Source organism: Camelus dromedarius, chromosome 30 (assembly GCF_036321535.1).
Source record: "Camelus dromedarius isolate mCamDro1 chromosome 30, mCamDro1.pat, whole genome shotgun sequence".
NCBI lineage: Eukaryota > Metazoa > Chordata > Mammalia > Artiodactyla > Camelidae > Camelus > Camelus dromedarius.
This window is the reverse complement of record NC_087465.1, coordinates 13,204,644-13,348,822: the sequence shown is the minus strand read 5'-3', so window position 1 is coordinate 13,348,822 and position 144,179 is coordinate 13,204,644. Positions and strand designations below refer to the sequence as shown.

Genomic DNA, 144,179 nt, shown 5'->3' with positions numbered 1-144,179 from the left:
TTACTCTGATTTTTTTCTGTGCACATACCAAAAAAAATCAAACTAATTAATTTCAAAAATATTCCCATGACAGAAGAGTGTTATACTGCATAATATCTTTAAAAAAAGGAAATCTGAATAGTAAGATTATTTTCCTGAGGCTCTGGTCTTTGCGGAGCAAAGGCTGGGCTGAGTCTAAAGCCCATGGCCAATTCTGCATCCAGCAGTAGCCTGGGAAAGGACAAGTCTGCATGGTAGCATGGTCCTTGGAAATAGTCCTGAAGGCATCATTCCTTCAGTATTTGTCAGGTACCTGCTCATGTACAGGGCCTCACAAGGGACTGGAGACATAAGTCAGGTAAGACCTCTTGAAAATACAACAGTGAATAAGACATTGTCCCTGGTGTCAAGGAGTTAACAGTCTATTTAGGGGGAGACACACTTTATGCAGCTGTATGTCTTATTCCCATTCATTTTCATGTGCCCTATTTGACCTCTTGACTTGAGTCCATTTATCCACACAGGAGGCAAAATAGTTCAGGAATATCTATCTATGTGTCATGGAAATGAATACCGAGGGGGGCTGAAAGCAGGGACTTTGGCCTCTGATAGATGTGTTTCAAATTGTAGCTATGTGATCTTGGGCAGGTTTCTTACATTATCTGACCCTTGGTTCCATAATTAGAGTAATTACAATATATAACAGTTAACATTTATTGAGCATTTGTTATGTGCCAAGCACTGAGCTAAGACCATTGTCTGATTTATTCCATTTACTCTTTTTAGTGATTCTGTGACCCAGTTATTACTATTTGGCCATATTGCAGATACAGACACTGAAGCTCCGGGTGGTGAACAGTTCAGTCTTTCACAGTTAATAACAGGAGTGTGTCAGGATTTGAACCCAAGCAGTCTAATTCCAGAAGTTTTGTGCTTAACTATTATGCTATGCCCCCTCCTAGGCTCATATGAATATTAAATGAGAAAATGCACATAAAGCACTCTCCCTGGCACATAGCGAGAACTCAATAAATAATAAGGATTCCTGTGCTTTGCAGTATCTCATTAAGTATCATACTTACTGAGAATTCTTTTATTCATGACTAGTTGTGGTCATCTGAGAGTCGAGAGTCTAAGGCCCTACCAGATTTTATTAATGGAATCCTTTATGTCTAGAGAATAAAAAAGGACCCTCAATCCTAAGCCACCCTCACTTCAGGGCTTTTCTTAGAATTCATCCGAGTGTCTAATTCTGGACTACGTGCATGCTGACATATTACTGCACATCTTGTTCAGCAGGCAGACTAAACTCTGTCCCCCAGTATCCAAACCCACATGGCATGAAGCAGTGCAAAAAGACAAGCAGGAGCTCCCACACCAAGAGCTGGTTTTTGAGTCTCTAATTATGGGTCTGTGTGAAAAGCCTGCATGTTGACTGTTCTGCTACACCACTACTAGCAACAGGGAGCAACACAGCTTGAAATGTGCGTGCCTGTCTTGATTTTAGTGCTTCAACATAGGTTTCTCTTTCAGCGTGATCCCTCCCCGACCAGGGACAGATCTGCAGCACACCCCAAGCTGGTGAGAGTGCCAGGCAGAAGGGGAGTGGTCACTGGTGTTGGCGACGTGGGAGGCAAGGCCAGGAGGACTCCACTCGACTGAGCTGAGGGAACTGATCCACAATGAAAGACCTTGGAAGGCTATGAATCCAAAGGCTTCACATGTAATGCGTGTTATAGCTATGAGGGTAGATGGCATTGCTAAGGTTGAGAACAGCAAGCCAGTCAAAACAGCCATGTCCACCAATTTCCAACACAAATCAGCTTTCCTTCCTAAACATGGGCTCTTGTTTTTATGATCAGACTCATGCCGATCCCAGGACTTGGCTGCCAGCAAAGTTAGAAGCAAACTGAATTTAAAGGGCAACGTTGACTAAGCTGTGGCTCTATTTTTAGACCTGAGCATCCCATGTTGCTGTCTTATCTGGACTCATCTACATGCTGAAGTGATACATGACAAAACTGTCACAGCGTCCAGCCGTGCTGGTGCTAGCCAGTGAAACCACTTCCCTGAGCATCTTATTCCAGAGGCTCATGTACAGGGGATGTGCTCTTTGCAGAGGAATGTGACAATACTCACCATCTCTAGAGGTGTCACATGGCCTCAGCCGAGGTAAAGTTACCTTTTCTGTTATAAAATGGAGGTCTGACTTGTCCTTCCCAGGGGTCTTGCTACTTATGGACAAGAGCAGATCTCATTTGAAACTTCCAGCCTCCTTTGTATTTGCCTGACTTTTAACTGCCCCATCTTGAAACTTAAATATTTCCAGCCATACTGTGCCTGTGCTTATGAAAATCACATAAAAGACCACAGCAAGTCCAGCTTTCTTATTAATCTAGGTCAAAGATCACAAACTGTTCATCTATAGACCATAGACATGTTTGTCTGACACATTTTTTTTTTAAATTGAGACAATACTTAAAAATTAGGAGGAGTTCTATAAAAATCCACATTTCTGGTTTATTTCTAAAAGATTTTGAATCTCAAAGCTCTGAGCTATCTCCATGGGTAGCATCTGCTGGGGCTGAGGAGCAGTGATTTAGGTAAGACGTGGGCTTCCCAGATATCTTTAGCCACATCCTAGCCTGCTCCACCCTCCACCTGCCTGGCCCCTCAAGGCATTTGAGATCCTGCCTCCAATCTTCTTGCACCCCCTTGTCTCCGCCTTCTCTTTGGCTTCCAACCTTAACTTTCTCTTGATGGATAGTTAGTTTGACAGTGTTTACTCTCCATCTGACCTGGCATTCATTTAGGACTCAATCCCTGATTACCATTCCCCAGGGACACATGGCAAAACAGAAAAGACTTCCTCTTCCCCACACTCTGTTCTAAGGCTGGATGGACAACACTCACAGCTGGCCATGCCCTGTGGCCCCAGGCTTTTAGGAGAGGGAAAGTGGGACCCAGGGGACCTAGGCAGGATGTAGGGAGCAGGAAATGTTTGGGAATTCTACTTTAATAACAGAATAAATTCTAAGCACTTATAATGTTGTTCTGATACAACAGTATAATTCACTGAAGGGACTCTCTCTGGATAATCAGATATGTTACCAAAGATACACTCTACAGGATGAGAACTCTCAGACATTGCTGCAAGAGACGTAATTTAGTACAACCTTTTTGGAAAATAATGATGGAGTATTGGTAAGTTTTGTGCCCCTATATTTTCCACTATTAAGACTCCATTCTATGAGAGTAAGCCAGTATGAAAGCAAAAATCACTTTACAAAAATATCTATTTAAGTATTATTTATGATAACAGGAAATTGGGAAAGGTGTAAACATTCTTTCTCCAATTAAGATATGGTACAACTAAGTCGTGGTATATCCATTAGAAGGGATGTTAAAGAGCCACCGAAGATGATGTTTTGGGAGCAATTATAATCACATAAGAGATGTTCACATTAGAATGTTTGGGAGTTTTTTTCAAAGGCATGTTACACGTTGTCATGTTCAGGATGGTCTCAGTGACATTTACGTGTTTGTGTAGGTGTGTTTTATGTCTCGGTAGCAGCAGCGGTAATAGCAGGAGGGTAATGTAGTAGTAAGCTCTGGAGGCTTTGTCCAGGGGACAAGGGTTCTCTTTCTGTGACAGATGATCCACTTCCCACACACACGGGCCCTCAGCATCCATGCTGTCTTATGTGAGTGCTCCTCAACCACAGTTGATTGGACAAAGAGTGGACTCTTGGTCTAAGCTTGAAGAAACTGATTGATTCCCCCAGGAATCTACACTTGTTTTTAATAAATGGTAGAAAGAATACAGTATAGACTTGGAACCTATGGAGCAACCATATTTGACTAGCTGCATGCCAAAGCCAAGAAAGCCAGGCTACAGAAAGAGAGAACAGAGCCACTGCTCCCTATGTCCTCACTTGCTTCCCAATTTCTGATGTTTGTACCTGTATGGTTCTGCCCTTGTAATTCTCTGGAATATCCCCAGTGTACTCTATATAAATTCTCATTTTTATTTAAATCAATTTGGAATGCCTTTCTATCATTAATAACCAGTAAAATATGGGATAAACAAATATTCATAGAAAACAGAGTAGCAAGAGATTTTTAGAATGTTAATGGTGGTGAGAAATTATATATAATTTTTATTTTCTTCTTTATGCTTTTTGTATTTACAGTTCTCTAAAGGGAGTAATATCATTTCCATAATAATAAAAAAAACCAATAAAGTACATTATAAGAGAAAGAAATATTTCTAAATAAATCTTTGGGTTTTCTTCTTACAATAGAAAAAACTTCACTGCAAAATATGCTACTCAGATATTTTCGAATGTAACTATTTCCAGCAGTGGAAAAACAGCCAAGTGTCAGATGATTGGAAGAGCTCTCAGACAGGCCTGAGTCCTCAGGTTGACCAAACCCCAGATTCACAGATGGCCTTCTGGTCTAAGGAGAGGGAAGACCATCTCTTGTGCCAGTGATTGTTTCATGAGTGACCATGTGACTCAACATGGGCCAATGAGATTAAAGAAGAGGCTTCTAGGAATGTTTTTGGGTAATGTTTCTTAGGAACTTCAAGAAACAAATCTCTGTCCCTTTGTTGGAGAGAGGTGGGAAGGCCCATAAAAAGACTGGCAGGACCCCTAGGCAGGGCCACTACTCTCCTGCCAGCACCATCCGGTTCCCTGGCCCAGAGTCTCTATCTCACTGTTTGCCTCTGAAACGGCTTACTTACCCCTAAAATTCTATTGGTTCCCTGAGATCACTCCTGATTGGTTATTTTCTTCACTCCTGATTGGTTATTTCTCTCCCTCCTGATTGGTCCATTTTTACAAAGCTTGTTCTTAATTAGTCAACTTTTGTTATACCTTATTTGCATATGATGTTGCAGCCTATAAAACTGGTAGCCTATAAAAACTGGCAGCCTATAAAAGCCTGTGTGAACCTATGGACGGGGTCCAGAGCTTGGAGTTTTAACTCCTCTGGGCCTGCTAGCATAATAAACCTGAGTTCTCCAACTCTCTGAGTGCTGCTTGGTCTCTTGCCCGGATCCAGGTTGCTGTCACAACTGAGTTGTAACACATTTTTTCTGCAACAGGGGAAGCTGTCACATATCAACACAAGACCCGGGGTGGCTGCTACCATCTTATTCCCAGCGCAAGGAAGAATGTGACATCTAGAAGAGAGGAAAGTAAGAGAACTACAGCCAAGTAGAGCTAATGCTGCTTAGTTAAGCCATCTTGGAGCCCAATTTACCTTTGGATTTCCAGTTAAATAACTGAATAACCTCCACTGTGGTTTAGCCAGTTTGGATTGAGCCTTCTGTGTTTCAGAGCCAAAGCTTCTAACTGACACACCTATGAATTTAGAGATAGTACCACATAATCCCATTCAGTTATTACGGTCTAGTCTAGCATTTTTATTCTTCCCCATTTATCTCTACTCTATCCTTTTTGTCACTAAGTCAGTTTCCCTTATTTTCAGCATATTTTAATGGGCTCAGCTTGTAAACAGCACATGTGTGGAACCTACTCAGAGATATTTGTAAATTCCAAATCTGCTATTTCTTCTAGCTCTCTCTGACCACACATCTATATTCTGCTCACCCTTCACCGCCTCTCCCTCCCACTCACCCTCCTCCACCCTGTCCCCTGCTGCCACCACTGCCACTCCTCTAAGAAATCACATAGCCTACCCTATGTCTAGTGTCCCCTGGCTTGTCTCATTAGGAACTGAACACTGAGATGTGTCACTTCCTACTTTAAGTTAACCTCTGGAAGTCAAGTGGAAAGAAAAGTGGATACATTTTGCAGTTATTTATTCTATCTTGGTGTGTGTTGGTTTATTCCAAATAGCTTATAAAGAAACAGGTAGAATTTAAATAAAATTAAACCAAGATTTTCATACACTATAGATTCCACCATGAAGTGGTATAATCACCATTAATGATGATGCTGCTGAAGAAAATTTATCTGTGAGAGCCCTTAGGAGATTCGATTTTACTAAGTCCCAGTAAATCAGTCCCACTTATGCAAGACATATTTATTCAAGGGTTTTATATCAGTTCACCTGTTAATCAGCTGAAAGGAGAAATGTAAATGGTAGAGAGTGATTAAAGTGCAAAGGTCACAGGAACACAATCTCAGTATATTCTCCCAGAAGCAAATGAGGAAAAACTGTATCTTAGACCTTAACTCCCCTCCCACCTTCCAGTACCACACAAAGAAGGGAGTTTTGTACAACAGCAACTCATGTGATTTTTAGATTTCCAATAACTTTAATATATCATGTAAGTTTTATTTTAACACTTCCTTTCAGTCTTAATAATACATGCAAATACTTTGAGTTCTTTATCATAAGATTCTACTTTGTCTGCCCAAGTATTTCTGGCTTTCAAATAATGGAAGTGCAGGTGTACAGTATAGTACCTGGTATATCATAGGCATCAAGGAAAAATAAGTCAATAGGTGTCAGGTGGGTTGTAGTGATCAGTGAATTAAAGCAGCAGATGGAAGTGGGTTTCTGGCATTGAGAAATGCTACAAAAACAAAACTAATTTTTTTTGGAGCTGATTTGATAGGACTTAGACCATAATCAGGATAATTCACTCATGTTAGAACAATGGGATTGGTTAGGGAATACCAAAGCCAGAATCTGGACCTGAATGTCACATAGGAAACTCTCAGCATTCACTGTCTACTACTGAGGAGGCAGAGGAATCAGTGTTCTGAGTGGGCCCAGAACAGAAGAGCTGCAGGTAGCACTCTGACTTGAAAAGGAGCCTCCAGAGGGTAGAAAATGTCACACAAAAACAAACTCAAAATGGATTAAAGACCTAAATGTAAGATCTGAAACCATAAAACACTTAGAAGAGAACATAAACACGTAGAACACTCTTTGACATAAATCATAGAAATATTTTTTGGATCTGTCTTCTAAGGCAAAAGAAACAAAAGCAAAAATAAACAAATGGGACCTAATTAAATTTTAAAACTTTGCACAACAAAGGAAATGACTGACAAAACAAAAAGACAGCCTACTGAGTGGAAGAAGATATTTGTAAATGACATGGCCAATAAGGGATTAATATCTGAAGCTTATAAACAGCTCATACAACTCAATCAAACCTAATCAAAAATGGGCAGAAGACCTGAAAAAACATTTTTCCAAAGAAGATATACAGAGGGCCAACGAGCACATGAAAGATGCTCAACATTGCTAATCACCAGAGAAATGCAAATCAAAACAACAATGAGATGTCACCTCACACCTGTGAAAATGGCTATTATCAAAAGTCTACAAATAACAAATGTTGGTGAGGATGTGGAGAAAAGGCAACCCTATTGGTGAGACTGTAAATTGGTGCAGCCACTATGGAAAGCAGTATGGAGGTGCCTCAAAAAAATAGAAATAGAACTACTACATGACCCGACAAATGCACTCCTGGGTATATAGCTGAAAAAAACCAAAACACTCATTTGAAAAGATACATGCACCCCAGTGTTCACAGCAGCATTATTTACAATAGCCAAGATATGGAAGCAACCTAAGTGTCCATCGATAGATGAATGGATAAAGAAGATGTGGTGTATATATATATATATATATACACATACACACACACAATAGAATATTACTCAGCCATAAAAAATTAAATCTTGACATTTGCAACAACAGGGATGGACTTAAAAGGTATTATGTTAAGTGAAATAAGTCAGACAGAGAAAGACAATTTCATTTATATGTGGAATCTAAAAATACAACAAAGTAGTGAATATAACAAAAAAGAAGCAGACTCACAGACACAGAACCAACTAGCGGTTACTAGTGGGAGAGAGAGGTGGGGAGGAGAAACACAGGGGTAGGGGATTAAAAGGTACAAATTATTATGTATAAAATAAGCTACAAAGATATATTGTGCAACATGAGGAATATAGCCAATACCTTATAATAACTATAAATAGAGCATAACCTTTAAAAATTGTGAATCACTATATTGTACATTTGTAATTTATATAATATTGTACATCAACCATACTTAGTAAAAAAATTAAAAAATAAAAAATTACTGAATAAAATATTTTAAAAAATAGAATCATTAGGAATTAAAAAATAACAAAGCACATTTGTAAAGTACTATTTTTTAAAGTATCGTGCAGCTAATTAAATAGCCCCATCTGCCATATGTAATGATTTGATACTTTTTGAGTTGTAATTATTAGATTTTTTTTCTTTTCTGTTATTGAGATAAATACAGTTTGGCTGTATACATTGTATGTTTGGTGGACAGATTTGCATGCAATAGTGTGGTAGTTTCTGTTTTGGATTTGATTTCGTATGCAGATGAAATTATCTGGTTTAAAACAATCCTATAAGGCACAGGGTCTTGTATAACTACCTCTATCACTGTGGTTATCACTTAGAGTGTAACTGCCTGTTCTTTTCTCACAAGACCTTGAGTGCCTTCAGGGTGGGAACTGATTGGAACCCGTCCCTCTTGATGCCTTGTGCAGTTTCTAACACATGGACATTCAATAAGATGTTTGTTAAATCAATAAGTGAATAAATGGCCGATGTTTAGAAGAAATCAAGAGAAGTCTAATAAGAATACAGTGGAGCTAGCCCAATAGAAATCAGATCATATTTGGAAAGAAACTATTCAATTAATCACTTTAGGGGATGGGTTTGTACTGCTTTTAGACTAGTTATTAAGTTCATCTTATCCAACTTAATTTCATTATGTTACATGAAAAAAAAAAAACTTGCCTGTATCTTCTTAGTATTGACAAATTTCAATAAATGAAGAATGCCTTTATCACAAATGATGGGAAAGCCCCCAGAATGTGATTATGTGTAATTTTTTTGATCTCTTAAAAATGAGAGTATTGTTTTTCTCTGTTCTCTAGTTCCTCCAGTGGTAATGACAGGCCAAGAGAAGCAGTGGAGAGTACTGCCCAGCTCTTTGAGGGCTTGTGACGCTTAGATCTTGAACTATGAAATTCCAGTCAGGTTTAGAGCACGGGGCGATTTCTGGAATGTAGTTAAAGTGAGCTTACAGGCATGTGGGTTGCTTTCCAGATGCCTATCCCTTCACAAGGACATATTTGCATTCTGAATCTGAAAGTTTAGCTTGGTCTTCTCACACCCTCCCATTCCAGAAAAATTTTTAACCCATGCAGAAATGTTAATCAGATTTTGAAATGAGAAGGTTCTGATGAAAATATCCATCTTTTAACCTATAATGCTGGTATGCTGGGCTCAGGCTCCAGGAATTGGGTGGATGGTGGCCAGTCTGAGGAGGCAGTGAGGCATGTGTGTGAAGATGTGGGGCTCGGGCCACACCAGCCTCACTGCCATGGTCATTTTGCATCAGCCCCATGTGGGACAGCAGGCATGCTTAATAGCATAGGTCCACAGCAGAACACATCAGAGGCACGCTAAGAAACAGGCATCTTTCTTCAAGGAGGAAGCAAAGTGGTTCAGAAATTATTTGCTTTCCTCTAAATATTATCTGATTAAGACAATCAAACCTCTTGTCATTAACAGAGGAAGGAAAATGTATGTTGTGACGGTTAGGTACACTGACTGTGTCTTTAGATTTCCCAGGTTCACCATGTGGCTCCATCTGCTGTCAACTTGGGGCAACTTAGTGAACCATTCTGTGTCTCAGTTTTTCTGTCTGTAAAATGGGATACCTTGACTGCAGTGTTTAGGAAAGGATAAAACTGAGGTGATATTTGCATAGCTCTTAGCATCATGCTTGGCACAGTAAACACTCAATAAATATAAATATATATGTACATTATATGGCTAGAAAGATACACAGACAGATGGATGGATATATAGATATTTAGATAAAATTTGATGTGAAGGCTCACAAACTACCAATATGAAATTTTAAAATTCCTTCAATACTAAAATTACAAATATTTGGTGCTTCATATAACATAGCTAAGCTAGGAAGCATCTCCATTGGAATGTAAAGAAAGTCTGTAATTAAGACCTGCCCAGCCCCGCCATTTACTAATTTTGTAAGAATTTGCACAAACCACTTAAGTCTTCTGAGTTTCATTTTCTTTATCAATTAAATGAGGATGATAATGCCCATCTCACAATGTTGTTGGGGAGGTTTAACTGAAAGAAATCATAAATCCGTAGCTGCTAAACATCTGTGAAGGTTACTACAAATATTTATTTGATGAATATGTTTTGCCTTGAATGCAAAAGAGTTAGATAAAAATATCATACACTTCCTTTAGCTTTCTAATTAATTTGTTGCAGCTTAGCAGACACACCATTGATGAGATTTATGGAGAGTAATATATTTACCTGGCACAGAGAGGCAGTTTCTGACTTCTCATTCATAAATCTTCAAGAGAGCTCACAAGGGTTTTTTTTCTGATAGCTAAGTCTATTAATTCAACTTACAGATATCTATTGACTACTATGTTCTAGGCAGAGTTCTAAGAAGCTGAAGATACTAGTGAATATGAGTCTCATGGGACTCACACTGTACCTGGGGGAGAGGCAACACCATGTAATCAACAGAAGGAAACAGTCAATGGCACTGGGAGGGGCTCCTAGGAGTTTCAGGAGGAGTGAGGGAGAGCAGCAGATCACCAGGTACCTTGCAAGGACTCTGCCCTTTCTCCTGTAAAGTGAGGTCTGTTGCAGGGTTTGGAGCACAAGGCTGGCCTGATCTGACACACCTTTTAAGAGGATCGCTCTGAATGCTGTGTTGAGGACGGTTCATAGGTGGATAACGGAAGGAAGCAGGGAGACTAGTTAGGTGCTACCACAGTTGTCCAGGTGAGAGACCACGATGGCCTGGATGGGCTGGTGGCAGGGGAGGTGGTGAGCAGGGCCAAGATTCCTCACTCTTTTCTAAAACCAGAGCCTCTCTCTTGTTTTCTATCCAAATGCATTGCTCCAGCAATTCTCTCCTTACTTTTCCAGAGCAAATGCAGTCTCTACTGGATCATTCTCATTAGCATACAAATACACTGTTATTCTTCCAACTCAAAAGAAAAAAAAACAAAAACAAAAAACTCCCCTTGGCCCCACTTATCACCCAGCTACTAAAACGTCTTTGTTGCTTTCTGCGGTAAAACTTCTCAAAATATTTATCTTTACCAACTGATATCTTATAAACCGAGGCCAAAACAAAATCTCTTGTTCACATTCTTGCCATGGTCACCACCGCTAGAGCTGATGATTAATTTTTAGTCTTTAACTCGACTATCCTTTCTTGCTGGAGTGTGCTCCTTGGTCTTATTTTGGCTGCTGGGCCCACTTGAGGTTCACGGTCATGAATTAAAGGGAGAATTTGTCCCCATAATAACAAGACTAAATTGGAAACAGCATTTTTCTCTGAGATACTAGGAAAAGTGAGGTGAGTGTGGGCTTTTGGAAAAGTTTTGCACTGGTTCTTATAATTATCTGTTTTTGGAAAAGTACTCAGTATCCATCTCAGATTTTTAAATGTTTGAACACATTCAACTGCTGTGATCTGAATTGGAAGGGTTTGGAGGCGGGAAACTCATGGACAACAATGACCCCTACAGTGGGTTCACTCCCAGCCTGGAAGCTTCTCCCCCAGGACTGTGGGGGATGTTCTAGCCACCTCCCTCCCCCTCCTTCAGACCTTGGCGCTGATTTAGGGGACAAGCTTGTCAGCACGGGAGCAGGTCTCCCAGGGTGAGGGGAGTGGCAGACAATGCTGTACCAGTCCCTTCATCACTGACAGTGTGCCCTATAAATCAAGTTGCTAAACACCAGAAATCTAGAGCAAGAAATCTTGCCTCTAGTCCTGCCTGTCTCCTGCTATCTGCCTATCCCAATCTGAAGTAATGAGTTGTCCAAAAAAGCACTTCAAAAGTGTCCAAGAGAAGAGTGCTTTGTCCATAAATTGAGGAAGCACGAAAATGAAAGTTTTAAAATCCATTAAGAATCCCCTGAGTCACCCATCTTCCTCCCTTCTTTTAGTCTGTGCTGTGCAACTTTAGCTCAGTGGGTTTTCTAAATTGTTCTGTTAATTTTAGCTGTTTCTAGGTAGATAGCCATATTCTAGGTGAATCATCAGGAAAATGGAGGCTAAGAGTAAATAGCTCACTGCTCTACTGTGAACCACTTAATCAGCTCTTTAAAGAAAAGACAGGCAGGGTACCTCTTCATTACATGGGTGTTTCTGGATAATACTGAATGCTTGTGTGTGTACACATGTGTAGGGTATGTGTGTAGTGATTGATGATGGGAAAACACAGTAACTTTGCTTTGTTCATACTTAGCTTTTCTGTGTCTTTCTATTTTCTTAGTCAAATGGAGTCAAAGAACACCTATATCTGACTGTTCAATTAGGGATCTGTTACACAACTCTGATGTTATCTTCTCCTCTTGATGTGACTCATTGCCATTTGGGGGCAAATGAGGAGGATCTGTGTACTGTTAAAGGGTAAATGTGACTAATGGCAGACAAGGAAGGGTTACTGGTTCCACCTATCCCAAGGTAAATAATGTGAATAAATATTGCCTTACTTGTCCATGATCTGAGGTATCAGCGTGCCCCTCTTCAGGAGATTTTATCATTTAGATTAAGAAATCTATTTTGTAACCTGTTATTAAGCCAAACATTTCCCCTATATTATGATTACAAAGGGTCGTATTTTCCTGTACTTCTCACCCCTACGCAGTTCTGCCTTTCATGCAGTTTGAACAATAGAACTGCATTTTTATCTTGCAGAGAATTCAGAACCAGACTTGTACGGTGCAAAATGGGGTAGAGAGAGCTGGGATGATGAACAGAATGCACAAAAGATGTCCTGGTATCATCACCCAAAGGAATGTTTCAATTGGTCACTCATCCTTTTCAGAAAGCCAAGTCATTCTCCAGCTAGATGTAACGTAGTTTCTTGCAATCAGATGTAAATTAAAGACCAGATGTGCTATGTTATATATCTTTGTATCCCCCACAGTGTCTTAACAATGGTTTTTGGAAGAACGTAAATAAATAAATGGTTGACTAAATCAATGGAATTAAACTTTTGAAAGTGAGGTGGGGAGACAGAGGGAAAATAAGATGCGGTGGGAATAATCTATAATAAAAGTGAGGGCAGGGTTTCTCAACATTAGCAGTATTCACATTTGGGGAGGAAAATTTGGGGTTCTTTTCGGGGGGGAGCATTTGCTACATTGTGCATTGTAGAGTGTTTAGTTTCAGCCCTGACCTGTACGCATCAGATACCAGTAGTGATAACCAAATATGTCTCCAGTCTTTGCCATATGTCCTTGGGTGGCAGACAAGGGAGGGAAGAGAGGGGCAGGGATTAGGGTAAAATCATCCCAGGTTGAGAACCACTGAGCCAGAGATTCAATTTCCTTTTAACAGTAGGAGCTGGGAATAATCAGTTCTTTTAATACCCACAAGGCAGGATATGCATGTAGAGTCATGTTGCAAATAACAACATCATTATTAAGAAATTTTAGTTCCAAAAATTATTTAATGTATGTCAAATGACAGAATCCAGATTGTATGGAAGTATATAATCATCAAGTTCAATATGCTTCTTACAACTGTTCTTCTAACTGAAGTCATACAAATAAGGTACACCATAGTACATATAGACCAGATCCCCGACAGATCATTGTGCAGACATCTGTATGGGTATTTTGAACCTTCTCACTCTTCCTGGTGCCAACATGGTTAGAATAGAATGTGAATTCGGTAGGAGAAGGCAACATCTCTGTCTTTTACATGAGTGTAACTCTGTTGATATACTGGTGCAAGTCAACAAATTTTAACTGGATGAATAGATGAAGGAAGGAAGGAAGGGAGGAAGGAATGACTGGCTTCTCTTTCCCAGATTTGCTGCCAGGGATTATCTTGTGTGTTGACTGAGCCCAGATAGTAGGATTGAATCTGCTCTGTATTTTTGAAGAATATTGTAAGGTAAAATGTCAATCTTCGTAAGATTTTAGTTTTCTATCTATGAATGAAATTTATGAGGTTTCAAGTTCCTTCTGCAGTTGATTATTTATTTAATGATTCCCTTAAGTATTCTTTTTATAACTGAAGAAGCAAAAGCCCTTGGAATTCTATGTCTGCCTGGTTAGTTAGCTGGATCCTAAATAATATGAATAAAGTCGTTTAGTTTTTAAAAATTATAATGCAATTTACCAACAACTCTCCTGAAAAATTTAAATCTAAAGAAATGAAATAAGTTTAGAAATACACAAATTACAATATGCAACACTGTTCCTGATAGATTACTAGGTTGTGATATATGAAATCATTGTTTTTATAGGTCAAAAATGGTTAAATACAGCAACTTCCTATGGTTCAACCTAACAGATAAAGAAATCACACATACAGGGAGAGAAAGAAGAAAAAAGCTACCTTCAAAATATAGATCAGATAACAGCAAATGTCAGCAGAGATGGGAGTTAAGGCTGAGTGTTCCTAGGAAACTTTCTTAGCATTACTTGTGAAAGATCTCCAGGAAAGATCACCGCTGCATCTAAGGATGCCCGGATTTAAAATACACATTGGGGTAAATCTACCCTCCTTTCTTATCCAGTCTTCCCCCCAGTTTATCCACGACTCATTGTCTATTTGCATGATTCAGGGACTAACGACTAGAAGCATTAGAAAGAAAGTTCACTGTACAACTCAGGAACAAGATACTTTTTATTTCTTACACTACAACTGAAATGATGCTTCTCTGACACATTTTGGCTTGGTGTGGTTTTCATCTTTGGGCTTTGGTAAAGCCAGAGGCATTTGCCTGTCTTCAAAGAGAATTCCTTACAAAGCACGTTGTCGTCTCTGGAAAGAACGCTTTTACAAGTAATAGTACTAGTAAAGTTAATTCTTCGGGTACATATTTAATTCAGAAATTACTTTATATTGAAGTTGAGTATTTGTTTTTCTATACGGGATTTATTTATTTTCTAAGTTTCAGGGATTTACTTTCTACTTATAGTCATATTTGTGGACCTAAAAAAATCGACTACCAGCTATTTCTCCAGCAAAGACAGGTTTATATGGGATCAGCAGAGAATTTGGGGTTAGGAGATGATGTGAAGTGGAGAGTCCATTTTTGGCTCCAAGGTTGGGACAGGCTGGTCTTCCACCTCTGGTCAGATTGCTTCCAGAAGATGTCCTGAGTCCTGAGAGGTGACCACACTTGCTCATCTCCTACAGGTAAGGGTCAGGTCACACATCTTGTCTAGAACTTAACAAACTACATTCTCTAAGGGGCAACCCATGAAAGGGCACAGGACTCTAGAGACAGCCTTTAAGCAAGCAGGAAGCATGGAAGCCCAATCAAAGGAGCAACCAGGCATCTGGGTTCCACAGATTCATTCTGTGCCCACCACTGAACACAGGCTCTGTATGTTCTTTGTTAACCCTGCAAAGAGCAAGTATTGCAGCCCTCCCTCCTCGATAACTAGGAGAACGGAGTGCCAGCTAAATTTACCATTTTTCCTTATTATCCTGAGCCCCAGGTCCTTGAAAGAGAAATCTGACAATAATATAATTATATCAATTATCCAACAAAATAAGTTAACACATAAAAATTAATCTCAGTGCTGTAATACATTAAAGCAAATGTGTCCAACCAGGGCACAGAATGAGGCAGCAGTAAACAAACTGCCCATAAAATGAAATGACAAAAGAACTTGGCTTATATCTTCCATTATCTGGGCAGGATCTGGATGGCCCCATCTGTACTCTCGAAGGTAAACAATTTTAATCCATTTAAATTAGAATGTGAAATGAATTACAATGACCCATCCTCCACTCCAAATGATTTAATAATCACAAAATTCAAACATAGATTTCTCGGCTACTATAAACACAGAGTCTGTCTATGACTTCAGGAGTTGTAATATATTATGACTTAGGACCATGATAAATTCTGGCAGTTCTTCCTCTAAGAAATACTGCAGAAATAAGTAGTGTGAATACGCAATGCATGAAGGCAAAAACACTGTTTTATCCTATTATTACCTTTAATATAGTGACTGAGCTGTGAATAACTTGAAATCAGCAAGATATGTCAATCCTACCTTGCAAGGTGATTTTCTATTGCTCCAAATATAGTAAACAGTCTGTTTTGTTTTCTTCCCCCCAAGAAAAATCACTTGAGAATGGTGTGTGGCTGGAGAGTAATTAAATTAATCAGGACCTGAATTTTCTTCTTTGGTCAAGAAGGGTCATTCTTTTTAACCTTTACATTTATCCTTATAGTTCCCAAGGGTTTTTCAACTCAACATTACTTAATTTCAGGACATCCCTATAAGGGAGGTCAACAGTATTAAACTGAGATACAGAAATGTTAAATGATTTACTCCAAGTTCCATGGAAAACCAATGCCAAGTGGCAGAGTTGAAATGTAAAAGGCTCATCTAATGGATCATTTTCTCTCTCTGGACACAAGTGGCTTTATCTTTTGTAACAGACTATCAAGAAATTTGGAAGTTGATAATGACATTTTGAAGATATATTTGCCTTCTAAAAGAATAAAGTAATGAAAGATTGATATAAGACTTCATGTGGAAGCCATTGTTTTTTTAAAGAAGGGAAATGACCAGAAGTGTCATGTTTGTCCCAGAATAAGTGCGATGCAGTCAGAAGCAAGGGCACATGATGGTGTCCTTCTCCCTCAGTGATGCCCCGCAAGGATGCAGGGATGAGCTAGAGTCAACAGCAAGGGGATGGACTAGCTTGTGGTCAGAGAGGTGTGTTGCTATCACCTGAGAACCCTGAGATCTGAAGATGAGGGGGAAATGGAGTGCATGGTGAAGTGCTTTCTGAGGCTGTGCTAGCTTCCCAGGGCTGCTCTAACGAAGTACCATGAACAGAGTGGGTTCAAAAAACAGAAATTCATTGTTTCCCAGTTCTAGAGGCTGGAAGTCCAAAATCAAGGTGTTAGCAGCATTGATTCCCCTCAAGCACTCTGAAGGAGAATCTGTTCCATGCCCCTTATGGCTTCTGGTGTTACCTACAGTCCTTGGCTTGGGGACGCATCTCTCCAATCTCTGCCTCCGTCATCAGATAGAATCTTCCCTTCCTGTGTCTCTTTACATGGCCCTCTTTTTTATAAGGACACCAGTTATACTGGATTAAGCCCCACCCCCAAACACCTCATCTTAACTTGATTAAATATGCAAAGACCCTACTGCCGAACAAGGTCACATTCACAGGGACTACGGGGTAGGACTTCAACGTCTGATCTTGAAGGACACAGTTCAATTCATCACAGAAGTAAAGGGAGTGGAACTGAGTCTCTTGTGAACCTTTCATTGAAAGCCTACAATTTAAATTGGTCTCATCATCACAGCCGATTTTAGATGTAATAAGATAAAGAAAACAAAGCCATGGGTTAATAGGTTGGTTATTAAGCTACTAGCTTAGTACATGGTCCACCTTCCTGCTCCACTGCTCCATGGTCACTGCAGGTCACGGATGCTTAGAAATGGCATTTCTGCTTCCAAAAGGCACCAATCCATGTTTGTTCCTAGGCCATTTATGGAATAGGTAGTAGCTTCTTGCAGAAAATAACTCTTCTGCCTGTGTGAAGTTTAGATAAACTAAACTGCCTCAATTTAATTAATCTGAACTTCACACTCTGGTCAAGAAGGGTCATTCCTGCCTGTAAGCCCACCCACACTCCAGTTACTCCCTCCCCACTACCCCAGCACATGCACACATAGCTCAGGATGCTGTTACTTTTGGGAAGACTGTCACAGAGAAGTCACTGACATTCAAATAAGCAGAATTTTTTTTTTAATGAGCAAAAAAAAATATTATGAGGACAACTTATTTGCAAAGGGTGGAAACTCCTATTTGTGCAAAAGCATTATTTGTAAACAAGATATGCTGAATTAAAATTATTTCTTCTGCAAATCACATAACTTTTAATTCTAAAAAAACAGTATAGATCAGTAAATAATTGATTTATCTTTAGGAAGTATATCTTTTGAAATAAACATGACACAGGGAACTATATTCACTACCTTGTAATAGCCTATAATGAAAAAGAATATGAAAAGATACATATATATATATAAACTATATATAAATAAAACTATATATATATATATATAAACTGAATCACTATGCTCTACACCAGAAGCTTACACATCATTGTAAAATGACTATAGTTCAATTAAAAAACATGAATTTCTGAGTCTTATGAAAATGATTATTAGTTGGGGAAATTCTTATCATTGAGTCTATTTTGGGTATAAATAAAGATGTTGGAATTATTGGATGTCAAAAGGATTTAGGAAGAAGAATTGAATAGGTTTGCAATAGTATTTTTTTCTTTAATCTTGATGTATAACATGACTGACAATAGAAGTGAAAATTGTATTATTCTTGAAGGAAGTAAGAGGATTGCTTACTTCAGATATATGCTTTGCCTTTTGCCTGAAAGTATCAGGATTATATTGAAAAGGACTCACATCATTAAAAGTCTTTTTTTGGGGGGTGGGTAGGGGTGAGGGTAGGAACAGGACTAGCTCCCCAGATGAAGAAATAATAACATTCATGTCAAGGAAAATCATTACTTGGCATGTCTTTGGCTAGTCTCTTGCTGGGAACTTATTTGATTGCTGAAAAAGATTAGACATGTTTAATTTGCCTTAGGTCAAAGTCTTCATTAAAATGAGAATTTATTGTTTACTTTCCTTGAGAATTGTGAAATTTTCTATTTGATAAGAAATAGTGATGGTTATGATCCTACTTAAAATACATTGTGATCCATCCTAGAAAGTATAAGTAATCTTTTTTAAAAGAGTAAGCAAGCAATTTGGGAAAGAACAAAATGTAACAGAATCAGGAACAGGACTAATGGTGCTATTCTCACATTTTTACACAATCTTTCATTCAAGCATCTAACAAATTAGATACAAGAGACGACTTGTTCTGGGGAGTCCGCACTATGCGGTGGAAATGTAACAGAGCTGCATGTACTGTCCAGCAACTTTTGGCTTAACCTTTGGCCACCTTTGTTATCACTGCCTTCCTCATCATTGTCATCATGTCATTACTGTCTCCATCATCATCATTATCATCACATCAAATGTCACTTCTGTAGACTAGTCTTCTCTGGACTAATTCTCTTTCTTTGTCAATAGTGCTTATCTTCCCATCTTTTTCAGCCCTTTACCCTGTCTTAAATTTTTTCATGATACATTTGTACATCAAAAGTTACATTTTCTGTTTAGTTGTTCACTATAACTACATAAGAATAGGGACTTCTGTCTAGATTTCCCAGTGTGTCTTGAGTTCTTAGGAGAGTGCCTGACATGTAGTTGGTACTCAGTAAATGCTAGCTGAATGAATTAAGTATCATTTATCACATGTTCATCCTGCTCCTTGAAAAAAATTTAAGTGAAAGAATGTGAGGGAAACTGGATGTTCCTACAGCAAACTAGATGTCTGGAAAAAAATGTGTTGTAATTCAAATATAGTGATGCCTAGAAGCCCATAGTAAGTAGGATGAATGGATTGACTAGATTTTCTAGGGGCTTCTATGACAATGTATGAAGTCATCCATATGTTTTGTCTCCTCCAGAAGCGGTCTGCAGTCTGGGATAGGAGAGTGGGAGCCAGCCTTCCTACATGTGCTGAGGTTCCTTCTACTATCTGGAACACTTATGACAGGGTATTACAACTGCTTGTTTTAATTCTCTGACCGATCTGTGAGTTTTTGAGGGCAGCAACTATTTCTTGTTTAATATTGTGTCTATATAACATAAATCATGCCCCACCAAGATGTGGAGCTCAGTTTTGTTTGCTCACTGAATTAATGAATAGGTGTTACACAGTCACTAAACATGTACGTGCCATAGTTAAGGGTGTGTGTGTGTATGATGTTGAGTTCAGAGTTGGCCTTTATAGTTCCATGTTATATCTAAGGTTCTAATTTATTCAAATAAATTATACTGTGAAAATTGTATTACAGCAAATGTTGCTTCCTGAGCAGAGGAGAATCAAGCTGTCCCAAGCGATTGGAAATTTTAAATGATTACTCCAGCCTTTAATTTTGTATATGTACCATTAAAGTTGTTTGAATGAAGCAGGAAATATGGCTTGTGATATAAAAAAGGCACAAGTACCCATAATATATTCCTTGATTACCAATGGTGGATTAATTTAAAAAGAGTGGATATTAAATTGAAATACACTTCACTCCCTTTCAAATTTCAGTTAACCTGAAGTGCAAAATTCAAGTTTTATGTGAACATTAATGGCCATTGGAGAGGCCAATATAATTAAAACTTAATTAATATGTTACATATTTTTTTGAGCCTACAATAAACCATCCAGTGTATTTTGGCTATAGGCAAATTCCCATTTGTCATGAAATGAGCCATTTCCTTCCTTCTCCAATTTCCAAATCGAGTAGCAGACTGATCATATCCATTTCTTTCTTGGTTGAACTCATATGCACATTTTTCATTCATAGTTTCTGTGAGATTCTCTGATTAATATTTATTTACTAAGCCTTTTGAAGTACAAACATTTATAGGTCACTTCCATTAGAGAAATAATTGGGTTCTTCACCAACATCAGAACGCAATGAGTAACTGTAAATCAGCCCTTTGAACAAGTAGAAAATTAAGATAAAGTGTCTATTATGAAAAAAGGGGTTGCATTATTTTCCAATTCCCATCCCAACAAGAAAAAAATTCCAAGACTTTCCTTTCAGTTCCTTTTGAGTCTTGAAATAGACCTTGGACATTGATTTGGTTTTACAATGATTTAGGTCAGAATGACATTTGGATTAATCATTCTTTTTTGAGTCAATTGAGCAATAAAAATGCGCTGATCATAAATAAATACATATATTGCTTACTCTGTACTAATTACGATGTTGTCTCATTTAATACTTACAGTTAATTTGTGAGAGATATATTATTGCTCCAATTTGCCAGATAAAGAAACTAAGGTCCAGAGGTTCAGTAACTCGTCTAAGGTCAGAACAATATTCTGCCACCCAGCAACATACATGAGAGCTCTAAAGTTACATACTTTTCATCTGCTTATTGAAGGCTATTTTCATTCAGTAACTTTAGTCTATGCACAGTTGTTCAAATTGTGCAAGACTGGAGATTCCTAAGAAAATTTTGAAATCCATGAACACAGTTGCCAGCTCAATCGTTTTAACTAAACATTTATCCAACTAGGCCTTGCATTTCTCAGTAGTAATTTCACATTTTAGTTATAGTACCATATTGACTAAATATTTGATTATTTCCCCCAAAATAAACATGTCTGTGAGTGTAAATCTCTGGACTTTGGGTAGAATATCTCTTTGGAGCCATGGCTACGCATAAGATGATCTTGCAAAGAATGGCCTATTTGCTGTAGCTAAATTAACCAAAGTCTCTCAGACCATTCATAACTCTAGAAATACCATCTGGTACCTGTGCCACATAAATCAGACTGAGATTTTGGAAAACTGGAAGCATTTTGTGAGTCTTTTTTTAATAAGCGAAATTCCTAACCTCCAACCTCCGGGCCTCATCTGGTACTGCCCAGCAGTCCTTCCGCGTTTCCCTAGCCTGTGTGCTTCATTATTCTCCACTGTGGTGAGTAGAAAATTCCCCCTTTCTTCCCCTTTCTTCATAGGAGTTGCTATGGTCCCCTTTCTGGCCATAGCAACTCCTGCTCATTCTCAGTCCCTACTTCACAGAGGAAATAGGAACATTAGACAGGATGGCAGGCAGACCATGGTGTGATGGGGCCCCAGTGTTCACTGCCTCCTGCTGTTCACACACCGCTGTGACTTGCATCTTGCTGGCAGGCTGTATTGCTTTCTAAAGCTACCACACTTCAGTGAATCAAAACTGCCTGTGGTGGCAGAATTTCTGGCTCCCCAAAGATGTTGGGTTCTAACCCCCAGAATCTGTGAGTATAAATAAGGTATCACTCTCATCACTGTGCTATGTTCAGTGGCACATGACCTCAACCCAGGGAGATTATCTCAGTGGGCCTAATCTAATCACATAAGTCCTTAAAAACAATGAAATTTCTCTGGCTGGTGTTAAAAGGGGAAGTAAGAGAAACCTGAAGCATGAGAAAGATTCTCCACACCGTTGTTGGCTTTGCAGATGGCAGGGCCCATGTGATGAGGAGTCCAGGCAGCTCTGAGGAACAAAGACCAGACTCCAAGTGATGGCCAGAAAGGGAACACAGACCTCAGTCTTAAAATCACAAAGAACTAGATTCTTCCAACAACCTGGCTGAGTTCAGAAGTGAATTTTCCCCCAGATCTGCCCTTGTGGTAAGAAACTGATGACAGCCTCTGGAACTGAGGCCTTCAGTCCAGCAGTCCCTGGGGAACTAAATCCTACCAACAACTACACATACTTGGAAGCAATTTCTTCCCAGTCAAGCATTCAGATGAGATTCCACTCGGACCTTCATAGTTAAATTTACACAGGCATCCCTAGGGAGAAAATCAGAAGAGTTTAAGGCCAATGTAAGATAAAATTTAAAATGAAGAGCAGGGCCTACTTTTAGGTGGGGTCTTATGAAAGGACTAAACAGGTACCCAAATAAAGATGTCAAACCAGCCTTGACAGAAACAAAGAATTGAGAAGTAGAAATGGAGTCAGAACTTGGAGGTGAAAGCTACTTTCTTACATTTCAAAGAGTGACCTCAAGCCACAACAAAGTCCTTACCAAGTGAGACAGAGATGCGAAAGCCTCAAGGCCAACACAGAGAAGCAGCTGAACCAGGAAAAGCCTGGAATGTTCTGCTCGCCTATACGAATAACAAAGGCCATCGTCCATCTCCTCTTTTTACTGAAGTACAGGTGATTTACAATATTGCATCAGTTTCAGGGGTACAGCAGAGTGATTTGGTTGTACATATGTATGTACCTATATTCTTTAAAAATTCTTTTCCATGTAGGTTATTGAAAGATACTGACTATAGTTCCTTGCACTACACAGTAAACCCTACTGGTTATTTTATGTATAGTAGTGTGTATCTTTAAACCCCATGCTCCCAATTTATTTCACCCCTCCTTTTCCTTTGGTAACCTAAGTTTGATTTCTGTGTCTGTGGGTCTGTTTCTGTTTTGTAAATAGGTTCATTTGTACTATTTCTTAGATTCCACATATAAGTGATACGTAATATTTCTCTTTCTCTGACTTCATTCAACGTGATAATCTCTAAGCCCATCCATGTTGCTGAAAAAGGCATTATTTCATTCTTTTTTGATTGGCAGGTAATTTAAAAGATTAGAAAATGTAATAGTCAACATCTGCCTGCAGGGGGCTGCAATCCCCTGGCCTAGTAAAGCTGGAACACCAGGAAGACCCAAACACACACCAAGAACCCTAGGATGTTCCATTAGTTCACCATTCAGCCATTTTACTTGGCAGTGGTTTTATTCCAATATATTCAATGAGAGTAAAGAAGACATGGTATACAAGCCAGATTTTAGAATCTAAACTCTAATTCATTCTCATTATTGCTATTGAATTGTGAGTCTCACCTGCACCAAAACATAACTACATATACAATTAAACCACATTTAATTATTGATATGATGTCGGGTGTACAAGATGTACACTGTAGAAAATTATCTCATTACTGCAATCCCTTCCTCTAAAACCAGGGCTGGAGGAAGAGAGCCTAGTCTTGACACTATTCCATACATGTGTCAAGAATAGAATAAATCTCACAAATCTGGAAGCAGCAATTTAAAAATCAGATCAACCATGGCTCAAATCCCAGCATTGACACTTTTTTGGCTATGTGATCTTTGAAATGTTATTTAGTTCCTCAAATCTGTCTTCTCCTCAGGGAAATGGTGAAAATAATGTCTCCCTAAGAGGATCGTTATAAAAACCTGAAGGAGGCAATGTGTGGAAATTGCTCATCAGACAACCCTAACCTAACAGACACCAAACTATGTCAGTTCACGTCCTGCTATTCCTAATAAGGACTTACATTGGAGGCTGGAAAATCACTGAGGGACTGCGAGAATTTTATTGGCCAATGAAAATATGTTTTTCATAAGGGGGATTCACATTTAAAATAAAGTACTGATATATCTATGGATCAATCTCCCTAAGGGATGTTTGTCAAATGGGGTCCCGAGAAGTCAGAACATTTTTTTGCTTAGATGAGAATTCTAAGTTACAGATATTAAAACATGGCACTATTTTTCGCTGAAATACACTAAAATATGTGAAAAATAATTGCCTGGACCTTATTTTTGAACTCTTAGAATAAAAGAAGAGAGATTCTGTTTAAATGTCAGTATTTGTTTAAATGCCTGCGAGTCCCTCTTATTTTTAGCTCCTGGTAGCTGACAGTTCTAGCTCCGGGGGAAGACGGTGAAAGGGTTTTCAGTATTTACCAAACAGAACTAAGTAAACAAAATAAGTGTCTGGCAGAAATGGTATTCACAGAAGTCAAGCCACTGAAATCTGCTGTGTGAGAGAACTGAAACGAACTAGGGGAAAGACCACGAGGCTCTCGCTTCCGTTCAAATCTACGTAGACCCTGTCATAGGGCGTTCAGGGGCGCCCTCTCCTGGATGCACTAGTGACGACAGGATGCCGGTCTCCTGCGAGGTCTTCTCAGCAGAAGCCCCATGCAAGAGGGGGATGGGGAGGAGGAACACTTCCCCTGGGGCTCTGTGGGGCTCTTCTTAACGACTTTTTGAACTGAGGGACACCCTACTCACGCAGCTTTTGATCAAGATTTAGAGCGATGCAGGGAGGCAAAAACGCTCTCTGCACCTGGCTCAAATCTGTTGTTTTCCAAACAAGTCAATAGATAATATCTTTCACACACTTAGCATCTCTTCATGGAATCTCACTTGTGTTAGTCTGAATTTTGACAGGTGCTGGATGACTTCTAATTTGACATTTTCTCTGGTGGGTGTTGTGGTTCTGACAGTTTATGCTGCTGACGGATGAGAGATTTATGTATTTTGATGGGTAGGTGTACAGGTTGCAAAACAAACACCTCAATGCGTTCTTTTTGAAGACTTTTAAGACCTGTCTGTTATTAGAATGTATTGCTCCTTTTCTCTCTTCTTCCACAGCAGACTGTATGTATCTCTATAAGTACTTCTAGAACCTTCTAAAATTATTTGTTTATAAGTCTCTACTTTATTAAACTGTTAATTCCCTGAGGGGAGCTACCTGGTATTATTCATATATAAACTCTCAGCCCCTAACAAGTGACTGATAATATCATTAAGTCCCCAATACTTCTGTTGAGGGAATAAATAAATGCTGACATTCCTTTACAACATTTGCAAAGATGGAGAGCCAGGGATGGTTGGAAGGGAATTTTACGTAATTTAAAATTACCCATATAAAACTGAATATACCTTCAGTTTGTTTCTGTTTAACAAATGTTTATCAAATATCTATAGGTACCAGCCACTGTTTTGGGTGTAGGGGATACTAAAATGATTATGACACTATTCCTACTTGAAAGCAGTCGTGGTTTTTGAACCATTATTGCCATCCAGTGGGAGAATATGGTATTTCATTAGATAAAAGGAAGCCCATTCCTGCACATAACTAATGATCGAATGTGTATAGTCATGACCACCAAGAATTAAATCCTTAGTAATACTGAACTACAACAAAAACTAATAAAAAAAAAAAACAAAAAACAAAGTCCTTTAAAATGTTAGCCATTCTAACAAATCTTGATCAATAGGTATGGATATTATAATTGTTTGACACATTTTAGCCTGCATTGCAGTGCTCATGCTTGTATTAGATACTTCTTTTCTATTCTCCCACATTTACTACAGTTAGATGACTATTCTTATCCAGTAATTCTATGTGATTAGTTTCACTCTTCCTATTTCCAATTTTTCTTCCGTTCTTTGGGGTTCTCTGTGGAAGATACACAGAGGTTCATGCAGGTTCATTTTGGTCCTGCTGCTCATTGGATAATCTCGTTTAATATCTCATTAGTCTTTCTGCTGTTTTCTCAGAATGCTAACCCAAGGTTCAACCATTTTATAGTTCTTAAAACTTTGTTTAGATAAATAAATGCTTGGTTGCATATGCAATTCTTGTAAATATCTTTTTTTCCTGCATTGCTTTAGTTTGAACTAGCTGATGTACAATAGAACTCTGAGCTTGATTTTAAAAAGATTATGTCCTTAAAGGCTCATAAATGCATATGATTCCTATACATGGTCACCAACTACGGGGCACCCGACAGAGTCAAAATTTATAAATGAGCAAAAATAATGTTTATCTAATCACTGCATGCTCCAGAACGTGTTGACTGGCATAGTTAGAAACATACCTTTGAGTTTTAAAGAGTGAGTGTCCTAACCTCTTGTCAGAGGGAGAGAGAGAGTCAGCACCCCTTCTATGAATTCTTCAATGTACTTCTCAGCGTAGATGGTTCTTGCCAGCAGATCATACATCAAACTACTCTCAAATCTCTGTCTTCCTTGTCAGTAAGACAGGAGAGAGAACTTCTCCCATGAATGGACTACAGGATGTAAAGTTTACTGTACAGTCTATTGTCATTCCTTTCAGGGTGAGTGTATTTTTCTTGTGACATACTTGACTTGTTTTGAAAGAACAACTTAAAAAAACTACCTTTTGAGGGAACTTTTGAAATTCCATTAAATCCCGTCTCATATAAAGGCATTTTCCTTGTGATTTCTGAATTCTTTTTGCATGAGGCAACATCTGATCACTTTCTCATCCATATTAAAATTGTTAGTGATGAAATTTCTGGTGCTGTCCTTGGGAGACTATAGCCTGAAATTTAAAAAGCTGAAGTGGACGTTTTATCTGGATTATTTAATATCTGACTCATCTAAGGTACCCAGGCAACTTTGAAATATTCTGGCACATTCTCAGAATAACTTCACTACAATGGGTAGCAAATGTGTTCATATCTTCTTTATGCCTGCTCATTTTGTAACTTTTTTTTTCTGTTTCATATCTTTCTTACAACAGGTTTCTGCTCTCAAATGTTTTTGTTCCTTGATCTTCAATTTGTTACAGTACCTCACAAAAGACTCTCTTGACAGCAATCAGAAACTTTACAATGATAGAAGTTCTCTCTCACATTTCATTCTTCGGCCTAGTAGATCTTTCAAATCTCTTCATAATGTGTTTCCTCTCTAAATTGTAAAAACCGAAGACACCCTTCCCCCTTGAGCTGATGGCTCCACTGAATCAATTTGAGGGAGGAGCCCAGGCTGCCCTGGGTCCCCACAGGCACATAAAGAAGCTTGGCTGGAGGCCAGAACCCCTGACAGGTCTACTTTTGAGATCTCAGAAATTGTATATTATATAGAATGCAGATTCAAGGATAATGGAAGTGGTTAAGAAAATTCTAAAAAAAGGAGATAAAAGTAAGTTTGTCTCACAAACTTAGAAAACAGTCCATCTATTTTATCTTTTCCTGCAGGGCAGTCCTAGGGCGGAGCCCACGTGCTGGTGAGTAAACTCAATCCCTCCGAATGAGATAGCAACATAAGTGTCAAAATACAGGTCTCAAGACAGCTGGGGCAAACTAGGGGAGGGAAGGCAGTGCACCTTCTCAGCAAACTCAGACACAAAACCCACCAAAATCCACAGGCATAGAACAAGGGGAAGTACGCAAAATAGCATAAATTTTGGCAGGCAATTCAAATCCGTACCCACATTTGACTGATTTCACTTTACAAGGCATTGACAAGTGTAATTCTTACTATTGCTTAAGTAAAGGGTAACTGCGGTCATCAAAAATCACTACTGATCAGTGAAGCAAGTCAGAGAAAGACAAATACTGTATGGTATTACTTGTATGTGGAAACTAAAAAATAATACAAATGAATGTATATGTAAAACAAACAGACTCACAGACATAGAAAACAAACTGGTGGTTACCAAAGGGGAAAGGGAGGGGGCGGAAGTTAGGAGTATGGGATTAACAGATACAAACTACTATGTACAAAATAGACGAGCAACAAGGATATATTGTATAGCACAGGGAATTATATCCATGATCTGGTAATAATGTTTAATGGAGCATAACCTTTAAAAATACTGAATCACTATGCTGTACACCTGAAACTAATATAATATTGTAAGTCAATTCTACTCAATTAAAAAACTCAAGTTTCCAAAATTTCATTATTGAGCACTTATAATGTGCTGGCAGACACTGAAGATGTAAAAAGGACTGAAAAGATTAGTCTCTGCCACCTGAAGGAAACTGATATAAAGAATGACACCAAGGTGGGAGGGTACAGCTCAAGTGGCAGAGCACATGCTTAGCATGCACAAGGTCCTGGGGTCACAAAGGTCCAGCACCTCCTCTAAAAATAAAGAAATAAATAAACCTAATCACCTCCCTCCTCCGACAAAAACCCTAAGTAAATAAGTAAGTTACTCTTAAAAAAACAAACAAAAAAAGACTGACTCCAAAGGAGAGTGGCAAAGAATTTTGATGTACAACACCGTTGTGCTTCTCTCTCTCTTTCTTTGAAATTCTGCCTTACAGTCAACAGAACTGTAATACAAAGCAACTGGAGGAGACTGAGTTAGAATTTATTCGCTTATAGTCCAATAAACATCTAATTAGCACAGAGAAAAGAATACATATTTTAGACTCCTCTCAGGTAAATGAAAATGAAAAAAAAAATCCCACAAAAGCGATCCTTGTATTTCAAATGTCAGTTTCTCAATATTCTATGATTAGAATTCATTTAAACATCATCAAAAATGTCTTGGAATTTAAAATGTACACAATGTCTGGAAATGTCTGAGTGGGTAAAAAAGAACTTGCTTTAGGTAGTTCAAATGTGAGAGACAAATGTATTCTTTATTAAAACCAACTCATCCAAGCAAAATTAACTCATTTTTAGAAAACGCAGTTCAAAGGTGGGGTGACACACACTGTAAATGTGACAGGAAGGAGTGTAAATAAAGGCGCCTTTGGTGCTGACAGGCTTTGCCCTGAGATTCAGCTTTTATCGCAGGGAAATGCGTGACAGAGGGTGCTTGGCTTGCAAAGTACTGTTGAAATGCTACGTGGTTTAACGTGAGTGTGTTGACCTCTGTTTACACATTCGAATGAAAGAAATGAGCCAGGATTCATAGGCTCCTTGAGGTATGTGTCTAAAGGCAGTGGTAACTGGAATCAACCATCTGTGGTCCTTCTCCTGGGGGAGCTGACCAAGGGCACAGCTCTGTGAGGTAGTCTGTTGACATGCCTAGTGTCCATCTATGTCACTTACAGAAAAAACAGACAACCTCCGTGGATCAGGGTTTTCCAGAAACACAGAATCAACAGGATGCTTGTTTATATGTATGATGTATGCATATATTATAAGAAACTGCCCCGTGTGATGATCATGGATCTGCAGTCGGCAAGCTGGCGATTCAGACAAGTCAAAAGAGAAGTTCCAGTCAAAAACCAACAGGCTCAAGACCCAGGAAGAGCTGAGGTTTAAGTTCAAGTCCAAAGGCAGGAAGAAACCCAATGTCCCACCTCAAAGGCAGTCGGGTAAGAAGAATCCCCTCTTGTTTGAGGGGATAGTTGGACTTTTTGTTCTACGTTAGACCTGAAAATTGCAGAGATAAAAATAAGGAATGCATACGAAAATGAAAATACAGGAACCAACACCTGGTTTGGTAAATGTTTACTGTGACTTACTGAGTGCTGGGCTCTCACTGTTCCCAGCACAAGACAGAAGGCAGTGAACAAAGACACATTTCTTGGCCTCATGGAGTTCACACACAGTAACAGAAAGACAGTGAAAAATCAGATTACATATAAACAGAATATGATTTCTGGGAGAGATAAGGGCTGGGAGGAAAAGTAAAGCCAGCCCAGTGGCTGGAGAGGGACCAGGTGATAGGTAACCTGAGACAGGGGGGATGGGCAAGGTCTGAAAACTCAGCATTTGAGCAAAGACTGTACTGATGTGAAGGAGTGAGGCAGAGGACGAGCATTCACACAGAGGGAACAGTATGGGGACATGTCCTGCCATGGGAACAGACTTGGCAAGTTTGAAGACTAGCAAGAAGGCCAGCATGGCTGCAGCGAGGCCACAGAAAGCAGTGGGGCAGGTGGGGAGCCAGGAGGGGGCCAAATCAGGCAGGTGTGCCACGAACATTTATCAGTGAACATGCGTACATAATGTACAATCTTAGTTTTTACCCAAGTAGGGTTAAAAATGTAAACAGACATTTTGGAAACAGATTTTAACCATGTGGATAAGATTCATGCTAAATGTTATGAAGAAATCCATTGAACATGTCAATATATTTCAGTGGCACACACACACAATATATGTACTATGTGAATCTTTCCCAAAAGGGTGGATATTCTAACTAGAATGCTAAATGCTTTGGTGTGTGATGGCACACAGGTCTGAAGTGGAACTTGGGACAGATAAATTGCCTGGCATTATAACTACTTGAGAACTATGAAGAGGGAAACAGAATGCAAGGTCTGCTGGCAGCCACGGGTTGGGAGGTGGGATGAGATGCAGGTTGCATTATTAGCATAAGAAGTGGGTGGTTGGAAAGGAAGCAGTCCAAGAGAAATTTCAGGGCAATAGGCTCTTGAGTGGAACTTATAACTCTCACAAAATGCTCAGTGTGCTTGGGGTGGTGGTAGAAACCAATAAAGAGGTGCAGTTCTGTGTGCTGAAGACAAGGTGCTGAAGGCATAAGGCTTTGCAGATGAGGGCACTGCAGACAGCTGAGCTACGTAAGTGAACTCGGGCACCTGGTAGCATCAAAAAGAACTCACTTGGGAATATGTTCCTTTGTGGGCCTCAGTTTGGTGGGTGTATGTTTCTCTATACTTTAAGGACTTGACTGGTCAACAGGGATTTCGTGTACTTTTTGCACTAAGCCGTTTTTACCATGGGGCAATTTAATAAATTTGGTAAATTTCTTGGGCTAGTTCACAGGCAAACAAACTCATAAGAGGATGGGTGACAGTCTGTTTGCTGGTTTTCTCTAAATAGCTATGATGAGTCACCTCTCCCCTTCATTTACCATCTGCTATGATTTAGAAATCAGCCCCGATTTGAACACGAATTTACTTTATTCTTCTTTTCTTTCCTCTGATATTCTTGCATGTAAGCAGACTGGCCTAAGACTCACACATTTATCTATTTCTTCTTGTATGTATAAACCAGCCTCAGTCTCTTGTTGTAAACCAGTTAACCCAGGGGGATGTATTACTTTTTTCAGACTGAAAGGGTGAAGCCTAGAACACTAAATTTTTCTGTAAGAATGAAGCTGTTTGGGCCAGGAAAAATGAATCAAAGGGCTTTAGATTATTGATAGCCAGGCTATAGCTTGTATATGTTATCAGATCAAAACAGGCAGCAATTTTACCCTACTGAGTAAAACCCCCACAGGTATCTCCCATATAGAAACCCACTGGGTTCATGGCTAACCTTGTAGACAACTCTGAGCATCAGAGCCATCTCTCTATCTAGCATTCTGTTCTATTCACTGCCCTCAAACTACTTTGCAGACATGTGAACATTATAAATAAATATGGCTATACTGAGAAGCTGACCTTGATGATTACTAAATCAAGTTTCCCTCTGATTAGAAACGGGCTAGGTCTACACTTGTCAAAAATTTTGCTGATGGTGACCAACGAAATTCATTTACATCCTTTAACTGTAATCTCTGTGCTTTCTTCTAAAAAGGCCAGCATCTCTGTGACTTGGACCAAATTTAACTATTTGGAGTGTGTCCAGTGATGGTACATTTAAGGAAAATTGCTCCATGGTTCAAGAGTTATTTGGTGAAGAGGTTCCGGTGATTTTATTGGAAGTTCATGGGTTGTTATGTTGTCATCTTGGAGGGAAACTTTAGAGTCAAAGAAGATAATTCATATCTTTAGCCAAACTGCTCACTCTGAGCTCAAAGAGAGATGGAGAGGTATAAACCCTGGTTCTCACACTGATTTGTTTGGAAAAGTACCTAACTCAGTAATCCTAAACACATGTATTTGCAATAGGGAGTCACAACCATGAAGAGACAGAATTTGAAATGACACGGTCCTTCCTGAGAGTTGTATCAGAGGCTTTATTTGTCTTGTGTTCTGGTGCAATTTTGCACAGTATTTGGTTCTTTTGATGTCTCAAGGGTAAGAATTTCAGCGACTCCTGTCCATTCTCACTGGACAGGAAATGGGGAGACAGGGGCCAGAGGAGAAATGGAATAAAAGTGCTTAACTTTTCTAAATGTCCTGACTCGTGAAATGCTGATGAAATAATGGACTCCTGAAAACATCTTACCTAAGTGTCGCAACAATCCCAGGAGGGCGATACCATCAGTCTCATTTTGACATTAAGCATCAGTTTGGGAATGCAGGGCTGTGACAGCAGATCTCATGGGCTGCCCTGTGTGCCATATGCTGAGAGAAGGAAGCTCAAGTCAGCTCTTGGCGGAGCTCGAGTGCACCGTGACCAAAGCCAGCCTCCTGGGCCATTGGTACCGCCCCTGCCTGGACAGTTCAGGTGCCTCGCACATGAAAGCACTCAAATAGTTTGTGTTTCTTTTGTCTTCTCTCCAGCTCCTCTGGTACACTGACTGTTGACTCCTTTCCCTGAAATATTATTTCTATCGTGTTATTCCCCTGCTAAAAATTTGATAGGTGAGAACCACATCAAAATCATAGGAAATGGAGCAGTTAAATCAGCCATGGGACGTTTGTACAATGAACTATGAAGTAGCAAAGAGAATAAGTGAACTGCGACTATCTGCCCCCTCACAGACGAATACTATGAAAATGTTCAACAAAATAAAGATGACCTGCTGGATCAGGGAGACAGTGAAGCTTGGAGAAAGCACATGTGTAGTATCTAGAGACACTGGGCTCACAGAAACCACGGACAGGAGCCCGACAGCAAAGGTGGCGCAGCCACAGCAAGAAGCCGGCGCTTCCCAAGCACACGGCATTTGGCATCAAAGCCCAGGTAAAACCCAGGACTTCACAGGAGAAGGTGAATGGGGGCAACCAGTTAAAGTGGAGACAGGAGTGGAAAAAATGGCGGCCGCCTCTTGGCAGATTCCTGGTGCCAGAAGTTCTCCACGTCCTTTTGGAATTTGTCACGTGCTGCCTTGCTGCACCGGATATTTATCTGTGTAAATCTCTCTCCCCAGCTCAATCATGTGGTGCTAAAGGATCAGCATCATGTGTTTTCCAAGCTTTTGGAACATTCTAGGTCTTTCTAGACATCTTCAGTCTCACTCTGGCCTCTCCGTTCCTACCTCTCCCTGACCATCTGTCAGTTCCTCAGATCCCACAGATTCTTCCCACCCGAGGGCATTCACAACAGACTCTCCTGCCACCTGGACCACCCTTCTCCCATGTGGACCCTCCTTCACCTGCGCCAGCTAATAATGCTTCTTCAGGTCATGATTTAAGCATCACTGCCGGTGACATTTCTGGACCAGGCAAAGCACTCCTCTGGTATCTTGTACGTCTATTCCAGAACACTCAGCAACAGGTAACAAAGCTAACCACTCACTTGCCATGTAGCCAGGCACACTTCTGAGCAACACAATTCGACTCTTTTAAAATCCTGACTACCGTCCTGAGTGGGTAGTATTAGTGCTTGTATGATAATTTACAAAGGAGAAGGTGGAGGAGAAATCTGCATAATTACAGGGCCTAAAACATAGTAAACTCTTGGTTAATAATCTGTTCATTTTGGTTAGTGATACCCAATAAAAGTGGTGAGTGGATAAATGCGACAAAAGGATGCTCTCACCTGGGACAACACTTAGGATCCCAACCATCTGCTCATTTTACTTTCATGCAATTGGAAGAATGGTAATCAATTTTCTAGTTTAATTGGAAAAAGAATGGTGAGGCTTTTTTGGGGGGGGGCCAGTAACTCTCACCCATTTTCTTTTCAGGTTTTCAGCTGACTTCTAACTTAGCCCACTAATAACCCCACTGCTTAGGAAAGATCGTCCCCTTCAAACCCAAGTCTGTTTCAGCTGGAAAACCACTGATACTTGGACTGAAGCTGCTTTTGATGCTCTGATGCTTTCTCAAAAAAACCTGGTCCCCAGACTCACGTTATCAGGCTCCAAGGGGATGTTTTAGGAATGCTAATTCTCAGGCCCCACTCAGACCCACAGGAAACTTGGGGGTGGGGTGGAAGGAGGGCAGCCACCTGCGGTATCACAAGCCCTCGGGGGACTGTGATGCAGTCTATTGTTTGAGAACCACTGCCCGAGGGGGTGAGTGAGGAACCGACCTCAGACAGGGCACCTCGATACCACTTATTCCCTGTGGTTTTGAATTCCACGTATTTATCACGTGTTTTCCCTCCCAGCACACCTACAGGACACCCGTATCACTTGTATTGTCACCTAGAAGCTATTTGGAATTTTTAAACTCAGGAGTCTGTGAATAAGCTAATTGAATTCTAAGACAGTCTTCCAGTTTCCTCCATGGCCCTGCTTGCAGATGGAATCGGGGGCAACCACTCCAGCCCTCGCTGTCTAGCTGCCCGGTACTAACCATCTAAAGGCAGCGTCTGTGGCACGTGTACAGCGGAACTGCAGACCCAGCAAGCGGACAGCGAACCCGTTCAAACTGTTCTTTCCCCACATGAAAAGTCCTAAGGGGAGAACACGTCTGCTCTCCCCAGCTGCATCTTTACCTGGGCCGTGGCTGCTCAGCAGCTCCGTCTGCACAATGAGCTCCGACACCTCAGCCATGTCCCCCGCACCTGCAGAGCCTCGTGCTCCCGCTGGGCCCTTGCCCTGCCTGCTGGTCTTCTTGCTGAGGCCTGAGCTTCTGGAAGGCCTGCCAGTGCTGAGCATCATTTTCTAGAGTCCCCAGAGTGCAGTCCTACAGTGACTAATGACTAATTCTATGCCAACGGTGACCGCTTGCACACGAAGTTGTCCTACACTGGGGCTACCCAGAATGAGAAGGAAGGAAGGCATCCTCTGAATGTAATGCCTTAGGGTTGGCAAAATTTTAACTGTTTTGGCTTCTGATCTAGAAGAGAAATTCACTATTCTTGACAGGGAGGCCGATCTGGGAATTGAAAAGGCTGTCCATGGAGATGGAGCTCTGTGCATAGAGTGTGGATCTGGGGCTTGGGTGTGATGTTTAGCACAGAGGTCACAGGGTGAAGAGTGGAAGCAGGCCAGGAAGCTTCCAGACCCTGAGCTAGCCCAGTGATTCCTGTGCCGGCTTCAGTCTGGAGTCACCAGGAATCCATCTACTGTGAATCGCCAAACCTGGCGAGGTGTAGGTAAGGCCAAGGTTAAGTTCTCATAATCAAGCTTTGAACCACACTTATAAAGGCAAACCATGCAAATTCCTCTCCCTTAGTGAGTGTCTTCGATGCTCCCTCCCCTGCACTATTTGGTAGAATTGCCTTTAGATATTGAATCTCATAGCAAACATTTGAGATACACTACAGGCCACTTGGGATGATTTTGCAAAGAAATCTGTCGTGACTGGGAAGTTAGTGCACTTGGATACAGGCAAGTCCTACCCAGGGCTGCTGCATAATTTTCCTCCTTACAGACCCACCCTCCACTTCCCTGCACACTTACTCAGATGAGAGGAGTGGTTCTTCCAATTTGATCATGAGTTTCATTCAAAAGTTTGATAAAAATTTTGGGTTTGAGCATCTACTGGGTGCAGTCACTGAATAAGATAGGTTTTTGTTGTTTTTTTTTTTTTTTTCTAAATCCTTGCTTTTAAGCAGCTGAATGAGAAAGCCAACAATTACAATTGCCAAGATAAAGATACATGAAGAGCTGTAGTAGGGTGCCTGGGTTTAGCCTGGGCATTGAGGGAAGGCTTCCCAGAGGAGATGCTGCCTGAGTTGTGCCTGAATAAGGAGAAAATAGCCAGGAAATGAGGGATTTGTCTCTGTGTGAGGGACAGACAATGGTTCAAATGGTGGGAGTGGAATGAATACAGCTTCCGAGGTATGAAAAGAGAGACGGGAAACACAGTGGGGTGTTCAGGGAGTTATAAGCAGTTGAAATCATGGCAGGGCAAAGCATGAGACCAGATGGTGAGAATCAAGGCTGGATAGTTGGGGGAGCAGGTCATGGAAACACTGCAAGATACACGAAGAGGTTTGAACTTGATCCTTGGGTAACTCAGGAGCCTTCGGAAGGTGTTAAGTGGGAGAAGCTGGCTATAAAAAGACATAGCTGTGTGGAGAGAGGATTTGAGGCAGACAAAATAAGGAAACCACTGAGAAGGCTGCTGCCATGGGAGAGAGAGAGATGGATTTGAGCACTATCAAAACTAGTAGAATGTGCTGATTGATTATATGCAGGAGGGGGAGGAGAAGAAGTCAATGGCAGAGCTCAGTACCTGGCGTGGTAATTGATTGGCTGTAATATGGTCTATACAAAGAGCCCACTTAGAGGAATATAAGTTTAGTTTTGGATATTTTATTGGAACCCTCCACGTGGAGGTATCCACTAAGCAGCTGGAAATGTGCTGACATGGAAAGCTGAGGTCAGGGCTGCTGCTACAGATTAGGAAATCAACAACAGAGAAATGGGAATTAAAACCATGAAGTGAATGGGGTAACACTGGGAGAATGTGTAAGAACACAGAAGTCAATGGTCAGAAGCAGCACTTGGATGGGAGGGCCAAAGAACAACAAAAAAGAATCCATCAATTTAAAAAGGTGTGAAGCCACAGGTTCGGGGTGGCAGCAGTGAACTTTAGAAAGAAACAGAGAGATTAGGGAGAATCTGATAAAGACTTCAATCAGGAACAAGATTGAAAACTTCTTTTAAAAGTTTAATTCTGAGACAGTCTTTTCTGAGTAAATGCATTTAAAACAGTTGAGCAAGTTTTAATGCACAAAGTAACATTAGTCAATTTGACGTCAGGAGAAGCAATTTGATCCACCGACAAAATCATCTGTACCATCTAGAACTGTATTCTCCTGGCTTTATACATTTCAATTAATTCAAAGTTAATAGAGTTAGAAACTGAGTTTCTCAGTAGCACAAGCACACTTACTAATAGCACCAGCACATTTAAAGTGCTCAACAGCCACATGTGGCTAGTGGCTCCTGTTTTGGACAGTGTAGGTCTAATATTATCACCATGGTAGAAAGTTCTGTTGGACAGTATTGATCTAGAATATGACAAATTGTTCTGTTATTGCCCAAGGAAGGAGTCATGTGCTAATCAAAATGTAGTTCACTAGCAGGAAAATTATAGATGTGGTTACAGTGATTATGTATTTTTACGTGCAAAATGTAAGACATTATAGTATTAGGAGTAAAGCCTTTGAAGGATGAAATTACATGGAGCTAAAAGGAAAGCAGTATTTAGCATTACTGAATTAGGGGAGGTGCATTCTTTTCCCTTATATGTTTGGAGTCAATAAAATTTGGATATCCAGCCATCCTCTGGGTGATTAGGAAAAGTCTGAGCATTTGAAGTTTGCATTTACCGTCTCAAAATCTGCCACATGACATAAAACAGCAGATGCCTTCTGTCTGTCAGGAATACTTGGTTTTTAGAAAAAATTCTTTCACCATTTCTAATCCAAACCAATGACCTAAACTTTTTAAATTGCTCAGTATTATAAAGTGAGGTCAGAGGGTCCTACAATACTATTTCACCAGGGAAACAGTAGGTTAAAAATTAAAAATATCTTCCTAAATGTGTGTTTCTTGATAAATTATCCTTCGTATTGGAGAGTATTAGTGCTAGCCTCTACTGAGAAGAAATAGTGGTGATAAGAATAAACCATTAAAATGAAATTAACACCTTTTATGGTAATGGCTTAGAGGATGAAGGTAGGGAGTCACTAAATAGTTCATTTGCTAGGGTATTTATCTTGCTTTTAATAATCAAACCATTACCCAGAAGATGCTGACCAAGTGGAGGATGCTGGACAGTCTGGCTGACCCAAGCATGAGGCTGTGTGGCTCACTGCCCATAGAAAGTGAGTGCCTGATTAACAACAGAAAACTATAAACGGCTAACTGTGTTTTTGTGAGTGTGTGCGTGTGGCCGCAAATAACTGATCATGTTCAACAAGCGCAGAAGGAAAACAAAAGGAAAAGCGCAGAAAAGCTGTTATTCTGAAGGCTTCCAGCAGGTGGCAGCAGTGCTGCAGCTAAACTGAGCGCGCTCTTGGCTCAATCCAACTGAAACAGGCTAATTTGTGATGACCTTAATTAACCATTTCTCTTTATGACACCAAGCCAGAAGCACAATCTAAATACCTATATCTTTAGGAGAAATCTGCTTTTATCCTGTGAATGACTGATTTTAAACATAATTTACAGAAAGCTTACATACAGCATCAGCTTCAAAGGCAGGGGCATAGTGTGGGGGCGGGGACAGGATAAGAACTGTCCAAACACGAGATAAGTGGAGAGAACCAGAGCTGTTGGTGCTCTGTCAATGCGAGGGAGGCATTCATTCTCAACTCTGGCTGCAGGACAGGATCTCCGGGACTGTTGTAAAAGAGTCACACCGCAGACCAAGCAAATAAAATCTCCAGGTACAGGACAAAGGCATCAGTGTTTTTAGCCACCAGGTGATATCAAAGTGTAGACAAAGTTAAGAACCAATGGCTTGAGACTGAAATCTAAGAAAAGGTAGGGGAGAGGGGCCTGGGGCCAGGCTGGAAGAGGCAGGAAGGCAGGGACAATCATTCAGGCTCCTCATATGGTGTTTGGAAAAGGTACAATTTAAAAAAAATTAATTTGACGATTCATTCATTCAATTACTGATTGATTCAACTGCACTACAGTCAGCAATTGTATAGAGCATCGGGTACAAACACGTAAATACAACGTAGACAGGACCCCCTAGTTGTGCACAATCCAGGGTTTGTAAACTGGTGAGGATCATGCTGCTGGGGGTCAGGAAACCACTGCTGCAGGTGGGGAGGTGAATGGGTATCAGGGTAAGTGCTGAGCATCACAGGAGTGCTAATATTGACTTTATCTTGGAGCTAAAATGATAGGAATGTCATTTAACTAATCTAAGAGATGATTATTTATAAAATAATATAATAAGGCTCTTCAGGAGAAAAAGCAAACGCTGGAAAATAGAACTTACAGGTGAAAAAAGATTTGAAAAACATCAGTGGAGATGAAAAACATCAGTTTACATATTGATACAGCTAGATGGGAGGTGTGAGGCCACAAATAACTTCCTCACTGTGGTTTACTCTCCCTCAGTGACTATAAAGTTCTCCTCCTGTGGGCAGAGCCACAAGCGGTAAACTGACCACAGGAGGGGCTGGGACCAGGCCCGCCTGAAAAAAAGACCAGTGCGTGCTGTGTCCTTTCCCTAAACTCACCAATAAGATCAGCTATTTCTCCTCCCAAGGCAAAGAGTGAGTGAGGTACACCTCATACTACTAGAGAAAAGGAATAAATTCCCCATTTATACAGTACAGTTGCTTCTATCAAATATAAATTTTCAGTAAGTTCTTAGAGAAGATACCACTAATCATTAAATTATTGCATGGTTTAGGATTGCATTTACTTTATATGATTAAACAAACAAAGGCTTAAGCAAGAAGGAAGCTAATTTCTCTCTCATGAAAAAGAAATTCAAACATTTACAGTACAGCTCCTTAGGCAGGTACATAATCATCCAAGGTCCAGCCTTTCTTTTATTTACTCTACCAGTCCTCTTCCATGTGGCACAAGATGGCTTCTAGAGCTCCAGCCATCGTATAAAATCCACACTCAATGCAGAAGAAAGGAAGAAAGAAGAGAAGTGGATAAGAGTACGTCCTGCCTTATTAAAGAAATTTCCTCAAAATGACATATAACACTTCTGTTTTTAATTCCTTTGTCAAAACTTAGTAGCATGGCTGACCCTTGCTGCCGGGGAGGCAAAGAATTGTGCCTTTTTTTTCTGTGCCCAGTTAGTCCTGGGGCCTTATTAAAACAAGAAGGGGAGGATGTATTGGGGAGGTGACCAGCAGAATCTGTCACGCTGATCAAGAAGCGTGTGAAAGAATAATGGCAAGTAGGAATCTAGCTAATCTCCTCAAATGAAAAGTTTTTAAACTGTCAAATCCTTTTAAATTAAATTCGTACTCTTTCCTATTTTCAATAGCATATAGTTATGTGATATTATCAGGCTATAGAGCAAACTCTTTCTAGGACCAAAGGTAATCATTTAATTCATATATTTGTGTCAATTTCTCAAGTCTTATCTTAATATCCATGGTAAAAGGAAAGTGAAAGAACAGTTTACATTTCATTAATAAAAAAGCAACCAGACCTGCATACGTATGACAGCTTCTTCTTTTATACTTAGAAATAAGTGTCTTTTTTTAGGACCACTATGCATTTCAACTGTATATGTCAGATCAAGATCAAACCCTTGAACCTGAGCCAATCCAGGTTCCTATAGCGTTAGATTTAGATTCTATCCAACCCTAGGAAAATTGGTTCTAAACACCTATGAATTGAAATTGGCTTGAAAGAGATCTGGGAGGTTGATATGAATGAAATCCCTGAGTTCCTCCTACTTCTAGGGTGACTTAGAGCTTCATATTCTTATTTAGATTGGAAGCACTCTGAGCTCAGCAGACATCCTGGGACTAAGCTGGCATGCCTCAAAATCTAGGGAACTCCAAGAATCTCTGAGCCTCTCAAGAGGCAAGCAAGGAACCCTTTTTCCAGATGTCGTCCCATTATGTTAAGTCAGAGTGCACATTGCAGTCCTCAGCATGGGTGGCTGAACAGCATCATTCCCGACAAGGGAGCGCCATTTGTTTTCTGTTCATATGCAAATGCAACATTCTTGCTCCCACAGGAATCCCATCCGAGCCACCATATTTCAGTGTTCAGTTTCACACAATATAGTCACATCTCCCACCTACCACTGTGAGCCACGTTTGGTTACTTTCCATTCCGGGTAACTAATTTAGTAACAGCCTCAGTTGTCAGCAAATGAACTCAGAGCTCCCAGTGAACACCAACTCCCATGAAATTCTAAAGAGGAGAAGAACACAGGAAGCGTCCATTTCTCTGCGTGGTACCTGGCTGGCCACGTCTAGGGCAGGGGCCTTGATGATGACCAAGGACTCTAGGTGTTGATCATTCTTGCTTCTCCATGACTCGGTCTTGTATTCAGTAGACATGGCAATAAATTTGACTAAGATTTTAAAAATTTGGATGACAATTCCAGTGCTTCTACCAACTAGTGTTAAACTTTGGACGAGTTCCTTCATTTGCTTGTCTGTTTCATATGGTAAAAAATCTGAAAGTTGGAATAGATTATTTCTAATCTCATTTTCAGTTCAAAATTCTGCGATTGTAAGTACTTTTAGAAAACTCATTCCTCGGATGCTATCTAAGAGGAATGTGTTTCAACATTTCCACATGGAAAAGAAGCAATCTTTGCTTTAAAGGAAACAGATGGAGCACGAGATGCAGCATGGATTTTATTAATCCTGTTTGTAAACCTCATTAAGTAATGGCTGTGGCTTGATTTCCAAAGTGGGGAAGAATTTTTCATAATACAAGTTGAAATGTTGTGTCCTCAAAAAAAAATTTTGCAAAAGATTTCTTAAACAGAAGAAACGTGATAATGAAGCCAGTGGCTTTCTTAATTTTATAAATCTTAATCCCCTTGCTGCTACAACACTGGACACAATTGGTACAGGCAAATATATATGTATCTGTCTGTTGAGAAAGGACAAGCAGGTTTTTTTTCAAGAGTAAATAAAATCTGATAAACTTGGAATAAGGTTGGAAAAACACTGAATTGCATAACAGCATCACCCCATGAACTCTTTCTTGGATGAGAGGGTCTATGGAACCACAAGCCAGAGGGCCAAGAGAGCAGTACATAGAAGTTCCTTTCACGGGGAGTAGGGATAAAAATATGAGATTGAATTTTATGAGAGATTTTGTAGGTGTAAGCTGATCAAATATTGGCAATTTGGTATGGATTGACCAAATAGCTCTGCTCCTTACACATGGGCATCAAGTGCCAGTTCTACCCGAATGGTGCACGGGGCACCAAGGATGCAGAAATATCATTGTCCTTAGTAATACTGTATCCTTGGTAACAACACTATGAGAAGTGTTAGGCTGGGCTCCTGTAGGAAAGGAACCCCCACCCAGTGGAACCTCCAAAGAAACTATAGAGGCCATGATAGTGGGGATGGAGGGGTAAGAAGAGAGATGAAGACACAAGGAAGTACACAGGGCAGCTGACGGCACTGCCTGATTTGCATCTAGTTGCACTGAAATTAACTGCAGCCCCTGCTAAACATGCTGGGGAGGGGCTGAAAGTAAAACTGAAACTCTGCTGTGTTTGGGAAATAACACATTTGAATCCTCTACCAGGAGAAAGGAATACAAAGCACACAGACTATGTATTTATTTATTCAAATTGACATAGAGTTGATTTTTAATGCTGTGTTAGTTTCCTGTCTACAGCAAAGTGATTCAATTATACTTATATATATTCTTTTTCAGATTCTTTTCCATTATAGGTTATTACAAGATACTGAATACAGTTCTCTGTGCTATACAGTAGGTCTCTGTTGTTTACCTCTTTTTATACAGTAGTGTGTTTCTGTTACAAAACACAGAGATGTGAGAAGCAGTTAACTACATGTACCTCCTGCCCTGCAGCTCTTTCCCTATTATGTTCCCCAGCCCTTAGTCACCAAGGTGCATTTCTTAGGAACTAGTTTTTGACTCTCTGCTTTCATTCCTCCTCATCCAGTACCAAGAGCTCTTTCCATTTACATATTTCCATCTGACCCCCTGCTCCCTCAGAGCCCTCTCATCTTGCCTCCTCTTCGGTCCCATGGGGAAGGTACTTCTTTCCTGATTAATTTCATCCCTGTACTACTCCATTTAATGCCCCATAAATGTTCTATTATGATCTTTAAATGTCTAATCTTTTGTAAATGTTCTCAGTCTTCTTTGTTTGGGTGCCTTGTGTAGTCCAATAAGATCGTTAACTCTTCAAAAGTGGAGACTTAATATTCTTAAGAAAGTCTGACATAAGAACTGGGTTCAAAGTAGAAGAGCTCATGCATGTGAAAGCACATTTGTTATTACTGATTAGTAGGACGGCGCCTCGCTTCTCCAGGACTCAGGTGTCTGGAAACCTCAGATTTCTGGGGACACAACTAACAGACAGAAAAGAAGCTGAGAAAAAGTACTGAGAGAATCTAAGAAACCCAAATAAGTCTCAGAGTATCCAAACACTAACACTTATGACTATCTCCCCTGTGGTGCCTGAGCCAAACCCAGTTCTGCTCACTTTGCATAGAAATCTAACAAGTTTGAGTGCCTGGTTTCTCCTTTAGATTAGAAGCAGCAAATGGGTTAATTTAAGTCAGTTCAAAACAAGAGGGTTAATATGGCTATATACAAAACCCCAACATCTAAGGACAAGGCAGGAAAAAAATCAGAATCTAATATAAGATTTCCAAAGAGAAATTTTGGGTGATTTTATTGATTGTTTAGTGCAAGGACAGTCATATTTGGGGGCAGATTCTGTGGTAATGGCTAAAATTCAGAACAATAGTTTATTTTCATACTGATGAGCACATTTGCAACAGAAGTTAAAGGTAAATAGCTTTTAAGGCAAGCAGAAAACATAGATTTTAGCCAGGAAAACTCATACGCAGAGATTGTTTATTTACCGACTTACCTGAGGTTTGCTGCTGGAAGTGCTCACATCCAATCACCCAGAAAGCCAGCTCTTTACACTGACTTCTCCCCCAAGGATTCTTATAACTAAACCTCTGCTGTGTAATGACTGCCTTAGCGTGAGCTTAGTAAATGCTGCTGCTTATTACCTAAGAGAGAAATGTAAAATAAACTATCATATCCAGCTAGCATAACCTTTAGGGAAGAACACCAAACATGAGAAATGTTATTTCTAATTGTGACTGGGCCATAGGTTGTATAGATAAAAGGAAACCCACCATCCTTTACCTTAGGTTTGTAAAATTTCTGAATTTCTCTTTCTATTTATATTCATAATGACAAGCTGGCAAGGATGGCATCTCTGTAGAGGGAATGAGACACTTATTTCTGAATGTCTAAACCTAAGGGTAGTGATCAACCTGGTGGTGTTATCAAATAATCCACGCAGACCAGGAGAAAGTCCCTGGATGGAGATCAATGGTCACAGGCAGGACACCTGTTTCTGGGCAGCAAAGAAGCCCTTCCAACTCCATCTGGCAGGTGCTCTCCTCCCGTGGCCACTGCCCACCATGACGTCAGGCAGCAGAGTGGAGGGAGGCAGCGAGCAGCGCTCTCACCCAGCACGGTCCCCCAGAGAAGCCAGTCCCACTGACACCTAACCGGTGATGGACCCCCAGACCTCATAGCTGAGGGGCACCCCCTTCACCCAGAGCCAATGAAGATTGTTCTTAAAACCTTTTTGCCTGACCCAAGAATTCCCATTTGTCATAAAGTTTCTGATATAAAGCAGCAACCATCCCAGGGTACTTTACACAAGGAAAGACCAGTATGAGATAAAGAGAGAAGGGTTGATGGGATCTGGAAAGCATAGGAAAGGTGAACACAGACGTTTATCTTAAGCATCCCTGGTGTTATGGGTTGAATTGTATTCCCCACCAAAAAACAAAAACAAAAATAAAACAAACCTCACATGTTTAAGTTCTGATCTCCAATACCTCAGAAGGTGTCCTGATATGGAAACAGGGTCATTGCAGATATAATTATGTAGTTAAGATGAGGTCATCCTAAAGTAGGGTGGGTCCCTAATTCAGTGACTGGTGTCCTTATCAAAAGGGGAAGTTTGAACCCAGAGACAGATGCACGCAGGGAGGGCACCACAAGACAAGGGAAGCAGAGATCCAGCTGAGGCATCTACTAGTGAAGGAACATCAAAGAGGGCCAGCAAACCCCTAGATGCTAGGAGGGACATGGGGCAGAGTCTCCCTCACAACCTTCTGAGGCAATCAATCCTGCCAAAAACTTAATCTTGGACTTTCAGCCTCCAGAATTGTGAGGCAAGACTTTTTAGCTCTAGCAAACTAATAGCCCCCTTGAACCAGTTCCTTAGGAAGAATTAAAAAGTAACTACCAGAATTTGTGTATAGAATTTGTGATGACTGTATTCCTATAAGTGATAGATAGATAGATAGATAGATAGATAGATAGATAGATAGATAGATAGAGAGGAGAAAAACAGGTAGACAGGTTTTAATTAAATCCAGTTCTTTCATTTCTACACATACATGCCTATCCATCTACCTAATCTCCCTCCACAATTTCATTAACTACATAGAAAACTGCCCAGCAGTCTCACTCCATGCTCTGGGGTCGGCATTCTTCGCTTCTTGCTTACTGTTGCTCTAGTACGTTCTAGGCTCTACTAGAGATATTTGCATTCAAGGTTCTATTGACCAGGAGGCCCACTAATTAAATGGTGCCTCTCATGGAGAGACACTTTAGCTACACTCCTGCTGGGGGGGCCCCAAGTCAGATGCAGGAAATTAAACAACTATCTCTTGAGCAACTATTATGTACAGGGCTCAGTGTGAGGCACTTGGGGACAATACATACATTAATAATTAACTACTAAGCTGGACATTTAACAGGAACACATCTATCACTTTTGAAGCTTTTCATTAATAATACGCTGGACAGAAAAAAAACCCTGGGTTGTAGAGTCATATCACAGGACTCCCTTGAATTTATAACAGGTTTTATGCCTCCAAGGTCTGGCAAAGCCCAACTGCAGTGTTTCCCTTCTCCTTATAAAGGGGTCCATTTTCTAAGGTCCCTACTTTCTGGACTTCTGCACACAGTGAAGCCCTGTCCCCTAGAAATGTAACAATCTATAAAGTCAAAGGTATGTTATTATTGTATGGTTATAATAACTTACTTACCTATATCTCTTCCATTTATAAAGGGCAATTTTCTTACAATCTCTAAAATGTATACTGCTTATCTCCATATATATTGTGGAAGAATATTTATTTATGTGTTTAGGAATAATTTTATTTTAAAATAGTCAATAACTTTTTCCTACTTACTTGCTTCTATTTTTTCTAGTGACATTCTTTTTCTAAATTTTTGTAAACAATTTTTATTGATTTATAATCATTTTACAATGTTGTGTCAAATTCCAGTGTAGAGCACAATTTTTCAGTTATACGTGAACATATATATATTCATTGTCACATTTTTTTCTCTGTGAGCTACCATAAGATCTTGTGTATATTTCCCTGTGCTCTACAGTATAATCTTGTTTATCTATTCTACAATTTTGAAATCCCAGTCTATCTTTTCCCACCCCCCGCCCCCTTGGCAACCACAAGTTTATATTCTATGTGAGTCTATTTCTGTTTTGTATTTATGCTTTTTTTTTTTTAGATTCCACATATGAGCAATCTCATATGGTATTTTTCTTTCTCTTTCTGGCTTACTTCACTTAGAATGACATTCTCCAAGAGCATCCATGTTGCTGCAAATGAATTTTTATATTTTTATTGAAGTATAGTCAATTTACAATGTTGTGTTAAGTTTTGGTGTACAGCATTGTGGTTCAGTTATACATATATACATATTCCTCTTCATATTCTTTTTCATTATAGGCTATTACAAGATATTGAATATAGTTCCCTGTGCTATATAGTAGGACCTTGTTTATCTATTTTATATATAGTAGTGTGTATTTGCAAATCCTGAGCTCCCAGTTTATCCCTCCACCCACCCCTTTCCCCCCTGGTAACTATAAGTTTGTTCTGTATGTTTCCAGTGACTTTTTAAGTGATATTTTATGAAACACTTTGGATGCCATATCAACTCCCCTCAGTTCAAGAACCCCCCAGGTAATAAAAGCTTTTCACATATGCTATTTGGCTTTTCCCAGGCAAAAGAGACTTCTCTCTCTGCCCCAAAACAGCCCTCTGAAGACTGTGGCTTTTTAAACAGCATCATTTAACTACAATTAGAAGGGGCTTCCAGACTTACACATCAATGAAACTACTTCAGGAAATAATTTGCTTTATTGATGCAATGGGAAGCGATGCCAAATGGCTGTCACAGCGGCAGGGAGCAAATATTATAAAGATTCCGATGGAAAGATTATTCAATCTGAATCCCATATTTTGTTATAAATGGTTACCATTGAATGTTTTCAAATGAATGAGAGACCCTTAATTTGGAGGTATCTGGAATTAGCTTTGTATAAACCGAAAACATAGCCTGTAACACCTGGAAGTTACAGTTCTGCATTTCCTAACAGGATCAATGTCATAAAATGTATCTAAGATGGACGTTGAGTGGCACATATAGAAATAGTGACTACTTTGGCCTTGGAAGAAGGCAGAGAATCACTTGGAGACATTTACAATCATGAAAATGAATGACTTTGCTTGGGATTTATCATTAGAATTTTATAAATTCACCCCAACCCACCCTCTTTCCATGAAAGGCTTTTCTTCTTTTTGGAAAAGCTTTCTCTTACAGTCATTTAATCTATAAATGTCTTCAGTCATTCTAAAAATGCTTATTGCTCCTTTGACTTGGCAAACAAGTCAAAGAGATGAGGCAACTGACAGCAGTGCTGGGAGTGAGGAGGAGGCCAGAGGATCAGAGTGAACTGGAGACTCTCCAGAGCTGCCTCCAGTTCAGGGTCATTCCCACGCAGGAATGCCACCCAGGCAGGGGTCCTGATGTTAACTTCGAATTTTTACAAACACGGTGCAGGGTGAACAAAACACTTTCGTGGGCTCAGTACAGACTGTGGTTTGAGTTCTCTCCTTGAGGCTTGGCACTCATTCTGTAGAGTGTTGTAAGAATATTCCTTGCCTTCAAGGAGGTCACAGTCATTGAATAAAGTGTGACAGAAGAGGTAGACAGGATTCTATGGAAATTCAGAAAAAGGAATCTTGGTCTGTCCTGAGTGGGCTTGGAGGCGGGTGAGAGATGGGAGCTGAGCCAAGGTTGGCTTGCAGCATTAGTTAGTTTCAGTTCGTCTCTGATTTTAAATGTCCTGAGGTTGGCTTCAGGATTCTCCCTTGGCAGGGTTCTATAAACATAGGGGAAAATTGAGATCTCTATTTTCAGTCCCACCTCTGGCTTCCAGGTACTACCTGGGGAACATATGCGGGAGAACTCTCATGGGAGAGAACGGTTGGATAGGGAAGAGGGAAGGACAGCTTTGAGTCTGGGCTCCCTCCTAAACACTTTTGTCTGGGGCAGGATTGCTTCTTTGCCCAACCATGACCCCAGACATAGTAACTTCCCCCAGTGAAAGAAGCAGCCACTGTCTGTGCGCACCTAGGAGTGGGTCTCCTCTCTCTGGAATTTAGTTTGTTTACTCATCTCTAATTCTGCAGCTCTTAAGTAGATCAAAAAAGAGGTTTTTTGTTTTTTTTTTAAAGAAAAGTTTATCTAATATTTTCTCACTGTTACGATGAGAATGATCATCTTTTTCAAATTTCTATATCCTAACTGGAAGAGTGACCTAGAAATTGCTAAGGACATTATGACAATCAATTAAAATTCAAAAATCAATAAATTATTCAAAATCAATAAATATTCAAAATATTCCAATAAAATATTCCAACTGATCACTTTTTGGGACTTTTCAGCATAAGGTTTAAGGTGAAATAAGCAGTATTACAGGGTTAATAAGATGGCCTTTTTATTGACTTTGACACTGTGTTGTTTGTTTGGCATGTTGTTCTATAAGACTAGAGTTAGTTTTATGTATTTTACTTGGACACACCTAAGGAATGTGAGCTTGATTCAATCTTCTTAATAGCATCTTGAAGTTACTTTGATAGCTCAGATGAAAGAAAAAAATAAAGGTAAAAAAGGACCAATTAAAAGGGAAGGAAAGGGGAGGGAGAGGAAGGAGAAACAAAGAAAATAAGATTAATCTAAACAAAATACTCTGAAACTTCTTCATTTTAGGACCATAAGCCACAATTTAAATTGTTTGGGTTCTTCTTTAAATGATGCAAATTGTGAAAAGAAATTATGACAATATATAAGAATTTTGGCAGAAACTGTGAAAAAATATGGCCAATTCCTTGGGAAAATATTAACTAGATACTTATTATTGCAACTAGTGGATGGCCAGCTCTTCCTGTTTCCCCATTTAGCCAATATGTTTGCAGAGGAAAAAATAAATCAAAGCAAAACAGCAAGATATCCTACTCTGGCTGAGGAAAACTGCTGTTAATGATCCATGTAGACCTCATGTAGAATGGTGTATTAACCACAGCTTTTATTTTCTGTATTTTTAAAATTGAATTACAATTGAATTACAATATTCTGTTAGTTTCAGGTGTACAGCAAAGTGATTCAACTGTATATGTGTATATATATATATATATATGTCTTTTTCAAATTATTACAGGATATTGAATATAATTCCCTGTGCTATTCAGTAAATCCTTGTTGCTTATCTATTTTATGTACAGTAGCTTGTATTTTCTGTATTTCTGATGCTTTGGCATCTTGAGGCCTTGCATGTCTTGGAGAGAATGCCTTCCCCAGGGCTAGTCAATTCCTGGAAAGAATAAACTATTTCTAGGAGCTTGTCTTCCAAATGCAAACTAGCCAGTCCAGAGCCCTCATGTCCCACTGCCTCCTCTACTGGGCTTTCCCATCAGTGCAAATATGCTCCTGCCCTGATCACTCAAGGCTAGGCATCAGACAACTCAGGACAGCCCCTACCCTCCAGAGCCTGCCAGCCCTAAACCTGCTCATCCAGGCTTGTCCATTGCTTCCCACTGACATCACAGTAAAGGCTCGCGCCCCTGCTCCCTCCGCCGCCCCCCTCCTGACAGAAGCCGGTGCTTCCCCATGTGGCTCTGCGTGGCAGAGTGTGTCCCTCTTCTTGGGATCTGTAATAACTCTCTTTTCAATGGGAATCATCTCTGGTCTGTTGGCTTCACCATATTGTAATAATAATAAAATCTAACTTTTAAAACAAATGGCCTTATTTTCTACCCCTTTCTCCCAGAGAGAGGTAGGAAAGCCAGTGAGAAAGCCTGTCCACTTCTCCTCTATTGGGATGCACAGAAACTAGCCTAGAATACTTCTTCCCTCTTTATCAAGGGATTCTCCCCCTTCCTGCAATTGAGTCCTGGGTTGCCAGGAGGCAGAAAGAAAGCTTGCTTGTGATTTTATACACACTCTGTCAATTGTGTATCTCTGTACAAATGATCCACTACCTAGAGAAAATGAATGTGCTTTATTTTAAAATTAGTCCTACATCAAATCAATACCAGTCAGTTAACCAATTACTTTGGGTTTTAGAAGTCTTCCATGAAGGATTTATACTAGGTAGTCTCTCAGGCTCCTTGCTCTAAACCCTCCCCATTCATAAATATCAATTTATGGAGCCATCAGACTCATCGCTGTTCACAGCTCAAGGCTTATTAGCTATTAATTCATTTTTTTCTCCTTTCCTTTCCTGTGTAATGGAAATGTTTGTCATGGAAATTTAACAATATTAGGAGCATTGATTAAATTTTCTTAAATTGTCAAGACATGATCTGTGATGTATGTACTTAGGTGTTTAAATTTCTCAGGAAATTTCAGTTTGCATTTTTAAATTATCATTGCTTTAGACAGGCTATTACATTACTTCTATTTTAAATTACCCATGTTTACAAGTTCCTGTCTTCTCGTGTAAAGAAAATTTGTTGTGAGGAGAAACAGATGATTTAGACAACAAATTTTTTTTCTTGAACTATTTCTTTCCTCCCTTCTCTTTTCTCTTTTTCCTTTTTCTAGAATTCCAAATATCTAGATGTCTTCTAGTTATCTTTTTTTTTTTGGCTATTTTCATCCATCTTTCATCTTTCTTCTATCTATTTTATCTATGTGCCCTACTTTCTTTAAGATTTTCTCAATCTTATTTTCTAAATTTTTGAATGAATTTTTAAATTTAAAAAAATGATATATTATGTATTATTCTAAGATTTTTTTTCCTCTGAATACTTATGCTTCATGGATATGATGTCTTTTCTTCTCTCTTTTATGATACTGTTAGTCTTATTTTCTACTTTTAAGGTCTTTTCTTCCCTCTGTCTTATCTCTATGGCTCACTTAATTTTTTCTCTCTGCTCATTTCAGCATGTATCATTTCATTTAGGAGGAACCAACCCTGCCAACATATTGACATTGGATTTCCAGCCTCCAGAACAATGAGACGTGAAATTTCTGCTGCTCAAGTCACCAAGTTTGTGGTACTTTGCTTTGGCAGCACTAGCAAACTAATACACTTACCCATGGGAGAGCCTTTAGGAGTAATCCGATGCCCCAGCCAAGAGAACATTTCATAATTCCCAGGGGTCTCAAAGGGCACTGACAAGCAAAATAAATGGCCTGTTTATACAGTCTCCCTGGCCACTTCTGAGCAGAAGTGTCAAGTCATTTGGATAAACTTTTAGGATGTAATTTTTATTGATCTCTTTGTTAGGGCTACAACCAGTAAGTAATCTATAAGTTAGTGGCACTTGTAGGAAAAAAAAAACTTTAGAAATAGTTTTAGCCACATAGTAACAAAATAATATGGGCATAGAATTGAATGCTGCCTATAGGTCTACAACTCAAGTCCATAAACATTTTTAAACAAATAGGGTATTTTAGGCACTGAGCATAATAAGAGCAGGTATCTTTAAGTATTCTACTATGTTATCCTCATAATGAAGCTGCAAGGTGAACATGATCACCCCAAGCCCCCTGGAGGGGAGATTCAGACTTAGAGAAAGTATATAACCTACCAAAATCACACAGATGGTTTGTGTGAGAATCAAAATTGTCTGATGCTCATGTTGGCACCCTGATCACTATGGTATGGAAGCAGAATACACCAAGAGGGCAGGAAAACTCTAGATGAAAAAAGAAGACATCTTGGCATTATAGGATGGAGCACGAGCCCCTCCATAAAGTTTTTCATTTTAACCTTTGATTTCATTAACTAATAAGAAAAAGTAAGTCTTTCAGAAAGAATCTTAAAATTCTTCACTTGTGATAGTGTCACCCTAGTGTAGTTCGTTTTCCACGGGCAATAGAACACCTTTCTGGTCTGTTTGATGTATGTCATTCCTCAGTTATTCAACATGACAAAATGATCTCTCTACACAAGCAATAGCATAATATATGAATATGAGAGATAACTGGAAGCCACAAATATGTATTCAATTCTGATTTTATAAAGATCTTTAGCTATAATCTTTAAAATATAGATCTATTTCCTTATTAAGGTATTCTTAAATTTTGTGTTCCAAAAATGTCATTTTAAATTCTGCCCCCCAAAATTTTGCCCTTCTATTCTCAATGCTTTCCAATGTAACCTAATTTATGTGATTGCACGTGCAGATGAAGTGTTTACTAACTAAACTTTGATAGAAACTGTATCTCATAAAAGCTTAAACTGAGATTTCAGTAAAGAGGTGGACCTGAGACCAAGGTAGACTTGGAGAAAAATTTCTCTGATGGGCTTAATTTCGGGAACTCAGTTAAGAGCTGATTCCTTCATTACTGGTGCCACTCCCAGAGGGAAAGTGTGCAAATGATCTGAACCCAAGGAAGAAGGGGGATGCTCTTGGAAGGCTAATGGGCTTTAAAAGCCTCATCTCCATCTAGTGAGAGCCCTGATGGGCAGCATTAAGCATCTGGAAGATGAAAAATGTTCTCTGAGAGCGCAATTTTAATATTATTAGGCTTCTCACAGTGAATTGAAGTTTCTTGTTCAGAAAAGTGCTGAAGGAAACCTCAGCCCTGTGGACCTGTTGAGTAGCAATAATGTAGAAACCCAGGAGGGTGGGGGAGCAGCAGCGGGAATTGGAAGCTGATGTGGAAGTGAAATAGGAAAGCATTCTAACAGAGTTCAACAGCAACAGTAAAGGAAGGAAAAGAGAGTCCCAATGTCGGTCTAGATGAGAATGGATCCACAAAAGTTATTTGATGAATCCCATCTAGCAGCAGTAATTGGGAGCCGTTGTTGGTACATTTGTCATTTTGAACAAATCAAGTTCTCTAAGACCTTAGAAGCAAAAGTGCCTTCTAGATTTATTAAATCATATTCCAATGCTTTAGAAGAAAAAGACTTTTTCACTTTCATAAAAAGTACTCCTAGTAAGTATTCTTTAATGATATAAGATGAAGACGTTCGTTATCCAGCTGACGTACCATGACCTTCGTAGTCTGAACCTGCTAGAATGCTAGAGAGTCTCTGGATGGGATGAGGCAGTCAGATGTGCAGACCTGGCCTCTCCTCTGAGCTTTTCTATACCCATCCTAAGGGAGTATCTCATTTGGCTTCCCCAGATTCCCTGTCCCTCCATAATCTACTAGTCCCAGGGCACCAAATTCTTCCTATTGTTTCCCCAAAACCCATTAAAGGAGTTAATCTTCTCACAAAGAATTATACTTAAAAGAAGCTGGGAAAAGGCATATTTAAGAGTCTACATTGTTCATAAATTATCAGTGAAATGTAAATAAAAACTAAAAGGAGTTATCATGTCACAGAATGGGCCATCATTAAAATGTCCACAAACCATAAATGCTGGAGACAGTGTGGAGAAAAGGGAACCTTCTTACACTGTTGGTGGCAATGTAATTTGGCACAGCCACTATGGAAAACAGCATGGAGATTCCTTTAAAAACTAAAAATAGAGTTACCATATGATCTAGCAATCTCATTCTTGGGCATATATCCAGAGGAAATTCTAATTCGAAAGATACATGCACCCCAATGTTCATAGCAGCACTATTACAAAAGCCAAGACATGGAAGCAACCTAAATGTCCATTGACAGATGACTGGATAAAGAAGACGTGGTGTGTATGTGTGTATATATATATATATATATACATGTATGTATATATATATATATAAATACTACTCAGCCATAAAAAAGGAATGAAATAATGCCATTCGCAGCAACATGGATGGACTTAGAGATTATCATACTAAGTGAAGTAAGTCAGAGAAAGACATATACAATATGATATCATTTATATGTGGAATCTAAAATATGGCACAAATGAACTTATTTATAAAACAGAAACAGACTCATAGACACAGAAAACAAACTTAGGGTTATCAAAGGGGAGAGGGGGTGGGGGAGGGATAAATTAGGAGTTTGGAATTAGCAGATACAAACTACTATATAACAGTAAATAGTAAAATAGATAAATAACAAGGTTCTACTGTATAGCACAGGAAAATATATTCAACAGCTTATAATAACCTATAATGAAAAAGAATATGTATAACTGAATCACTGTGCTGTACACCAGAACTAACACAACATTGTAAATCAACTATATTTCAATTTAAAAAAAGTATATATCTTACATGAGGTATTTCTAAACATGTGCAAGGCAGGCATAACTAGCATAGAAGCTTCACTTGGACTCCTGACTTCCTGACCAAGCCCCTATTTATGTGTCATTATTTTGCCACTTGATGGGAAATGTGTTTCTTTCCCTCTTGTCCTTTCCCTATAGAAAATGCTAAAAATTCCCATTTAGAACCCAAATCCAAAAAGAACCAAAATCTCCTGGTTCAAACCTCTAAGACACTCTCAGGTCTCTGCCAGTTAGTTCAACCAGTTTCTGGCTGTAGGAGGTCAAGGTTGACATCTCAGAGCCTCAGTGAACCAGCCCATCACCCACTCAACCCCATCCTGGGAACTCTAGGAAGCTTTGCTCAGGTTAGTCCTTTCTCCCTACACAGTGGTATCCTCCAAAGTACAACGACTGAAGAGTTATAATTTCAAAATAACTTAAAACATATAGGGATAATAACGTATGAATGATAAATGATGCCCTTACACCATAAAAGGGTGGTTCTTCCCAACTTCCCAAGGAGTGAGTAGTGAAGACATCTGTGACCTTCTTACTAAATTTTTCAAAATACATAATTAGAAATACAAGCCTTTTTTAATCTTAAAAAAAAAAACTTTAGTGGTTTAAGCTTTAGAGCTTAAGGAATTTAATAATACAGTAAATTAAAGTAAAATGAAGATTATCCAAATGCACTTTGTTGAGGATTTTGTTTAGCCTTTTGTTTTGCCAAGAGTTTTTCACCTTTTTTCATGTGATAAGTTGTGAAGACTGGTAAGAAACATTACATTTATTTCAAGTTCCATGATTCCATTAGATACTTACTGACCTAAGACACTGACCATCAGAATTCTCTGTGGGAATGAAATTACGATAATAAATCTCTGTTATTCAAAACTTAAAAGCGTGATTGACTTAATATTCTAGGAAATAGTAAATTGTCAGTAAAACTCAAGAATCAAAAGTACTAGCCCAGTTTAAATTTCTTGTGATAGAGGATTTAGTATAAAATAGCTATTTCTAAGTTGAAATGGATGTGTGGCATAATAAGAAATATATATATATATATATTTGGTTTTGGTCCCTCATTCCTAATGTAGGTTCTAAAATTCTTATAATTTCCTGAGTGGTAGGGATGATAGAAGCATCCTTTTTTCCTAATATTTGGTCCTTGTCCTGATTCCTGACATACAGCTCCTAAATTCCTTGGAATTTCCTGGGTGGCAGGAGTGTCTTTTGTTTTAATGAGGTGACTGTCGGTGGGCCCCTAGAGAGCTTCAGGGTGGAATCTGGTCATCAGAAAGACCAAGGTATGGGTAGAAGTTGTAACTTTCAGCCCCACCCCCAATGTCTTGAGAGGGGAGAGAGACTGGAGATTGAGCTAGTCACCAATGGTTGGTGATTTAATCAATCATGCCAATATAATGAAATCTCCATAAATGCCCCTGAACAACAAGGCTCAGAGAGGTTCCAGGTTGGTGAACACCTCATGGTGCTGGGAGGGTGGCATGCCTGGAGAGGGCAGGGAGGTTCTGCCATATACCCCTTAGCTCCTTCCCATTCCTTGTCCTGTGCATCTCTTCCACTTGGTGTTCCTAAATTGTATCCTTTATAATAAACTGAGTGCAATAGGTTTTTCTGAGTTCTGTGAGCCATTCTAGTATATTATTGTATCCAGGGTGGGTCATGGGACCCACTGAACTGTAGCCAAGCTGTACAGAACTGTAGGTAAACAGGGGACCCCAAACCTGTGACTGGCATCTAAAGTCAGAGTAGACTTGTGGGAGTAAGATGTTAAGCCTGTGGGTCTGAGCTCTAAGAACTTACTGTCAGAATTGAATTGACTTGTAAGACCCAGTTGGTGTCTGGAGAGATGGCAAATTGGATGGTGAGGAAAAAAAAATCCACATATTTGGTGTCAGGAGTGTCATGAGTAAAAACAACTCATAGGATGGTGATTAGTAACAGTACTTGGATGCTTATAATAAAATGATTTTTAAAACAACATATGCCTTTGTTTGATTTTTTGCTCACATGCAAGCCATTCCTTATAACAAACTCATACCAGGCTGTGTTCTCTGTCGTAGAGAGAAAAAGGATCTCCAAGATCAAGTATCCTTTGCCTTTTGACTCTAGAAATATTTCATAGTCCTCTCCTATAGCACACATGCTTTAGAGAATCACCTATTTTGTGATTCAGCTTTAGAACAAAATGCCGTATTTTCCAATTATCTCATTCCACAGAACTCTGAGTTGAGAGCCAGCCTGTTGAAGCACTTTATCCAAAGCCCCATTGCAAGATGATACCAGGATCAGGGCTAGAATGTTGCCATCTTGTCTTTTTTCATTGGTCCCTTTCCCTTTCAATTGCTACTGCTTCCTTCTAAAGCAAAATAATTCCTTTCATTAAAAAAAAAAAAACAAAAACCATACTGCTTCATTCAGTTTCTTGCACAAAGCAAATGTCCAAGGAATAAATACTGAATTGCATTGCAGAATGCTGCTTGTAATTAATTAGATGTGACTATAGAAGTATCCATTCATTGGCACTAATTTGGACAAAATGCTCATTAAAAGCAAACTCTCTTAATAATTAAAACTACTAATCACAAATTTGATAAAGCTTGGAAGGAGTTTTTAATGTTTCTAGTTCTACTTTTTTTTCCCCTGGGAACTCTAGATCTCAAGTGGCTGCTTTAAAATTTTCTCTTGGTAATCAGCCACATGCTTAGTACTTAGTTCACGGAGGTCTAACCTACTGGGTGCAAATTCAATTTCAGCATCACACAAACTACACGAAGTTGACTTTATTCATGGCTACATGCAATTTCACCTTTGTGTTTTTATTATCCTTGAAGGTAAAAAGCTATAGATCATTTGAGGCCTACTGTTCCTTTTGTGAGGATGTGCACCCACTTTTAGTGTAAGCATCTAGGCTGCGGCTCGGGATTCCAGGTCTCCTGAATCCCATCAGAGACTGACCTGAGCAGAAGCTGGGGGTTAGTTCCTGCAGAAGATGGCCCTTTTCCAGTTTGCCCCTATTCCTAGGGTGTGACCCTCAAAGTTACTCCCCAAATCCCTCGTTCCTCTTAACACTGGGCAGACCCTGAAATTTCATTTTTTTCCCCTTAGTACCAGGACTCTGCTGGAAGTTCCTTTAAGCTTCTCTACCACTAGCAGACTTCTCCTGAATGGTGCCCTGTGGCAGCCATGGGAATGTGCCACTCAGACCTTCCCAGAAAACCCCACTGTGAGGAGTGCAGTTAGCTGACCATACCCAGCTGCCACACCTTTGGGATCCTTGGCAGCATTCACAGCAAGGCCACACTCTCCTGAGCTGCCCTGTGGAGCAGAGTGCCAGAGCGGGGCTCTTCCTGCCCACTGAAGGGCCCCCATAATGGTCAGTCTCTGCTCTGGGCTCTGCACTGGCCTGCACAAGACTTCCTCACAGCTGCCTTGTGGTCTGTGGCTCTTCCTACCTGCTCCTGCTTCCCCTCCTGCCCCTCACAGGGCACAAGCTTGCATCACGGCTGTGAAAAGCTATCCTGGCGAGGGTTCAGAAAGAATTAAGGAGAATGGCAGAGAAAGCTTCTTTCACTTAGAAAATACATAGTTCATCATAAACAGAACGTCCAAACATCGTATTTTGGAAGCAGATAACTTGTTTTCTAGTTTCACAGGTCTGTAGCTGGAGAGGAGTTCAGCCCTAGGATGAACCATACCCATATCTGATTTCACTTAGAGTTGATGCTGGAATAGGTTAAGACTTTTCAGGATGTTGGGATGGGATGAATAATTTTCACATGTAATGAATGTAAACTGGGGAAGGGTGCAGAGAGTGGACTGAGGTTTGAATAGTGCACCCCCTCAAAGTTCATGTCCACCTAGAACCTCAGGATGTCTGACCTTACTTGGAAACAGAGTCTTTGCAGATGAATTACTTAAGGATCTTGAGATGAGTTCACCCTGGATTTATGGTCTAAATCTAATGACTGGTGTCCCTAAGAGGAGGAGATGTCACAGAGAGACACACAGAGAAGAAGGCAATGTGAACACGGAGGCAGAGATTGAAGTGATACACCTACGAGACAAGGAACACCAGGGGTTACTAGAAAACACCAGAAGCTAGAAGAGAACATGAGAAAGTTTCTCCCTCCAGAAGGAACAAGCAATATTGACACACTGATTTTGGATTTATGGCCTCCCGAACTGTAAGAAAATAAATGTCTGCTGCTTTAATTAAGCCAACATGTTTGTGGCAATTTGCTGTGGCAGCCCTAGGAAACTAATATAGGAAGGGAAAAAAAAAAAAAAGAACAATATATAGTGTAATAAATAGAAAAACACTCACAAACATAATAGATATCAATCCAACTATATTAATAACCATTTTAAATGTAAATGATCTAAATATATCAGTTAAGATAGTGATTGTTGGGGTGGATTAAAAAAAGACAAACAAGACCCAACTGTATGTTCTCTACAAGAAAATAGACTTTAAATATGAAGATTCAGATAGATTTAAAGTCTTGTGAGGTTCTGGTAATATTTTGTTTCTTCCTTTGGATGCCAGTTACACAGGTGTGTTCAATTCATGAAAACTGAGATGTCCCTTACAGAGTTTTTAGAAAGTAGACAAAATAGTATGAGGAACCATCATGTACCCATGTAATCATACTCAGCTACAATGATCAGCGTATGACTAATTTTGCTTCAAATATACTCTCACTTCCCAGGCTCCATATTATCTTGAAGCAAACTCCAGACACTATACCACTCATTCCATCTGTAAATATTTTAGTTAGTATCTCTAAGTCATAAGAACTCTTAAAAACATAGCTACAGTACCATTATCATACTAAAAAATTGGCAATAATCTCTTGATATTATAAAAAATGTAGTCAACATTCAAGTTTCCAAGTGGAGCATATACACAGTTGTTTGTTTGTTTGTTTGTTTGTTTTTAAATAGCTAGAGAAGTTCACTTTTCACGAAGTCCATTCAGTATGGGATCTGATTCCCGTATTGTTTTCCTGACTTATTTTTTTCATCTGTTACTTCAACTCTATGAACATACAGATAAAGCAAGTTCAATTAGTTGTTAATGGTTTGTGTAATAAGTAAGTGACAATGCTTCCTGAATGTTAGGTACACACACATACACACATTTAAACTCTACTTACAATGTCCCCCTTGCCTAAGGATCTCTATGATAGAGTTTTCTAGTTTTGTTAAACATTTTTTTTAATATTCTATTTTTGGAATGATGCATATGAGCAAATATATTAGATGAAATTGCCTTTTAAAAATCAGTATTTGAATTTACAATTATAAAAAGGCTCATAAGATAATTAGGGCAGAAAATGAAAATGTTGCTTTCTGCAGCAGATTTAGCTTTGTGGACTCCTGTGACACATCACAACACTCTGGCCACATTTATTGCTGTGGTTTGGACATTTGTATAAAGAAATTATGGTACTTCTTGAGCACAGGATGTTTACACCAGTGATGCTCTCCTTTATGATGGCAAAAGGGATTTATATTACCATGACCTATATTTACTCAACATATCTTGATGTTGGGAGACATGACTCATCACTGAGGAAGTTGGCCTAAGCCCTTGAAACATGATGGTGCTTTCCTGGATAATTTTTCAAAGAATAAACATTTTTGGTGACAAAAGCAGGGGAGTAATTTGGCAAAGCTACCAATACTGATTCTTTCCTCACCATAACTGGCTTCAGCAAAAGATAAGCAGGGCATGGAAAAAACTCCTGCTAACTGATTTTATTCTTGAAAATATGGGTAATGAGTTCTCCTGCCCCCAATAAAAAATAAAGCCAGAATTTTGCAGCTAATATTATTATTTTAATTAGTTATTGAATACAGTTCCCTGTGCTATACAGTAGGGCCTTGTTGTTTACCTATTTTATATATAGTTGTTTGTGATAAGGGCTTTTGGTGTTCTTGTTTCATTTTTAGAATGAGTTGCTAGTATTTTTCCTGTGTCATTAGTGAGAAATCGGGAGAGGCTATGTATTCGAAAGTATATATATATGTATGTATTTGATTTTTGTCCCTTTCTGGCACAAGGCTTCTAAAACCATTGGAATTTCCTAAGTGGTGAGAGCTATAAAGGTATCTCTAGTTAATGTGACTTTTGGAAAGCAGGTAGGTAACTTAAGGATCGAGGCTGGTTGCTAGTGGAGCCAATCACATGATTAGAGGATTAGAGAATTTCAGCCCCACCCCACTGACCTTCAGGGAGAGGAGAGGAGTTGAAGATTGAATTCAGATGCCAATGGCCAATGATTTATTCAATCTTTCTTATGTAACATAGCCTACACTAAAAGGAGAGTGTTTGGAGAGCTTCCAGATTGGTGAGCATGTGGGGATTTGTGGAGAGTCCAGAACGGGCACAGGAGCTCCACGCCCTTTCCCCATAACCTTGGCTTATGCATGTCTTCATCTGGATGTTCCTGAGTTATATCCTTTTTATAATAAATCAGTAAGCTAGCAAGTAAAATGTTTCTCTGAGTTCTGTGAGCCACTCTAGCAAATTAATCAAATGCAAGGAAGGGGTAATAGGAACCTCTGATTTACAGCCAATTGGAAGTATAGGTAACAACCTGGACTTGTGACTGGCATCTGAAGCCCAAGAAGGGGGTCACTGGGATTTCCAATCCCTAACTCATTGCTCAGAAGCACAAGTGACAACCTGAGCTTGCTACTGGCCTCTGACATAGGGATGGGGGCAGTATGGTGGGACTGAGCCTGTCACCTATGGAATCTGATGCTATCTCCAGGGAGAAAGTGTCAGAATTGAGTTGAATTGTGGGACACCCTGAAATGTCCCACAAGAATTGCTGGAGAATTGTTTATTGGTGTGTGGAAACTTCTGCCAAACATTGAAACTGGATCCCAGTACCTTAAGAGAAGTACTGTTTTCAACTGTAAGGAAAAGATAGCTTTTATTGTTATATTAACAAAAAGTACAGGGTAAAACAATTCCAAGGTTGGTTCAGTAGCTCAACGATAGTGTCACAGACACAGATTCCATTCATCCTTCAGCACCACTCTTAGCATGCCAACTTCCATTCTCATGCAGTTTGCCTCATGTCACAAAACAACTGCCACAGCACCAGGCATTAAATCCTCATATGATAATGTCCCAAGCTAAAGGAAGGAAGTAGGCAGGAAGAAAAGGGACTTTCATATGGTACTCTCCTTCAATCAAGGAGTAAAATTATTTTCAGAAGCCCACCACCCGCCTCAGCCAACCTCCTCATGTCTCAAGTTCTAGTTGTTCATATCCAAACCAATCACTGGCAAAGTGGAATGGGAGTACTATATTTAGTGTAGACCTATTATAGTTTAGTCCCTGGAACTTATCAAACAAAATTCAGTATTATCAAAGAAAATAATGGAATGGAATTCAGGTAAGCAAGGGACATCTACCCTGGGTTGCACCGTGGTTGTTTGCCATGCGCCATTTTGAACGAAAGTCCTCATAAGAGTTTTACAACCTTTCATTCTTCAACATATATTACATGACAGGTGTAGGACAGCAGAAGTCAACATGAAAAGCAAGAAAAACAACTTATTTCTTAACACTTTTAGTGCATGGATGTAACAAATAACATAACATAACATAACATAACATAACATAACATAACATAACAATACATATACATATACATATATATACACACACACATTTATGGAAGGCTTATTAAGTCATGTCACTTTAGTAACATTTGCTCTAGATAAATGAGTAAGTTGAGATAAGGGTAATATTGGAGCAAACATTTTCAATCCTATAATAACACCTCAAAGGAGTGCTAACAGATTAATGCAATTTCCTCACCATCATAAAAAATAATTAAAAGAGTATTTACTTCTGGTGACATTTCTTTATATACCAGATCACCTAATAATTTTCAGGAAATCAAAATAAAGTAACACTGTAAAAAATGCATCAAAGAACTCCAAAAGATAGCATAAAAGTCCACTGAAAGAAGGAAAAAATCAACAAATGAAGATAGAGATGTTACTGTGGTTGCTATTCCGGAACAAACACATCTGAGTTTATCTTCTCCCCAAATATTTATTTCATTTGCTAAGATAGCTTTCCTGATGTTTTAAATTTTTTCTATGACTAGACGACCTTGTGACTAGGCAGCAATGCTGTGAAATAGTGATGAGGCAACTTTACAGATCATCAGGCAACATTTGGTAATATAAACACCTAATATACTAATCATAATGGAAGATTAACATCTGGGAAGAAGGAAACTTAGCTGTTCAAACAGTGTGCACCAAAGTCTGAGGTGTTCAGTGCATCCTTGGTGCCTCTGTACCTGTGGCTGGCCAGACTGGCCAGTGTCTTGTGAGTATGTGGTCTATAAGGGGAGCAGAATTTTACTGTTTGAACAAATGGATGGAAGTGGGTCAGGTTATTCCCATGAATGTGACTGGAATCCTCATTAAAGGAAGCTCACCCAAAAGAAAAGACATAGATCTGGAAATGCAGGGTGCTGAAGGAAAAGTGAGAGATAGGACTGGGAAACAACAGGAAGATAGGAAGAGATAAACAGAGGATGGCGGCTCCTACTTAGTGAAGATTCTTGGATGGTTTCTGGGGCTCCTTCTTAGGGTGAGCTATTCCTTTGTACGACATTCTTTATCCTAATTCCAAATGGCACCACTTTAAAAGGCAATGCGTCACACCCACATGGTGCGGCCCAGGACATTATTCTTGGCTCACCTCTCCCTTTATTCTGGATAAAACCCAAAGAGTTTTGGTTTGGCTTGCATGGTATTTCTCCTTTCTCTCCCTGTCTTTGCCTTGCTCAGTTGCCCTGGGAGGTGACTCTTATAGGCTTCCATGCAACTTGCTAATGGATGGCTTGGGTGACAGAAGATACCAGCAGAACACTGAAGAGAAGAAGTCATGGTGGTTCTCTCCTGCTTCCTCCCTCCTTCAGTGCCATGTCTCTGGCAATAGCCTTGTTCCTGCCAGCAGCCCCTCCTTCAGCCCTCCATCTCCTTTTCCTTCAGCCCCAGCAGGCTGTAAAACTTCCCACCCATGGCATTGTTGCTGACCCCAGGAAGCCTCAACACTGTTCATCTGTTCTGTTGGTTCTAATTAGCCTTTGCTAGAAGGCTGTACTTTTGAATCATCTGGGGTAATTCTGCTTCCTTCGGGATCCTGACCATACAGTGACTATCTCTTAAAATTGGGAACTTGCCTCTTGAAAAATGAGAAGACTTGATAATACCAGACCCAGATTCCCACAATACAATTATCTAGAGCAGAACGAAAATTACACCTTTTAGAAGTCTGTGCTTCCTAAAATTCAGTGTGCCTGGGTAGCAACCGGGAATCTTGTTTACACGAATATTTGGAAAGAGCAGCCCTGTGGCTGGGCTTGAGATGCTGCTGCACTTCTAACAAGCCTTTAGGTCCCTGGACCACATTGTGAGGAGCAGGGTTTTAGACAGGATGTAGTCTTCTAAGTTTGCCAGTCTCATTCAGCTTACTCATTTGCACAGTGTTTTTTCTTTCTCCACCAATCCCGCTCATTTGCGATAGCAGTCTGACTTGCAGCCTTGGCTCCACTCACTCATTTGGGTTGATCTCATTTACTCCAATGGTCTCAGCTCTACCTTGAGTTTAGATCTTTCTCCTGATCCTCAGATAAATGATACCATGCATCACCCAGAAACAGTAACCTACCCACATCGAATTCTTTACAGTTCCTACTGTTTCTGCCTATAAAACTCTCCCACTCACCAGCCTTCACTGTAAGCATTTTCACTGCTCCCCATCAGACTCTTAGCATCACAGGCCTCTTAGGACCTGCCCTTAGGACCTGCCCAACTGGTCCCCCTGTGTTTAGTTCTTGTGCCTTCCAACCCATTCCTCATACCAGCAGATTGATTTTTCTAAGAGGCAAAATGAATGTTGCTCCAACTTTTTGATGTCTTACACAACCTATAAAATGAGAGAGAAAGCCCTTAACAATCTCAACAATCTCACTGCCACTCACCTATGCAGCCCCTCACCTCTCAGTTTCATGCTCCAAGAGCACTGAAAACCTTATATCATGACTGAACTATTATGCTGTACACCAGAAATTGACACATTGCAAACTGACTATACTTCAATTAAAAAAGGGGGGGAGGGGGAGAGCTTATATCAGACTTTCAGGCTCCCAAGCCTTTATCCGTGATGTTTCTTCTCCCTCAAAGGGCGTCTCCATGATCTGTTGACTCCTGTTAACACATCCAACTGCTTTTTCCTCAAGGTGAAACCAGAAGCCACATCTTTCTTTCTTGTTTCTCCAGCATCTAAGCCCAGAAACCACATCTTTCTTGTTTCTCCAGCATCTAAGCCCAAAGAGTCTTCAGCAAATGTTAATTGAATGAATGTATCATTTAAAATAGAAGAGTAATGTTTATCTGTGTATTCATTTCAATACTTTATTTCAATGTGTACATTGAAATTTATTTTAAATGTTGTTAGATGTAAAAGAAAACTGGGGTATGTATCTTGATGTTTCCAGTAGAAGTGAAATGATTTTTAAGGAAAGCGGGTGATGATGTTCACCTTGACTCTCAATTTGGTCTTTACTAGAGATTCACTGGTTATCTTCCTTCGGTCTGTGCGTGGAATCTCCCGATGAGAGTGAGACACAATTTGTTCAATGTTAACCCTAACTTGTATCGATTTCATACCTTACTGAGCAAGAACTTAATTTTCCTTTGTTTCATTTTCTTTAGCCACAACACAGGAAATTTATATCTGTAAGGATTTGCTCTTGGGCAGGCAATCTGTCTGGAAGTATTTGTTGAGCATAGTCAGGATGAATCAGACTACCAAATCTCAATGTTTACAGATGAAGAAAACAATGACATGAGTAGAGCAATAGCAGGGGTAGGTGAGGCAACTTGAAGATGCATGGAGATTATTAAATGTTAGAGCTGGCAACCAAAGAGGTTAGGGAATCTCTGTCCCTAACAGTCCTTAAGAGTCATATAAGTTGACTTTGGGAAAGTCACTCCATCACTCTAAGCCTCAGCTTCCTCATTTGTAAAACAGGAAAAATAAAGGACCTACTTTCATAAATCATCATGAGAATTCAATGGGATAATAAATGCAAAGCACTTAAATGAGATAATAAGTATGCAATCTGGCTCACTGTGATCAGTAATAAATGTTAGCCATCAATACAGCGAACACTGTCCAGTAATTACACTAAGTATCTTCGTGACTCTGGAATAAAAAGGAAGCACAAGAATTATTTCCCTTTCATTAGAGCAACTCAATTAAAAAACTTACTCTATAGTCATTTCCTCAATGGTGTATCTTATTCCCAAGAACCACAATAAAGCACCTTTGATCTTAGAAGAGTCCAGAAGAGTCCAAGATTTAATCTTTCTCCACCTGAGAGGTTCATAATGCTCTGTCTTGTACTCTGCTCCTAATGCTTTCTCCTATTGCTGAAATGATCATCAGCATCAAAAATCAACATTTTGTAATGCTGCTTGTAAAACTCAGATGACTGTGCTATACAGTACTTCATAGTTTAATGAGCATTTTCTCAACACTGTCTGATTTGTTTCTAACATAACCCTAGTGGGGCTGGTTTTACCATTTTCATTGAGTGCATAAGAGATCAGAAGTTCAGAGAAATTAAATGACTGACCCAAGGCTACCAAATTGCCAGATGGCATGGTGGGAATCAAACCTTGGTCTTACTTCAAATTCCACGTCTTTGCATGACCTTTTGATCCCCTAGCCTGGAAAAGACTGGTTTAGCAGAGCATTTGTGGGCTCTTCTATGGGGACATGGTATTTTGGCTGTGGGTTTGCTAATTTCCTACTGGGGCCATGGACCAACTCTCATAGTATTCTCTATATTGGTCTTTACTTTCTAATATGAAATTATCATATTTATTCCATCCCTGGTGAGTCCACTGAGAAACAAAATCAAAACAACCAAATGTGAAACACAGGTTACTTCCTTTTGTTTTTTCTTTGTAATAATTCACCATAAGTTTAAAATAAATGCATATCATTTTCCACTTAAGCTTTTGAGTTTCTCATAGAATATATGGTGGAAAATGTACACCATTTCCATTTTTAAGGGGATCAATGATTGCATAACCAAATATATTTAGTGGGTGAATTTCTGCATCACTTTTTCTTAAATTGAAGTATAGTTGATTTACAATGTTGTGTTAGTTTCTGGTGTACAGCACAGTGATTCAGTTATGCATATATGTATTTATATATTCTTTTACATATTCTTTTTCGTTATAGGTTATTACAAGGTATTGAATGTAGTTCCCTGTGCTATACATTAGTATCGTGTTGTTTATTTTGCATCACCTTAATTTCTTTGAGATTTTATTCCAGATAATGCAGTATTGCATTTTAATTTTGAGAGGTTATTTTCTTAGCAAAATCACAATCTTCTATTCTACCAATTCCAGTTTTGCTAATTTTCTACAAGCTATTCTGTACCCTTAGGAGAGTCTGTATTGCATATGAAATGTCTGTTATTAAAATCTTTACCTTTGATTACTAAATAATAGCTAAAGCACATTATCATTTAATACAAGGGTTTGAAAAAAATCTTTTTTATTCTGCACAGCTTGAAATTTTGTTGTCTTAAACTCCACAAATCATCACTTGCTTATAACATGATTTGTTATCATTTTGATATTGAACTTTAAAAAATATTATTGCAAATTGCAACAGTCAGCATGATATTTTAGTAATAATAGTCATATGTATTATCATCGTCAAATTTCTCAACAAATTTAGGCAGAGGTCAACGTCTTCCATATGGAAACATATTAGGGTGGGAGCTCCAGTAGTTCTAAACTAGAGATAATTTTTTTTTTATGTTCAAAGCATAACCAGATTTATTTTAAACTTTGTTCGGTATCATTATGCTAAACATCAAAGCCTCTTATCTGTAGCTGAATTATTTAAACACTAGAGTAAGCTATACTATTATTTACCATAAAAATGTGGTCTTATTATTTTCAAAGTTATTAAAAATGTTTGCTATTAATCAGCAATAGATTTAAATCCTCATACTGCTCTTAGCAAGGTCACCAGTGAGAATCTAGTTTTCATATTAAAAGGATACTTTTTAGTCCTTGCTTTCTTTATCGTTTTGCAGTTTCTGCAAAGTTAAATTTTTCTACCATCTTGAAGCTCTCTCATCTCATCACCTTCTGAGTGATAGAATCTTTTTTTCTGCCCTCCTTTCTGAACACACCAAACACACCCTACTTTTTTCCTCCTGCTCTCTTTCCCAGAAAATCAGAAACCTTGAAGTCATTCTAGACTCTACTTTCACTCATCTCACCCTCAAATTGTGCTCCCACTTCCGTAGTGTCTGTGTCACAGAGGTCTGATAAATCCTAGCCCTCTCCTTATTGCCCCACCCTTGGTTCAGGGATTCCTCCTTTCTGGCTTTACAACAACTGTGCCATCCTTATTGATTTTCATGACCCTGCTCTGGCCTGCTTGCTTCATCCCCTACAATGTTGCTAGAGAGATCTGAAAAAAAACATAGAGTTTAAGACCCTACAACATGGACAACCTCATTACAAGAGCTTCACGCTCTCATTTCCTTCTAACCCCTCATGAGAACCCATGTTCTTGCAATTCCTTAATTTCACCATCCTCTCACTTCCGTGATTTGCACATGCTCTTCCTTCTATATACCATGATCTTGCTCACGTGCATCTTCCTTCACCACCCCAATTTTCTCCTGGTTTGCTATTACTCATCAAATAAGAAAAGCTTTGCTTCCTTCAGAGAGCCCTCCCTGACCAACCTCCCACCCATAGCCATGGTCCCACAGCACCTCCAGAAGGACCATCAACAAACACGCTTCCTCTTCCTCTTAGGGACTACATCTCTCAGCCTCCCTTGCTGTTATTATGGTTATGTGACCACAAATGGGCCTGGCTCAAAACAATGTACCTAGAGTTTCTTCTCGCTTTTCCTCTTCCATGGCTTCATGCAAATAAACAAGGCAACATGGGAAGGTGCAAGATGAAGATGGCAAAGTCACTATGTAGCAGCATCCCTGGTCTTTGAACCATGATTTTAAGAGACATTTCTGGCTGTTTAGGAATACCTGTTCTGGACTTTGCGTGATCAAGGTACCAACTCTCAGTCCCGCAGTTAGCCTGTGCTGACACACTCTGTACGCTCTGGTGCCAATGTCTACTTTTCTGTCTCGTTAAGCTCACAGCAATTTGGAAGATCCTAATATATCACCTATACCAGTGTATAACTATTGCTCAATAAATGTTTCTGAATTAGTAACTGAATGAGAGAATAAAAATGCATTGGGACAGAAAACAGAGGACACATAAGATGGGGCATCTCCAAACAAGCTGTCATATTTGATGTCCAAAGCTAGCCTAACTTAAAAAACATCACAGCTTTCACAAAGTATCTTGGTTAACTACTTTCTTTATAAATTTATTTTTCTTCAAATCATATCTATGGTAGACCCAGATATACATTTATGATATGAGGCATTTGTCACATTTTATTTTGGATAATTTTCTCTTGGATTTCTCTTCAATTTACTGATATATAACAAATTTTAATACATAAATGACAATGCTGCAATCCTTTATTTAGTCTTCTTGGTGATGCCTTTCATTCAATAGAAGGGTAATAATTAGTTTCCTGTAGAAGTTAGATCATTTCCCTAAGGCTACCACTTGTAACTATTTGATTTGTGACATTACATTATAAGAGGCAATAGTAAGTGAGATAAACTTATTAGCAATAATTAAATTAGGTGACTCCTTTTCAGTAGCCAGTAATCAAGTTTCAAAGCTCAAATTATAAAAACTTAGTGTTAGCTCATCATTTATATAAGGGAGTCTAATAAAAAGGCATAATATTGACTCCTAGAATGAACCACCCCTTGTATAATTATATGGGACTATAAAAGTGGGTGCAACCTGTTGACTGTGTGAGAAAAGGGACATCTCTCTACTTGGATGTTTATGCCTGTGCAACATCAGAAACAGGATGTCAATTTCCATGAATAAAGGTAAGTATAATTTTTATTCAATATCCTGTAACCTTCATATCTTTAAAGGACAATGCATGTATTTCAGATGTGAGATGAACCAAGGTTTCTGATAGGAGGAATTAACAGAATAGTAATACCAATTATACATCTGAAAGGCTAGTTTGGGGTTCAACTGTAAGGAATACAAGTTCTCATTTTATATTTGGTGTTATTTAATTTCAGTCTTGTCTAGTTCCTATCATGAATTGGATGAAATAAAAACCTTATTTTTACATATAAATTCCAGCCCTTTCTGCACAGTCATGAGAGACTGACTCTGGGGAATAGAAGACACAAGTAAACAGATACACCAAACACAAAATGAGTAGACAGGGATTACTCAACATAGGCACAGCAGTTGTTTGAGCTATGGTTGTCCAGAATTCACTGAGAGGCTCAAGACTTGGGAACCTACAAAGTTTTTCTCTTCACAGTCTAGGATAAATATATATCCCTGAAACCATAAAGCAAGAATATCTCTGTATACTAAAGACAGACTTTGAACTACAGATATTATTTGTCTCAGCTACTTAAGATAAATCAATAAAGTGTTTTAATTTATTAATTTAAAATATCCTTGTGCTCAAATGGTTCCATGTATAATAAAGTTATTAAGGGAAATAACTGAAGTGCTTAAGAAGAGAAGAGCCTTCTTTTCTACACTTTCTCAGTCTAAAATGATCTGGGTGTAAATTAATTAAGAGTAATAATAGGTAAAGTTGCACCACAGAGGCTTTTTATAATCAGCAGGTAGCTTCAATTGTACTTTCAAGTCACATAAAGTAATATTACTACTACAAGAGACCTGCAGTTCTCTCTCATTCTCTGGCAGATATCATGGAAATGTATTTTAAATTTTGGCTGCTGCTTCAGGTTAAATAGTTAGAAATAAAAATTTATAACATAAAGATTAATTCTACCATCTGATTAAGTTATAGAATAAATGTTTAAAAAAGTTGAATATAAACCAAATAAATTTATATATCTTACTTTTTCTAAAATTTGAATTCCTATTTGCCATGACACAACTGACTCTTAGCAAGGTTTTCTTTGTCTAGGGGGCCAACTTAATTAGCCTTTTTTAATAGCTCACATTTGAAATAACCTTTATCAGATTTGCATTTTTATTAACTGTTCCAATAATCCCTCTAGACCATGGTTGCCAAGGGCCCTGGAATGGGGCTGGTCTGGATAATCTGTGTATATCAGCTGATCTTCTGGGAAGCAGACAGGGCAGAATCTGCTTCAGGTTTCTCTGTACCAAAGCACAATGAGTTTCTCTGAATCCCTGGTAGAAAAGCAGTAATGTGTGTGTGTGTGTGTGTGTCTGTGTGTGTGTCTGTGTGTGTGTCTGTGTGTAATTTATCTATTTATCTGTTTTAAGCAGAAATTTCCATCAGGGACTCAGCTGCCACTAAACTAACAACTTAGCCTAGCGAGAAGCAGAATCTCATGAAGGTTATTCTCCTCCCTTCCTCTCAGACCCAACCCTTTTCTAATGCAGCTTAATTATTTCAAGATATGCTATACAAAAAAGTCTTCCTTTCCATACAAGTTGGCAGAAACAGGATAGATTTTTTTTTAATTTCATAGGAAATAAGACAAAGCAACTGGATTAAGATAGTTGTCTGAGCACATGTCTACCTCCCTATCTGAAAGTCTACAAAATTAAAAAAAAATAGTTTTTAACAGAGTTAAATCCAAACCAATGTAGGAAAACAAAATCCAATGCGACCAACAGTTTAAAAATATTAAAGAATTCTGGAAAGATGGGAGGTGGACCAGACCAGATTTATAGAGATATAAATAAAGGAAAACATAAGGTAAACATGGGCAAAAAATAATGTGATGGGAAGAATGATGGGGGAGCTAGTGCCCACAGGGATACAGAGGTGGTCTTTAAGCATCCCTCACAGTGGTTATGAACTGGGGAGACACAGATGGAGTGAGGCTGGTTGGCACCTCTCTTCTCTCTGAATGGTAGTAAGTAGCAGGCAGCAATGGTGTTTGCCCATTGGCTAAAGCATAGAGTAGGGACTGCACTCTTGAGGCAGGCAGTGCTCCAGGAGGACAGGAGCCACTGTACCCAGGAGGGAAACTGAGGCACACTGCACAGCCCTCCCAGCAGCATCCGGCCCTCCTGCATAGTCACCAGGGACTGACTTGAGGGAACAGAAGATGCAAGTGAATAGAGATATCAAACAAATGAGTAGACAGGGATTATTCAATATGTAAAGGAAACTAACACTATTATTAAGGGGGAAATGAAGTTAACAGGACAAGCACATCAGGACTTTAGAATGAAATAAAATAAAAATATGAGAATATATTATATTTCCCAGAGACTTAACCATAGATTTTGGAATAAAAAATTTCTTCATGAAATTAAAATACTTGATAGATGGACATAACTGAAGAACAAAATAGTGAACTGGAAGATCAAGTATAGACTTTTCTCATAATACAGCGTTAAAGAACAAAAAAGTAAAAATACATATAAATATGATGCCAAGTTTAAGATGCAAGGAAATGGGTTAAGAAATTTTCATATGTACCCAGAAAAATCAAAGGGAAAGAAGGTATATAAATGTCTATACATCCAGATGGAAACAGACACTCAACATCAATTTCTCTTTTTTTAGCCAAAAGTACTTCAATTTCTCTCAGGGTGATGGAAAAATATCCTTACCTCCCCCCAAGTCCATGCAATTTGGGCAAAGCTGTCCTGTGGAGGGCATGTAACTCACATATGGATAATCAGATCACAGTTCTCCTGGCCACGCTGACTGACTAAAAGACTGAATTCATTATTCAACAAGAGCTAATGGTACATCATGAAATTTCATAGAGCTGGTAGAAAATGCAGTGATCATACCAATGGTCGTAAACTTGGAAGATTTCAGCCACGTGCTGCTGTAGGTGAGCCTTCAAAAAAGTAGAGTTTCATCCCTTTCTTGATGAAAAAAGAGATAGAAGGAAAGAGAGAACACTAAGTCCCAGATTAACCTGTCTTACACTAGTGCTACATTGTCACAGGAGTTTTTAGTTCTTGAGCCAATCAATTCCACTATTGATTAAACCAGTTTTGGTTGCATCTTTCTATTGTTTGCCAGGAAAAGCTGCCTAACCTTGTAGAAATAAATGATGATAGTAAATAAAATGGGAGAAAATTTCCCCAAGCCAAAGATAATCACTAGAAGTAACCACAGAGTACAGAACAAGATAAACAGTAGAAATCCCCTTTGAGTTGCATAATGGTGAAATTTCGTAACACCCAGAATAAGATAAAAATCCTAAAAGATTCCAGAGAGAAAATAAAATCAATTACCAAGAAATGAATAAGATATACGTTGATATAAGACACTTTACCTGTAAAAATGGATGATGAAAGGGAATAATAAAGTCTTCACATTTCTAAGGGATAATGACTTTGAAAGAATTTTGTATCTATTTAAACTATCATCGAATAGGAAATCAAAATAAGGACATTTTTGGGCATGCAAGACCTAGAAATTTTACCACCAACTTCTCTTCAACAAATTCTTCTCTAGAAGAATTACTTATGTATGGAATCCAGAAAAATTCCTATAAATCTAAGAAAAAGAATGATAAAGATTGTGACAGACAGCAACAATACAATGTATAATTGTCTAAATATTTTTATAAAGTTTAATTTTTAAAAATCTGAAACTAAAATACTGAATATATTAATACAGATGAGAGGGACACTCATGAATAGAGAAATGTAAACATGCTAAGCTTATATTGTAAGTGGGAAGATATAGACAATCTTTGATATTGACAAAAATCTTAAGTGAGGAACAATAGTAAGATATTTTGAGGACTTCCCATCATAAGAAAGAGAGGTCAGAAGGCAGTGTAATAACATTCAAAGGGCTTTAAAAAACTGTTGAATAAAAGTTCTACATCCAACAAAAGTATTTTTAATATTTTTTTCAAGCAGAACTGTCTTACAAGAAATTCTAAAGGAAGGCCTTTTGATTGAAAAGAAATGATACCAGACAATAACTCAAATCTACAAGAAGAAATGATGAGTACTGGATATGGTAAGTATTGTAACACTATATTTTGAAGAGTATAACATACACAGACATAGTATATATGCATAAATGTATTACATATGACAATAATAGTATAAAGGAGGGGGAGAAAGTAGGGGTGTATTGCAGCAAAGCTGTTATAGTTTACTGGAATTAAATAAGTACTAACCTGAAATAGACTGAACGAAGATGAACATTATAACCACTACATTAAGAAAATAACTTATTAAAAATGTACCAATGAATTAAAAATAGTTCGCTAAAAGAATTGTTGAACATAAAAGAAGCCAGGGATTGAGAAATAGAATGGCAGAAAAAGATATGAGATGTAGAAAATAAATATCAAAATGGCAGTACCATAGCAACAATTACATTAAATATCAATGACTAAACATTGTAATTAAAAGGCAGAGACTTGGGGAGGATATAGCTCAGTGGCAGAGTGTATGCTTAGCTAGCACAAGATCTTGGATTCAATCTCCAGTACTTCCATTAAAATAAATAAGTAAATAAAGAAATCTAATTACCCCCCCCCCAAAAAAGGCAGAGACTATCGAGTTGGATAAAAAAGCAAGATCTAACTCTATGTTGTGTATAAGAAATACTTTAAAGACACAAATAGGTTAAAAGTAAAAGGATGGAAAAAGTTCTACCATGTAAACAACAAACATAATTGATCTGGAGTAGCTATTTCAGACAAAATTGATTTTAACACAAGAAATATTACTTAAGACAATGACATACATTTCATAATAATAAGAGGGAAAATATGACAGAATAGCAATAATTACAAATATGTATACACCAAAGAACAGACACCCACTCAAAATGAAGTAAATCCTGAGCAAAACTGAGAGAATAAATCGACAATTTAGCAGTTATCATTGGAGATTTTAATACTCTTCTCTCAGCAACTGATAGAAGGCTAGATAGAAAATCATTAAGAATATAGAAGAGTTGAACACTATTAACCAACTGGACCTAATAAAATATACAGAACTTTACCAAACAACAGTAGTATACACTTTCTTTTCAAGTGTACATGAAACAATTTCCAGGAGACACCACATGCCAGTCATAAAACAAGTTTCAGTAAGTTTACACTTGAATTTAGATGGATTGAAATCATAAAGTATGTTCTCTGACCACAACCGATTGTCAACAACAAAGGAAAGGAATTTGGGGAAACCTCAAATATTAGAAGTTAAACACACACTTCTTACAAAAAATAACTTGTGAATTAAAGAAGAAACCACAAATATAAAAACAATGAAACAAAATTTATGGGATGCAGCTAACACAGTGTTTAGAAAGTATTCTGTAGCTTTAAATGCTTATATTAGTAGGAAAACAAGACCTAAAATCAATAATCTTCAGGTTACATATGAGGGAAGTAGAGAAAGAAGAGCAAATCAAACCCAAAGTGATTAGAAAGAAAAACCAAAGAGGAAAAAAAAAAATAGAGATTGTCAATAAAATTAAAAGTTGGCTCCTTGAAAAGATCCAGAAAATTGATGAACTTCTTCTAGAAAAGACAGATGACACAAATGACTAAAATCAGGAAGGGGAGATATTATTACACACCCTCCCCAAAATTAAAAGGATTATAAGAGAATTTTATAAACAAATTTATGGTAATGAATAGACAACATAGGTGGACAAATTTCTCAAATCATTTGAAAGACACAAATCACTGAAGTTTACTCAAGTGAAAATATAAAATCAAAAAAAGATCTATAAAGGATAAGAAAAGTGAATTGGCAATTAAATATGTTTCCAAAAAGAAAACAAAAAATCCCCAGACAGACCCAAAAGGCTGTGCTGGTAAATTTTATCAAACATGAGAGAAATAATGTCAATAATACACAAACTACTTAGAAAGGAGAAGGGCACATTTCTCAATTCCTTCAGTGAGGCCACTATTACACCAATACCAAAGCCATACAGAGACATCACACAAACACAAAAAAACTACAGACCCATATTCTTCATAAACATAAACATTAAATTCTTTAACGAACTATTAGTAAATTGAATCCAGCAATATATAAAAGGTTGATTTAATATTAGAAAATCAATTAATATAAAATAATAGAATAAAGAGAAAAAGTACATAATCATCTCAACTAGTAGAGAAAGTATCAGACAAAATTGAACACTCACTTATAAAAAGATCTCAACAAAGTAGGTATAAAGTAGATGTTCCTCAACCTGATGATAAACAATCAAGAGAATACTATTATTAACATCATACTTAATGGTGAAAAAGAATGCTTTCCCCCTAAGATTGGGAACAAGACAAGGATGTCCATTCTCTGGATTTCTATTCAACAGTGTCCTGGAGCTTCTAACCAGTGCACTAAAATGGAAAAAGAAAAGCTGAAGACATATAGTTATGAAAGAAAGAAGCAACTGTCTTCATAGCATAAGACATGATCTTATATGTATACATTTCTAAGGAATCTATAAAAAAACTATTAAAGTTAATAAGCAAGATTAGCAAGGTTAGCTCTTGTGGGAACAAGAGCAATATAAAAATTCAACTGTACTTCTATATATTAGCAATAGACAATCTGAAAGTGAAATTAGGAAAACAATTCCAATTAAAATATCTTAAAATTAATAAAATACCTAGGAATACAGTTTACAAGAAAGGTGTGCGACCTGTACATTAAAAACTAAAAAATACTGCTGACAGAAATCAAGAAAGTTCTGTATAAATGGAAAAAAAAAGTACCATATTTATGGATTAGAAGACTTACTATTAAGGTGGCACTTCTCACCAAACTGATCTATAGACTCAATGCAATTCCTATCAAAATCCTAGCATGCTTTTCCATGGAAATTGACAAATTGATCCTAAAATTTATAGTGCAAAAGACTTAGAATAGCTAAAACAATTTAGAAAAAAAAAGAACAAATTTGGAGGACTTAAATGATCTGAGTTCAAAATTTATCATGAAGCTACAAAATCAAGATGGTATGGTATTGGCTTAAACTCAGATATATCTATCAATAAAATAGAATAAGGAGTCTAGAAACAAACCCATATATTTCTGGTCAATTGAGTTTTGACAGTGGTTCCAAGGCAATTCAATGAAGAAAGTATAGCTTTTTTCAACAAGTGGTAATAACTGGATAACCATATGAACTTAGAACCCTACCTCACACTATATGCAAAAATTAACTCAAAATAAATCTGTGTAAAAGCTAACACCATAAACCTTCTGGAAGAAAATATTGAAGAGAATCTTTTTGATCTTAGCAGGCAAACATTTTTATATATGACACACACAGCACAATCCCTAAAAATGAACAAATTAGATTTTTATAAAATTTTTTTAAAAATTGCTTTTCAATACACCATTAAGAAAATAAAGAGAAGCCACAGAGTCTAATACAATATTTGCAAGTCACTTATCTGATAAGTCTTGTATCCAGAATAAAGAGCTCTTACAGCTCAATAATAAGACAAATAATTGAATTTAAAAAGAGGTAAATAATTTAATAAACATCTCATTAAAACAACATATGAATGGCTAATAAGGAATGGAAAACATGGACAATATCATTAGTCATTAGGGAAATGCTAATTAAAACCAGGATGAGATACCACTATAAACCCACTAGAATGCCTATAATCAAAAAGACTGCTGATACAAGTTTTGGTGAGAATATGGAGAAAATGGAATTCTCATATAGTGCTGGTGGGCATGTGATATGGCACAGCCACTTTGGAAAACAGTTTGGCAGTTTCATACAAAGCTAAACACACGTGTAGCATATGATTCAGCAATTCACTACTAGGCATTTAACCAAGAGAAATGAAAATATATGTCTGCAAAAATATGTGTATGAAAAAGTTATAGCATTATTTATGATAGACAAAAATTAGAAATAATCCAAATGTCCATCAACCGGTAAATGAATGAAGAAAATAAGCTATAGTCATTCCTCGGTATCTGCAGAAGACTGGCTCCAGGACCCCCACAGATATCAAAATCCACAGATGCTCAAGTCCCTTATATACAATGAGACAGCATTTTTACATAACCAACAAACATCCTCCAACATACTTTAAATCATCTCTAGATTATTTATAATAGCTAATATGAAGTAAATGCTATGTACATAGTTGTAAATACGATGTTAGTGTTATGAGAAGAGTTGCCAGTGCACAGCAAATTCAAGTTTTTCTTTTTGGAACTTTCTGGAATTGTTTTTTAAAAAATATTTTGATCTGGGGTTGGTCGAATCTGGGGATGCTGAGTGCACGGATATAGAAGGCTGTGCATTCATATAACAGAATACTACTGACCAATAAAAAGGAAGGGACTACTGATTCACACTCCAACATGGATTATTCTCAAGTATTATGCTAAGCAAGAAGTCAGACACAAAAGACTGTATACTGTATGACTCCATATATCTGAAATTTCTAGAAAAGACAAAATTGTACAGACAGAGAACAAATTAAAGGTTGCTTGGGGCTGAGGGTAGGAGAGGGGATTGACTGCATTTGGGCATAAGGAAACTTTTTGAATTGATGGAAGTTTTCCAAAACTAGATTGTGGAGATAGTTGTAAAATTGTATAAATGTACTAAAAATCATCAAACCATACACTAACCATGAGTGAATTTTATGATATGATTTTTAAAAGATGCAACACAATTTTTCTGTTCCTTAGTGGGTCTATTGGATCCCTTTTCATTATACTATTGAGTTGCGCACTTTTGGTAAAGTAACCAGTTCTGCCTTCCGTTATAGGTTCTACTACTAATATATTTGGAATTAATGTTTTTTTTCTCAGATGTACTTTATTTTCTTGTATATATTTTTTTTAATTGTAGTATAGTCAATTTACAATGCTGTGTCAATTTCTGGTGTACAGCATAATGCTTCAGTCATACATAAACATATATTTGTTTTTATATTCTTTATCACTGTAAGTTACTACAAGATATTGAATATAGTTCCCTGTGCTATACAGTATGAACTTATTTATCATAAGCCAGTGGTGGGAGGGGAATTAATGATGTTTTTAAAAAATGTTTTGTAATTATTTGTGAACAAATACTCAGAAACAATGTTTAAATGTAAGAAGATAACTAAAGAGAATTTTTGATAATCTAGATTTCTTTGTAAAAAGTTACTGAGCTGATATATGTATATAACTATATTTATTTTCCCTGAGAATTTAAATAAAATCCTCTTTGTAATTATTTTTCATTGTTTAAAAGTCCTGTGTAATATCAAAAGGTAATTTGATAATAAAAATTACCTTTGGAAATTTCCATTAAAGATTATTTTCTCTAATGAGTATCCCTATTTTGAAATTAAAATTGGTATAAAAATATTGCATTTTATTACTATCCATTGATAATTAAACTTCAAAGGGAATGAGATATTGATTGTAAATCACTAGATACCATCTTATTCCTGTCTACACTATGCATTTTAAAGTGAGTTGCAGTCATTTTTAAAAGGAAGCCCTAAGAAAAAGATGCTTTTGATGGGTAGGAAATAATTTAACTATTAATAAGGAACACTGATGGGAATTCCTGAGAGGTCACAGGAGGCCACTGCCTGAAAAGTGCCTGAAATGGACAAGTCCAGACAAAGATAAAAGGAAAAATTAAATAATATTTCAATCTCTTTGCTTTCATAAGTAGAAAGTGTGTGCGGTGGGGGGATACCTCTAATACCAACCATCTCTATTTTTCAGTCTTAAAACACGAGAGTACAAATTAAAAAGAATACATGATTTGGGGGATGAAAATGGGGCACAGAAGTAAGAATGCAGAGGGCATCATTCTGGAGAGATGCTGGGCTGGCAGCCAAAGCCAGTGACTAATACTAAGGAGGAGAGTTGTCTTCCTGTGACCCTCCTGCCAGCACCCCCACTAATGCTGGAGCTTCCTGGGCCCACATTCCCTGCTAATGCCAGCACAGCCAACTGATGCTTACCACCATGACATGCCCTCTGCCCAGCTTCCAAAATGACCCCTGAAACAGACTCCTCTTTATTTTATTTTTTTGTCTTAGTGACCCCTTCCAGCTAAGAGGAGAAAAGCAATTGATCGATGAAATTGACAACTATAAATGAAAAGTCTTACTAGTCCTATGAGGCATTTCTTTTTTACAATGAAGGCCTGATGTATGTAAAATGCCAAGCAGACAGCAGTGACTTGAGGTTATTCTCTTTTCCCTTCCTCTGATTTTTGTCTTTATTGGTTTTCCCAAATACATTACATACTTCAGCCAAATAACAACAAGGTGTAAAACTGATCCCTGTTCTGTACTCCCTGAATACAGACACTGATGGGAAAACTGTGCAGGTGTTGAAGTTGAATACTACGTCCCTTCACCAATCTCTCAAAAGTCCACATTCACAGGTTGATGACCAGTGATAACTTCCTTAATAGTATCCTTCCAAAGAATTCCATTCAAAGGGTAGAACCGATGGCAGCCTGCTGTTAACTATTGGAAGATTTAGAGGGAAACTTCCCATAGTTCCACAGTATCATCATGCTACTTTACATGTCCTGAAGCCCAGTGTAGGGCAGGCAGTCCACAAACCTCTACTTAGTGCCTGCTCTCTGCAGGGTCCTGGACCCACGCAGCTCTTGTGGCAGATGCTGGGGACCATCAGGTGACTATGACAATGCAGGGTCTTAGAGGAGCACACAGAGTGTTCAAACAAAAGCCTGTCAAAGCTAAATTCTAGCCTGTGCAAAGAGTAATCAGCTTTGGAAGGAAGTTTTTTTGCTTTCTAACCTTGTGGGAGAATCACAGTGGGAACAGCTTCAGAGGCTCCATCATCTGGTAAATGTGGAACTAGCCTCTCTCATGGAGAGTACATATCGTCCACTCCACAACTTACACCTATGTTGCTGATGAATAAACTCAGTGCAGGCCCCTGAGGATAAGCTCTTCAAACAAAGCCAAGGGTAAACAAGTGGACACAAGCGGTTATGAATTTTGTTTGACCTAACAGTCATTTTATTAGCCATTCTGAAATGCCAGCCCCCTGAGGGGATTAGTATTGTAATGCACAGGAAATGGGACCAGAGGTTCAAAGGGATTTCATCTAATCACTCAACCAAGTGCTAGGATTTAATCATTCTCCCTTTTCTTTCGGAAAGAGAAGTTTTCTAAAGAGCTTATTTCCAAACCAAAGAGCCTTCTACAATGATGCGGACATGGTAAACTGAGGCACAGTGGCTATTAGTTAGAAAAAATACATTTTTTAAGTAAAAATATTGCCAGTGTACCCAGGTATTCTCTCCCTATCCCTCGCCATCCTACCCACCCGTTCCCTTTCTCTCTGATTGTGGGGCAGGGTGGAGGCTCTTGGGATTTTTATTATAAAATATTCCAGATTCACTGGACCCACCCTGACCGGACCCCTCCTCAATTGACACCACAACTCAGGTGACCTAGGGGACTCAACCGTACGCTGCTGCAGGTGCAGCCAGGACTGCCAAGTCGCGCTTTCGGCCCAAAGGGGCGAGCCGGGTTGTAGACGCGGCGCCACCCCCCCCTGGCCGTCCGTGGACACGATATCCGCGTCCCCACCCCTCCCTGTGCCCCTCCTGTTTCCCGCGCTGCAAGTAGCCTGTTGGGGGAGAACTCCCGTCAGAAATCCTCCCGGGCTCACGCCAAGCAAGCTTTTCTTATCACAAGGACAGCCGGGCACGGAAGAGCTCGGAGTTTTGGGGCGTAAACGCGGACTCCGACCCGGACCCCGGCGGCGCGCGCGACCCCACGGACCCCGCGCGCCCAGCGCCGGCTCACCGCTGCCGGCGCTCTCTCGTCCCAGGTGCCCGCGCCCGCGGGGAGCAGCTGCCACAGGTGGCGTCCGGGGTGTGGTCAATGAAGCGCAGCCTGAGGAAGATCCTGCGCCCGGGGGAGAAGAAGGAACCCCAGGGCGTCGTCTACCAGGGAGTGGAGGACGACATGGACGACTCCAAGGACTCTTTTAAGGTACCCGGGCCATCGATGGTCGGGACGGGCTCCGAAGTCCAGGCGGGGGGTCGGCTCTTCATAACTTTGCCCTCCTCCAGTCGAGGTTTCCTAGCGGGCAGCCCCGGGCTGGGAAGCCCGGGCTGCTTGCTTCCGGGTGTGTGTGTGTGGTCCAAGACCGGACCCGCTCAGGATGCGGGGAGCTCGAGCGACCGCGTTATTAAGGGGCCCACCCGGTGCCTGCTTCGTCCCTTCTTTCTGATTGCTTGCTGTCAACCAGTTCTAGCTCGTGATGGGCAGCTGCAGTCTGGGGACACCTACCCCCAAACGACCCTTGGCGTTTGGCAGAATCAGGCAGCTACCTAAAATCAGGCCAGTTTCGGAGCGTGCGCCGTTTCGCTTGACCTTTTTCTAGATGTTATTTAGAACCAAACAACGAGATGCTGTACCTGGTAGTCGGATAGCTATTCAAGAGGTGTTTGGGGGCTTCAGAAGCATACTTGTCTTTTGAGACGAACAGAGAAACCAGCACCTGCCAGGGAAGCGTTTCAGGGAATGGCTGGACAGGCGGATTCCTCCAGAGGGTGAGGGAGTCAGGAGGGACTGTGGGGGAGGAAACCTCCGAGGCTGGGTAGGTGGTCTGCAGGAGGTCCTAAGGGCTAAAATGGGGCTTCTATTTCTTCTGCGGTTCCGGGTCACTCTGACTGAAAGGCAGCACCAGCTCTCCCTGCCGCCTGATGGCGCAGTCTGAGGGCAGAGGTCGTCATATGCTCAGAAAACTTGCCACTGGATTTCCACGCATTGTCAATACAAGGATCTCTTTCTAAACGTTAAAATAGAATTAAAAGTGTCTAATTCCCGCCACAAATCTCTTAACGCGGTGGAACCACGTTAACATTTCCTTATGTGTTTTCCAGGAGGGAAAAAGTGCTTATACAAATACACACACGTTGATACATCTTTTTACTTAACAAAGAATGACATTTGCACAGGAATTTATTCATAAATATATTTTAGAATACTTTTTAAATCAGCACCTGGAGATATACCGCGCTCTTTTTAGCAGCTTTATAGTATTCCCTTGTATAAATGTGTCATGCTTTATTTAACCTGTCCTGCAACCTGGACACTTAGGTGGTGTTTATTTTGTTTTGTTTTGCTATTACACATGCCACTGAGTGTCTCTGAATGTAGATGTGGCTTCGTCTGTCTGTACACTGGTGCCTTAGTGAGTGTGTATATATGTTAAAGTCTTAGCAGGATCAAGAGTAGAATATGCCAAATTGCCCTCTAAACAGGTCGCATGGATTGACACTGTTTTCAATCATGTGTGAGTCAGGCATGAGTAGTAATCACATACAGCAACAAACAGGGCCTCCCAAGGCGAGTGTACCTGCACATCCAAATTAAACATTGACTTTTTTCTCCTCCTGAATATTAGTATATTAACCATGGTCTTTTGACTTAATAAAAAGAACTGAGGTCATAAGAGAACATCAAGCACTAGAATAGTGTCTTTGAATTAATATTAAGTGACAGGAAGAAATTTTTAAATTTCAAAAATCACGCCAGAAATACTTCCTTGTTTACTGATGCGGTTTTTGTTTTCTAGAGATATTAGTGAGGGGTTTCTGCAGCACAAAGTCTCAAACTTATTTTTCTTCATATTTTTAATTGTTTCTATTTAGTTTTACTGCCTAAGTCAAGTGGAGGTGTTTATGTTACTTAAGGCTTTTAAAAGCTATGGAAGAGCTTGTAGATGGAAGGATTTATACATTTTATCTTATTACCTACAGTAACTCCAGATCATTCTGTAGAAATCTCAGTGGTGAGACTAATAACAAATCAATACATATACAACACTCTGGAGAGTTCTGAACTCTAAGGATTTCCTAGTTAAGAAGACGTGGAGTGTAATATTTTCTCCAGCACACACACACTGTCTCAGGAATACAGACAGAACTGAAGGATAGCAGAAACCTTACGAGATGAGAAATGTGGAAGAGGAACCATCTGACCGATGCCTTTAACCTTTTCCAATGACTTTCTTTCAAGAGACTTAATACTTTAGCATTTGATTTTTCATTTGCTATAATTCCTCATAGTTATAATCTCTCTTTGTTATTTCTCTCATTGTATTTCTCTCTTTTTGCCCCATTACTGCTTATATGTATTTCACTAAGGCAACCTAAAACAGACGTATTTGATATCTCCATTTTAAAGGGCTTAGTCAGAATTAGCTTCTTTAAACGTGATCTACCAAATATCAGAATACCTGATTTGATGCCATTTCTGGGGTCTCTGAACTGGTATGTGATCAATGATACCATCACAGCTAAACAATGTAAAAATGTTAGCAATAAAATGAGTCATTCATATTTATTGATAATACCTAAATATTCACTTTAAAATATAGGCAAGAATTCTAGAAGCAATTTTGGATAAAAATCTTGTCAATCAGTTGAAGTATAATTAAATATGACTATAATGATTTTGAAAATTCTTAATTTTCTGTATGGAAATGGATATTTAGAATTTTCAAGTAGTTGAATAGGGAACTAGGTTGTCAGTTAATATAGATATTAAGAGAGGATGCATTATTAATTTTAGGGAGACCAGAATATACTTTTGATCCAAAACATATATTAAAATTTAAATAATAATGAAAGGCAGGATAATGGAAGCCAGTTTATGACCTGAAGGCTTTTGTGACGTTTTGGTTGCTATAGTAACATGAGTAACCTTAAATAAAATGATTTTTAAAGATTTGCTTAATTTTTGGTAAGTTTATCCTATTTAGGCCATGAGTTTTTCAAGAAAAAGTTCTATTTGGAAAGGTTTCATATCTTGTGAGAATGAATCTAAATCAGAATGTCAACACAGTCACCTCAGAATTTCACAAGGAAGAAACCTAATGTCATCCATGATAAATTAACTTCAGTGCAGTCATAATAAAGAATATAAAAAGCCTCAAGGAAAAGTGTTAGAGAAAAATAAGATATTCTAGAAAGTTCTTGCTCCTCCTGACATCAGTGGAAATGAACATCTGTTTGGAATTACACTTTTATGGGCCAATGACAGCTGTCAACTATGCCCAGAAATTACTGAGTCTTCTCTTAAAAGTCAATTCTTATGCTTTAGTATCTTCCTGTATCACACAGTTCATTCTAGGGTGGTGATTTTGACCTCAGCTTCAGTTTCTGCTGTAGGTTTGTTTTTGACATTCATCAGTCAGCCAAAATCCGTACCCCATGCACCTGCTATTCAAAGTCTAACTTTGCCCCTTACTGTGTGCCTTTGGGCAAATGATGTAACCTCTGTGTCCTGATCTCTGGCACTAAGTGCACAATAATAGTAGCCCTTCCTGCGTGCAGAGAACAATGAGGAAGTGAACCTGTCCTGCCCTGGCCTGGTGTAGGACCCCAGTAGGCAAAAGAGGAGGAATTGTTCATTCCCAGAGGACAGTGGGCAGCTGTTCTAGATTACTGACCAAGTGAGTTACATGATGATCCTTCAATATGGTTCTAGCTCCATTATCTAAGGACACAAGGGATGGGAACTGGCCATCAACAGGAAGGCCACAGAGAGAACAGTAATTTAGATTCCTGCACCTAATCCTTGCATGCATGAAAATCTTTTTATCTAACTAAAATCCCTCATGCTGTAGTTTCTGGACAGTTTTCATCTGGCAGAGAAAATTCCTCTATGTTTTCATTATACTTCATTTTTCCCAGCTCACATCCCTTACTCTCACTTTAAAACTCTTTTCAAGGCTTTTATTTCTACAACCTGTACAGGTTTATGATCAAAAAATCAAGTCATTTATTTAATGTCCTTAACAATGTTTCAGCATCTGCTAGCACCTTCTATATGTCTAAGCATTTTATGGTTTTAAAAAAAAAATTATTGTGAGCATGATAACTAGTTTTAGTTGATAATCTCTTAATGGTTAACTTATATTAGTAAGTTTTACATATGCTTATTTAAGGTAGCAATTTTTTAAATACACTTTTAGGTGGTTTTTGAGGAAAATGCATGTGGTTTACAAAACTTCGTGAAGAAGCAAAACAGATTGAAAAAATACAATGATACGAATGCCTCCCATTTGCATCACGCTGCGGAGGAAGGTCAAGTGGAGCTGATGGAGATGATCGTCAGTGACTCCTCTTGTGAAGGTAACAGAATGTTATGACACATGCTCCCTAAATCCATTGTCCCACTCAGTTCACTAGGAAGTGGGATGAATGGGTTCCGAAGGGTAGATTCATCCCAGGTTATCAAGGGCATGAATCTCTCACTCAGGAGGGTGGCTTTCCCTGCAGGCTGTGCTCCTCAATGCTTTCTACTGAGAAACTGCAGAGGATAATGCAGAGACCTGGGACAGCCCACTGCAAACACAGACTTTCTAATGACCTATTATAAAAATTCATATGCATTTTATGTATTATTCTATACTATTTCCACTGAGGTCATTCTACACTTAAACTGCTTATCATTGAATAAAAATGAGACCCCCAGAGGATGTAACACCCTCCCCAGCCATGTATACCCAGCCTTGTTTGAGAAACTCAACTGTAGTCAAATGAGGAAGGGGGGTGCCCCAGAGATTTAAGCAGTGAGGTGCTGTTACAAGACCTTTATTAGTTAAGATAATTCTGTCAATATTACAGCAGGTGGATTGGAAGTGGAATGTTAATTAAAAGTGTATTTTAGAATACAGAGAAATGAGAGTCCCCCAAGGTTTTGAGGTTGGAACAAGGAGACAGGGAGAGATTCAGAAGCTATTCTGCATGTAGTGTGAACAGTGCTTGACAAAGGCTGAAGGTGAGGGGTGAGTGGCAAGGGGTTGAACTGACTTTGAGATTCCCAATTTGGAATGAGGTTAATGGTATAACCTCCCAGAAAAGAAAGCAAGTAAGCAAACACAAGAAAAGTGAGCATGAGGGTGTGAGAGGATGGTTCTGGTCATACTGAGTTTAAAAGGCCCAGGAGACACTGACTTGGAAATATTCAGTAGACTCGTAGCCTAATATCTAGTGTCCAGCAGATGAGAAATTTAGAAGGAAAGGAGTCACACCACAGGGGCATTGTTGTATAGGAAGTAGCTCAAACTGTGGACATGCATGAGAATCCTTTAGGAGACCAAAAAATTGCCAACGGAGTTAGCCAAGGGTAGAGAACCAACGTTCAGGGTCGGAGGACAGAAGAAAAGCCAGAAAAAGGATGGTGAAGACAGTGATGGATAAGAGATGATGAACACAAGCCAAACGAGAAGTAAGTCACTGGGAGAGAGGAGTTCAAAGGGTCGGGTGCCATGAAGAGATTAAATAGGAAGAAGATCACAATAACCTTGACGTTGGAAGGCCTCCACAACCTCTGTACAAATGATTTCCAAAAAATGCTGGAGATAAAAGCCAAATTCAAGTTATTTAATTAGTGAATGGGAGTTTGTTAAGTTTAGGCCCAAGTTTAATTAGGCTGGGTGCTGAATGCAATGACAGATGGAGTGCTTTGTCTTGATCGGACAGAATGGTCAAGGGATGTGTGTGAGTATATGAGTGTGTGAGGCTATGAGTGTGTGTGTGCCTGTGTTGCTGAGAGTGAGGCACTTGGATGAATGAAAGGAGGTAGTAGAAGGATGCATTTTTAAAGGGAGAGAAATGGGAAATGTGGGTGCAGCACAGTCCTAGGTGTTGTAGATGGTCCCTAAGTCCTATTTCTAAATGGGCATGTTTCCCCCTCTTCAGACATAAAAATGTACTGCCACTAATTAAATGGTTGTTAAAATTGATAGTCATATCTGTTTTAAAATAGATATAAAAAACTGCAGTATCAAACAGCACATCTTCTGCTGAGCTCACAGGGTAAGTAGTACAGTATATTGTGCTGTAGAAACATGTGCAAACCATGGGTGGCATCAAGGACCCGAGCTCTAAGTCCAGTCCTGTGGTTTATTAGTGGTGTGTCTTTTTTTTCTTTTTCATTAACATTTTTTTTGAACCATTGCAATGGGCCAAACACTCCACTAAGATCTTTGAAGACATTATGGGACAGTCTTCTAACAACATTGCAAGGTATACATATCTTTTTCCCTCCTTCCCTCCTGCCCTTCCTTCTTTAGTTTCTTCCTTCCTTCCACCAAATTTGAATATGAGAAAACTGAGGTTCAAAGAGGTATGCCAACTTACAGAACTCCTTACTATCCATGTAATGTTGGCAGGATTTTGAACCTCCTTAGGTCTCATCTTTCCTGATTTTTTTGAAAAATGGTCATGGTTCTCTGTAGGCTGTTGGAAGCTGAATGAAACGAGGGTTGTGCAGAGCTTAGGAGAGTGGCTGGCATAACGCATTACTTTTATATTAGCTCTGTGCTTTGTAGCAATCCCCAGATTCGTACCACAGATAAAAGCATGCAGCGATAGGAGGGTCAGCTTCTTAAGGATGCTTGTAGCTCAATATCTAACTCATTTGACAGAGTCAGCGCCATACTTATGTGCACCCCCAAGGGTGTCCAGTAGATATTTCTTGAGAACTGAAGCTACATTTTATTTTTCATAGAGAAGGTGAAGCCAGCTGCAGGGGCAGTGAGCTCTAAAGTGAGTAGGCATGCAGTAGGAGTTGAATATGGTCCAAACAAAGCCTAACCCAGATTTTGGTGTCTTTTTCTAGAACTGAATGTGACAGATGATTATGGAAATACCCCTCTGCACTGGGCTGCAGAAAAGAACCAGGCTGAAAGTGTTAAGTTTCTCCTTCTCCAAGGAGCCAACCCAAACCTCCGGAACTACAACCTGATGGCTCCACTGCACGTGGCTGCACAGGGCTTGCACAATGAGGTGCTGAAGGTAAGGCTGCCGGTGGCTCCCCAGGCACCGACCCTCATAGCTCGAGCCAGGACCCACGTCCAGTGGTGTCCGCTGGGGTCAGGATGGCCAACCAAGCCACCAGGGCCAATGACATGTAATGATTTCAACGTGGGCTTTTCTTCTGATGGACTGATGACGATGGTGATGATGATGATGCCAATGAGAATAACAACAGTCTCATCTTGATTGACCAGTTCTTACGTACCAGTGTTTTTCTAAGAGCTTTCTATGTTTTCATTTTTCACATCCTCATTTTAAAAAAAATCTATAAAGTAAGACTGTTATTATCCCCATTTCATAGCTAAGGAAACTGAGGCAGAGAGAAAATGAAGTAACCTGCCTAATTATCACATGAGAATTAGGTGGTGGAAGCAAGAATTAGGAATTTTGTTCCCATCTTTATGTTTGCAAGTCCAGGCTTTACTGCTTTCATCTGACCAATTTCATGGTCAAGGGAAGAAAGTGCTGAGTGCCTCAGTGGAGACAGAGAACATAATTATGATTTACTGTTTTTGTTAGTGTGGATGACACACCTTAGTGGATGGCATGTCTTGGCAGAAGACATAATAATACTACTGGGAAATTTCTTATTTGTTTCCAAGGGAGTGAGTTTGGTCAACAGAAGAAACTTTAGTAAATGCCTAAAGCGTACCATTTGGGCCATGGCTTTTAAACTACATCACAGAATCTCACAGACACACTAGAAAATACCCATCCTGACTTGAAGAGAAATGCAATTTACAAATGGCTCATGTTCCAGAAATTCATTTCTAAGGCAGGCAATTTGGAACTTACAGTAAGTTGTCCTGTAGAAACAATATTGCAGGTAACTTGGCTATTGGGAGAAGCACCTGTCTTAGCCAGTTCGGGCTACTGTAACAGAGTACCATGGACGGGGTAGCTTAAACCACAGACAGGTATTTCTCACACTTCTGGAGGCTGGGGGGTCCAAGGTCAAAGCACTGGCAGGTCTGGTGTCCAGTGAGGGCCTGATTCCTGGTTCACAGACGTCTTCATGTAGTGGAAGGGGCGAGAGAGCCGCGGGGTCTCTTTCATAAGGGCACAAATCCCATTCATGAGGGCTCCGCTTTCATGACCTAATCTCCTCCTAAATGCCCCACGTCCCACTGCCACCACGATGGGAACTGGAATTTCAATATAGGAACTTTGAGGGACAAAAATATTCAGTTCATCATTCCACACCCAAACCTATTTTGTCTATAAATCACCAAAGAGATCTCAGGGGTGTCCATGAGTTCCATGCTCCCTTTCGTCCAAACACTTTCCTCTCAGTGTCTAAGAAGAGGAGTCAGGGCAGCCCCCATTTGGAGGTTATTGGGAAATCCTCTGGTGATAGGCTGTCTGTTTTTCTCACTGTCTGCATTATTCATGAGCCAGGTGCTGCTTCTGTACTGTCTGGGCTGGGCCACCAGTGACTGCAGGGCCCCCCAGAGATGCCATCTGTTTCCCCAAAGAACTCTCAGGCTTCCTCCGAAGGCTCTTTTCAGAAACAAATGCCCATTGACTTCATTAATCTTGGCTCTGAAAGTGTGATTTGGGAATTCAAAGGCAGGTAACAGTTGAAAGGCTACTGTTAATTAGAAATCAGAAATCTTTAGACTAGTAAGCCAGAACAAGAAAGAAAAATACCATATGAGATCACTTACATGTGGAGTCTAAAAAAAGACACATATGAACTTATTTACAAAACAGAAACAGATGCACAGACATAGAAAACCAACTTATGGTTACCAGGGGAGAAAGGGGTGAGGGGGTGGAGGCATAAATTGCAAGTTTGGGATTTGTGGATACTAACTACGATATATAAAACAGATAAACAACAAGGTCCTACTGTATAGCACAGTGAACTATATTCAATACCTTGTAATAGTCCATAATGAAAAAGAATGTGAAAAAGAATATATATATATATATATATAGTGTATATGGTGTGTGTATATACATATAAGAATATATATAATATCCATACATATATAACTGAATCACTATACTGTACACCAGAAATTAATGCAACATTGTAAACTGACTATATTTCAATAAAAAAAGGAAATCTTCAGACTAACAAATACAGAAAGGTAGGTATCACATAGAAATAGAAAAGAAAGTTTAGAAATAAACTCATAACTATTTTATAAACTAGAAGGTGGATATAACAAAAATTTTCCTAAGTGACACCAGAACAAGATAAAATTAGGGTTACAAGAGAATTGAAATTAGTTGTCTCTCCTTTGCTTGGTCTTAACCAGCCACAACTTCATCTAAAAATATTTTTGAGCCCCTCTGCTTCACCAGAGATGAAGAGAATAGAAGAGGAGGAGGGAACTTGGAGGAGGGTCTCTCTGTGTGCTGGCCAATAGCAGTCCCATGGGCCTGCCTATCCCAGTTACACCCAGGGGTCAGGTGTAACCCACCAGCTCTTGCCAATTTCAGATGCTTCTCCATTGTCCAGCCTTTCCCCAGACCTTCTACCACTACCTTGTGGTTGCAAAGGAAAAAATAGCTAGCCCTATGTCAGCTCAAGTTCTTGCCCAGATACACCGTGTGCCCTGGGGCACGCTGACTCTGGGGTTGGGGGCTGGCCTCGCTTCTTAGTAGCCTGCAGGCCTGCAGGTGTTCTTGGGGCTTAACCTCAAAGTGTCCAGTGGTTTGACCATCCTGTGAGACTTCCGGGATTCTCATGACAGGGACCTCCGGAGGCCTCACCTGCGAGCCTCCAGACTTGCCTGGTCATGACTGAGTTTGAAATGGGTGCACAGTTTTGTTGCTCTCTCTGGGCCCCTGCCTTATCCAATTTAACACAGCTTTAGGAAAGATTGTGCTTACGGCTGTGAGCAGTCATACCTAATAGATGCTCCAAATCTATGATGCAAGATTCTAAGAAGTCAGAGAGAGCAAACCCCTCCTCATAGACTTGGGTGAGTTACTTCGCACATGAATCCAGAGTTTGTGAAGAACAACACGTGAACACACCTCACATCCATAGACTGAACTGTGTGTTCTCACTGTCCTTTGATAATCTCCCTGTTTGTACTTAGGACCTAAACTTTCAGTGTAATTTTCTTTTATGAGCAGAGCTGATTAGTGAACCTAATTTGCTGATTTACTGACACATTGGGGCACATTCTCTCAACAAGGGGCTCTGTGTGCCTTTCTTTTTAAGTCAAGATTTTTAGGAAACAGCTTGCTTAAGAAATTCATTTTTAAACAATTTAATTGTAAGCACATGGTATAGTTTTATCATAGTCATGCTGCAAGAGGAAAGGCCTCTAGTAGGTCAATTCAAAGACTTCTCTTTTGTGAGACACATTTACATGAGCTACTTATTGTTAGATTTCATATAAAATGAAGACCGGTTAACGATCTATAGATTCTTGGTCAGTAGTCAGCAGGTGAGGAATAACAGGTCTTCAGTTAAATTCCCATCAGGGAAATTGCTTCATCCATTTATCAAGAAGGTGAATTTCTTACATCATAGAGAAGTTTTCTGTTCCAGACGAAGTCTAAATTGATTGAATTAAGCTATACCTGTGTTAACGTGAAACTCTCTTTCCTCTACTGGAGAGAATGGAGATTTCATTTCATTTAATTGACATTTCCCAGAATACCTGCAACCTAGGTAAAAGCAAAATGACTAGATGGAAAAAGGAAACCATTCCGTCCCCACTTCTCCTCCCTCCCTCTCTCCTTCCTTCACCTCCTTTCCTCCCCTGCCACCCACAGATTCCAGTTTAGTTTTTGGTAGGTATTATTTAATATAGCTCACTTACTGCAACTGAGCAGTATTAAGTGTGCTATGTTAACTAGTATCTACAATTCTTATTCTATTTCCAGCTCTACACTCCACATTGCCTTAACTGATATGATAGAGAAATTGCCATTATTTCATCTATTTGAGAAATTTGTGTAGTGCGCACTGTGTGCAAGGTTTTATGCCAGATTCTGTGGGAGAAGTGATAGCAGAGGTGAATAAGGACGTGGTCCCTGGCATCTGAGAGCTTATAATCTAGTGGAAGGCAAATACCCTGTTTGGAAACCGGCAAGTTAACTTTCCGACTATTATTCCCCTTTCCTGTAGCTCTTGGTTGAACACAGCAGTACTGACATTAATTTGGAAGGAGAAAATGGAAACACAGCTTTGATAATCACATGCTTCAAAGATAACAGTGAAGCACTGCAGATTTTGGTTTGTATTTTAATCATATTTTTTCTGTTTTCTGAATCTTTTAGTTCGTACAACCTGAATTTTTGTTACTTACAACACCTTTCAGTTTCTTTTCTCAGCAAAATATACAATACAGAATATATGTCAGAAAAAAATAGTTCTGTGTGCTTTGGTATATGTATATATACACCCCTTAAATCTTAAATGAGTGTGAGATTGCTTATTGAAGACTAACAGGAAAGCATTACAGAAAATGCGAGAAGATTGAAATGAAAAGAAAATAAAGACAGGAAATATTAAGACGAAGCCGGTGGTCAGGCTAGAATACAAAATGCAAAGCATAATGGCTTGTATGTTAATAAAAGTGGATCATACTTTTGACTCTGAGCTTCTGAAGAGTCAAAGGCAAGAGGAATAGTCATTTGCAGACTTACTGTTGGGCCCTAAAATAAAAGCGAAGGGAAACACAGCCATCACCTGTTCCCAAGATGAGAAGAAATTGCTGCCTTGGGTTCTCCGAAAGGGAGCCCTAAGTGATATAATGACTAAGGTCCTCAGCCACAGCCCTAACAGAAGAGCCAGTCTTCTCTCTGGTCCAGTAAAACTCTGGAGCTGCCCATCAGAATGGCCGACTCCTGCTCCACATAGTGCCCCTTTCAAGCATGGTACTAGAGTTCCAGTAAATAGCTTTCTTTTAAATACTCCTTAATCACTTGTATGTTATTCAGGCCAGGTTCTGTATTTCTGATTGTCCCTCTCCACCATTCCAGAGAGTACAACAGTGAAATAAAAGAATTTCAGAATATCTACCTGGTATCTCAATTTATAAATATGTTCTAACATATTTTCCAGGGTTCTTTTAACAACTTTTTAGTAGAGAACTTGCCTTAGTCAAGATGCCTGAGTTTTATAGCTTAACATGAGTGCCGGTCTAATCATCTGTTAATTACACAAATGAAAGGGAAAGAATCAGGGAAATATTGTCATTTTATTTGTATAAGGAATTGAGAATGGGTGTAGGAGGAATCACAATAATATTTAAAAAAATCTCTTTAATTCCATTGAAAAATGTATTGACTTTAGTTTCCTGGGGGATCAAGCTGATGTTCTTGTGTCTATATTGTTACTTCATCATTATAAAATATAAAGGGTCTCTTTTTAGAATCTTAGCATAGTTCCCAGATTACCTTGCATAGATTCCATTGCATCTGAAGCTTTTCTATGTAGTTTTACATAGGCACAGAGTAGTGAAAAGGTCTGGGAGAGGCATACAAAATCTTGCCCATCCTTGTGATCTGGAGTTTAACTTGCATCATGACTTTTTTTGTTCTTTTCTTCAGTTAAATAAAGGAGCTAATCTCTGTAAATCAAATAAATGGGGATGCTTCCCTATTCACCAGGCTGCATTTTCTGGTGCCAAAAAATGCATGGAAATAATACTAAAGTTTGGTAAGTAGAGGCTTTTCTCCATTATGTATTATAAAAAAGTCTATTCTGGTGGATGTTGTTAATCTGAGAAACATTTAATAGAATTTATACTTGGTCTTTATGTAAGTCTAAAAATTCTTTTCTTTTTAAAAAAATCCTTTTATTTATTTATAATATTTGTTATCTCAAATTTTATTTCTCCCAAAGGTGAAGAACATGGGTATAGCAGACTGTCTCACATTAACTTTGTGAACAACGGGAAAGCTAGCCCCCTCCACATGGCGGTCCAAAGTGGTGACCTAGAAATGATTAAAATGTGCCTGGACAACGGTGCACAATTGGACCTGGTGGAGGTAACTGTTCATGTTCTATTCTGATTCTTTTATTGTAGAATTGTCATGTAGTATTTGCCAAAAATGCTTCACAGCTCTTTTAGTTAATTTAGATGGAAACAGATATTTCCCGCTGTTCATGAAGAAGCAGAACAAGAGACTCCCAAATCTTAATTTGTCTAAAGAATTTTGAGAGCTCCCCCCAAAAATTGCAAACACAAATACAGATACAGTAAAGATAATGACACTGACAGCAGTAGAAATACCGTCAGAGCTGTCAAGAGCTGTCAGATTGCAAAGAAGTCAAATTGCTAGCTATGATTTGTACATTGATGCTTTTCAGGAGATGAAACTGATTACTATTCATCATCTCAAATTCCATATTCCATGATTTTGTTGGCCTGGGAAGGAAAAACAACTGAATTTAGGCTTTATCCTTATGTTGGGACTTACACATTGACTGATTCTGACGTCACAACTCTTTACAGAAGGGCAAATGCACAGCCCTCCATTTTGCTGCCACCCAGGGGGCCACTGAGATTGTTAAACTGATGATATCTTCATATTCTGGGAGCAGCGATATTGTCAATGCAGTGGATGGAAATCAGGAGTCGCTGCTTCACAAGTAAGTTTCCTGCTGATCATTCTGTGTACAGACTTGTAGTCTTCGTGAGTTGAATTATACCCTGACAGAAAAAGTCAGCACTTGTGGTAGCTGAGATTCTACAGTTCAAAAGAAAAGAGCAGATGTAATAAAGACTCTGTGGTTCAACTGGAATCTCCATGTTCTTCTGGAATCAAAATGGAGCATTAAATACATTGTCATAGGATAAAATCTCCAGTGGAATATTCTGGATCAATTCTTAGTCCAGTGGTTTTAGGCTCAGGATTCATTTCCTGTATGCTCAGGAGGTCAACATACACGACTTTCCAAGCCCTTTCTAATCTGTTCCAATTCCTCATGTGTATCGTGTCCTCATTTTCAGTGAAAAGAATGGAGCAGATACATATGGATGGTTCACTTCTCCCACCCTAGTTTCCTTTCCACTTAGGCCCTCAGTTACACATAAACATTCTCAAAACATATACGTAGTTTTAGGGAATGATAGCCAAGCTCCAAAGAAGATAAATGTTTCTATTGAGTTTAATATAAATACACTTTAGAGAAAACCATCTGAAACTGTAGGCTTACTAGCTGCGAGGACAGGAAACAGGCAGTGTAGACTGAGAGTTCATTCCTTGAATTCGAGGACTAAATGCTCCCTATGTGAGTGAAGAGGTGGCTGAGATAAGCCTTCTCTGCCTCTGTCTGTCTGTCTGCCTTTCACACACACACACACACACACACACACACACACACACACACACACACACACCCGCACACAGAATGAGAGAGAAAAAGAGAGAGATGGAAGTCTGGAATGACAGAAGAGAGCTGAGATATTCATGTAAAAATAAGTATATTAAGATGATGGATTATGGAAAACAAATTGACATTTATGAATCAAAGATTGGTGATATGAAAAAGGTCCAGTTAGAAAACTTAGATATGCAAAAAAAAAAAAAAGAAAGAAAGAAAACAAAAAACTCAATTGATAGATTAACCTCTAAACCAGAGATTCTCAAACTACTGCACATTAGAACTATGTGTGGAGTTTATAAAACCCCAGTGTCCATTCATATCCCAGGTTGCATCAGAATTCCTGATGGGTCTCAGGAATTTTTTTAAGTTCTTAACATGATTCCAAAGTTTGGCCAATTTAGAAATCTAGTGATCTGGGTATAGTTAAAATGTGTTTATTTAGAATACAGCTTTAATGTGTAAATATGCATTAGAGGGAATTATTTTAGGGAGACAGACCTATCAACTTGACTCACAAGTATCCTGAGCCTGGGGACTAGCCGGACACAGACAATTTGGATTGGCTGAAGATTTCTTGGATGAGTTCAGTCCAATTCTGATGAATCTACTACTGATCTATGATCCTGGAACATCCTTCTAGTAGCCAGTGAAATTTGGTGTTTATTTTGAACTTCAAAGGAAAGTTTACTCTTTGGGCCAGAATTCTTTTTGTTGCTGAGATAATCTTGAATAGGGACAAAGAAATAAAATTTGCAATAGGAAACACAAACTTTAAAATCATTAGTATTAGCATTTGTTATGGTGGTCCTATAATAAAGATTAAACATTTCATTTTTATTTGCTTTATTAATGAACATTATCCTTATGACTGGTCGAGATGGTATCCACTGACTTCAACTCTCTACATCATTTTTTTTTTTTTTTTGCGTCACAAAACTTTAGGAAAGCTAACACTACCTTGTTAACTTGGCCAAAGAGGGGGGCATTTTGAACCCTGCAGATAGATAAATGTTGGGTGAACCTTATATGCAACTTTTGTTTTTCCTCATGGTCGCAGTGGTAATAGCCAGTTCTTTTGTCTTTCATTTTAAGCTCTTAGGACATATTTTACTGTTTACTTCAGAACATCTTCATGATGATTTTACATAGAGAAAACAGGTTTATGATATGATGAGGAAGAAAATCTTATGATGCATTTGGCCTTTCTCTATTACTCTTACTTTGAAAAATGACCCTAATCAGAATCAGTTACAGATTTTGAAAGGTTATTAATTCTCTAGCATTTTATCATGTTATTAAATGATCCTTTAAATTCACTTTCTGAATACAGTAGCTTTATTTTATGTATTTATATCAATAGTTCCCTAATATGCTTGTAATTCTCTTTTTGCAGAGCCTCATTATTTGATCACCATGAACTAGCAGACTACTTAATTTCAGTGGTAACTATTCCATTGACAGGTTTATTTTTTAATTAGTATTTATAGTTGAAAATCATACAGTTACCTACTAGGAATATTCAAAAATAAACTAAATTTTAATTTCTTGATTATCAATAAAAAGGTTTACAAAAGATGACTGATATACTTGCAAAAATTCTTGAAATTTTTTTCTATTTCTTTAATTTTGTGTCTCTGAGATGGTGGATGCTCACTAAAGTTACTGTGCTGATCATTACGTGATGTATGTAAGCTGAATCATTGCTGTACACCTTAAACATATACAGTGCTGAATGTCAATTATATCTTAATAAAACCAGAAGAAAAAAAGACGACAAGATGATTGATACATTTGCAAATAGAATATACTGTGTTTGAATACATAATGGCCAAGCCTCATTTCCAGGAAGTTAGAAGTACCAGTGTGTACTTTTGATACCCATATCAGTGTTTTTAGTGTGGAGACTTGGCAAGTCCATGGCAAGGAAAGCTCTTCTGTGATTGGGTCCTAGGAGAGTGTCAGGAGTGGTGACTCTGTTGACCCTTCTACAGCACAGGTGGCTTTCAGGTGGAGGCGGGACAGGCAGCACATGAAACCTTCACCTTCCATGGTAAACTTCTACCCCAGCTGCCTCAGTGCCAGATTTTAAATAATAAAAAAGTGAGGAATTAAAAACGCTGTCCAAGGTTTGTTACCAGTGAAAGCACAAGATCTTTTTCACCCTTAGAAGTGGAATCAGCTGGCTTCTGAGTTCAATTGTAGTTAGCCCTTTATACAGATGAATCTATGATGTATTTATTTAAGCCCCACCATACCAACAATGAATCTAGCCCTGTTTGTAGTATTTAACATGTGTTTGTTGTCAATAGCAACTATTGAAATTGTGATATTTACATAGAAGAATCCTGGGAAGGCTCATTCTATACCATAGTTTTGCCATGCACGGTTTCCTGCAAATGCAGCCATCTCTTTACCTGGCAAGAGGACCAGAACAGGACCTCACTGACCACCATCGTGCTTTCAAAGGGGCTATGGCTGCCTTGGTCATCTGGGTTCAGTGGGTCCCAGGAGAACAGGGTCATATCTACGATCAGAATTTAAGCTACTTACATTACCCTGTCCAAAAGGCAGAATTCTTTCCATGAACTTTTAAAAAGCTTGTTTCTTGTCATATCAAATATTAAAACCATCGCATGGAATGATAAATATTGACTTATTCATTTAAAATATATATATATGTGATTTTTAAATACAAATTCTCTTCGATATTTGGCTAGAATTTTACTTTAGGATGTGAATGATTTCAGTTCAACCATTTCAGTTCATCTATTTCAGATGAAGTAGTGTTTTTAAAAAGTGAACAATTTCTTTTTTTATTGAGTTATAATTGACATATAATTGACATTATATTAGTTTCAGGTTACAACATACAGATTAGATATTTATATACCCTGCAAGATGATCACCACAGTAAGTCCAGCTACTGTCTGTCACCATACAAAGTTACAACAATTTTTTTCCCCTTGTGATGTGAGCTTCCAGGATTCACTCTCTTGGCAGTAAAAGTGAACAATTTCTTGTGAATGTTTTTCAAATCACATACGTAATAAACTTAGGAGGTACTGGGGATTGAATCCAAGACCTTGTGCCTGCTAAGCACGAACTCTACCCCTTAGCTATTACCCACTCCCTATTATGGCCATTTAAAAATCTCTTCTTAAAATGGGAACCAAAGTAGCATTATAGGTCAAAGCATTTTATTTTTATGACGTAGGCAGTAACATAGATCTGTTACTGGATGTCAGTCAAAAGATTAACATGTGAGAAGAATTTCTGTGGTTGAAGTTATAAAAGAGTGCCCTGATTTCTGATCTTACAACATATGAATCATAGGGAAGTTTCAAAGTAGTCATACACTTGAGTGCTAGCCATATTTTGGACACTCTGTCTCGATGAATTAACATTACTTACAGATTGCAATGTAAGCTAATTTGTCATTTCACAAGCTCTCTGGTGAATGACGTGTTTTATTTTAGGGAGCAGATATTGATAGCACCGATTCCGAAGGACGTTCTCCACTTATATTAGCAACTGCTTCCGCATCCTGGAATACTGTAAATTTGCTCCTCTCTGAAGGTACTAAGAGGGACCGAGCCAAGCCTTTAGAACTACTGCTCAATATGGTTAAACATTTAATATCCGTTTATTACGTGCCAGGCTTTGAGCCAGGGGCTATGAATACAAAGATAAATGGAATACCTCCCGTATCTAGAATAATCTGCAGTCCAGCAGTACTTGAAAGGATAATTTAAGAACAATAATAGATAACATTTGTAAGGGAATGATTATATCCTAGGCATTTTGCTGAACATTTTGTTTACATTCTCTCAGTGAATCCATCCTGTGTGATACTGTAACTGTCCTCACCTTAGAGAATAACCTGATATGATAACAAAGAAGAAAGGTACCCTCCCCTCTTCTCTCTTGATCTCCAGTCTCTCTATATTTATATTTTCTGTTTTAAAAGGTAAGACCTCATATATTAATGTAATAAATCATATATTCTCTACTCCCTTACACACACATGCACACTGTTTGAGGTAAAGATATTTGAAAATGTGTTTATTTTAGTTTTCTTACCTAAATAAAGTTTTTTTTTAACTTAAAGGTTGGCAAAGTTTTAGGTCAAAAATCTTCTATTTTCTTAAATTGAAAATCCACCAGAGGCCTTGCTTCAAATAAATGAGCAAAAGTTATATTTATATTGTGCTTTTTAGGTGCCCGGGTAGACATAAAAGATCATCTTGGACGTAATTTTTTGCATTTGACTGTACAACAACCTTATGGATTAAAGAATTTGCGACCTGAGTTTATGCAGGTAATACACAAGTATGGATTTCCAGAAACTGAATTGGGTTCAGCAGAGAGTAAAGTGGTCTTGTTTGTTATGATTTTTATTATTCTGAAGGCTGATACTGGAATTTAAAAGTTATTTTTAAATAAAGATGCCATGTTTGATGCCATTTATTTACAATGTAGTAATGATGATTATGATGATGATAATAAATTACTTTGGGATTGAGTTTTCCAAGTTACAGAGAGTTTCCATATATCCTCAACATATTTTTAAAATAAATAAATGTATTTATAATAAATAGATTTTAATATAGTCAGTTTCCTAAAGAATCAGAATGTATATTTGAGTATTTAAAAAAATAAATGTTTATGGATTTTTTAAAATAGTTTTTTTGAATCTTTCTCCACCACTTAATATTCTTTTTATTGAAGGGTAGTCAGTTACAATTTCCTGAATGGACATTTATTGAACGTGTGTTACGTGAAGGGCTATATACTATAGAATGAGAAAAGATATTTTTGGCAATCATGTGTCTTCTCTTTTATATGACAAAGCAAACTGTTCAAGATTTTCTTTTTTCCTTTTCTGAGTTTTTTTTGGGGGGGTTATTAGGTATTTATTTATCTATTTATTTTTAGAGGAGGTACTAGGGGTTGAATCCAGGACCTTGTGCATGCTAAGCATGTGCTCTGCCTCTTGAGCTATACCTTCCCCTGTTTATGGATTTATTTAAGCTGCTCATTTGCCATGCACTTTTTATTTAATATACATATAAAGATAAAGATAGAGTGTTCCTAATTTTAACATCTCGTCCCTTTTGCCTAACAGAACACATTAGCATTAAGCTGTTAAGTGTCATTTGGTGGGGTGAGGGAGGTGGTTCATAGTCAAATACATTTGAAAAATGCTGGGTTATAAATGTTAAATGCATTTATTATGCTTAGGATTTCTCAGAGCCTTTGGTAACGTACATTACAGAGAGACAGAGCATGCGCCATCATCCACATTTATTTTACTCAAGTACCCTTCAGGTTATTTATATTTTTGCCCTCACTGGATCCATATTGGCCCTTGTTGGAAAATACTATCCTACAGAATAGTTTGAAAAATACTGTATTAGCATCATAGCAGAATTATACTTTGAATATTAATTTTTCCCATAGATGCAACATATTAAACAGCTGGTAATGGATGAAGACAATGATGGGTGTACTCCCCTACATTATGCGTGTAGACAGGGGGTCCCTGTCTCTGTAAATAACCTGCTTGACTTCAATGTGTCCATTCACTCCAAAAGCAAAGATAAGAAATCACCCCTGCATTTTGCAGCCAGGTAAGTGTCAGTTTAAGTGACACATGAGCGTGTCTTCTCTCTCTTTAATATTTGCTTTGAAAATATGAAACGGACTTGTTTTTTCAAGTTATGGGCGCATTAACACCTGTCAGAGGCTCCTGCAAGACATGAGCGACAGGAGGCTTTTGAATGAAGGTGACCTTCATGGGATGACTCCTCTCCACCTGGCTGCAAAAAATGGGCATGACAAAGTAGTTCAACTTCTTCTGAAAAAAGGTGCATTATTTCTCAGGTGAGACTATAGGACTGGAATTTTTATATATTCTTTTTAATTGGTTAGTCATTTTCAGGCTGTTTTTCTGTTTTATTTTTAATTATGATATCTAACTTTCTCACTAAGTACTTTTACTCATCTTACTTATATGACTTCTCCAATATGGAAAGGGAAGTCAGTATTAGTTCCCATTGACAGATGAAAACATTGAGGTTTATAGAGCTGAAGGTCTTGTTCAAAGCCACAGAATAAGTGGCTTTGTACAAAGTAGTTTCCAGAACCTCCAAAGTAACAGCTCCTCATATTGTCCTTCGTCACGCTACCATCTGTTGATGCGATACAAAACAGCACATGCACGCGCTAACACACATACACACACACACACACTACAAATCAAAGACTCTACTTTTCATTCAATCTGATGAATAATGGACAGAAAGGCTCCCTTTATGCTATAACATGAGACTTAAAAATTTTCTGAATTTCATTATACTTAAAGGAAATCTAACCCAAGGAGCAAAACCAAAGAAAAATGATTAAGCCTAATAAAAGGTGGCATCATTAAATGACACCTCTGTAAAAAGAGAAGGAAAATCCAGAAAAGTTTTATAGATTTGTGATGAGCTAATTTCTGATCGTACCAAGGTGGTAGCAAAATTGCTCATTTAGGCTAATGTTCAAAGCCACATTTCTTTATCGGGGTGCCAATCCCAGCAAAGCAGTGATGCAGCCAAGAAATAAATGCTCTCCTTAGATCCTTCCTGCCTCCAAGGGGACACTAGGCAGCAGACCTGCAAAGGGGACCCCGGGAGAACCCAGGCCCGAAAGTTGTTGCTTAATTACAGCATAATGGAAATAGTGAGGTGGCTCTTGCACCCTAAAGCAGGTGCTCACTAGCCCTGAAATTAAATTGTGTCTGGATCTCATGCTTTTTTTCTATTTCTGATTTGGAAAAAAGGCAAGCCTTCACTGTATTTACACCCTGAATTTCTGTGAGAACGGACAAACATTTCTTAAAGGGATTAAATAAGCATCTTTGGGAGCACAAGAAAAAGATCTCTTCAGACCTGAACTCCTAGAAAAATAAGTGGCCCTAAGTTAAGTATCTTATAGCCATGTTCTGGAAGATGATACTATTATCATTATCATTATTATTAGCCATAACTAGTGGCCACAAAGATGAATACCACCATCATGGAAATTTTTTGATACAATATCCAATTAAAGAATAATTTTAAGATAGTGTGTATAAGTACATTACAGCCTTGAAAAAATTTTGTATGACATAGATATGCTAACTCTAGTTTCATCCACCCCAATTATTTGATTACGTGTTTATACACTTTTATTTACTTTTATTTATTTTCCTTCCAATTTCTGGAGATATAATTGATGCTGTATAAGTTTAAAGTGCCCAGCTTTAGTTATTTGACTTTTATACATCGTGAAAGGATTACCACAGTAAAATTTGCGAAGATCCATAATCTCACACAGATACAAGAAAAGAGGAAAAAGAAACAAAATTTTTTTGTTTGTGTTGAGAACTCAGGATTTACTCTGTTAAGAACTTCCATTTATAACATACAGCAGTGTTCATTATATTTATCATGTCACACACTACATCCCTAGGATTTATTTATCTTATAACTGGGAGTTTGTACCTTTTGACTACGTTCATCCAATTAGGCTTAAAATTAGCTCATTTGTTAGAAATATGTAATTAATATTTAGTTGCTAGAACTGAGATATCTCAGATACGCTATTTTTACCCTTGGTCATCAGACCCACCTTTCAAATGGGTGGCATCCTTTCCCACCTTTCATCTGTAAGGTGAACACAAAGGTCTTTTCTTGACTCTTGAACAGTGACCACAATGGCTGGACTGCTTTGCATCATGCTTCCTTGGGCGGGTACACTCAGACCATGAAGGTCATTCTTGACACTAACATGAAGTGTGCTGATCGGCCAGATGAAGAAGGGGTATGTAACATGTTCCTCACACCTACCTAAAATCTTGGCACAGAGGAAACTTCCAAAATTGCAGGAAACCTTCTTAGCTACCCCCTTCCCTTCCTTGCTCTATTCATGGCCTTTCATTGGGTTCTCACTATGCAGACCGTTAGTGAGTAAAAGGGGAACAGAATAAGGAGACAATACCAAGGGGTGGGTGCATGTTGAGGACAACTGTTCAGCCTCACAGAGGCCTGCCCACAGGCCCATGTGGACTGAAGATACAATTTTCATTATTCCCTGGTGAACCGAGGGAAATGAAGATAGCAGGGGTAAGTTTTCCCTGAAACTAAGTGGATTTGATTTGAAAGACTGTTCTTTATTCCACTATGACATCCTTCCTCCTGTTTTGGAAAGCAAGTATTGAAATACACACTCTTTCACGGAATGATGGAGACAGAGGACTGTCATTGCTTTTTAGTATGTCTTTATGTGGCAAAACTAAAGACTGGCAACTTTACAGTGATTTCTGATTTAAAAAAATTTTTACAAGCCTGTGAAAATCTAATATCTGGAAACCAATTCGATAATGGATGATTAATCTCCAGAAGTATTTTCTTCTGTGTTTGTTCCAACATCCTCATCCCTAAAAGCTTCTCTTCTGTCCCTGTGGAAACATCCCACTGACTGCAAAAAAGAAGCAAAGCCATCCACTTGGAATTCACATTTACACACACACACAGGCCTCCCAACCCCACCCTACACACACACACACACGTGCAAACACACACAATATTTGTATTAGAAACTCATTATTTTGAAGCTTGATTCTGAACACCAGTTTTCAATTTTAAGTACTTACTATTAAGTAGTTAGCTTTGTCAGTAATTTCTTTTAAGCAGTTCAACAGTGAGATGAAGCAGTAAAATAGCCACAGGATGAGCAGCCATTGTCACCAGATTGTCTGTGGTTCTGTTTTCTCTGAAAGAACACTGCGCTCCACTTTGCCGCAAGAGAGGGCCATGCCAAGGCCGTCGCACTGCTCCTGAGCTACGATGCCGACGTCGTCCTCAACAAGCAGCTGGCCTCCTTTCTGCACGTTGCAATTCACAACAAGAGAAAGGAGGTGGTTCTCACGACCATCAAGAACAAACGGTACCCTGCCTTCCCATCCACCAGCCTCTGCCATCAGGGCGTATTCACAACCTGAGAGGAAGCAGTTTTCTCTGTCTGACTTATTTCATTTAGCATAATACCCTCCATGTCCACCCACATTGTTGCAAATTTCATTCTTTTTATGGCTGAATAGTATTCCACCGTATATATATACCACAACTTCTTTATCCACTCATCTGTTGACTAATACTTACGTCACTTCTGTATCTTGGCAACTGTAAATAATGCTGCTGTGAACATTGGGGTGCATGTACCTTTTTGAGTTAGTGTTGTTTTCTTTGGATATATACCCAGGAGTGGAATTGCTGGGTCATATGATAGTTCTGTTTTTAGTTTTCTGAGGACCTTCCATACTGTTTTTCACAGTGACTCTACCAATTTCTCACCAACAGTGTTCTCTTTTCTCCACATCCTCGCCAACATTTGCTATTTGTGTTCTTTTTGATGATAGCCACTCTAACAGGTATGAGGTGATACTCTCATCATAGCTTTGATTTGCATTTCTCTGATAATTAGCAATGTTGAGTATCTCTTCATGTGCCTGTGGACCATCTGCACATCTTCTTTGGAAAAATGTCTATTCAGGTTTTCTGCCCATTTTTTAATCATGTTGGGTTTGCTTTTTTGTTTCTTTTTTTTTTTTTTTTTGATGTTGAGTTGTATGAGCTGTTTATATATTTTGGATATTAACTCCTTATTGGTCATATCATTGGCAAATATTTTCTGCCATTCAAGAGGTTATCTTTTTGTTTTGTCAAAGGTTTCCTTTGCTGTGCAAATGCTTTGAAGTTTAATTAGGTCCCATTGGTTTATTTTTGCTTTTATTTCCTTTGCTTTAGGAGACAGATCCAAACAAAATCAATCAACATTTTAAAATGTTAATTGTTTACATAAAATTTTCAGTAAACTTTTTGGGTTACAATAGACATGCTGCTTAACCTCCCTGATCTGCAGTTTCCATTTATAAATCATGGGTGCATAGACCACCTTCTTAGCACTCCCATGAGGCTCATAGGGTCCGGGTGTGTGTAGTCTGGCACTACGGTTGTTGTCAGACAAACTCTGCCCTGCCCCACCTGAACTTGCCTGATGCTCTCCTGCTGTTGGAGACCCCAAAACTGGATGTTGGTGAAAATATTCTCCGAGGTAAATCTGTGTTGTTACCAGTGCCACCGAAAGGAATTTTCTTTAACACATGATCTTTTGCGGTGGTGGCTGTGTGGTTTTAAATCCTACTCTAAAGAGTTTTAATGATGAAGTTGGAGGATACTTTGTCCCATGTGTTGAACATAAACTATTTTGTATAATCACAGATAGATAAGCACCAGGGCCCAGTGTCACCCAGTAGTGGACACAGAGGTGAACAATCTCATATTCAAGGCAGACAAAGCCTGTGCTTTGGAGCACAGACAGACTTCAGATTCCCCTGCTGATTATTCCTTTGAAACACTAGTCAATGCAAGTGTGCAACTGAAGTTTTCTGTTGATTATACAGATTTCCTGGATGGGTTAACAGAAAATTTGGGTAGTTTTTAGAGCTAGACTCTTATTGCAAAGATAGGCTCTTGGAGATAAATGATATCTTTCTACTTTCTGTTGTAGATTTATTTCACCCTTGGTTTCATGAGCATCTTCTTACACTGTCCAACTGGATGGCAATAAAGACAGGGGCAGTGTTCTTACAGAGCCCATATTTATGAATGTACTTGATACATGTTATTTTGTAGTTTAGTTAGTTTAATGCAGTACATGATGTATACCTGGATTAAATGTAAAGCATCATGTGCCCAGTACCTTGCTGCTCTTGTAGGTACAGGAAGGCGGGTACCTCTATCTAGCATGGCCAGCTCTGAAAGTACATAACGTGTCATGACTTCAGGAGGAAGACAAGGCAAAGCCCTGCCTTCCTGAGAAGGCATTTAGATAAGAGATAGGACAGTGATTGTAACAGCCATCCTGGAATTTGCCACATGTCTAATTTCCATTAATGGACAAGGACTCTACTGCACTCATCTTGGTTCACATAATGATTCCATTGGAACTAATTCAGTTTCTCCTAAAGATAAAATCTTGAGTTTCAGCTGGTAGGTTTTTTGTTGCACAGAGCAGAAGGATTAAGAATTGTTGCTGTATTGTTATTATTATTATTTTATTTTTTTATTATTATTATTATTTCTTTGCAGATGGGAAGAATGTTTTATGGTTTTTAGTCATTATTCTCCAAGCAATAAATGTCCAGTCTTGGAAATGGTAGAATACCTCCCTGAATGCATGAAGGTAAGCTCTCAAAACAAAACTCCTTCTGGGTATATGCTTGGCATATAATAAAAATGTAAGGATTTACTGCTGTAATTACAACCTAAATCATAGTAATTTCGATCTTAAAAGTGAAGTTAAATTTCTAGTTTTATATAGGTTCTAAGGGAATTTAGCCAACAAATGTTTGAGAAGGACCTACTTGGACTAAAAAAATCCTATTAGTTGTTATGTGCAATGTAGGAAAATATGTTAGATTTTGTATTTAAACAATTCACGTCTAGAGCAGAGACCACCAGTGCCGGTTGCTGGCTGATTAATGCCTCTAGATGTAGTTTTTTGGGGCATGCATGTTATTATTTCAAGTTTGCTTTAGTTGCTAATATTTATAGCCAGGATGCTTTCCTTATCCAGTATCTGGCTTTATATGGAAATCAGAAGGTCTAGTGACTGGGCTACCTCCTCACAAGACAGGAATCACTGGGCTGAGTAGCAGCGGCTTCCTTTACCAGGGGCAGGTGCACTCCCATTTGACACACCCCACCTCTTCCTTTTGGATACTCAGTTCTCATATCGAGCGTTGGTTGCCATGTATTCTCATTCTTGTGCAATTGTTTTCCTCATCGTTCTCTGCACGTGCCTCTACCCAACCCATAGATTTTTCTGCATGTGCCTCTATCCAACCCGTGAAGATAAAAGACAGCACAGGGAGAGCCCACATTTCAAGAACAGTGGGAAAGATTTCTTAGGCTGGCACAGTTCACTCACTTCCAGCACTTGCCTAGCCTCTGTGGGCCTCTGCACGTGTGACTCTGTTCTGGATTAAACGTAACACCTGGAAGGCTGGACACCAGCTCCAAGTCAAATACGCATGAACCGTGGGGCTCGTGAGTGTTGCAGGATGCGGATATAAGACCTCCTGGGAAAGTTGGGATTTGAGGATTGGGATAAAGGTAGAATAATCAAGAAAAAAAAATGACTTCAAATGCCATTTGAAGAGAAAACCATATTCAAATACTGGAAGAGGCAGTGAGACAGGGGATAGAAGGCCAGATTTGGAGCCAGGTGGCCCTAGGGTTTAGTCCTGGCTCTGCCTCATGTTCTGCGGCTTTAGGTGGGTCATTTCACGTCTCTGAGCATCATTATTTATTTTCTAAATCTCTAATTAAAACAGTGATGCTGATATTGATCTTTTGAAGTGATGAAGTGATTACAAAATTTAGAGGTAAAATGTAAAAACTGTTCAGGATGGTATAGATCCTACTCTTTTTACACTGCTTATGTGGTTATTAGCACTACTACTAACACTACTTTTATTTATTTAGTAAGCACTTAGTGTGTGCTAAGTGCTTCTTGGGCACTTTTCTGGATGATGTCTAATGGAAATTGGAGCCAGTCCAGTTCCTAGATTAGCATTTTAGATGCATAAAGCTCATCCAAGGGCACATAAATATTCAGGATTGAAAATGACCTCAGATTTTCTCACTCAGTAATTCCAGTTGTTGGAATCTGTCCTAATGAATAAACCAGAGGTACAGACAGCTTTACATGTAATGATGTTTCCTGCAGCTTTATTAATCATAGTGAAAAATATATGGTAGAAACGTTCACATATGGAAAACATAGAAAAGAAATTATACCCAAATACTAACCATGAGCACAGTTTGTGGGATTACAGTTGGTTTTTTCTTTTCTTCTATGTTACTATGTGCTTTCTAGTTAGTTTTCTGTAATGACTTGGTATTATTTTAGTGTTGTGAGTATGTTTCTAAGTAGAGGAAATTAAAAGTCTTTCATTTCAGCCTCACACCACACATTTGAATAACTTACACGATCCCTCCTCCACTCCCCCCTCCCCAGGCAGCCCAGCCTCACTTTGCCTGAGCTGATTATGACAAAGATCTCGGACTGTCACAGCCAGACCTGCTTCTCTGCTTCTGCCTTGCACAGCACTGCTGACTAATCTTGCCTTTATTTTTCATGATGCCTTTTATGATCCCCAGTACTGCCTCCTGGTCACCAGCAGAGACTTCTTTGAAATTTTTAAGTCCCTCTGTTCTGGTGCTTGAGACCAGCCAGGATGGACAGCCCTCCCAGTAAGGCCCAGTTCCCTGTTTCTCATCTTCAGGGTGCTCTCCAACCCTCTACCCTTGTCCTGCAGATGGGGTCAACCAGATGCCCCAGGAATTCCAAGGGACATATTGATGCAGTCATCTGGGCCCTGTGTCCACATCCAATTCCAGGAGGGCAGTCTGACTGAGCAGTATTTCTTTCTTAGGATCATGAATTTGAGCCACCAGAAAGGTCCCAACACACAGATTTGGGGTGACTCAAATCATTTTCCTGTAGACAGAGACTGCACAAAAATGTTTGTCCCCACAGCCTAGGGACAGGTCTAATGCTTAATTCTTAAGTGTTTTCTCCCTTTTTGAGCATCTAGAGGACCTTCAACTGTTTCTCGTTATCACATCTCTGGCCACTATCCTGTCCATACCACTCTGGATGGATACTTGGCCCACGTTGCTCTGTAAGTGAGGTACGGAAGCAAACATGGTACTCCAAGCTCAAGTGACTCAGGAGCTGAGACCTAGACCACGGGAAGACCCCAGTGCTCAGCCGAAAGGTCTTGATCAGGAATGATAAGTTATCACTAGAAGATGCTGAGCAAAGGAAACCTTAATCATCTAATATATTTTCTAGAAGCCCAGGAAGACATCAAGTCTTAGGCAAAACCAACGGAGTATTTCTTTTTTTTTTTTTTTAACATTTTTTATTGATTTATAATCATTTTACAATGTTGTGTAAAATTCATGTTCAGCACAATTTTCCAGTCATTCATGGACATATACACACTCATTGTCACATTTTTTTCTCTCTGAGTTATCATAACATTTTGTGTATATTTCCCTGTGCTATACAGTATAATCTTGTTTATCTATTCTACAATTTTGACAACGGAGTATTTCTTACCCACATTTTTGTAAATGCAATTTCATTCTCAAGTGCATGATATTTTTCTGAATCACTTGGTATTTCTAAGGAATGCAGTGGTACTTGTAACACTTCGTATTTTAGACTTTGTTCCTGAATGACTTAAATTATAGTTTATCTTTGAGGTGCAAGAAGCAAAGGAAGGGGAAGGGAATATCTCAGGTGGTAGTTCAGAAATGGAATCAAACCTCATCTCGTATCTAGTCTCCTGCCCAGTAGCTTAGCTGGTTTTCCTCTCTCAAAGGTACTTTTAGATTTCTGCATGATACCCTCCACAGAAGACAAGTCCTCCCACGACTACCACGTAAGTTTATTTTATTGTAAAAACTTAAAGTTTGTTTTATTATAATTATTTAAGAAATATTAAAAATAATGTTATTAAAATTCTACAATCTCAAAAGATGGTAACTGTCTTCATTTTCAGATTATTATATTGTCTACTTGTGAGGAAATTTTTCCTTAGATCCTCAGTTTTCTCCTAGTATTTTAATTGTTCCTAATAGCATTACTTTGGAGTGTTTCTAGTCTTTATATTTTCTTGGGTCATATTGCCTGAAGAATGAAATTCTAAAAGATCTAAGTGGTCTTTTGAGAAAGCAATCAAGTAACAGCCTTCTAGGACATTTATTTTTTGAAACTAATACAGAATAACTACTTAATTTACTTTTCTTCCAATGAAATGACCCAACTTTATTTGAAACATTTAATTTTCAGCAGAATTATAAGCTTGCATATTTGATTTGTGAAGAACTACTTTTGGGGCTTACGCTAGACTGTAATTTTTTTTTTTAATTTTATCTCCTACAGATTGAGTATAATTTCAGGTATCTTCAATGTCCATTAGAATTCACCAAAAAAGTAACACCTATACAGGACATTACATACGAGCCTCTGAAAACCCTCAATGTAAGTCGAGTGTTTTCCTTATCCAAGTAGTCTCTCTGTAGGTTCTGTAATGTTTCGGTACAATTGTTCCAGGAAGGAGCTTGGAAAGAATTCCAGATTTACAGTTTGATGTCTGTGTCTGCCACGCAGCCTACCTCTTTATTTTTTAATAAAGAAAGCAGTCATTTTCTACAATGGCTATCATTTGGTCCCTTAAAGCCCCACACTGTTGATCACTTTAATCCTAATTAATAGTCATGCAAAACTTGCCCAACCCAGAATCCCATATACCATGGACAACACAGGCTGACCATCAGTGCGTGCTCCCACCTCCACCCCCTGAATGTAAGTATCCATGTTCTAGAGTTTCCAACAGTCTAAAACCACAGGAAAATGCAGGGGGTGACATGGTACAGTCGTAACTTCTAAGTTCCAGCAAGCACTGAGCTCCACATTAAACTCTGACCTTTCAGAAGCTCTTAGATCCTTCTGGAAGCATGAACTTAATCTGAAAACAGGCCTTGAACACACAGCTTGGACCCAAATTTCCCAAGAGACTTGCACCAAACCAGCTCTTATTCCTAAGAATGCTTTTACATTTCTAGCAGATGAGGCAGTGAAAGCCATGGAAATGACCAACTTTAGTCTAAACTGAGGGCCTCAAACTCAAAACACTGCAGAAGAAACAGGTACCAGATGAGTGGGCTCTAAGAGGACAGCAGCTACACATTTCAACAAAGCTTTGCCATGTGGAACAGCAGCCCAGGCCCGTGTAAATATTGGCAATACATAAAATCATGTGCATGCAAAAGAAAACATACTTGAAGGTTGGATTTGCAAGCTGTGGTCTAGGATCTAGATCTGCTCTGTCTAATATGATACCTGAGCCACAGGTGACCTCTTACATTAAAATTAATTAAAATTAAATAAAGTTAGAAATCCATTTCTTTTATTTGCAAGAGCCACATTTCAAGCACTCAGGAGCCTATGTGGTTTGTGGCTCTCATATTGAACAGCACAGATAGAGGACGTTTCCATCACTGGAGAAAATTCCATCAGACAGCACTGGTCTAGACCAATTAAGAATTTTCATTCACCTTAAGTGAATTTACTTCCCTACATGAAAGCCTTTGGTACAGACCATAGGACCAACCATCACCTAAAGTGAAATCTAAAGTGTTTGGAGTGTGAAAGAAGTCAGGTGGATTTTATGCCCATAGGCTGGCGATGGCAACAGACTCTCACTTCTGCTGTATGCAAGCATCTTAGCTCTGCTGGAGAATATTAGGCTTTTCAGTTGTTATTATAGTTCAGATTCAATAGCTAAGTGACCTAAGAGTAACTACACCACAGTTACACTAAGAGAATTTTTGTATAAGTATGTGGGGTTTTCATCATTGTAATTTATGGAATAGGTCATACTTCTATCAGAAAGAGTGCATGATCTCTACCACCAGAATGAAAATAGGAAGAAATAAAATCTTTGTAGCTTTTAAAAAGAAATGGACTCTATACGCTATAGACTTATAATCTATGATATGATGTGACATGATATATGAAACAGGCTCATTTGAATAAATACATCACACTCAGTGAGTGACCTATCAGTACACAACTGAACAGCGCCTTCACAACATCTGTCTTAATATAGCAAACCTTGCCTTAGTTTTAAGAGAGCAGAGTGGGGTTCTTCTGGAGCGATGGCTAGTCTGGTCTAAGAAATTATTGTGCACAGAAGTCTGAAAGCCTCTCTGGATCTGTCAGGGTTTAGATTCAGGCAAGACAGAAATCAGTCCCCTCAGGCAGTCCCCCCAAAAAGTTAGAGGACATTGGACATGTGTTCCACTCTCTCCCTCCTCAGAGAAGCCAGGAGTTGGAAGTTTTCTCTTGATCTCACTGCTCTGTGCTGGGGGAGAAGTTACAGCGAGTAAATGCCATGAATTTTCTTACTGTCTTTGATGTGGTTCTTCTTGGCTACAGGCTCACCCGGGGTGCAAGAACCTCTTAACTGGCTTCTAGACTTCTCACAAAGGCAGCTGGTCCTCGTATTGCTGTTATGTTGACGCCTTCTGTCTCTATGGGGTGAAGGAAGATCTGGGGCCTCCTAGTCCACTTCTTGTTGACTTCACTTCCTCTATGTATTTCTTGAATAATTAAAAATGAATTTTGAAATAGATAATGATAGTTTCCAATAACTCATGGAAATTTATAATCTATAGGCTAATTTAACTCTGAATTGTGTGTATTCTGCTATTTGAACTCCTTCTAGAAAGATGAGCCTGAGATTCTTTAAGGAAAGAACAAGGGTGTAGTTATTATTTATCTTTAATGTCCTTTTGAGTTATAACTTTGTATAAGATTTAAAAAGCTTATGCTATCTCAACTAGTGAGAAATTGAAAGAGATGAACAATCAAATATTTGCATCTGTATAAAATGGTTATCTCTCTTATGTTTTAATAAATACACATTCTTGATATAATTTTTGATTTTTCAAATTTTCTAAAATAAACAGGTGTTGATTTTATAGTATCAAAATAAAGTTATAAGCTCTGATGGGTCCAAACAAAAAGCTTAGTTTATACTTAGTAGTTTAATGAGGTTGTACTTTTATTGAGCTTTTCTTATTTCTCAGGTAATGGTTCAACATAACCGCACAGAGCTGCTCAACCATCCTGTGTGTAAAGAATATTTACTTATGAAATGGTGGGTATTAAGAAGTACTTCTTTTTAATGATGCTCTCATTAAATTTATTTTAAAGTCTTTAATTATGCTTTAATGGTATTTTAATATTTAATATTTTACTAATTAATGTTTTAGACTTTGAAGAAGAAACTTGTCAAAGGCAAAATTTAGTATTAAAAATGTTGCTATTATTTATCTTTAGCATTAAATGAAGTATTTGGTGGGTGGCGGAATTGTTATATAAAACACGAGGAGGCATTCCTGGGCCCTGTAGTTTAGTGGACAGGGAAGTGACAAGTGTGTTCCTGGAGTCAGAAGCTATGAGCTAAAGTCTCTTACATTAATTGGTGAGAGATTTTAAGTAAGTTATGATTTCTTGGGAAGCTGCCATTCCTTTTCTGGAAAAGAAAAATGTGAATTCCAAGATTTTCTTGATTTTAAAGTTTAGTGAATTTAACAGACAGATTTCTGAGAGAGGTTATAACTATTGTTTCTGCAGGTACCTTGAGTAAATATTTCTCATTACAATTACTTAATTATGCTTTGCTTATTTTTCATAGGTTGGCTTACGGATTTAGAGCCCATGTTATGAACCTAGGATCTTACTGCCTTGGGCTCTTGCCTATGACCTTTCTAGTTGTCAATATAAGACCAGGTATGGCTTTCAACTCAACTGGCATCATCAATGAAACTAGCGATCATTCAGAAATATTAGACACCAAGGTATTTTCAATTGGTTTTTATATTTCAACTTTTTAAAATAAAGAATTATCAAAGTGCTTTTTTCCCTTAAGAATATTAACCTCATGATAAATCTGAAATATTGAGACTTTGATTATTATAAATAGCCTATAGAAATCATGTATGATAGCAATTTCTCCTAAAGTCTTTTGTGGAATGAAGGGGAATATTAATATATAAGTCAATAAATGAGCTTGTAAACAAATATAAAATTTTTTTCTTTGTTGCTAATATTTAATAACCGATTGAATTTCTGCATCAATTTTGGTGATTTTTAAAAAAATATTTTAAAAGTTGAAGTATAGTTGAATTGACATGTAGGAGAAGCTAGCTTGAATGCTGAAGGATAAAACTTTAAAATAGGTTGACAAGAAAGTAGATTTCTGGCTGCCAGAGTTGTGGGGAGAGGGAAGTAATGCTCAGTGGGGACCAGGCTTCCATTTGGGGGTGATGAAAAAGTTACAGAACTAGACAGTAGTGATGGCTGCATAACATTGTGAATATACTTTATGCCACAGAATTGAAGATTTTAAAATGTAAATGCACGTATAAAATGTAAAATTTTTAAATGGTAAATTTTATGTTATATTTATTTTACCACAGAAAAAAAAAATTACATAGGTCTACAGATTCTTATTTCTTTAGAATTCAATTGGCAGTTTTTGAACCTCTCTTAATAAGGACATTATGAAATGAGTATGTGTCATCTTGACATCACAGTCATTTTCTGTGTAAAGCCAAAATGAACAGTACTTGCAGTGAAGAAGAAAAACAATAGAAATATTTAATAGTGGAGATTATAATGAAGACTAAATGTTGTTCTATTTTATATCCCTCATAACTGTTTGTCTTTCACTTTTTTGTTTCAGAATTCATATACTATAAAAGTTTGCATGATTTTGGTTTTACTATCAAGTATATTTGGATATTGCAAAGAAGTGGCTCAAATTTTTCAGCAGGTACATGATACATTTTATATATCTAAAGTTGCAACGATTTTAATATGCAGGACATAAATTAATTGCCTAACTCACCTGAAGCAAAGATGTTCCAGTTCTACTAGTCCATGTGGGTCTGCCTAGCTACAGATGAACTTATTACTTTGCTGTGTTTTCCCTGATATTGGTTTAATATTTTGGTAACACAATTGTTAGGTTTTAAATTTGATAATTTTGAATGTAACTGTTGATAAAGACCATAGTTGGCCCAAGACTCTATTTCAAATGGGTCTTTCTTTGAATTCTTTTCCTAACAAGAATGTTTTTTTTTTTTATTGGATAAAATTTCCTGTTATAATAAAGGTGGGAAACTTTTTACAGCACAATTTTTCTTTATACTCCGTGTTTTTAAATGCGTGAAGCAAGTTCAGATCAGACCCCAGAATTATTTAAATTATCTGCAGGTACTTGTCTTGGTCGATAAATGGCATCAATCCTTTACTTCTCAGTGTGGAGGTTTGAAGTCTTTTATTATTCACTTTTTGGTATATTTTCTGTGAATATTATTTTTGATAAGTTATATACCTTTTACACAACACCTTGCTTACGTTCTTACATGATTTGAACACAAGGATATTTGCATTAGAGAATGTTGATGATATGACAGTGTTTTGCACTTGTTTCATATTAGACACTGCAAGTACTTATACATCTATATATACTGTTAGTAAATTGTCACAATTCTGGGAGTTCAACTACATTGTTCTATTGTACCTTAAATGATTCAAGGCATAGTATTTAATCTCTCTTGTCATTATTTTTATTTTTTAAAGATGAGAGGTACAGATTATAGTCTATGTTGAACTATGAAGTTATATTATTTCTCTATTGGACTTAGTCTCCCCATTTTCTTACTGAGATTTAAGTGGTTTACTCTACAGGAAAGTTGATGTCCAAAACATGAAATATTTAAGACTAGGAAATGACACCAAATCATCATGGTGATTAAGGTCTTAGCACAGGTTCCCAAATCTCCATAGATACAGCTTTAGTTCATTTATATCCTGAGAAGTTCACCTGCATGTCCTTATATAGGCAGAGGGGAATTACTGAACCAATTTTGCAGCCCCCCAGGAGTTAAGATGGAGTGAACTCTGGAGAAAGCCCAGAAACTTGTAGAATTTCTTTAGGCATCAGACACCCAAAGTGCCAGGTGCACAGAAGAGGCTGGGGCATCCTAACACTGATCTTTGCCCAAAGCTCTGAGTTAAGTCCAGGATGACAGGAGCTGGCTCCTTCATCCTAAACCTCTCTCCAGCTGCAATGCCAGAAAACTATTGTTACTGGCTGCATCTATATAAAACCGTCTATAAGATACCAGGTCTCTGTCTTTACATGTGGTAATTCTTCATTCTTTTCAACCCAGAAAATGAATTACTTCTTGGATAATAAGAATGCACTTGAATGGGTTATCTACACAACAAGCATCATTTTTGTGTCACCCCTGTTCATTGATATACCAGCCTATGTGCAGTGGCAATGTGGAGCCATCGCTGTACACTTCTACTGGATCAACTTCTTATTCTATCTTCAGAGGTAAAACCAGCTTGAATGGCTTCTACATCCTTTAGGCAGGTTTAATATCAAAACAATAATTAATAAAAGTACCATAAATTTTTAAGTGGCTTATTTCTTTTCCAATTGTTTTAGACTGGAGATATCTTTTATAGTCTATTAAGGAAAAGGGGAGGGAGGTTTGTGGTTCAAAGTGTAGACCAGGGTTTCTCAACCTTGACACTGTGGAAATTTGGGGTCAGAGAATTGTGTGTTGTTGGAGGCTGTCCTGTGCAGTGTAGAATGTTCAGCAGCATCTCTGACCTCTACCCATGAGATACCAGTGGTGACAACAAAAAATATGTCCACCGATATTGCCAAATATCCTCTGGGCCACAAAATCACCGTGGGTCAAGGGCCACTTGTCTAGACAAATCTAGATTAAGTGTTGAGAGTAAGTGGGAAAAAAAGCACAGGCTGCTCTTGTTTTACCAAGTAGTTTGGTAAGCATGTACTTCAGAATAAAGGCCTCAAAATGAAGTGACAGTGATGGAAAGAAAAATGACACAAGAGAAAAAGAAAGTCCGAAGAATCTAATCCTAGAGGGGGCAAAAAGGACTAAGCTCCACTACCTCCTGCAATCGCTAACTCGAGTGAAATGTTATTTTGCATAATCTTTACAATTGTAAGGGCTAAATATTATTCCTTGTGGTGTACAAAAGAAGCTGAAGGCCTGAGTTGATTAACTGGCTAAAGATCTCAGCTCGTAAGTCAAGATGTAGGCAACTTACCGAGGTCTTCCCATCTCCCAGGGCCATCTTCTCCCCCAATGAGGTCTGCAATGCTGCATCATGAGCACTACACTGCAGCGATGTGCTCAGCCCCTAGGAAAGGACCTGGGATGGTGGGAAGTGCGGTGGCTTGGAGGGCAAGAGGCTTCAAGATGGGTTCAGGCACTGCCACTCCCTTGGCTTTGTGACCTTAGTGAGTTAATAGGCATATCTGGGAACTTAGTTTCTGAGAACTCTGAAGTTCATTTTCAGCTTTAAAATCATGTGATTTCCTCCATTTAACAAATTGTCTTTGCCAAAGGAAAAGCACAGGTTTGTGGCAGTGACACACCTATTATCTACCTAAACATTTCACAATGTCCGTGGCTGGGGGGCAAAGGAGAAACCTCAGAAAGCACTGGGGAGGGCCATGTAAATCAGAGACTGTGCCCTGGAATAGATGCTTTCTATTGAAGCTCATCATGAGCTTCATCAAATGAGCTTATCAAATCCATCCTCCCCTGATGCGTCACACAACCTCACTCGACACCCTTCATCAAGCCTTTGGTAGCGTTAGCTTTGACATTGGGAAGCTAGGATTTTCCCTCTCCTATTTCAGTTGAAGTAATGTCTAATGGTCAAGTGGTAAAACCATTAAAGATAACCTCCATATAAAGGAAAAAAAAAAAAAAGAAACAGCAATTTGACAACCAGCTTGAAAATAAAGACTTGACTACTCATGAATTCTCATGCCTCTTTCTGAAAGTAACTGAGAAAGTAATTGTCTCATGTTTATTACCTTGTGCATGATAAATACTGACACTGAGTGAAAGACAATTTGAAGAGAAAAGTGAATAAATATTTTAATTTTTAAAATGTTCCTAGATTTGAAAAATGTGGCATTTTTATTGTGATGTTGGAGGTAATCATGAAAACTCTGTTGAAATCTACAGTCGTGTTTGCCTTCCTTTTTGTGGCTTTTGGACTCAGCTTTTATGTCCTCCTGAGTGTACAGGTGAGGCATTTGCATGAGTAGTTGATTTTGTTGCTATAAATACTGGGAAATATAGTTACACAGAAATCTTAATGGTATAGAAAATTCATAATAACATAACTATTTGAATATTTTATCTGATATAATAGCATTTATATGATTTCTATTACAGAAAAAAGTCTAGTCTTACTCAAGGACTTTTTCCACTGTTTATGTCTAGTGCCTGATGATTTGTTACATGTGCAGAAAAGTTCTTTTTGATAACTTTACCAGTTTATTAGCAGTTCATACTACTGTATTTCAGTAGCTATAGACTTTTGTCTTAAAAAATATATTTTAAAAAGGATTTTTATCATTTCCCTCTCCAGGAAACTTTTCTTCATTATACACATTTTGCATTTCACTTTTACCTGACTGTCTTTTCTCAGGATGCTTTCAGCTCTCCGCTGCTTTCTGTAATGCAGACCTTCAGCATGATGCTAGGAGATATCAGCTATCGCGATGCCTTCCTAGAACCGTTTTTGAGAAATAAACTGGCATATCCAATTCTATCCTTTGTGCAACTTATTTTTTTCACCATTTTCGTCCCAATTGTCCTCATGAATTTACTTGTAAGTAATTTATCCTTGTATTTTCTGTGTGTTAATCACTTGGGGCATTAATACCAATAAGGGTTTGTAGCCTCCTTAGTGAAGGGGAAAGGAGCTACCATAAAACTCACTCATTCATTTAACATTTATTTGGTGCCTGGGGGGAGGGGGAGGCCAGGCAGTGAGAGGTCAGGGGAGGCAAAATGCATTCACTTGGCAAATACTTATCAAGAGTCTACTAAATGCCGGACACTGATGCAGGTCCTGGGGAAACAGTGGTGAACAAAACAGACCAACACCCAGTCCTGACATGATTATAAATGAGTCATGAAGCTGAGTAGTAAACAAAGAAGTATGTAGCATGATGTCATAATGATAATGGTGTGTGCTGCTTTGGGGTTGGGGTGGGGGTCAAAGGTTAGGCAGACATGGAGTGAAGGATTAAGACCTCATCTCTGCCCTCAAATTTCTCACCAACCCTCCAGAAATTCAAGTGGGGAAGAGTGGCTCATGCAGAGGGCATCTGCCACATTCAGCTGCCACCTCTAAGCCAGTCAAGAGGCAGGATGCCCTCACAGACACAAGCGTTCCCTTCCCCTGAGAGCTTGCTCCAGCCATGAGCATCCTGGCGGATGCAGGCAGAAGTACATCCCAACTCCAGGTCTGTGCAGAGCCTTCGCCAGCACCGTAGTGCAGGGTCTCCCTTAGTTACTTGGTTGTGCAGACACGCATTCAGTACACATTTTCCCACGTCTGACTGTGTAGCAGAGATCATGCTGGGCAGTGTTTCTCAAAAGAAAAAAATAAATAATACAGACTACTTAATGTTTCGATTCACATATTTGATATAACTTCAGAATTTTCTTTCTGTGGCCTAGAAAAATAAAGGATGGCACTAAGAATAATAAAAAATGAGATAAAGTCCACATCCTTCTCAGAATTGTGTATGCTCAGGGAGATAATTATCTAGAGGAGAATTTGGCCTGGTAGAAGTACAGGTTGGGGCCAGACTCAAGCTCACAAATCCAGCACCCAAGGTGCATCTCCACCTGCATATCCCAGAGGGAAATCAAAGCCAACAGAGCCGAGATTGACAGTGTTTTCCCTTCAAATTCTGCTACTGCCTCTCAGTAGCATCTCCTAGTCACCTGCCTCAGATCACTGGAAGATGTTGCAGATCACCGCCCCTCTTCCTCACTTCTTCCAAGAACTGTTTGCCTCTCACAGCCACTTCCGCAGGCCTGCACCCTCATGGCGCCTCATCCACACTGCTGCCGGGGACCCAAGAGTCTCTCTATCTCGTCTCACTTCCCTGTCCAATCCTTCCCACAGGTTGTCACCACAGTGATGTTTTGATAATGAAAAGCTGGGCCCATCACTGGCTTTTCCAAAAAAAATTTTTATGACTCTTCAAAGGCTTCAATCCAGTCTAAACCCATCATCATGACACACAAGGGTTCTCATGATCTGGCTCCTACCCAGATCTTACCCAACTCCCCACCGTTAGCAGGATTTACCAAGATGTGAGCATTCATCGAGGGTGCCAGGCCTTCCTTCCTGCATCCTGGGCTCTGCACAGGCTGATCTTTTTTATGGAAAGCCCTCCCACCTTGGGTTAACTCTTTATAAACTTTCAATGCTCGGCTCCAGAATCATCTCTCCTGGGAACACTTTCTTAAGCAGCTCCTCTCACCCCCTCACCCTAGTCTGAATCAGGTGCCCCTTCCTTGTGTTTTCATAGTTTTGAGGACGCAAATCAGAGAAAGATAATAGAACCTTTCCTAGGCTGTCGTGAGGATGAAATGAGCTAAAACGAAGCACCTAAAACAGCGCTTGGCACCTGATAAGCATCTAATAAATGTTAACTATGGTTAAACATTAATAACTGATGCATCCTGTAACTCACAAGCTCAGATATCTCCAGAGGCCAGGCAAGCAGTTTAAGTGTGTAAAGCAGCAGTTATGCGGCAGTAGGTTTTCATGGGGGCTGATATAAACCAGAGAGAATGCCCATCTCATGTTTTCCAAATTAAAAATTAAAAAAAAATTTATCCTGCCAAATAAAACCTACTTGCTGACTCTGGTTCTCAGTGCTAGTGTGCACACCTGAGAAGATACTCTTTCACTGTTCATTCATTCAGCAGCTATTCTGTGTACCTACCACATGTCCCACACTGTTCTAAGTACTGGGGCATCCAGTGGTGACTTGGGCAGACAGAGCCCTTGTCCAGTGGCGTTTGCTTGACTTTGAGCTCCTTGAGAGCAGAGACTGGCTTTTTCTCTCTGGCTGCAGTGTGCACGAGGCTGGGTCGGCATAGACAAGTACTAACTATCTCACAAATAGAGAGTGAGTGAATGTAAGCTGCTTTAATTTGGATTCAGTAGAATGGAGTTGAAAGCCCCCTCACCTAATTCTACTGAGCCATGGATTCCTACATGGAGTTCCTCCCAGAGCCTCACCCATCCTTAAAGTGCACCTTTCCCTCCCAAACATATGAAAGATACAGATTCCTTCCATTCCCTCAGTTTAATGTTTTACCTCTTCCGTGCTGTGAGGTCACCTTAGGTGCTCAGCTCCTGGAGTTTGCAGCCACACTGCATGACTGCACCAATCACATTTGATACCACATCACCCCTGTCCTCTCCAAAAAGATCATATTTTTATTTTAAGATGAAGTGCTCACTAATTTGTGTATCTTAACTTCTCATGAAAATACTTCCAATCACTGGACCCACTGTTGTGACCAGCACCGTGACAAAGGTACATAGGCTTTGGACTTTTCTGTAAGGTGTGTAAGCATAGCATTTTGAGGTTACGGCCAGTAAATTTCATGCCTGCCTCCAAACTGTAGCCAGGGAGACCACAAGTGCATTTTGGGTGAGCCTTTACACTGGTAGTGATTCACTGCTGTGTTGGTCCTCAGATTGGTTTGGCAGTTGGTGACATTGCTGAGGTCCAGAAGCACGCACTGTTGAAGAGGACTGCTATGCAGGTAAGTATTATACTTAGTTAAAACTTCCTGAAATTAGCACCATCCTGAGTGCTCATGTATAAGAGCAGATTTCTGAGAACGCAGCTACCTAATGCAGGCATTGTCTTGGTCCTGAGGAATCACTGCACTGGGCTGGTCGTGCACTTTCTCAGGTGTACCTGGTCTGGTCAGAGAATCAAAAATCATGAAAAAGATTTTCTGCAACAATCTCAGCAGAGAAATTGGGAAACTGCAGGAACCTCTTTTTCTGTCAACATGTGGCCATCTGGGTGGTTAGCTGTCTAGAGTCTGTCTCCTCCCAGCAAACTGTTCAAAGGAGCGCTTGCTATACTGAGCACAGAATTACAAAGTTCCCACAGAGACCTAGTAAAGTGTTAACTGCATCCAGAGATGTTGTTCCCTAGAAATTGTCTTCTAGACAATTTGATGTAAAATTTGCTAGAGTCAAAGGTTTCTGGATAGTCCTTGGCTATTGCATCTTGTGAGGTAGTTCCCTGCTACACAAAAAGCTATTCCCATGCTCTTGTTTGCACTGCATTTAAATTTTAAATTGGAATGGGAATATTTAATGCTTCAGAAATATCTGATGGTGAGTTGGCCAGTTCAAGAGGAAGAAAAATTCCTGCTAAGATACAACTTTCTCCTCACTCTTCTTTCTGCTTTTCTTTGTCATACTACTCTCTTCTGTTATTTATCCAGCTATACATTAGCATGTATTTATTCTAAAAATTTGCTCCAGTACACGGTATGTACACAGCACAGTACAACTTAGCATGAGAACCCAGAGGGATTTAAAGGGGTGTGATCTTTGACTTTAATAATAAGCAAAATAAGCCTAATTGGCACACTAACTAAAACATTAGGAGTGTCAAATATCAAGGTCAACTTAGAACCATTATCCTTAAACTCTGTTCTCTGTGACTAAGCTGTATACCATACAGAGAGCTTGGAATATTAAAGAACAAAAAATATGCATTAAGTGGTTAAAATATCAGGTACAGAAAATAAATGTAAAGATAATTAAGGAAATGCTATGCGGAAGAGTTGGGATGTGACCTGTCCTTGAAAGATGGTGGAATTTAGAAGGGCAGCAAGGCTGGTCCAGAAAGAAGGGACCCAACAGGAGTCAAGGACTGAAGGCAGAACACAGGAACTGGATCAGGAGGTGTGATGGGGCTCCCCGTGCTGGAAGGATGGCTCCTTCCAGGGGAATAAGGCTGCTCCAGATGAGAAAGGGCTTTGTTCAAAAACAGCAAACAAAGAAAAACCTTAGCTTTGAAAGAAAAGACAGTAAATGATGAAGCGCTTCAAGTTATCTGGTGAGTGGAACATTATTAACAGCCTTTCCAAAGAATGGGGACAAAGGGAAAGTGGCCTTTAAGATGACATGTTATTATCTTGGTTTATTGGGGAAAAGACTGGAGGAAGGAAGGGCTAATGCCCAGGTATTACCATAACAAAGATGGAGTGCAGGACTCCAGGGAGGTGGACAACGACGAGGAGAGCAGAAGGGATGTTTAATCTCTTGGCTGACAGGTCAGCATTATTTCATAACTAATGACTCTTGAATATACCAGGAGGAACAAATACAAAGAACAGTACACAACACAAGGGCACTAGACAACCTGTCTGGGGGAAGCCTGCTAAACTACAGTGTGAGTGCAGTTGATTTGAAAAGCACAATCCTGTATTAGATCTGATCAAAACAGCACAAAGGTCTCCAAGAGAAGCAGGCAAAGCAAGTAGCCCCGTGTTACCTGTCCCTTGTTTTGGATCAAGGACAATATCAACTAGAAAATGAGGAAGCCATTCTTCTATTTCCTCTGGCTCGTTTCTCAAGCAACCCTCCATCCACGTACAACTCGCTAAATCACACTTACAACTGAAGTCTGTCAGTGGCGCGATATCATGTACACATGAACACCGTGAGGAGTTAAGCGAAGCATTTCTCTATTGATTCTTGTAAAAGGGTTTACATACGACATACACGATGCCTCACATACCATCTAAGTTATAACAATGTTAATATTAAGCTATTAAGGTTCCTAGGATCCTGGAGTAAGCACAAGATGTTACAAGATCAAGGACAGATTGTTTTAAAGTTCGTCACGAAACTTAATTAAGTAGGCCATCTGTTTATCTGGCCGGCTGTGCCTGTCTTAGGTTGTCCTCCTCTGAGGATCTTACCCGTCTTTGGCTATCCAGCCGTCCACACTGGACACATTAGTGTAGGCCACGTGTCATCCAGCCGGCTGTGCCTGTCTTAGGTTGTCCTCCTCTGAGGATCTTACCCGTCTTTGGCTATCCAGCCGTCCACACTGGACACTTTAGGCCACGTGTCATCCAGCCGGCTGTGCCTGTCTTAGGTTGTCCTCCTCTGAGGATCTTACCCGTCTTTGGCTATCCAGCCGTCCACACTGGACACATTAGTGTAGGCCACGTGTCATCCAGCCGGCTGTGCCTGTCTTAGGTTGTCCTCCTCTGAGGATCTTACCCGTCTTTGGCTATCCAGCCGTCCACACTGGACACATTAGTGTAGGCCACGTGTCATCCAGCCGGCTGTGCCTGTCTTAGGTTGTCCTCCTCTGAGGATCTTACCCGTCTTTGGCTATCCAGCCGTCCACACTGGACACATTAGTGTAGGCCATGTCTCATCCAGCCGGCTGTGCCTGTCTTAGGTTGTCCTCCTCTGAGGATCTTACCCGTCTTTGGCTATCCAGCCGTCCACATTGGACACTTTAGGCCACGTGTCATCCAGCCGGCTGTGCCTGTCTTAGGTTGTCCTCCTCTGAGGATCTTACCCGTCTTTGGCTATCCAGCCGTCCACACTGGACACATTAGTGTAGGCCATGTCTCATCCAGCCGGCTGTGCCTGTCTTAGGTTGTCCTCCTCTGAGGATCTTACCCGTCTTTGGCTATCCAGCCGTCCACACTGGACACATTAGTGTAGGCCATGTCTCATCCAGCCGGCTGTGCCTGTCTTAGGTTGTCCTCCTCTGAGGATCTTACCCGTCTTTGGCTATCCAGCCGTCCACACTGGACACATTAGTGTAGGCCACGTGTCATCCAGCCGGCTGTGCCTGTCTTAGGTTGTCCTCCTCTGAGGATCTTACCCGTCTTTGGCTATCCAGCCGTCCACACTGGACACATTAGTGTAGGCCACGTGTCATCCAGCCGGCTGTGCCTGTCTTAGGTTGTCCTCCTCTGAGGATCTTACCCGTCTTTGGCTATCCAGCCGTCCACACTGGACACATTAGTGTAGGCCATGTCTCATCCAGCCGGCTGTGCCTGTCTTAGGTTGTCCTCCTCTGAGGATCTTACCCGTCTTTGGCTATCCAGCCGTCCACACTGGACACTTTAGGCCACGTGTCATCCAGCCGGCTGTGCCTGTCTTAGGTTGTCCTCCTCTGAGGATCTTACCCGTCTTTGGCTATCCAGCCGTCCACACTGGACACATTAGTGTAGGCCACGTGTCATCCAGCCGGCTGTGCCTGTCTTAGGTTGTCCTCCTCTGAGGATCTTACCCGTCTTTGGCTATCCAGCCGTCCACACTGGACACATTAGTGTAGGCCACGTGTCATCCAGCCGGCTGTGCCTGTCTTAGGTTGTCCTCCTCTGAGGATCTTACCCGTCTTTGGCTATCCAGCCGTCCACACTGGACACATTAGTGTAGGCCACGTGTCATCCAGCCGGCTGTGCCTGTCTTAGGTTGTCCTCCTCTGAGGATCTTACCCGTCTTTGGCTATCCAGCCATCCACACTGGGCACTTTAGGCCACGTCTCATCCAGCCGGCTGTGCCTGTCTTAGGTTGTCCTCCTCTGAGGATCTTACCTGTCTTTGGCTATCCAGCCTTCCACACTGGACACTTTAGGCCTCGTCTCATCCAGCCAGCTGTGCCTGTCTTAGGTTGTCCTCCTCTGAGGATCTTACCCGTCTTTGGCTATCCAGCCGTCCACACTGGATACATTAAATAGGCCATCTCTTATCCAGCCAGCTTGTGACACCCCTCACAGCTTGTTTATCAGTTTAGCCCATGGCTCTTTCTCTAGAGCCTTCAGGCGGAGGCCTACAAATTCTGAGCCCACATCATAACAAGGGGCGTAAGAAATGGGCAGGAGTGCATTGCACACAAAATCTTCTCAAACACATGTGGGGCCAGAATGGTCCCTGGGACAGTATGTGCTGGGAGATATTTTCACTCAGTGAAATATCAGTCCTCAAAGGCAATAGTTGTGCGTATATTGAGGGGCTTGGAGCTATTTAGTTTTTAACACTGGTATCCCCACTTTCCAGCACAGTCTGGCACCTGTAGACACTCTATAAACTTTAGCCTACATGCTGCAAATTACAAAAGGAAACCCATGGAGTACATCTTACCCCTTAACACAGAAAACCCACCAGTTAGAGGAGCTGAAGATGCTCCCTTAGCCCAGAAGATCCATACTGGGTGGGTCCCATTGGATCCACCAAAATTGGTCTTGGGGCTCTGCCTGCCATCCTCCCCAGGACCATATTTGAGAAAGGAAATCTGGCAGCTCCTATGTAGAGAATGAATAAAGTTAAGAAACTCCACGTGCTTTATCTGTTGTCAAACACTAGGCTTGAATAAATCTTTCTCAATCAAGTTGGAGTAAGTCAATATGACCTCTAAAAAATGCGTATGGCAAGGGAAGGGAAAATTACCCTCAAGACCCAGGGGAAAAGGAGAACCCTGAAAATTATTTATTACGTTACTCAAAACATCTAGTTGGAATTATTAATAAGATTGAAGAAAACATAGCTTTTCTTGAAACAAACTAATATACAGTATGTTAAGTGGCGATAAGTGCTATAAAAAACCAGGCAAGCAAGATAGGGAATGTGTTATGTGGGAGAGGGAGCTCCAATTTCAAACAGTGTGGTCAAGGAAGTTCTTACCACCAAACCATTTATGAACGTCAACCACTTAGATGACCATATATTAAAAAAGCATATGGTCTTAGATTAGAAAGCAAAAATTCACTTATACAGTAATGATATTAAACGTAGCTGAACAGACACAAAGGGCTATTAAAAAAAGAATCAAAGATAAATTTGGCAAATACAAATAAAAAAAGTTGAACTGCGAGAATTAAACTAAATATAAAGCCAAGGTAAAAACATCACACAAGATGATTTTATCTCTGAAAACAGAAATTACACTCAAGGCGGGTCATGGATAAGCATTTTTGCACTTGCTAGCACAGCATGAAAGGTTTATAAAGTCCTCTTAGGTGTGCTAGTGCTAATTCTTTCCCTACTTGCTTTTGTATTTCTCCATTTAAGCCCTCCTGCCTTTGTCCTGTCACAAGTGTGCATTGTTCCAGCCACACTTCCCTGGTGCACACATTTTGCAGTGTAATGCCCCAGGAACACGGATTAAGTCTTTTCTTCTTTACGTGCCCAGTGTTGGCCACAGTCCCTCAGCAGTAAACATCTGCTGACTTGAGTTGAGTTTCTCCTTTACCAGCTGGCCCCTGACAGCAGATGGCTGCCCCTGTGATGGGGGGAGATGTAGGGGCTGGTGACTGTGAGCTTGGGGTGAAGGAAACCGGGCCAGCCCAGCTTGTGCACAAACCAGGACACGGGAGTCAGTTTTCAGTGTGCTGTGCTAACGACAAAGGATTCCAGGTGCTTATTAATGATTCCTTTCAATTAACCCAAAATGCACTCTAGGTGGAACTTCATACCAGCTTAGAGAAGAAGCTGCCACTCTGGTTCCTACACAAAGTCGATCAGAAATCTATTGTCGTGTACCCCAACAGACCCAGATATGGTGGAGGACTCTTAGTAAGTACACGTGACAAATATCAACGTAAATACTGCGATAGTGCTAGACATTCACTCATCGTGTTATCTGTAAGGGCGCCTGTTTATGGGCGATGAGGAGGGAGATGTTTGCTCCCATCTTCCAGGTGGCTGGTCCACAGCCTCTGTGTTAAGGATGCACCACACCCCTGTGAGAGCTGTTGGGTGGGTGGGCCAGCCATATCCTCTAAGTACTTTTTCTTACAGTGCAGGTGCACCTCATTTGTTTTTCCTAGTCACATGTCACATATATGTGCAGATATGGGTGTGCATATATAGAACACACATGTACATTTACACAGGTACACACACATACACACAGGGGAAGTGTGTATTATAGAAAACATACAAACTGGCAGAGACTAAGCAAGGCCATCGCAATATAATGGAAAAGGGACTATCCTAAGAGTCCAAAGTACTGGATGCTAGTGTGCCCACGCCTGGGCTCCACCTGCATCTATGAATATTCTTTCTGAGTTCTTCATAAGTTAAGTTTCCATTGTGTAGTCATAAATGATAAAGTCAATCTAAGTAGCAGTCTAGGCTTTATTCTACTCTACCCTACCTCCCTGCCTGATTTCATTCATCTGAAATCTCACACATTTCGTGTGCACAGTCACTGCTGAAATGTAGAAGGTTCAGCAGCTGATGCTCTGGCCTAGAGCTCGTTGAGTTCCAAGCCCCTCTATCCAACTGCCTGCGTGACATCTTCCCTAGTATATCTTCAAGTCACTTCAAATTCTGCATGTTCAAAACAGACTCATGCTCCCCACTCCTCCTGTGTCTCACCTCCTCCTGACACCCCTGCAGGGAGAGTGAAGAAGCCCCATCCTTCTCCAGACTTTCTTATTTCAGTGAATGTCCACACCATTCATGTGCCTTTGCAGGATGTCATCCTTGCCATCTCCTTTCCTTCTTCTCACCCCGCACACCCAATCGGTCCCACATGTGGTCCATTTGGCTTCCTGGGTGGCCTGCGTGAGTGGCCATCTTCTCTCATTGGGACTCCTAGAATTACTTCATTCCTAGCCACTTCACACCTGCCCTTGGCCCTCTCCAGTGCACCAGTGGTTTCAAAGACACTAAATTTAAAAATACATATTAAAATAGCACTTTAGAAATTTCACATTTAGAATGTGAAATTCAGTTGTGTTGGATAATGGTGCATAGCTGTTTTAGAGAAATAACAACAAATCCTGCACAGAATGCCACCACTTATGAGTGACATTTTTCATGAGAAAATATACATGGTTCACTTGCATATTTTCCTAAACAATCTTCCACTCCAATTCACTCCTTCTTCTGCATTATTTATCCATCTTGTACTTTCATCTATGCCAACAACTATGAATTCATTTTATAGCTCTTTACATATGTTTATTTCTCTTAAGGAACTGTGAGCCCCTTGAGGGCCATGGCTGTGTCTTTGAATATTTGTGCTGGTTTGCCTGCCTCAGTAGCTAAATAATGGCACATGTTCAAGAAACAGTTCCTGACTACATCCAGTATCTTGTAAAAAATTATAATGAAAAGGAATCTGACATATATACACACACATATATAACTGAATCACTTTGCTGTACACCAGAAACTAACACAACATTGAAAATCAACTATACTTCAATTAAAGAAAATAAAGAAGGAAAGAAAGAAATACTTCCTGAATAGAGTTCTACTTGCATAACCATTAATCTTTTACCCCACAGCGTGGTGTATTTCATTATATCTTCTGCACCCAAGAAGCAAGACAAGAAATACCAAATGTTGATACATCTTTGGAAACCGAAATAATAAAGCAAAAATACCGGTATGTATTTTCCCTTTTATCTGTATTTGAGAAACTTAAAACTCTTAAATAATGATGGATAGTATAAGTTTATGTTGTATATTCATGTTTATCTCATATAGTAAGTCATGCTTTAATTGACTGGTGTTGCTGGTATATTGAGAATCATGAGACTTTTTTTTAGACCAAACAACTGATTTGCTGCTGTTGACAAATCCGTTTGCCCATCAGTATTCTAAACTACATTCATGAGCTGTCTGAATTCATACATCAAAGCTCTGGAAGCTTTGAGGGTCTCTGGAGAAGCTATGTAGTGAACAGTGGTCACATGAGGGCTCTAGGCTTACTTTACCTGTGTTCAAAGACCTACTCAACTGTTAACTAATTGCATGAACCTGGGCAAGCTGTTTAAACTTTCTGTGCAATAGCATTTTAATCTTTAAAATGGGAACAAAAATTAAGTAGCCATGAACCAGCAGTGTAAAAATCACTTGGGAAAAATCACTTAAACTTTCAAAATAAGTATTCTTTAGAAGGATTATGACTACTGTGAGGCTGAACCCTGAGCACAGTTAATCCGATATAGAACACTTTGAGTACATAAGCTTTTCTGCACTCAAGGGCTGAAAGAATTATTGAAAAGAAACTCATGAAACGTATGTCATTCTAGGCTGAAGGATCTCAGTTCTCTTCTGGAAAAACAGCATGAACTTATTAAACTCATCATTCAGAAGATGGAGATCATCTCTGAGACAGAAGATGAAGATTACCATAGTTCTTTTCAAGACAGGTTTAAGAAACAGCAGTTAGAACAGAGGAATAGCAAGTGGAATTCTGTACTGAGAGCAGTAAAGGTGAAAACACAGTGCCCTTAGCATGGGTTGTCCACGCCTGCAGTGGGGCACCCACTGGGGGTGTGTGGCCTGACTTACTGCGTCTAAGTTTCAATTTGGAAAGAGGGAGGAAAAAGCAGACATACAATTCTGATTTCACTACATGTAAAATCATGGTCCCTGCATTCTGTATAAAACATAGACTCTCTCTCTCTTCTTATTTTCTGCCAGTCACTATGTACACGGAGTATCCTTGCTGATTGAAGTTCAGGTTGGACTTTACCTCTCATTATTTGAATGGGCAGAAAACTAATTTACTAAAACACAGTTTTAATGATAAGGAGTAATACATGTAACTATTAAGCTAGAATACAAACATCAGTACTGGATCCCTGCTTAACATTTATATGGTAGGTAAATGCATTACACAATAAAGTATTGTATTAGGTCCTACCACTTGGTATACTTGTGTGTGTTGGAAGAACCTGTGAGTGGAACCCTGTGTGCTGTGTTCTGACCAGAATAAATCCCCCTGCTGTTCCCACTGCTCCTAGCAGACCTGATGTCACTTTAAATTTATAACCCTTATGTATGACTTTTACTATGTAGAGTGTATGTTGTTTCTGTTTTTTGTTTGCCAGTGATCATAATAAATGTAAAATCTGTACTCACCCCAGGGATTATTGTGTAAGCCTTTTATTGCATTAGGTTTTTGAGATTTGCAGTGACATCTCCATCACATATGGATGTCCAGTACAAAGTCTGAATCAATCAAACACCTCATCATGGATCTCTTTAAGGTCCTTCTCTTGTTTTATTTTCCCTTTCACCCCGGTCCTCATGTTTATTCCCTCACTACCCCCAGAAACACCCTCTCTAATGAATGTCTTCAGCCATGTAGGTCTCCTTGCATTTTGTCGACCGTGTTGTTTTGGGTGCGTTCTTATTTAGGTGTGTTGCTACTCAGTGTCTCTTGTTCGCTCATTCTCTTTTTTACTTCTTCCCACTGGACATTATGTCTACAAGATACAACTGAGGTGCCATCTGCCCTTTTCATACAGGACTTCTGGGCTCCCCAACACTGGATTCATCTCTGCTCCAGAGATGGACACACTGGTGGCCTCCCCCTCCTGCTATCACAGACATCCTCAAACAAACATACTCATACTCACATAAAGAGGCAGAATGCTGAAGGACAGTATGTAATATGAAAAAAAGGCATTTTGACCTTTGTGGTCCAACAGAACAGACAGCTTAGAAGCTATGCTGTATGTGCCTTAATCTTTGATATGAAGAGAAGGATCTTTGGCCTTTGTTTTCCTTTAAATAGAGAGGCTGGAAATTCACAATACAGGAGCAATAGCCAGGGGTGTCCTGATCATGGGAACAAATGGTCTTTTCACAGTCCTCATAGTCCTCCAACTTTGGACCCTGTGTCCTAGAGAAGTTAAATGATTTCCCTCTAACTCATGGAAGAAACACTGAAACACCATTTTTCTGCCTTTTTTCACTCCTTCAATCTGTTTTTTGTTTAATGGTTTGTAACTATGGCTAGCATGGGCCATAGAGTGTGTGCTTTGCAATAAAACAACTTGAACCTTAATGCTGACTCTGACTCCTCTCAGTTGAGTGGGTGGATGTTTCCACATCTCTTAAAATGGCAACAGGAACGTATTTTCCTGTGGTGGCGCAGGGCTGGGCAATATTGTGCATGCAGAGTACCTACTTCAGTAGATGTACTACTGCAGTGAGTTTAAGAAAACTGATTTACTGGAGGTAAAGGGGGGTCCTAAAACACTGCAGTTTTCATATCATACCAGTTTCATATCGTGGAATTTTACAGATGTTACTAATTGGCGGCCTGTTACAAGCTGAAGCTTCCAGGCACTTCTGGACCTCATCAGCCAAACAAATCCTGAAATGTATGTACCACAATAAAAACCTCACATTTAGAGAAAACTGATTAAATATTACAGCACTTTTTCTTATCTTGATGTTTGCCTCCAATTCAAATCACTAAACATCAACAGAGCACCAACTTTCTGCTAGTCAAAATAAATCACTGTTGGATGGGCCTAGACATTATCATATTAAGTGAAATAAGTCAGACAGAGAAAGACAAATATCGTATGATATCACTTATACAAGGAATCTAAAAAAAAAAAAAACAAACAAATGAACTTACTTACAAAACAGAAAAAGACTTGCAGACACAGAAAACAAATTTATGGTTACCAAAGGGGGAAAGGTGGGGAAGGGGTAATTAGGAGCTTGGGATCAGTAGATACAAACTACTATACATACAACAGATAAACAATAAGGACCTACTCTATGGCACAGGGAACTAATTCCAATATCTTATAATAACCTATAATAGAAAAGCATCTGAAAAAGAATAAATATATAAAACTGAATCACTTTGCTATACATCTGAAATTAACACAACATTGTGAATCAACTACAATTAAAAAAAGAAAAATCACTGTCATTGTGTGTTTTTAAACCATTGCAGACATTTTGATATGAGTAGATGAAATAAGAATAAAAAGAAAAAGGCTTATGAAGTATTTACTCTGTGTCAGGCACTGCTCCAAATGCTGTGTATCATCTCACCTGACCCTCAAAGCAACCATATGTGGTGGGTACTGTTATTACCAACACCCTTGTTTTATGAAAGAAATCATGACACTTCCAGATGGAGTAACTTGTTTAGGGTCACACTGCTGAGATGTGAACTCACCAGTCTCCTCCTGATTCTGTGTTCCTATCATGAAGCTATACTGTCTCTGAAATAAAAATCAGAGAAAAGATAATTTTTCCTCTGGGACTTTAACTTGAAAAATTGCTGGGTGGGTATTTGTGATGTAACATTCAAAGGCAAGCACATTTAAAGGTTGGGAGACAGGGGACACCAGAAGCACAATGAAAATAAGTGCTCAGGCCATGCAGTCAGGCTGCCTGAGGCATTTCCAAGTCCAGCTGCTTCTTAGCTGTGTGATCCTGAACGAGAGATGTACCTAAACTCTCTGTTAAAGGGGGATATTAAAAGCACATACCTTAGAGAGTTGTGCTGAGCATGAAATAAGTTAATGTAGGTAAAATGCTTGGAAAAGTTAATTGGCAATATCTCAGTATAAACACTAGTCATTATGAAAGAGTAAATCATTTATAAAGATCTAGAAGAACAACCATTTATTTAAGATATTTTTCCCTTTATATACAAACTGAGAAATTTAAGAACTATATATGGACTATCTTAAAAAAATTCAGCCATATTCCAGATTTTTTTCCCAGTTTCCTAAATTTCCCAAATATAATTTAATTCATGCACGTGATATGACTTCACTATCTTACCAGATCATGAGTGACATTCTGTAAGTTGTAAAAGCTCAAATGGGCAAATCGCTTCTTTAATATGACTAAAATAGATACCTAGATAGTCCTTTCACTAGTCTGAAAGCTATTTCAAGTGATGGTGATTTATAAGAAGATGGTGAAACTAAAACATACCACCTGAAGACTAAATATAAATATCAATAAATATTAGAATTTTCAAGGCTCATTTTCTATCTTCTAAATGTGTTTAGGCTGCAGATTTTAAAGGCCAATTTTTTTAAGGGTGATGAGATTTGAAGGCAGTCTGGAAATTAGTAGCATCCTCCCAAAACAAATAATCATTGTCTAAAAAGGAAGAGACTCTTTTAACCCTGACAAAATACAGTTGACCTTTGAGCAATACAGGTTTGAACTGCAAGGGTCCACTGCTATATGGATTTTTTTCAGTAGTAAATATTATAGTATTGCACCATCTAAGACTGGTAGAATTGAGAATGCAGAGTTACAGATGTGGAGGAACCACTGCCTGGGGAGGGCAGAGTATAAGCTATACCAGGATTTTGGACTGTGGACAGTGTCCCTAACGCCACCCCCTCCCACACTGTTCAAAGGTCAACTGAACACCTAAGAGATGTTTAACTTAAAAAAAAACCTAGTTTATATGTGGACTCTAAAAAATAATACAAGTAAATTAATACAACTAAACAGATACAGATTCACAGATACAGAGAACAAACTAGTGGTTACCAGTGGGGAGAGGGAAGGGTAGAGGCAAGACAGCAGTATGGGATTAACAGATACAAACCAACATGAATAAAATAAATCAGCAACAAAGATAAATTGTACAGCACAGGGAAATATAGCCATTGTTTTGTAGTCACTTTAAGTGGAGTATAATCTATAAAAATACTGAATCACTATGTTGTACACCTGAAACTAACATAATATTGTAAATCAGCTGTACCTCAATTAAAAAAAAAATTAGCCAGTATATGTAGCACGTGTGGTCCAGGGCTGAGAGGGGCCAGTAATCTCATAACCCAGGGATCTCAGGTCTCAAGCTACCAACCCTGCAACCCTGCACCTGCTTGACTGCAAGATCCAGAGTACCATTATGGGGACATTGCAAGAATCAGGAGCTGGGAAACCTCCAGATGACCTTGTGGAAATGGTGCCTTAAAAGTAATCAGAGTCAGTTGACAGAGGAACTCCCTCTGATTCTAAGGACTGTCACAGTTCTGCTCACTGTGTGGCTTTATGATGGGCCAAACTTCATTCTGTTACAATAGAACCCTTTATAATAGAACCCTCTAGTCTGAAGTCTCTGCCAAGTCTTTGATACTGACATGCCTTCAGGCAAAGCAGTTTCTTTTGCCTGAAGTTTCTTCCCTTCCCCGAAGGGAAGCTGTGGGCTAACCCTCGTAATTTCTAACCGTAGACTTCCCCAAAAAAGGGATTCGAGCACTTCCACAGGTACTGAGCATGCAAAAGCACACTTAAGCTATCAGAGCTGCAACCCAACTAAGGTCAACAATTAAACCAGTGCTTTCTAGAGGTGTACTTGATGCTTAATAGGAACAGAGGACGTCACTGGAGATCTCCGTTTCCTGCAGGACTATCCTTCATCTTAGGAAAATCTATAGTGATTCTGCACCTTCTTTATTGAAATTTATTGGTAACTTGCAAGGGCAAAGGTAGACGGTGGTAGTACTGTAAGGAGACCTCAGTTGCAGTTGCAATGTTACAGTATTTAGGCTTCTAATAAATAGAAATGCAGAACAACCAGGTGTATAAAATGGTACTTTTATGTGAATCAAAAGTACTTAGCAGCTTAAAGAAAATATAATCCTCTCTCTAGAACCAAATATGAAAAAAAAATGAGTATTGAGGAAGAAAACTCTCAGAAGAGAAAGTTACCAGTGGTAACATAAGGTGTTCAGTTGTTTTTAAAAATTGATGGAGAAAGGAAGGAGGAGGAGGGTGGCTATGGCTTATGGACAGAAAGGACAGGATGTCAGTACCAGCAAAACCTGAAGGGAAGGTCTCACTTGCACCTTCTAAACAAGCTGGCAAGAATCTGATTTTGAAGCAATACCGAAGCTCAGGAATCTGTGAGAATCACAACCAACTCTTCTATAGCCCCAGAGAAATGGTTGCTTTCAAAATTCAAATACCTCACCAAGACCTGCTGCAGATGTGGTCCAAGGGCAAGGCATGATCCTCAGTTTAATCTCTACTTAAGGACTTTGACAAAAAGAAGAAAGTATGGGGGGAAAATCAGGTGGCTCAAAGGCAACTGTTTTCCTGTCAACAAATTGACTCAGTAAAGGCAAAAATTGCACACATCAGCCGACAACCACTGCTGTGCAGACACAGAGCATTGATTCTGAAGAAGCTGATGCTGTATGAGGAAAGAGTCTTGGAAACAAAGCAGGAACTGGGGATGAAGAATACAGACATCTCTACTTTCAGAAAAGACACAAAACCTTTTACAACCAGATAAATCTGCAACTCCCAAGTTTACGATGATGCTAGGTGATGTCCCCAGCCATTGAGATACAGCTTAGGTCCTGTGAAGGAAAGAAACCAGTAAGCCAAACTGCAGTCTTCAGCAAGAGACTCAAAGTCTCTTCCACCCCAGCAGAATTGAGTGGTCCGCAGGCAGCATGATGGCCTGAAGGGTTTTGCCTTTCAAATGCTGAGTGTGCTATAGAAACCAGGGAAGTCCTGAGAACTGCAATACTGAACTGCCTGTAAAAATGGGTGCAATTTCCACCACACGTCGTTACTTTGAAAACTCACTCCTTGAAAAGAACTGGACCCAAGCTGGTAGATGACACTGCTAATAAATGGCAGAAGATCATGGATTTTGGAAGTTTCCATAAACTGATGAATGACAGTCCACAGAACTTTGAAACATGGAATACGTTAGTTTCATAGTATGAATGCACTGTCTATGTGACAGGCCTAATTTTCCAAAATATTGTTTTTAAAGCAGTTTCAATTTAAGTAGTTTTTAAGGCAGTATATATTTTAACTCTAAAGAAAAGCCAGGTGGGAAAAAAAACTGAATTCTGTTGAAATATTGTGAAATTTTGTGAAAATTTGTGAAAATCTGATGTATGTTTGATACTGCCATTTTAAGTCCTAGCATTTATAATAAGAAACATCAAAAAACAGTGCCTTCCTTGTTATGAATATAATACCCAGGGCTTCCCTGATGTTCTTTCCGGGTGGGGAGTCAGTGAGAGAAATACCTGTGAAAAGCTGAATTGCTGCTTCTAGTTTTCCCCAAGATTGGTACCAAAACCCACTTTAAAAACAAAATAAAATAGGGCAAAAAAAAAAAAAGTTCTGAGTTGTTTGAAAGAGTCATTCTGTTCTATTTTTAGTTTTTAAGGTTGTTTATAATTTGAAAAGCATGAAACTAGAGTAAAAACATGGAGAAGGCCTTTCATGATGGGCAACAGCTGTGCTGCTTGGATAAAATGTTTCCTAAGATTCAGATCCCTACCTGCTGGGAAAGGACAAGCGGGAAAAAGTGGGGAAGAAGTCAGTGTGGGTGTTTTGATTAAACCACTCAGAATGGCAACTGCAAAAATAAGTACAATTTAAAATGCTTTCATTTATTGTTAACATTTTCTTTTAAATAAATACTTAAAGAAACTATCATCATAGAAAATATTACATGTATATATATAGTTTTATATATATATACACATATATATACACACAGTATCAGAAAACAGTAACTGGCTGCAGAATTTAAGTTCACATGGCTATATACATATATCTCCATATTTTGAAAAATGACATTCTAGGAACTGTTTATAAGTGAATATACTGAGTTACTACTGAAGATAACTTTTGAAATGTAAAATCAGGTTTAAATAGTACATTTCAAATGACACAGATCAAATGGGTAAACGGCAAACCATGACTATGCATTTGGGCTCTTGTGTTATTATACAGAATTTTATGTGTCTAACTTAAAAATGTTATTAAGATGAAAGTATCAGATGCTTCTGAATTAAACAAAGAGTGTATTGCTGATAAAAAAAATTAATCTTTGTCATTTAGTAGCTATCATAACCTTCTAAGAAGAAGATTTAAGTCAACACAAACAAAAATACACTTCCAGCTTAACTTTACCATGTAAATATTCTGAAGAGTCAGCCCCAGACAGGGTCTTCAACTCTGCACTGCTAATGACACTTGTGACCCACAGAATTCCCAGCTGGATTTAGCCTGTCTGCACTGCACTTTTAAAATGGGTTAGAAAGAGGCAAACTCTCTGTTCTTCTGGTGCCATGTGTATATATTTTGGCTATTTCAGGATATAAGGTAATGGAAAAAAAGTACCTTTTGTTTCATTTTTCACCATAATGAGGAGTACATTTGACATGTGCGACAATTCCACCAGATAAGACAGGAACAATAAAACACAGGGCTGAAATACCAAGAGAAGAATGTTTCCTAAGGTCCTACTGGGCACTGGATAGTTGGTTTTATGATGTTTTAAAATTCATTTTTAATTGACCATGCCAGAGTTCAAATTTGGAACAAGAGACACCTATGAATTCTCACTAATTAACAAATGTTCTGAGAGATCAGGAACACCATAGCGTGGATGTATATGACATAAGATACAGATGTTTATGGGAAAATGGCTAACCCTTTTGTAAATTTCCACTGTGTACATTTCAAAGACCCAGCCAGCACTATGTAACCTAGATTATATTTTCTGTATTAATCACTGACACCTCAGGCAACTATAAAAAAAAGTCAAATGGTTTGCATTTCACAGTTGTGAACTGGGGACAGTAAACATACTGTATCACTCATTATTTTAGCAAGGAGTCAATTCTATTCAAATCAAAGTTAAAGATACTATTTCATACCTGACATTTGAAACTAAAATATAGGTTAGATTATTTCCTTCAAAAATTAAGTAACCACAAACATAATTTAAACAGAATAAATATCTATGAACACACTAAAATAAAGAGGAAAATAAACAAAACAAACAACATAAGAAAAGCTTTTAAAAAAGGGAGAACATCAAGACGCATGAAAATCCCAAATCATTAACAACATAAATAAAATAAAACCTATCAATTCTGATAACAGATATAAAAGGCAAGATACTATCCATTTGGGTTAAGAAATGTAATTACTAGAGAATAATCTAAACCAGTATTACAGAAAGATGAGCAAAAGTAAATGTAAAATGTAAACAAGAGTGACAAGATCAATTTAGCACAAAGAACTCAAGGGGAAAACTGTAAAATTAAGACAAAAATATTGCTTTACACTGATAAGGGTTTTGATCTATAAGGAATTCATGAGTTATTAACCTTTTTCTTTCAAATAAGTTATCAAAATGTGTCAAGCTATAACTGGTAGTAATGAATCATGGGGAGAAATATTGTGGGAGAACCTTATCGCACCTCCATTAGCCTAATCCCAGCTCTACGTTTATGAATTGTGTGACCCACAAAGGTTATTAAAACATAGCTGCCAAGGAACCAGTGGAGAAGAGTCTGCTAGGCCAGGGCAGCCAACAGAAAGTAGCAGCTGCTGGGGTAGCACAGGTGCCAAAATTAGGTCCCCAGACGAGAGCAGGACCTAGTCCGAGGGATGAGGGACTTCACTGGATTTCAGTCTCCTCACCTGTACAATGGGGATAAATCTTGACCTGTTGATGTCAAAGAAAAAGATGAAATAGGTGTGAAAGCTTTTTGAAGTGTCTGAGAAAGTTTCATTTATTCATTCACATAACAAATATTTATGAGTGCCTAACTCTGCCCTAGGTCTGCACTAGGTGTGGGGGCAACAGCAATGAGAAACACAGATACAGTTCCTTCTTTCATGGAGCCCAAAATCAGTTTCAAGTGAATTAGGGATTAAGATCCATATTCTATAAGTGTATGCACCGATTCCTCCAAGGTAATCAGCTACTAAAAGAATCCCATTGACTGTTGAACTAATGGATGACTTTACAGAAAGGATTTACCCCAGATACGAGAAGTTGAATTAAAATTGAGTCTCAAGTGGTTACAGTCAAAACAGCCTTACAAATATGTCAGAAGAAAGGAGAACAGCTTAAGGAAGCCATAAAAGAGGGTTTGGATGAAAATCTCCATCTTCAGGAATGCATAAATCTGCTTTATCAGGAAATGGAAATAGAGAAGAAAGGAGTGAATGAACTAAGTGAACAGAACAAGGGATTTTCCTGCTCCAACACGTCTTCTGTTATCAATATAAAATGTCTTCACCAAATGCTGAGTTTGTTTTCCTGTCCCTACATACTAGCTGCAGAAGTTAATTCAACCTTCCGATAAACTTACTTCCGAAGATCCAGGAACACAGCAATAGTTTTTATCTCTTATAAAATGGGACTTTAGATTGTCTATACTTTAGTTTTACTACTATTTAGGGATTATGCAAATTATTCAAAATGAAGCTTGATAGAATTATCATTCTTAAGATAGTGTTTTATAAATATAGATGATTTAAATTTAAATATTATGAGTGAATTATTTTATTTTTATTCTATTTCTAAATCATCAAAGTTTAGGATTTTGTTGATTTTGTTAACAAGTTGAGCAGAACAACTATAGTAGGAATTTTATATGAGCAATTGGAGATATTTGAAATAAAGGCCATTTGTATTTATGCTTAGAGATGGATTTACTACAGTTACAAGACAAACATGAAAGCAACCTGATGTTTACCTAAATAATGTTTGGTCGATTTTTAGAAAATATTTCAGAGCCTTTGGAACTCAAGTATTTAATATAAAGTTAAGAAGCTTCCCTTGATTTGGAGTTTTATTAAAGTGAAAGTTTAAACTCACTTGCAAAAATGGAGAAGCACTTTTCTTAGTCATCTCTTCAATTTATTTGTGAGTTATAGGCTTTCTCATTCTACAACAAATGTTCTGCCCAACAATTAGTGCATCTATTTCTCTAAGATTATGGTCTGGAGGAAAAATCAATGGAAAGAGGGCTAAAACCAGTGATGGAGGTCCAGGGGAGATGAACAGAAAATTACCCGAGCCTATGAGCCACAGGATGTGCCTGGGTGGGGAACAGGAGAGAAACACAGAGTTTTCAGGACACAGACATCACAGCACAAGATTAGATCTTCAAGAGAGATGGTTTGCATGCTTCATTTTAATGAAGCATACATAGGACCAGAAAGGAATTTAGGAAAAACAATATGAAAGAAATTTATTCATCTGGTTAACACTAGATGGCAGTGAATGATAGTACTTATCAGGAAATAGGACTTGTGTGCCATTAATAATGGTATTATGAATATATTTGGACTGCCTTGAGTCTTGACATAGAACAGCAAAAAATCACCTGATCACTCTTGCCTGTTTCCTTGTCTTAGCTATAATCCAAAGAAAATGTAAAAGGCATTATTTTTTCCCTTCTCCAAGGGCAACTATAGTTTTGTCTCAATCTTCTATATTACACTCAGTTGCTCTATTCTTCATTTTGGTCCTGCCTTGTGTTGCAATCTTTTACATTCATATGCCTTAATGTAAAAGGTTTTTTCCTTTTTTTTTCCACACAAAGAACTTATATATAAAGAGAGCTCTTTGGAAACAGAGGGCACAGTTCATCATTTTATTTATTTATCTGATTGCTGTCATCCATTCCTTGTCAGATACTTTAAACACTTTGCACTTGGGCTTTTAATACATACTGAATCTCTTAAATATGTATTTTATTAATTTTTTTTTTGCCATATGTGAAGCAAACCTGTGGCATTTGTCTTGTTCCCTGTAAGTGTACAATATTCCTAAAAGAAGAGATTGTGTTATATTTTTATAGTGTCAGGAAGCAGAATCTTGGTGTCTTGGATTGTCAGAGCTGAAAGGGACCTTAACAGTCACTTGGTCCAACTCCATCTGTTTTGGGAAGTAACTAAGGTCCAGAGAAGTTCAGTAACTTGCTAAAGGTCAGTAAGCGGCCCTCTAGTGAGGACCCTGGAAACAGAACCAAGGTATCTCAGCCTGTAGGGTTTCTTCACTAGTACTTTTAAGCTCCCAGGCCAGAGGTACTATAGGAAATAAGTAGGTTCTCTCCAGGCTGGGGTCCCAGGCTGGGGGGAAATGTCCTTTCTACGGACACTACCTCTCAGCCAGCTTCCGTGGCTCTGAAGCCCAGGGAGCTGACACTGTTGTCCCGCACAGGCTCTGCACACAGCAGTTGGGAGCAGGACAGGTAGACAGCTGGAACACGAAGGATAGTTTCCTTTTAAGCCACTTAAGTAACACCCCCTTCATCCCCAAAGGGTAAGTGCAGGTCCCTGAAGGTCGCTGCCTTTTAGAGGAAAGAGATGTTACCAATCCTAAACTGAAAGGGGGAGAGAAGTTTGGGACTTCATCTGCGATGCTGAGCGCACCCCAGCCTATCACCACCCACGTCCAGGGACGACTAGTGGCCAAGCAGGTGGTCCCGCAGGTGGTCTCGCAGGTGGTCTCGCAGGTGGCCTGGGAAACAGCGCTGGGGACTAGCATCCTGCACCCACGCCATCAGCCCGCCTCCCTGCACCCGAGCCGAGCACCACCTCCCAGTCCCCAAGTGGCAGTGCCCCAGCCCTCCTTCCAGAGCAGTATGCACCACCACGCCTGCCCATCCCCGCTGCCCCCACCCCCGATGGTGCAGGCCGGAATGCCCCCCCAATTGTCAGCAGGGTAGGGCCTCCAGTTCAGACTCTCCTGACTCACCAAGGTTCTCCTAACAGAGGGGAGTTTTCTCAGGACACTAACCAGGAGGGCGGGTGGGTGGCATGGGGACAACTACTGGAGAGTGGGCCGGGCTGCGGGAGGCAGGAGCCCTTGAACCCAGGGGACCTGAGTTGGTGGGCCCTGCTCTGCTTCCTTCCAGCCCCAGTTCATCTCAGACTTAGGAGAATATACACTTGCTCTTTGAAACTGTGGAGCCGTGCCGGTCTGCTGCTCCAAGAAACAAAAACAAAAACAAAACCCACCAAACTTTCCTAAGCTTAAGAAATCTGGACGATTTAAGGAACTGAGGCCTTTGTGGGAACTTTTTAAAATCTCAGATCATCCACCAATAAGCACCAGCTAATAAGTATTTGTAAGGCATCTGCTGGGTGTCAGAACTGCACCTGGCATGGGAGTTACCATGGTGAATAAGACAGATGGAGTTTCTTTTCTCATAGAGCTTAAAATTTAGAAAAAAAGATGGACGTGGGGAAAAACGTAGTTCCATGATCAAATGCTTACATTGGAGATGACTTACAGAGGGGTGCTGGAGCCTGCTGGTACTGGCTCCCCATAGGAAATTGTCACATCTTCAGGAATTTTGTCAGCATGTGTTAAACACAGCCACACCTGAATCAGCTAAGGTGAAGTACTCAGATCACTGAAATCAGCAAATGTCACAAACCAGGCCTTCCCCGGAGCCACCGCTGTTAACCATTTACCTGTGCACAACTGGAGGTAAGTGTTACATCTTTTGTGGAGGAGTTCTACCTGCTGCTAAACAGGATTCTATGAGTACATCTAACTACCAGCTCCGCAGGAGAGCTGGGAAGAGAGCCAAGGCATCCGACAGGTAGTGTAGCCTCCAGTGGGTGCTTCCTTCTCTCCGATAGTAATTATTTTCTAGACCACCTGTGGCAATCAGGTGGCCAGGTAGTGGTCCTTCTATCATCAGTATTTTGCTTGATCTACATACCTCCTGTTCTATTCGTAACCTCACATTTTCCTTCAATTGACTTGCTTTAGCTACATAAATAAATATTACTTTAAAGAAAACTTTAAACACTACCATTAATAAAAATCAGTATCATCTGTATATATCTGTATATATAATATACATATATAATACAAATATAATATCATATATATATAATATAAAAATAAATGTGATGAAAACAAAACATGCTATTAAATTTGAGCCCTGAGCTTGAGGTCTGCTCAAAGATCAAACATCAATAAGTGTAGAAGATACACTAGTGCCATCTGGCAACATTCCTGGAGATCATCAGAATAACTGAAATTGAATTTAAAAGGAAATAACTTCATCAGTGTGTGATTTGACATTAACATCTTAACTGTCTCTACCACTTGAAATTATCTTGTTATCCTGAGAGCATCGTCATCATCCTGACACTCACTGGGCACTCCATATACAGCAGGCACTGTTCTAAGTAACTACTGGTTTTCTATGGTAATTGGATGTTAAAGGAGCTTTCCTTTGTCCAGCCTCTGCCAGCTGTGTTGCCATTCTTCTTTGGTCTTTTTCTACTGATTATGCTTCAGTTGATTTTAGTTCCATGGAGACTGAAGGCAAACATAATTCACTACTGTGATAATTTATCTTCTAAT

The 144,179-nt window shown here is 39.1% G+C and overlaps 1 protein-coding gene across 1 annotated transcript; it reads left to right on the top strand.

Moving 5' to 3' along the window:
* The first annotated feature begins 81,370 nt into the window (after window positions 1-81,370).
* TRPA1 (transient receptor potential cation channel subfamily A member 1) lies at window positions 81,371-130,681 on the top strand. The gene is made up of 27 exons (XM_010979348.3): window positions 81,371-81,485; window positions 85,480-85,639; window positions 88,134-88,309; window positions 92,427-92,534; window positions 93,854-93,962; window positions 94,149-94,294; window positions 94,762-94,898; window positions 97,030-97,078; window positions 99,113-99,212; window positions 99,854-99,954; window positions 101,097-101,266; window positions 101,355-101,519; window positions 103,367-103,481; window positions 104,440-104,606; window positions 106,811-106,904; window positions 110,119-110,178; window positions 110,682-110,780; window positions 113,393-113,463; window positions 114,004-114,166; window positions 115,054-115,143; window positions 116,549-116,718; window positions 118,332-118,461; window positions 118,869-119,051; window positions 121,955-122,023; window positions 127,718-127,831; window positions 129,556-129,656; window positions 130,306-130,681. Exons 1-27 carry the CDS (start codon window positions 81,375-81,377, stop codon window positions 130,508-130,510), a joined length of 3,363 nt encoding a protein of 1,120 aa, XP_010977650.1. The 5' UTR covers window positions 81,371-81,374; the 3' UTR covers window positions 130,511-130,681.
* The last annotated feature ends 13,498 nt before the right edge of the window (window positions 130,682-144,179 follow it).

Bases quoted from the DNA above. Each gene is read 5' to 3' on its own strand.
- TRPA1 (XM_010979348.3), top strand. From the start codon at position 81,375: ATGAAGCGCAGCCTGAGGAAGATCCTGCGCCCGGGGGAGAAGAAGGAA. The intron at 92,535-93,853 runs GTTTGTATTTTA...TCTTTTCTTCAG, and splicing joins GTGAAGCACTGCAGATTTTG to TTAAATAAAGGAGCTAATCT. The intron at 127,832-129,555 runs GTAAGTACACGT...TTTACCCCACAG, and splicing joins GATATGGTGGAGGACTCTTA to CGTGGTGTATTTCATTATAT.